Source organism: Argopecten irradians, chromosome 5 (genome assembly GCF_041381155.1).
Source record: "Argopecten irradians isolate NY chromosome 5, Ai_NY, whole genome shotgun sequence".
In the NCBI taxonomy this organism is placed as follows: Eukaryota; Metazoa; Mollusca; class Bivalvia; order Pectinida; family Pectinidae; genus Argopecten; species Argopecten irradians.
In genome coordinates, this window is record NC_091138.1 from 33,167,326 (window position 1) to 33,311,504 (window position 144,179).

Here is a 144,179-nt window from a genome sequence, read left to right on the forward strand (position 1 = left end):
TATCAAAATGTTCAGTAGGCCACCCTCTTTCAAAAAAATGATGGTGTCAATTTTTTTGACCATGTGGAGGGGTCAAGGTCAAGGGTCAAAGGTAAATTGGTTTAGAAAAATGGCCAAAAAACTGGCGAGAGTAAGATTATATTTTCACTTTAAAAGCGACTTACTTGAATTTTCTTCTTCAATATATGCCATATGTTTAATTTATTTACTTTTGTGTGAGTTCATAATGGGAATTTTTTGAAAAAGGTCAGAAGGAGTTAAGGTCAAAGTCATACTAGCTAGTTTCTTTCATACCCAAATGAAATTAAAAAATAGTGACATCAATATTTACATATATTACGGCAAAATATTGAAAATTAAGTGCAAAATGTACAAAAATATGTAACATATGAATGATAACCTTATTACAGACGATTCATTTAAAAAAATATATCAAAATAAACCACACTAGCAACTGGTTTTATACCCTAGCAATCGAAAACCAATCTTCAGTTCGACCACAAAAAACAGACTTTTTCAAAAGTAAATATCTTGGAAACGCAACCATAGTTGGTATTGAACATCATATCAATGTTATGGCATATATCTGAGCTAAATAATCTTAAAACCAAAATCCGTAGTCAGGCATCCATTTTTTGTCAAATAACCAATCAAATGATGCTGTTACATAACTTTTCAAAAAGAATTTTAGCATGTGTTTTCCTATATTTCATATATCTTACGACAAAATATTAAAAATTAGGTGTCAAATTTACAAATATATATTACATATGGATGAGAGCCCCGTAACTGCCGATTTATTTAGAAAATTATCAAAATTAAACCACCCTAGCAACTAATTTTATACCCTTGCAACCGAAAACCAATCTTTATAAATTTCTTGGAAACGCAACCATAGTTGGTATTGAACATCATATCAATGTAATGGCATATATCTGAGCAAAAAATCTTAAAACTAAAATCCGTAGTCAGTTATCCATTTTTTATCAAATAACCAATCAAATGATGCTGTTTTCATAACTTTTCAAAAAGAATTTTAGCATGTGTTTTCCTATATTTCATATATTTTACCTCAAAATAATAAAATTAGGTGCTAAATTTACAAACATATATTACATATGGATGATAGCCCCAATTACAAGCGATTTATTTAGAAAATTATCAAAATTACCCCCCTAGCAACTGGTTTTATACCCTAGCAACCGAAAAGTAAATATCTTGGAAATGCAACCATAGTTGGTATTGAACATCATATCAATGTTATGGCATATATCTGAGCTAAAAAAAACTGTAAAATAAAAATCTGTAGTCAGGCAGCCATTTTTTGTCAAATTACTAATCAGAATATATGCTGTTTTCGTAACTTTTTAAAAAGGATTTTAGCAGGTTTTTTTTCCTATATTTACTAACTTTGCTATTTCCATATAAACGACTTCTTCTCTGAAACTAAGCATGGGATAGCACTCATAATGCAATGGTAGCATCCTTGTAGGGTGGGGATTCAATATTGTACAAATGATGTTGCTGACCATTCTGGGGCCTGAGAGGCAGGGTCAAAAGGGATCAATTTTGTTGTTACCTTATAAACGACTTCTTCTCTGCAACTAAGCATGGGATAACACTCATAATGCAATGGTAACATCCTTATATGGTGGGGATTTAAAATTGTACAAATAATGGGCTGACCCACGGGGCCTTAGGCGCGGGGTCAAAAGGGTCAATTAGGCTACTATTTTCATATAAATTACTTCCTCTCTGAAACTATGTATTGGATAGCACTCATATTCGTATGGCATCTATAGCATCATTATATGGTTGGGATTCCAAATTAAACAAATCGTGGGGGTCAATTTTGCTTTTTTTTTTTCTAATTGTAAGAGTCTTTGTGATAATTACTCAAAAAAAAAAAAAAAAAAAAAAAAAAAACGGTGAGCGATACAGTCCCTCTGGGCCTTTTGTTTTTTCCATCAATCAAAATATGCTGGTTTTTTTTTTTTTTTTTATTATTTTTCAAGAAAAGGATATTAGCATATTTTTACGATATTTCATATATATTATGCCAAGATATTGAAAATTAGGTGCCAAATTTACAAAAAACATATTACATATGGATGATAACACCAATACAGGCGATTTGTTTAGAATTTTTGTCCGTAACTGAGTTGATACCTTATCAAACCCTGAAAGTATCGCACCCATGAACAATGGATGGAAAATGACAGAAAATGGAACTCTAGTGCCCGTGATGACATTGTGTCTGCTGCAATGCATACAATGTATTAAGTTTGCTACCATTATGATAACGTGCAAAGAATACGTAACTGGCATGTCAATTTTCTAAAAAGAGTTTCAAATATTTGACAGATGGGGAAAAATAGGACACAAATCATAGTTCCAGTTTCCCGTAAAATGATCCAAAATTATCCTTGTAAACATGTTTTATGAACTCATTTCTCTGAACATATATTAAAACATTCTCTTACAAACTTATTTGTGTCTATGCAAAAAGAATAAAAGGCATTTTACTTTTAAACTTGAGTTTCTGGTTACCAAAGCCCCATTATTGCATATTTGACCATGAGAACTTTGACCCCTAACCATGATCCTACCGCATGATCGAACAATTGACGCTCCATTTACAGATATTGTTAAATATCATTTACCAGTGAAAACAAATTGAAACCATAGCAACCAAATGTTCATCCATTATTTATACGTCCATTTTTATCTCTATTGAATGATTTGATATGTCATAATACAGACATATATAAGTTACAATAATTGACGAAGTTTAAACATATTTAAGACAACAACTAATGAATTATTGGCCATTTTACAAAACTTGTGTATAGTGACCAGGTTACCATAGCAACTATTCTTTCGACAAATGAAAACCTGCTTGTTCATCTGCACATGCTCTTCAACATTACTGTGAAAATAAATTGATATTGGCCCAGTATTTCAAGAGTTGTCCGGAGTTATGTTGTTTGTATTTTTTATTTCAACAAATGACCTGTGTATATGTTGACCTAGTTACCATGGCAACCAACATAATGGCAAACGAAAACATGCGTGTACATTTACACATGGTCCTCAACATTGCTGCCAAGTTTCAATGAAGTTATTTAGTAGTAAAGAAGGTGTAACTTGAAAACATTTTTCTTGTGAAAGACAAACAGACAGACAGACAGGCAAGTCAATTCAATACATATATAAACACCCCTCTTGCCATCGAACGGGATGGGGTATAGCAATATATTGATTATATTATATTTTCAAAAGGCGTTTTTGATAAATCTGAAGTTTGTTCAATGTGTCTGAACTAACATAAAAACATTTATGAAACCGTTTTTGGGGGAAAAGACCGATTGAATACTATTTATTAACTATTTATGTTTATAGCTAAGATCATGTTTGTTATTTAACTTGCTCTCAGTTTTCCCTAAAATTACCAAAATTGAATTGTTTTTGGTGATATTTTGACAAAATATTTATCTAAAAGTATTATAAAACATTCCACTATACATAATTAGCATACTTGATTCTAAAATGAAATAATAGGAATTAAAAGGTGATCTACCTTAAAACTTGAAGTTCTCGCTGCCAAAGGAGGTATTATTGCATATTTGACCATATGACATTTGACCCCTAACTTTGACCTCACTACATGTTCAAAAAAATGACACCATCATTTTTCCGAAAGAGGGTGACCTACTGAACATTTTGATATATGGTGTCAAACTTCATCAAGAAGTGCCCAAAACACGACATAAGCCACCGAACTACTATACACATACTATATTTACGTTTGCCTTTGTTGTGACTTTTGACATATATCGACAAAATTGGAAACGACATGTGTAAACAACATTGTACTGTTATCAAATTGTAATATACAGTACGTATGTCTAGAATGTCGGTTATTGATCGTGGGCGACATTTGATTTACCTGTCACCCAAATTGTTACACACATATGGACTGTATAATGCATTTTGGTAACAGTTCAAATGACCTTCATAAAGGCAATCACTGTAAACTGTATTACAATCTTTAATTTACGTTTATGATAGCAACGATACCAATAACATGTGACATCTTAAATTGCTATGTTTAGTCAGTAATCATCCATTCGGTTTTTGGTTTCATTAATATTAACGTCCTATTAACAGCCAGGGTCATGTAAGGACGTGTCAGTATTGTTGGTGGAGGAAAAGACAGAGTACCCGGAGAAAAACCACCGATCAGTCGTCAGTACCTGGCAACTGCCCTACATGGGATTCGAACCTGCATCCTAGAGGTGCAGGGCTTGTGGTAATATGTTGGGACATCTTAACCACTCGGCCACGGCGGCCCCCGACATCATCCATTCGTAAATACTTTGATAACTTCTTTCGCTTCAATTCGACAGCTATAAGGCCACTGTAATTTACCATCTACATGTTACCTCTTCTTAGACACCACTATTGACTGATTACTAACTAATTAAGGCTCATCTTGTAAAGCATCACTGTTTACGAAACTAAGCAATGTTTCAAAATAATTTCCTTGGACCTCATTAATGTCACTCAATTGTATTTCATTTATGAACTTAATGACACAAGATAATTACATGGAAACACCTTTAATGATTAACATTAATATTAACATGAAATATGACTTCCCCATGGAACATTTGCTGCAAAAGTATAATGCTTGAATTCTCTGACAATAAAAATATAGCTATAAAACTTTATAATATTTTCTATTTTAAGTTTTACTATTTTATCTATTTACCCCATATATGTATTAATTTGTTTCTTTTGGAATTGTGTAAGGAGCCAACTCATGTTCGTCCATGTCACCGTGAAAACCTGCTTCCTCTGTTTCCTCAGCTTCTACTTCGTCTTGTTCATCGCTTTCTCCTTCTTCTGAACTTTCTGAATCTCCTGCGGAATCTTCCTCGCTACTTTCACCTTCACTGTCTTCTTCTGAAGATGAACTTACATCAGTTACGGATTCTCCTTCTTCTTCAACTACTGGTTCGATGTCCCCAGTTTCAGTTTTGATATCTTCTTCCTGCTCCTCTTGCTCCTGCTCATCCTCCTCCTCTTGCTCTTCCTCTTGTTCTTCTTCCGCTTCCTGTTCTTCCTCCTCATCCTGTTCTTCTTCCGCTTCCTGTTCTTCGTCCTCCTTTTGTTTCTCCTGCTCCTCATCGTCTTCATCCTCCTCCTCTTCTATCTCCTCATTTTCCTCATCTTCGAACTCTTTTTCAGGCACATCCGCTGTATCAACATCACCACCGCTAACTGGGCCCACTGGTATATGCATATCTTCTTCGGCATACGGAAACATTACAGCAAAAGAAGGTTTTGATACCCACTGTCCTGTCCCTGGAGCAGCCTGTCCGTCTTTATTAATCATTTGTGGGGCCTCCCCTGAAGATTTTCCTATTAACATAGGCGCTGGCTGTCCGTCTTTCCCCATCATCATTTCTGGCGCTGGCGCCTCTCCTGAAGATTTCCCCATAAACATTGGCGCTGGCTGTCCGTCTTTTCCCATCATCATTACTGGCGCTGGCGCCTCTCCTGAAGATTTCCCCATAAACATTGGCGCTGGCTGTCCGTCTTTTCCCATCATCATTACTGGCGCTGGCGCCTCTCCTGAAGATTTCCCCAAAAACATTGGCGCTGGCTGTCCGTCTTTTCCCATCATCATTACTGGCGCTGGCGCCTCACCTGAAGATTTTCCTGTAAACATATGTGCTGGCTGTCCGTCTTTACTCATCATCATTTCTGGCGCTGGCGCCTCTCCTGATGATTTTCCTATAAACATAGGCGCTGGCTGTCCGTCTTTACTCATCATCATAACTGGCGCGGGCGCCTCCCCTGAAGATTTTCCCATAAACACAGGCGCTGGTTGTCCGTCTTTGCCCATCATCATTACTGGCGCTTGCGCCTCCCCTGACGATTTTCCTACAAATATTGGCGCTGGCTGTCCGTCTTTACCCATCATCATTTCTGGTGCTGGCGCCTCACCTGAAGATTTTCCGATAAACATAGGTGCTGACTGTCCGTCTTTACCCATCATCATTTCTGGCGCTGGCACCACGCCTGAAGATTTCCCGATAAACATAGGTGCTGACTGTCCGTCTTTTCCCATCATCATAACTGGCGCGGGCGCCTCTCCTGAAGATTTTCCGATAAACATAGGCGCTGCTTGTCCATCCTTACCCATCATCATCCCTGATGTCATAGCAGGCGCTAATACATGTTCTTCACCAGGCATAAAAAGCACATTCTGTCCTTGAATCATCATCATAGGAGCATTTTTGCGACCTGCCATAACGTATCCCATTTCAGACTCCTCCAGATTTTCGGTTGGTAATAAGTTGGAATCCGAGTCGAGGAATACGACAGGAGAACTTGTTTCTCGATTAAATTCTGGAAGGTGTACGATAGCTGCAGGTTCGGAGTGATCAACAAAGTCGCCGAGATCATGGAGCTCTACAACCCCTTCTTCACCTCTTGGACCAGACGGTCCAGGTAGCCCGGGGGCTCCTATCTGTCCCGGGTGGCCAACGGGACCCGCTGGTCCAGGTTCACCTGGTGCACCAGGGAGACCTGGCGCTCCTCTCCTTCCCGTATCTCCGTGGTAACCCTGACCTCCCATGGGACCTGGTACTCCAGCATATCCTTCAGGTCCTTCTGCTCCCTGTGGACCTTGCTCTCCAAGGGGTCCTTAGATTGATGATAAATAAAAAATAATCTTAGTTTGATGACCGATATTCTTCCATATTTTATGTATTATTGAAGGAATAATAGCTGAGTGCCAATTTGGGCCCTCTGGTTGCCATGACCGATAAGCATTATTTTTTGTTTACAGATACCCGGGGGTTAGGACATCATGATATGACGTATGATTAAGGTCAGGTCGGAGTCCCTTGTGAGTTATAGGGGGTTAAACAGAGGGGCATTTTTTTTGTCCTGTTTTGTTGGAACCAAATTATATTTTTGAATGTTTTTTTATGAATTATAATGCATTTATATTTTAAAAATAAAACATTTTGGAAAATATAACTTAGTTTCAAAAAATAGGTCACAATGACCTAATTTTGTAAAATGTTAATTATGTAAGAAAAAATTGTATCTGGTACCATAATTACCAGAAAAAAGTTATGTATCATATTAGATTGCATCGAACAATACATTTTTATATTAAAAACTTGACAAAAAATATGTTGTGGATGGGATGGAATAGGGGAGGGGAGCAAGGGGGTAGGGAGGAGGAGGATATTTTTTATATTTTAAATTTTAAAACACCAATAAATGTATTGCTATGTTCAGAAGTAAGATAAACTGACTCGAATAGTATTATTTTTCTAAAATAAAACGCATTTGAGAGAATGTAATTATATATAATACAATGCATATTTAAAACATTTACAAAATCATTATTGCATTTGAAAATTTTTATATTAAATTATTTGAGCAAGTATATGACCCTCTGAACATAAGCAAAAACATTTATTGGTGTTTTAAAGTTTTAAAAATAAAAATCCCCCTCACCTCTCCCCCCTGCTCCCCCTTCTCAATCCTTTATAATCCACATTATTCCTTGCCCAAGTTTATAATATGCAAATGTATTGCTCAATGCAATATAATATAATGTATATAGCATTTTGTCAGGTATATTATGGCATCTCATGAACTTTATTCTTATATAATTGACATTTTACAAAATCAGGTCACTGTGACCTATTTTTTGACACTAAGTTATATTTTCCAAAATCTTTAGATTTTTAACATATAAATGCATTATAATTCATAAAAAATATTTCAAATATATAATTTGGTTCCAACAAAACGGGACAAAACAGAAAATTGCCCCTCCTGTTTAACCCCCCATAACTCACAAGGGACTCCGACCTGACCTTAATCATGCGTCATATCTTAATGTCCTACCCCCCCCGGATATCTGTAAACAAAAAATAATGTTCATCGGTCATGGCCACCAGAGGGCCCAAATTGACACTCATCCAAATTTCAAGGAAAATATCATAATAGAAAATTGTATGAATAATCCATACGTTTGATTATCATTAGTTTTTTTTATATCCATATGTTTATCATTGAAATTTTAAATCTCATAGGATACCATAAAATAAGTTTGTGTGTGCTATTTACCTGGTGGGCCAAAATCGCCTCGGTCGCCTTTGGTGCCTGCGGGTCCTTGCTCCCCTGGAAAGCCTGGTGCGCCCCATTCACCCACCATTCCTGGGAAGCCAGGTTCGCCTTTGCGACCACGAAACCCTTGAGGACCTGGAGGGCCGTACACTCCTCTGGTACCCTGAGGCCCAATTGGGCCTTGCAATCCGGGAGCACCTGTAGGTCCAACAGGCCCCTGGTCTCCCTTGTCCCCGTCCAGACCAGCAGGGCCTTGGATTCCTTGAGGTCCAGGAGCACCGTCATCGCCTTTCTCACCGGGCTCACCTTTAATTAGAACAGATGTATTTATAAAATCAGAATAGAATATTTGTATTACTATACCGCCTATCTGCACTCAAGGTATGTGTTCCCAAAAAGTTGATTGCATAAGGTATAATTTTACGTTCACACCAAAAGTGTATCGATTGAGTACTGTAAACCACTTTATTTTTTGCGAGAAATAATTTTTCTCGTAAATTCGCGTGAAAGGTGTAATGTGAATTCAAATGTTTGGCGAATAATTGTAAAAACGAATTATATGAATTATACGATTGTCAGTAGGAGACCGTGATGGCGAATCTATGACATTGCGAATATGTTGAAAATAACGATGATGCAAAAAAAAATGCATACGCGAAAATAGAGTGGATTGTCTGCCGTAGTATTTCTACTCTCCGCTAGGCTTCGCTCCTAGCGCAGTTTAGTGGAGAGAATTGGTACTAAGGCAGGTAATCCAGTCTAACGCGAAAATAAATTGTTTTACAGTAACACGAAGCAGCTGTTGTTAAAAGATACATTTCTTTCTTAGAGTTATTTAAAGTCCAAAATAATACAAAATAATGAAGTAGTATTTGTTGACTGTAAGGCACTTTGCATATGTTGTTATCACAAAGCTTATAGCTCAAACAATACATGAAAAATACAAACAAGCAAAAGTGAAATACATTGCATGTGATGATCGTAAATTGAGCGCAAGAAGTTGGGCGACCATTTTATCACAGATATAAGCAATAAGGTGTGTCTTTTTTTTTTAATTTACGCAAACTCGATTACCCAATGTTATACATGACATACAGTGGGTACCAATTTTACCTGGCCTTATTGTTAATAGGACGTAAATAAATATAAAAACAAACAGAATGGAAGGGAGATCACTTAAGTGGATAACTTTTTTTCCGTTTTGATACCAATATTATATTACGTTAAAAATTTTAACAATGTCGTAAATTGACATTAACAAATAGATACGTTACAGTGTGCGTATACTAGTGTACTTCTAGTGTTGCTTTCTGCTAATCGTAATACCTGGACGATACCTGTCTAATTTCCAACATTCACCGTCAATGGGGTTTTTCTGATTTGTTTATTGCTTTTCTTTTTTAAATATCTAATCTTGACCTAATAAACAAATTAAATCAATTTTGTATTATCTTCTTTAACATATTATTATTGACTGATAAAATACATTTAATCAATATATACTTATATTTCTAATATAATACAGACGAGACAACACAGGTAAAGGCAGGTTATGCACACGTTATTATATCTAATTAAGATGGTTAGTTTGAAACAGACTATAACTCTAATATATCTTTGTTTGCATAAGGCAAATCAGGATACAGCTAAATTAATTACAAAAATTATAAGCCATCACTTTCATCGCAAAAATTACATGGATGATTTCACTATACATCCAAGAGATAAATGATTAAGTAACGATAAACATTCCTATATGTAGCGACTTACCAGTCAACCCTGCAAATCCTGGGGCTCCCCTTCTATAGTACACGCCTCGTCTCACCCGACTAACTAGTATCTCCTCTTCTTTTGCTGCAAAAACAAAAACACATCAAGATCACTAAAACGTTCCTTTAGCGAGATATTTACTTTCACGAATTTCGCAATCCAAATGATTAACTTAATATCTATCAAACGTAAATTATAATATATTTCCATTCCGCGAAAATTAATCTCCGTGAACTTGAAACTGAAATTGCGAAATTTAACAGCAGAGAAAGAAAGTTGGTTTACAGTATAAGAGGCTCTAGAACGTTTCAGAATATTAAATACACAATGAAGCTTCAAACATCAAGCTCATGTAAATAAGAAAAGTCTCATTTAAATAAATGAAATATGAAATCGTGTCTCTTCTCCGCCATTAAATAATATTTGATTGAAAAGTAATATCAATTTAATCTCTACTTGAATGATTTATCATCTTCCAAGCTGATATCTAAATTAAAAAATAATATATCTATTTGGGTTACCCGACCGACCGTATTTTTTTTACCCTCGACCCTATTTTTTTCCATTTTTCTACGAAAAAAAATATATAAAAGTCTGAATTTCGATCTCAGACTCCGGTTCCGGCCATTATTTTAGAGTGAAAGACACTTAAAAAATCCTTCCGACATACCGACCCTAATTTTTTGCCAATGTAACCCTAAACAGACATTTCTTTTTGGCCTAAAACACCTTTAAACGTAATGATTACAATACAGTATGGACCAAGACAGATGAAACTGTTGTTAACTGTATTCTGTTTGATGTTATTATATACCAGGTACATACGAACAATGTGTAAGTAAGCCATCATTACATTTGATGACAATATATAACAAAACGTTTATACGATGTGAGTTATCGTATTCCAAAGGGAAGATTGCAGTAGATGAATGTTTAGGTACATCATTATAATATTGCTTATGGTAAGACTTCAAAGGATTAAAACAATAACATAATTAATAGCAAGTCAATGGAGGATGAACCGATTATGTTTATATTGAAAGATGGTTGAACCAGTTCAATCAATCGAATAATTCCGTAGGGTGAATATATCAATATTAAATCAAATAAATTGTATTATCAATGTCAGAAAATAAACATATATACAACAAAACTTAATACATTACAAGTATTTATATTGCGTCAAAAACAAAGTTCATTTCGCATGTAGGAACCAAAATATTTACTGTAATGAATGATTTAGTATTCTAATGAATTGATTTAGTATTCTAAAAAAACGAAAGGGAATTATTCAGCATTGATTTTGGTTTACATTGAGATTTCTGGTTAGTTCCCAAATATTTAAAACATATACTATTTTATTGAAAACTTCTTTTTTTCACCAGAACATGCAACGCATTATTTAAAAAATATATATATTCATTGATCATATTTAAAATTTAATTTAATCCATTCTATAACTAATAAGATGTCCATTTTATGTTAAAAAATCAGCCTTATTTTCAACGAGTTTCGGCTTATAAACATGAATCATGTTGATTTTTTAAATAAAATTGACATATTTACTTAAGTCAATACATGTAGAGTGTGCTAACATTGCATCAAATGATCCCAACATATTATTTTGTAAACAGAATTATATTTCTGCTTATTTGCTCAACAAGGCGGTCATACAAGAAAAATAAATTGGAAATACTCAAGCCTTGTTTACCACAGCTACCATCATCAACAATATGTCAATATCAAATATATTTAGGTTACAAATCTTGAATACTATAGATCTCTTTGAGGTCTAATACACTATTTCCTGTAATTGATCATGGTCAGCTAAGGTTCAGTAACGCACGTCTACCTTGGTATAATGACATAAGCGTATAGCTGTTACTACCAGTAAAGGAAATGGAGATACCGAAGGTCACTGTCTGATAGACCTCACGTACATAAAGGACTAGAGGTCACAACACTTTCCTGCAAATGGAGATTTGGCAATTAAGTGTCTGTTTGGAAAAAAAATGACGAAGAAAAGATAAATAAAGGAGAGAAAAAAATATATATCAGTGTGTAATAGACAAGTTCACTACCTTCTTCACGCAGCACTTCTTCCCGGACGCTGCTCAGCAATTCTTCCACTTCCTTGAGTTGTCGTTCAAAATTGTCTATCAGTGTCATCAATTCATCTGACACTTTGTCCGTCTGAACACGAAATCCGACACATACTCCAAGAAAGAGCATAAAGATGAAACTACTTATTTCCATGGTAACGGTATTGTTAAAATATACAACGGTAGAACGAGATTGTGACTACTAAAGGTAAAATGGATATTTTTGAAATAAAGTGCGATGTCGGATACTTATCTTAGTGGGAATGACTTTTATAAGGCGGAAGAGGAATTTAGCAGAAAAGTCTCGAACATACCACACAATCTGAAGCACACATGGCTTTCCGTAATTCAGTCAATGGGCTACGGTCAACTGCAAAAATTGGTATTTAGACTTGAGACAGAATCTGATATCAATGGTTCACCGAAAAAAGATAGGCTTGGGTAATTATCTCGATAAAGTAAGATGGGAAGAATGTGCATATGTGAAGGATTCTAATCTGTTTAATTCCTTTTCTACCAATGAGTCAGTTCAATTGTGGTTGCATTGTATGAAACATTTTGTTTGTTCAATTATCGAGAACTGATAGCAGTAAAAACTTCAATCAGCACTTAAGGCTAGATATGATTATTGGTTAAAACGCTGTCTCTAACTGAGGTAATATTACACATTGCTTGGAAAGTGTGTAAGGTTACAGTTGCCTCGACCCTTGGAATCTTGCCCGTGGATTAAAAGGTGTCGGTCCAATTAATTTGAGTGTGTTATCATTGAGATACAATGTTTATTCTTACAAACAGGACAACAACAAAAAACACAAAACAACAAAAAAAACAAACAACAAAAAAAAAAAAACAAAACAGAAAAAAAAAAAAAAAAAAAAAAACAAAAACAAAAAAAAAAAAAAAAAAAAAAAAAAAAAAAAAAAAACAAAAAAAAAAAAAAAAAAAAAAAACAAAAAAAAAAAAAAAAACAAAAAAAAAAAAAAAAAAAAAAAAAAAAAAAAAAAAAAAAAACAAAAAAAAAAAAAAAAAAAAAAAAAAAAAAAAAAAAAAAAAAAAAAAAAAAAAAAAAAAAACAAAAAAAAAAAAAAAAAAAAAAAAAAAAAAAAAAAAAAAAAAAAAAAAAAAAAAAAAAAAAAAAAAAAAAAAAAAAAAAAAAAAAAAAAAAAAAAACAAAAAAAAAAAAAAAAAAAAAAAAAAAAAAAAAAAAAAAAAAAAAAAAAAAAAAAAAAAAAAAAAAAAAAAAAAAAAAAAAAAAAAAAAAAAAAAAAAAAAAAAAAAAAAAAAAAAAAAAAAAAAAAAACAAAAAAAAAAAAAAAAAAAAAAAAAAAAAAAAAAAAAAAAAAAAAAAAAAAAAAAAAAAAAAAAAAAAACAAAAAAAAAAAAAAAAAAAAAAAAAAAAAAAAAAAAAAAAAAAAAAAAAAAAAAAAAAAAAAAAAAAAAAAAAAAACAAAAAAAAAAAAAAAAAAAAAAAAAAAAAAAAAAAAAAAAAAAAAAAAAAAAAAAAAAAAAAAAAAAAAAAAAAAAAAAAAAAAAAAAAAAAAAAAAAAAAAAAAAAAAAAAAAAAAAAAAAAAAAAAAAAAAAAAAAAAAAAAAAAAAAAAAAAAAAAAAAAAAAAAAAAAAAAAAAAAAAAAAAAAAAAAAAAAAAAAAACAAAAAAAAAAAAAAAAAAAAAAAAAAAAAAAAAAAAAAAAAAAAAAAAAAAAAAAAAAAAAAAAAAAAAAAAAAAAAAAAAAAAAAAAAAAAAAAAAAAAAAAAAAAAAAAAAAAAAAAAAAAAAAAAAAAAAAAAAAAAAAAAAAAAAAAAAAAAAAAAAAAAAAAAAAAAAAAAAAAAAAAAAAAAAAAAAAAAAAAAAAAAAAAAAAAAAAAAAAAAAAAAAAAAAAAAAAAAAAAAAAAAAAAAAAAAAAAAAAAAAAAAAAAAAAAAAAAAAAAAAAAAAAAAAAAAAAAAAAAAAAAAAAAAAAAAAAAAAAAAAAAAAAAAAAAAAAAAAAAAAAAAAAAAAAAAAAAAAAAAAAAAAAAAAAAAAAAAAAAAAAAAAAAAAAAAAAAAAAAAAAAAAAAAAAAAAAAAAAAAAAAAAAAAAAAAAAAAAAAAAAAAAAAAAAAAAAAAAAAAAAAAAAAAAAAAAAAAAAAAAAAAAAAAAAAAAAAAAAAAAAAAAAAAAAAAAAAAAAAAAAAAAAAAAAAAAAAAAAAAAAAAAAAAAAAAAAAAAAAAAAAAAAAAAAAAAAAAAAAAAAAAAAAAAAAAAAAAAAAAAAAAAAAAAAAAAAAAAAAAAAAAAAAAAAAAAAAAAAAAAAAAAAAAAAAAAAAAAAAAAAAAAAAAAAAAAACAAAAAAAAAAAAAAAAAAAAAAAAAAAAAAAAAAAAAAAAAAAAAAAAAAAAAAAAAAAAAAAAAAAAAAAAAAAAAAAAAAAAAAAAAAAAAAAAAAAAAAAAAAAAAAAAAAAAAAAAAAAAAAAAAAAAAAAAAAAAAAAAAAAAAAAAAAAAAAAAAAAAAAAAAAAAAAAAAAAAAAAAAAAAAAAAAAAAAAAAAAAAAAAAAAAAAAAAAAAAAAAAAAAAAAAAAAAAAAAAAAAAAAAAAAAAAAAAAAAAAAAAAAAAAAAAAAAAAAAAAAAAAAAAAAAAAAAAAAAAAAAAAAAAAAAAAAAAAAAAAAAAAAAAAAAAAAAAAAAAAAAAAAAAAAAAAAAAAAAAAAAAAAAAAAAAAAAAAAAAAAAAAAAAAAAAAAAAAAACAAAAAAAAAAAAAAAAAAAAAAAAAAAAAAAAAAAAAAAAAAAAAAAAAAAAAAAAAAAAAAAAAAAAAAAAAAAAAAAAAAAAAAAAAAAAAAAAAAAAAAAAAAAAAAAAAAAAAAAAAAAAAAAAAAAAAAAAAAAAAAAAAAAAAAAAAAAAAAAAAAAAAAAAAAAAAAAAAAAAAAAAAAAAAAAAAAAAAAAAAAAAAAAAAAAAAAAAAAAAAAAAAAAAAAAAAAAAAAAAAAAAAAAAAAAAAAAAAAAAAAAAAAAAAAAAAAAAAAAAAAAAAAAAAAAAAAAAAAAAAAAAAAAAAAAAAAAAAAAAAAAAAAAAAAAAAAAAAAAAAAAAAAAAAAAAAAAAAAAAAAAAAAAAAAAAAAAAAAAAAAAAAAAAAAAAAAAAAAAAAAAAAAAAAAAAAAAAAAAAAAAAAAAAAAAAAAAAAAAAAAAAAAAAAAAAAAAAAAAAAAAAAAAAAAAAAAAAAAAAAAAAAAAAAAAAAAAAAAAAAAAAAAAAAAAAAAAAAAAAAAAAAAAAAAAAAAAAAAAAAAAAAAAAAAAAAAAAAAAAAAAAAAAAAAAAAAAAAAAAAAAAAAAAAAAAAAAAAAAAAAAAAAAAAAAAAAAAAAAAAAAAAAAAAAAAAAAAAAAAAAAAAAAAAAAAAAAAAAAAAAAAAAAAAAAAAAAAAAAAAAAAAAAAAAAAAAAAAAAAAAAAAAAAAAAAAAAAAAAAAAAAAAAAAAAAAAAAAAAAAAAAAAAAAAAAAAAAAAAAAAAAAAAAAAAAAAAAAAAAAAAAAAAAAAAAAAAAAAAAAAAAAAAAAAAAAAAAAAAAAAAAAAAAAAAAAAAAAAAAAAAAAAAAAAAAAAAAAAAAAAAAAAAAAAAAAAAAAAAAAAAAAAAAAAAAAAAAAAAAAAAAAAAAAAAAAAAAAAAAAAAAAAAAAAAAAAAAAACAAAAAAAAAAAAAAAAAAAAAAAAAAAAAAAAAAAAAAAAAAAAAAAAAAAAAAAAAAAAAAAAAAAAAAAAAAAAAAAAAAAAAAAAAAAAAAAAAAAAAAAAAAAAAAAAAAAAAAAAAAAAAAAAAAAAAAAAAAAAAAAAAAAAAAAAAAAAAAAAAAAAAAAAAAAAAAAAAAAAAAAAAAAAAAAAAAAAAAAAAAAAAAAAAAAAAAAAAAAAAAAAAAAAACAAAAAAAAAAAAAAAAAAAAAAAAAAAAAAAAAAAAAAAAAGTTGGTAGATTTTCTCAGCAGATTCTAATATTATATCATCTCATCCTTAGTGTCATTACGTCGCAGAGACAACGTTTTCAAGCCAGATTTTAAGGGTGATTTTAGGTCAAGGGCAAAGTATAAATATTTTGCAAGGCGAAATAAATATCTTTTCAGAAAGTTATTAAATGTATTTATATCTATCTAGTGTGTCTGTGAATACGTTGTAAGGAACTAAGATGTACTGTATAAAGATTTTCTATTTTATTAAATTTCTTAAAAAAACATTTAGTGGGTGGGTCCGCTCACTATCCTATCAAAAGTTAAAACTTCCATGTCTGTTTTAGCATTCTATTCATTTACCTAATACCAGTAGGGCTATATTTTCCCGTATGTTTTTGCGACCATCACAAAAACCAGATTGTGTTGTACAATACCACATTCAATACAATACAGAGCATGCGCTGGTTAACATCAGACATGGAAATCTCTTTTTAACTTAATTAATGTATAGAATTTCAATGTGTAGATCTAGGTCTGTAGTCTTGCCAACCTGGTAACATTTAAGATTCTGTTTCCAAAACACTAGCTATCTGAGATAAATCATATCTTATACGAACTAACAAACGAAGCGGATCGGACTTCAAACAATCCCAGAATGCCAGACTCCATTAGGTATCACTTTCCCACACTCGGCTTCCTCAGTATACACCTTTGCCTAATCCGATTAAATCCGACCATGTTAAAACAGGCAACCAGGGGTGATGAGTAACTATCTTATCATTCTACAATACATCCCACTGAATCAGTAGGAAAAAAATATATTCCAAACGTTAGTTACGAGGAAACCTTTCAACCGCGAACATTCTCGCTCGCATAATATTCTTGCATGTATGAAACTATAATGTTAGAAGTTCGAAGATGTGTACTGTAAATCAACTTTTTTTTTTTGGCGTCCGGTTTTTCACGCGAATTTCGCAATCCATGTAAATAGGTTTTTCTCCACGAATTAATATCTATGTATTGATAAGAATTTCTGTTCAATTTTTGATTGAAAGAAAGTTAGTCTACAACATATCGGGAAAATAACAACGTCGCGAAATGTTTACACATACATATGCAAATCACGAAATTAAACACTCGCGAATATATCTACGTTTACAGTATCAGAACTAGCGGTAAAAAGGTTCAGATACTTTAAATTATTAAAGACTAAATTCACGAGCGTTTTCCTAATTCAGGAGACTGTTTTAAAGAAAGGAAACAAAAAATGTGTATATGTATTAATTTAAGTAGTACCAATTACTAATATGCACTGTTTACTGAATGTTCAGTTAAAAAACACACAAAAAATCGGCCTGATGATCAAAATACATTTCAGTGCACTTACTGTAAACCAACTCGCGTAGGAGTTATACAAAATCTCCGTGAATTAACATCGTCTTAATTTATTGAATTTCCTGTCAAATTTTAAATTCGCGAATATTAATCGTCGCGAGCTTATTTTGAAATGGAAATCGCGAAATTAAGTCGCCGCGAAAGAAAGTTGATTTTACAGTGCGTAACCCACATCAGTTATATATGTAAGATACGTGTTTACATACATATTAGAACAGAAGCAGTTGATATTCTTGTCAACAAGACTAGGGGTATGATTTGAAGTATTTTTTTCGAAAATGTTAAAATTCCTTTAACAATTATTATACCCAATTTATATCCATAGAAAACTCCGGTTTTCAAGAAACCAGGTTTTTGTCCCTATGAGTAAAAATAAATATCATTTTTATATATATTTATTTTTATTCTTGTTTTTGATTATGTATATTCTTGGTGTGTTTGCTATTTTTTTTATTTATCTTCATGTTATTTTATCTGTATTTCGTATTTTATTTTATTTGGCTTAAAATGTCTAAACATATTTTTCTGTTTATTTTCATTGTTTAGATAGGCTATTTGAGATAAAACAAATTTGTGAAATAGTTAGGTATAACTCAAATAATATACATCCATATATCTTTAAGTTTTGTTTGATATTTTGGTAAACGACTATCAAGTCATCAAACAAAGAAGCAAAATAAAAAAAGGAAGTAAAATTGTAAAGAACGGCAAAAATTACAAAAATACATTTTACAAGGAGCCCACTTAAAATCAATGCCGAGACTTAAAATACAACCCTTACTGAAGGCGTTTGCGGGATGGATATCAAGTATTAAAACAGAAATACATAGTGAACCTGAAGACAGGCAGATCAAAAACGTTAGATCAAAACATAAGTGGAAGACTTCGGGTAATACCTAAAGGATAATTACAGTCAGTGACTTTGATATAATAAAAGTTTTCTGTTACACATGGCACATAGTACTTATTATTTATCATGGTATTATTTTCTGACGGTATGAAATAATATCGAAATGGAAAGGAAAGTATTCTATATATTCTATCTAACATGTATTGATAGTCATGTTTAACATATACATGTACTAGTGTAATAACACTAGTCATATCATTAACACATTTTCAAAAAACAATATAGATGCTTCATTTAACACAGATTTCTCTAATTCCATGCTGTTTATCAAATTATCGAAATATTGATGTCGTTGAAATATCTTAACATATAACAACAGTGGAAAAATATTCATTTTAAGGTTTAAAATTTTATAAATTGAAGAAACATAGCCATTGATATTGATATACTGAAAATAAATTATTTAGATATATTTTTATGTCTATACATGTATATTGATGATATGGATATCGAGCCTGCATCCATTAATTGTCCTTATAAATCCTAATAAACAGTGCCCAACCATATAGCGATCTCTTATTTTTTGTACAAAGAGATTTTTTTCAGAACTTGGCCATACCCCGTGTCATTCAAAATGATTGACCTGGGCAGTGATTCATAAGATACTGCAAATATCAGATGTAGTGTTTAAACTCAAAATTATTCTTTCAATATTTTGATGTTCACGCGTGGAATAAAAAAAAATAGTGTATCTTACTTCTGACGTATTTCAGAATACGATGCAATTGATGAGTAAGGCTGTTTGACGGTATACAGACTTCTTATCGAGTTTGTGTTAATTAACTTTATCAGTGTACCAGACTACCTAATAAAACCTCTCAATATTAAATGTTTTCTCCTCTAGAACAACACACATTGTACCCCACCCTCCCCTACAAGAAAACAACTACATACACTATCACCAGATTTTATTTGTAGAATGTCAATTACGTTCTCGACCTTTATTCCCACACTCTACTCTTCGTGAAGACTTCAACAACACGATGAGAAAAATGGAAAAAAAATCAAATAATATTCAAGATGTTTGAAGTATATAAAAAGAGGCAATGAAATTTCTCAAGTAATATTTTTTTTTATATTTTCACGTCCTTGTTTGAGTAATTATTCACATGCAAAAGCCCTTTCACTACCTTATTCCACTAAACTAATATCTCTTTCATGCACTGTTTATTTATTCGAATTGACATTGAAAGTTGTCCATAAGCTGCGTATATACCTTACAGTATGAAACATGCTATTTTTATACATTAAACTTAATATAACGTACTCGTTACGTGCAACATGACACTTCACACCAACCGAATCAATTAAGCTTTCATTATTTTGACATTTAAATAAAACACTCCAGGAAAAAAATGTAAAAAAAAAAAAATGTTTGGAATATGAATATAGATAGTCCGCTAAACCTGTCTTTATTATTAGTCTTTTTATATTTATATATAGTCAGCTCGCGTTACTACAAAACTTGAAATCATAAGACAGATTATTTGAACTACGCTACATCAGCGGCATATTTCTTGGAAGTATCGAAATAAATAAAATTCCAATGAAAAGGTACATGCCCGGTTTATGTGTACGTTCCCCGGCATAAAACGCAACATTAGAAATATACCGCTGAAGTAGCGTAGGTCAAATCCTGCAAATGGCAAAACAATATAATATAGACAGGCGTTGCGAACTATTCTAATTAAACTATAACTTAATTATTAAAACAAATACTGTAAATGTACACATTTTATCTTATTTCCAACTGACATAATCCCTTAAATAATCGCTCTAATTACATTGCCTGCAATTAAAGCAATTATTAAAATACACAAATTCATCATTGCACTGACTTATTCAAAATCATTTTTACGCTTAGATTTATTTCAGCCAAAATAAAGACGTTTAAATATTCTTCATTTCTTTCTAGCAGGAAATCTGTTACATATCAGCTTAGAAATAAATTTTCCCTAAAGAATGCTAAACAAATACAATACTCATTTCAATACAGGAGAAGTAGGTTTTAAGATAACGATGTCCTAATTGAGCCAGTGCTGGGACCTGGACAGACATGATTGATGTAGTATACAGTTACCGAACATTTTGGCACAGCTTACAGGACTGGTAATGTAACACGTACCAGGGCATATCTGGGCAGTATAAAGTAAAACGTCTATAGCAACTTAATTACAGAATTCAAATAAACATTCGCATGGATGTGTGTCGTTTCATCTTTTGACTTGATTATATTTTTTTGTACAGGTTTATTATGTCATGACTTATTTCAATTCAAATATTGTGCTCATCAGCTGTTTCAATATGTTTAGATTCCAGAAAAAGTTTCAAGTACATGCTACAAATGTAACCTGATTTTCTTTGTAGAATGTGTATAATTACATCTTCTTTTGGACCAATGTAAAAATCAGAACAGAAATATATTTGATTGAGGTTAAAGGTCTCGTTAGTCTTGCGATGCTCGCAATTAGAATAGGATTGTATTTACGTATGATCAGTAGAGTAAGGCCAACGCCGGGGTTACTGTTACTACTCAACGATATCGACTGTCATCTCTATAGCAACTTCATTTTGGAATAAATCTCAAAACGTTCGTAATTTGCTCATTTTGAGCAAGTGATACGTGTACTTGAAGCGTGAGGGGAATGATTTAGAGATGCCTTGCCATCTCTTTCTTCAAGTATTCCTTCATTCGGGTTTAGGGTTCCCAGTTAAAACGTAAAGGGAAAACAAATGGGTTTTTTTCTTCAAATAGTGAAAAATAAAACCATTACATAAATACTTAAACAACCAGGTCCACCAACTTTCTAAAGTATAAAATTCCTTATACAACGTATTAATTCTCACCACTGGAGAATACTGATAAACCGCCAATAGATTTAGGCTTACTACAACCATAACCAGAATCATTCAATAATAATTATATTACCGCAAGGCATTTTAATAGATATTATCAAATTCCAAGAGTTCTGTTTTAAAGTTTAGAACTTCAACATTTTCACAATGGCCCCACGAATGAATGTTCCTTTAACATTTAAATGAAGTAGGTTAGGTATGCTATCATATTTTACAACGTGTCTACGGACGTTCACTTAATTTCATTAAGGTAAACTAACCCAACACAAACACTGGCGAGCGTTTATGGTCAGTTGCATCCTGCCAGCGTCTGCTTTCTAGAGAGTTCATCGACTCCCAACATGTGCCTATGAACGTCACGCCCGGCTCAGTAATTGTGGTTTGATTCGCCATATGCGTCAATACCGATAGCACTGGGCTCTGCAACATTGGTGCCCAATTGTGCATGCAGAGAGGAAGATATACAAACTAAAATTGCTTGCATGTATTGCAGATTTTTTTATTATTATTATTATTTTTTTTATTAATTCAAATTTCAATTTTAATAATAAAAGTTCAGTGATTTTTTTATAAATTCAAACGAAATAGGTAATATGTATATGCCCGATTGTATCATATGCATTTTTCATTTCATTTTAAATTATGAAGATTTTCATTCTAAACAAAAGAATTTCGAGAATATAGTTAAGTGGTTTTGAACATGTTTGATATCTAATGAATAAAAATAAAGCATATATCTTATTTATTATTTAGCCGTGAAAATTTAAACCTGATAGTTGGAGATATAATTTGCAACAGATTTCCAAAAGAAGCAGTTACAAAGAAAGTTAGATTGACAATGAAAAATATCATGGAAATAATCAATGATGCCGTTTCCTGAAACATGTTCGCGAACACAGCATACAGCATAAAGCATGGATATAAACTTTATTCAGCCATAAACATATTTTGAACACAAATACAACATAATAATGAAGATTTGTTTTGTTGAATTACCATACTTATAAGGCAAATAAACGATTTAATCACTATTGAACATAAAAATTAACATCCATTCAGTGAACGACTTCTATAACAGCAGTTGTTGTATTTCCGGAATTGATGATTATTTAAGATTCATTTAGTTGACCTAACATTATTAAAAGGAAATAAATTATTTAGATAATATCAAACTACAAAACCATTTGAAAAATTTACTATTGTATAAACTATGGCCATATCACGCTCGTTATCGGACGACTTGGCAATTTGACGTACACGAACAAGAATGCAAAGACAGCATTTCTTAGTCGGGGCAAGGTGTCTGCCAGGGAGAGTTCAGTATGCTAATTAGGGCCGGGTATATAAGCTCGCGTCCAGCCTCAGTACCCCAGTCCTTGGCTCACTTGCAGTAAATTCTACGTCATTATGAAGGCTTCTATACTTCTATTCGTCTTGGGCATTGCGGCCACGTATGTAGCGCCCAGTGCAGCAGACTTAGGAGAACTTGAAACCAGGATTCAGGATTTACAGAAACGTCTGGATGACCTTGTTGCCGGAATTATCCCAGGAGGTAAGTTTTACATTTTCACTTTAAGAGTCAGGAAGAGCTAGATTTGTTAGTATCTTTGATTGATTTATAATTGTGTTGCATTTTACTATACTAGCACAGTATATTAGATGAATATGGTTTAGAGGTGTTTTTTCTTACCCATTCTGTGTATTTTGTATCTTACAATTATGATACACAATCCTTATTTACATTCACACAATAGCTAATTGAACGTTATCATTGCGCAAATGACTGACGCATATTAGAGAGACTGCAAGCAGTAAATACACTGTATCCTACAGAAAAATATATTTAATTTACTGGTATCAAATCACTATAAAACGTAAGGATTTTTGGTTCAATATTTTCATAAAAACTGAACTAGATTTCAAAACAATATTTTGTGAGACGGCTCAAAACCATTGAATCCATTTTTGTATCGGTGTTTAGATTTTGTTATTAAACTTCTTTTGCTAAGTTAAAACATCTTAAAAATTAATCAAATATTAAAATAAAAATAACCAAGAAATTTAATTTGATATTAAGTATGATTTGAAATCTCATTAAAACCAGATCACCTATTCCACTCCGATACTGTACGTTCCAGTCGACTGTAACGAAGTATAAGTGAGTGGAATGGCATATCTGGCTTTAATCAAGTTGATATATTTTGATGAGGTTTAGCCTTTTTCATGACAAAGAACATTTTATTATCTGTAAAAAAAGTATGAGTACAACCCACATACAGTAGGAAATAATTTAAAATTTGACTGATGTATGCTTCCGTAATCTTGGTGCTCTGTATAACCCGCCTCCTACTCTATTATACGCCATATTAGGGGGTTTATGCGTTGCGATGTGAGGTGGTCGACACCTCGCGGTCTCTCGCTCGGCAGTAGACCAATCCTTCACTTTTCTTTTCATGCTATAGACGACGATGCAGCCATAGATGCAGCCCACCGTATGAAGAGAAGTGGTGCTTACTTCTATGCCGCCGCTAGAGGTCCACCAGGACCAGCTGGAATGCCTGGTAAGTTTCTCTTTTACATTATTAACTGTTGTTATGGATACTTATTGCTCTTGATTATTTGAAGCTGTTAAATCTAACGCGTAGTAATTTGTATCAACGAATTATCAACGACACAGTTATAATACCATAGCGCGAAAAATGTTAATATTATTGAAGTTAATTCAAAAATTTAGCATAGAATATGATAATTTCATTTGATACTTGGTTATCGCAGAAACGTGTCGCATTCGTGCCACGCGGGCGCAAGTTTCTCGCTAATTTCGCAACTTGAATTTATTGAGACCCGCTTTCCGTTTGGGTGTGTCTAATAAAACCCCTTCTTGTAGGTAAAAAGGGCTTAACCGGTAAAGATGGTCCAATGGGACCTCAAGGTGCACCTGGTGCCCCCGGCGGTAAGGGAGACGTTGGTGAGCCAGGACCTGCTGGACCCCCAGGCCGTGACGGACCACATGGTCCACAGGGTTTCACCGGTGATCAGGGAGAGCAGGGACCTCAGGGACCACCAGGGCCCCAAGGAGATGTTGGATTGCAAGGAGCTCAGGGAGAGACTGGATTCCCAGGAATGCCAGGAGCAATAGGACCCGCAGGACCTCAAGGAGAAAAGGGAGAGGATGGACCAGCTGGACCACCAGGACTTCCAGGCGCAATGGGAGAGAAGGGAGATCAAGGAGCTCCAGGACCTCAGGGAGAAACCGGAGCAATGGGCCCTGCAGGACCACAAGGCCCCGATGGCCCTCAGGGTGAAGCAGGACAACATGGCGCACCAGGACCACAAGGAACTCAAGGATACCCAGGACAAAGGGGCAAAAAGGGACCAAGGGGACCCCCAGGACCTCAAGGATATGCTGGTCAGCCAGCCCAATATTATGTCGCTGCATACAGAAGGCCAGCTCCCCAAGCTAAATCTTATCAACCAGCACCAGTAAAATACCAGCCCGCTCCCGCTAAATCTTACCAGCCAGCCGTTGGTTCAAAGGGCTATTAATAAGCGTAAATGTATTTATTAAATAAGACATTTTGAAATTCCAATGCATTTTCATTCATTTGTTCTATTCCATCGAATTATTTGTCGGCTGGTTATAAATGTTACTTTCAAATAATTTTAGTGTTCAGGCATACCGTCCAATTGGCAACAAACTATATAAATGTGATGAAAACCATGTTATCGTTGCTCTATGGCTGAACAAATAAAACACTATAAAGTATCCAGTCTTAATAGTCTTTCTTTACACTCAGTAAAACTCATTCAGTAGATGCTATATACCGACAGTAAGATCTAATGTACTTAAATGTATGAAATCGCAAAGAAATTACGTGTAGTATTAACATTAATTGACATTTAGATTGTTTAAGTGTATGTGGACCTGCAACGCAGAGAAGAACAACTTAACCTCGATTGATTTCTAGTATTCATATATGAAATCCAAATGATTGGAAATAATTTCATAATCAGTGATTTTGGTCATATGGCATCTATAGTACCATTGCACAAAAGCCAGTCGTTACTCCGAATATACAGGAATTCTTTGTATAAAATACCATGTAGCCGGTAATTTTCGAGGGGATCAGATTTCGAGACTTCGCTGGACAATTTTATAATCGCGATAACTAAATGCACAAAAAGCGGGTAAAAGATAACCCATGTATATTACTACGGCTATGTTGCGTTACATTCGTTAAAACCTTCACAGTTTAAGTATATACCTCGAATTATTTGATTCATGAAATAAACGGCTATGATATTTGGATTAGCGATGGACCGGAACGTATACCGTCACGTTTGGCAGACCCGTTCTGCTTCGTTACACACAAGCAGTTGATTTCACTTCAACGTACAGTGTTTCAGAAAACCTGTTTCGACTTTCGTGTGTAAAGGGTATGTCAGCGCTTTATATTTATTGATAACAGATAAACCTGAGATAGCGGACAATTCTTAATTAATTGAGTATTGTTTGGCTATTAACGTCATAATCAATAGTAAAGATAGATGCAATGAAGAAACATTATATTTTGTTGCAGAATATCATTTATTTAACGGTAAATCGTTGATGCAGTGAAGTGAAAATACTACTCGGATAAATGAGAATATCGTGTCACCAGTATGGGTTCTGTTGCACACGGTTGCTACTTAGCAAACTTTTATATATACGTGTTTTGAATTTAGTAAGTCGAAACATATTATCCGAAACAGTCTGTACAAATTATGATAATATCAACTTAAATCAAACCGGTCAGGTTCCATCAATGATTCTTAACGTAAGTACAGATTATATAATTATACTAAAATGATGTATGTGTAATGAATTACAGGCATTTATGAAATTATTTGTGAAATGCATTACAACGTTTATCAATATTTCACAGTGAATATGTTACAGATTGTCCTTATTTTCAGTGAAATATATTAAAATATAGTACTATGATAAAGTAGATGACGAATTTACTTATTTACTTTGAGTTGAGAACTGTTATGAAACCTGACCAGCGTATCTACTTACTTTAACTATATGCATATATGTGTACTTATATTTTTTTGAAGTTGAAAAACTTATTATGAACGCTAGACTTTATATCTCCGAGTACCAGTTCGATGATTTCAGAGGAGCAGTTTTATCCATTTTAGCGTTCTGTGATAGTTTAAGGTAACCATTGTACGCATTGTGTTGTGACTGTCGCCGTATTACCAGGAATACAGTTCATTACAAAAATCTTACGATTTTATTGTGGTAAAATTGTTAGAATTCTCGATAATTCAGAAAAAAAAAGAAAAAAAAATTGGCATTTTATGCTTTTTTATATGTATGTATTTCGTAAACACTCAAATTATCATGTATTTATTCAAAATCCACAAAATAAACAGGTAAACCTACTTATCAGAGTAATTCTCTTTTAAATAAAAGTTTTGTACTTTGGTACTCGGTATCAAGCAAATTGACATTGAAACGAAGGGAATTTTTGAATACTGCTGCACCGGTAAGGACCCCAACAACAAAGCATTTCGACATAACACAGAGGGGTAAGCATTACGGCACTGGAGACGAAGATTTTGCGGTCGTGAGTCGATGTACGGTAAGAATGACCGGGATAGGAAGCATACATTTTGATCACAATGACATGAATAATCACTCTATAAGTTATTTGGTTCACTCAATGCTGTATATAAGTATACAACAGACAAAGTCAGGGAGACATCAAGTCATCCCATGTAGGTACGTGCGAGTTTTAATTAATAAAAGATTAATAATTAAGTTCACTTTGATGACTTAATATGTAAATTTCCAATATAAATATTTGATGTATATGTACTCCCCTACAGAGGATGGTAAAGTAAGGAGAAAGAGACACATGTGGGTCGCCGGACCACCAGGACCCCCAGGCAGCACTGGTAAGTCCAACTAAATGCCATCTTAAAATTCTAAAATACATGTAATTCAAAATAATGTTTTGATTTCTACAACCTTTTTTCTCTCAAATGAATATGATAAATTTAATGAATGAAAAGATCTAGTAAGTTCTGTTAAAATATGTAGGCTTTATACTTTGTTCATTCAGAATTTAATAAAAAGAACTTGAAAAATGTGTCCCTCGTGGTAATCAGTACCAACTTCAAACAATTTTCTGGGTCTAAACAAAGCCTGGCATGCACTAAAAGTACATACACAGGAATTTCTGTTGTGAAATGACATTTTATAAAAAAAAAAACATAAGTGTATTTGATACCTGGTAATTTATTTTTAAGGCGAACCAGGACATCCTGGTCTTCCCGGTGCCGCTGGACCACAAGGAGAGACTGGATACCCAGGCTTTAAGGGTGAGCAAGGAGATCAGGGAGCGGGAGGCGAACAAGGAGCTCCAGGAGCGCATGGACCTCAAGGACCAAAGGGCGACCAAGGAGCACCAGGCGAGATGGGAGCTATGGGAGAGCAAGGCGAGAAGGGAGACACCGGGCCAGACGGAGAGCAAGGACAACCAGGTGAACAGGGTCAACCCGGACCAGCTGGACCACAAGGACCTGTTGGCGAGCCAGGCCACTATGGACCACAGGGTTAGTATAAGTTGACACTGTATACCAAATGCCTGATGTCTGAACAAGTTATGTACATCGTGTTGAGTACCATTGGGAGTACGCTCAAGAGGAATGAGGCATTTATCTTGATCAATATCTTGAATAGTATGTTTGAGCATAAATAAGACAGTTGAAAACAAAGATTGGCAGTTCATTTTGTTGGGGTTCTTCAGCAGCTGTCTTGCGGATGAATGGATTGTCTTATTATATCCTCTACCTTAACATGTTGGTGATAGTTTTACTCTTCCTTGTCCTCCAATTAACAGATCAGTGATATAGTTTATTTAACATTCCCTCAAACGTCAGTCACGCTGTTTATTTTACTGGTCTCTTACCTTATATTTAATACTGGTAACATTTTGTCGTATGTTACTGATCTTGAATCTTTCATCCTTCAGGATACCCAGGAATGCCAGGAGAGCCAGGACATGTCGGAATACAGGGATTCCCAGGAATGCCAGGAGAGGAAGGTCCAGCGGGACCACCCGGAGCTGTGGGTGAGGCTGGAGCCCCTGGAGCACCAGGACCCCACGGCCCACAGGGACCAATGGGGGAGACCGGTCTCCCCGGCCGACAAGGAGTTCAGGGATACCCTGGTGCCCGTGGATCACGCGGAGCCCCGGGACAGGCATACGCTATTAGATATAAGAGCGCGCCGGCTCCACGTACTACTAAGGGTTAAATAATAAATTTTAAATAAATCCATCACTATAGTCTGATAGAATGCTGTGTTATTTATGGCGATAAGTTATATTCATCCCATCAGCCTAAAGTGATGGGCAATATAATATTCCAATTGTTATTCCGCGGGAGCCACGGTAGCCTGCATCATTCTACATCCTGATCTTAATGCAGCAAAATTGTTCATCTCATTTACATGATCTTAATTTTCAAACGATAAAAAGTGAAAGAGCGGTAATTTTTCAGGCTTGAACGGTGTTTGTGTAACACAAATAAAAATGCCTCGATACAATATACACAACTTCTTTGTTTTAATTTTAGTTTAGTTTTGATGATCCCTTTAGTACTGTATTACATGAAATATTCGTGGGTACTTTGTTTCGTGGTTTGGAATTTTCAAATCATTTCATGAGTAGAAAAATTCGTGGTTTGTCGATAGAATAATGGTTTCAATGTTACGTAAAGCTTGCTTTGTTGTTTTTTATATTCGTGTTTCATGGTAATCACGAAACAATAAAATGTTCTACTCAACGAAAATTTCATGTTATACAGTATACAGTGACCCCTTGATAATCCGGAAACTTGAACCGCCAGCAAAAAAAATCCAGGGCCCAGTTGTTCAAAGGTGATTAGGCTAATCACAGTTTAACGACAATTTTCAAATAAAAAAAAATCTGTTAGTGTTAATTTTACAAGATTCTATGAGATTTTAAAGAACTCTGTTCTTGGTCTACTTTCTAAGTTTAATAAAGATATAATCATGGGTTTTGCAGTAGATAAGAAATGAAAAATTCCTATAATTAAGCTTATCACCATTTGAACAACTGAGCCCATGTTATTAAGAATTTCCTGGACTGGCTAATCCGTCTACTTAGACAATGGTCAAAGCCATTCTCCGACATCTTAATTGTATTCTGGACTATTGGCGTCCGGATTATCATTGCTCCACTGTATATAATTTTACAGACTTATAATGCAGCAAATTCAAACTACCAAAGTCCACATTGAGAAACGGATGTCTAGAATTGTGAATCCTTGATACTATATAGTCGGTCATTATCGTAGCAAAAATATTTTTGCAACTTTGCTATTATCACAAATTTATCATCCATGAAATAATAACATATTGGCAAACCAAGTGGGCTCTCATGACCAGGTTAAATGTTTTAGAAATTCTATTATCCCAGTCAAACTCGCAAATTCTTTCCCTAGAAAAATATCGACTGTTTAATACTTAAGGAATGTGTAATAAATAACTTCTTCAATTTATATAAAACTAATGGGCTACTGTTTTAAAGAAGCACATTTGAAACTTAATTCAATGGAATAGCTTGAATGTCAATTTCGCAAATCACAGTAGAAAACGTTAGCACATCATGCGACAGAATACCGACAACCAATTGGTGACAGAGAGACACATGATCTCCAAGTACATGATAAAGACCTGAATTAGCGCAGAATTGAACATAAATCTAGTACAGAGGATTCCGCTTCTTTGCATAGGGTATTTTCCAGAAGAAACAACCGGAGTATTCGAATGAACAATGATGACATTTTGCACCTCCGTTTGACACCTACTGATACATGTGAACTGGCAAATAGACATCGTTTCCTTCACTTGATAAATATGTACTATTATACAACTTCGTCATAAATATGTCCTGCACCAAGATGTCCATTTAATGGACAGACTATGAAGAATGTTTCTCTTCTAAAGGCTACTTAATCTAATCCATGTGTGTGAAACTGAGCTTTGTTTAAAAACCTAAGAAACGTAGCAATTGATACAATTTTGCTATAATATAACACACAATATGGCAAGGACACCCTTTGAAATATTTCTAGGCTGTCAAGTAAGAAATCCAAAAGGTTAATTTTCCTCAATGGAGATGCACTAATGCTATCACAGCCTTGCCGAGAGGAAAATATTTATTTATAATTTTGTCGCGTGATGACTTTGAAGAATTGAGTTTTTTCATCCAATGACTTGGAAATCAGAGGTAATACTATGAGGCTATAGTGACCTCTCAAAAGGTCATAACAAGGTCATAATATAAATAAAGATGTATCAAATATCTATGCAAAGAGGAGTGATCAATTTATGCTTGTTTGGACCTATACTGCACACAGAACTTTGACTTAAACTAGGAATTCCGAAAGATCTACGAGTCCATGAATCGACCACTTTGAAACTCAAATGCAATTCTGGATGTTCTACATTGACATAATCTGTCATCTGTTCAGTTTCAAAATAAATCATGCATAACTTTGGAAACAAACATAGGCAAGAAATGTGTTCATGTAGTTTCAGACCGATTACATCAGGGGATCTAATGAATGCAAACAAAATTTCTAATATTTTGTAATCTGGACCTAGACATTTGACCTGCAACATTGAAAATACCGTTAACATACTTATTTTAGCAGTAGTTTTATTTTAGCAGTAGTTTTATTTTAGCAGTAGTTTTATTTTAGCAGTAGTTTTATTTTAGCGATTTTTCGCGCAGTCTTTGATACTCTAATTCAGGTATAATGCTAAAAAGAGTAATTCCGATATCGAACCACCAAATTGCTCTAATTTTATGTCCTTGCTAAAAAAACACACTTTACAGTTTTTCGCATTTGTACTGCAATTTTAATGTACTACATTCAGTACAATACATGTTCTCTTGAGTTGGATCTATGTTATCACATAAAAATGACGCCGGGATAGACAGAAGTGATAAAAGAACAAATTAAAAAGGGATTTCATTTTACCTATTTCTATGTGACTCTTCCTACAGCTGGGTTGACTTGGTTCATTATTTACAGTTGTCTAAAGTGACTGACCTTTCACCATGGAAGGTTTCTGCAAAATTTCAACAAATTTGGTTCAGTGGTTCTAGAGTAAGAGTCAAAATCAAAGTTATTTATCAATGCCTGACAACAAAAGGTGATTAGACTAGCTCACCATTAAGATCTAAAAAAAAGATCAGAACAAAATCAGGTTTCAACAGGAAGTTAAAAAGAAGTTTTGAAATATGACATGTTTTATATGATTCACAGAAGGTGACAACAATAGATGGTGGCTGTAGAACTTTCTGAGCAGCAAAGTCTTTAATATATCAAGTAACCATGATTCAATTATAATAATTTATTGACATTTATAATTTTCCACATCATGATTAGATAATGACAAATATAAAGTACCATATTCGACCCAATAAGCGCCCATGTCCCTATAAGCGCCCCTCCCCCTTTTTGAGGCCTCAATTTCAATTGCCCAGGCATAAATAAAGACCAAAACTACATAAAACAGTGTAGATTTGCAATAATTCTGAATTATTAGCACCTGAAATTTTTATCATTTTTAAGCACCCTGGGCGTTTATTGGGTCAAATATGGTAATTATATAAATCACTACTTACAATGAAAACTTCAACAAATTTACCCCGATCTTTTTACTTCAATTCTTTAAATGTGAATTTTCATTTCATTTTAAAGCTGGATTTCCTTATGGCATCCTGAACTTTGTTTTTTATTCTGTCTGTTGGTAGTTGTTTTTCTGTCAAACATTCCACTATTTCATTTTTTTTGGTCTTTGCCCTTGGTTTCCTATTAAATCTGTGCTTTACTTTGTATCTCTTCTTTTTTGTCACCTTACTTCAACACTGTTTTTGCATCTATCAAACATTCTGTTATTTCAATTTTTTGCCTTTGCCCTTTGGTTTCCTGTTAAATCCACGTTTTCCTTTGACTTTCTCCATTTTGTCACCTGACTTTGTCACTTTGTCACTCTTTGTCACTTTGTTTGTTTTTGTTTTTCCTGTAGTTTTCTGATCTACTTTCTTTTTCTTTTGTGGAGGTCCCGATGAATCTATTTTCTTTTTCTTCTCTGGAGGTCCAGATGATTCTGAAGCCCTTCGTTTGGAACTTGTTCTAGAGAACAGGTCTGAAATATTATAGAGGTAACATAAGTAAAGCCAATTTTATGTAATGATTTAAAGGAAATGATGGCAGTCAGGCAGATAGCAAAGCTGCACTATAATACAACTTCAATGGTCATTCAGCCAGCTGAGCTAAAAATTGACATTACCGAGAGGGTATCCTTTCAGTAATTTTAGAGGAGTAGAATAATCAAATTTAATTGTCAAATTCAAAGTTTGCCACTTCTACCTACACTGATTTCTTATTGGTCCCGAAATAAAATATTATACTACGGCTATTTAACCTACATATATAATTTGAGAAAGATCCCTGGACTAATTTCGAAGAAATAGTAGTTACAAACTCTCAAATTTCAAGATGGCTTCCTATTTATTTATTTTTGTTGTGATGACTCAGAATATGAGTTGAAACATTAAAACATTTCTCAGAATTCAGAATTAAATGTATCTTAGTATACCATGTTTGACTGGTTTCCTTTCATATTAAAGTAATTGCCAATCTAATTAAAATCATACTTCCCCTCCACTACGATACCCTACCCTACGCTCCAATGCAAATTAGACTTATAATTCTGCTCAACTATGATACTCTATAATACGCCCTAATACAAGATCTAACATTGCTCCGTTCGTGGTCACCTCAGCATGACCCCTATGGTTATCCAATCAGCATGTCTTTTACGAAATCTTCAGTGTGTTTGATTCTCTCGTATATACAGCAACTATCTACATAGTATATCCGGAGATGTTATGATTCTAGGCCCTGAGGTGACGAGGGCATTGTTATGATTCTAGTGTCGTAGTGAAGCAGAATTACAAGTCTAACTTTAATTAGATTGAAATAATGGCCTACATGTATATGGACAGATATAAGATACCTAGCAGTATGGTGGCCAATATGATTACGAAAATTTAAAGTATCCCAAAAAAATGATCGCCAATATATAAATGGGCAGATACTGTAAACATTGTGTTTGTGTTTCTTTTTATTCTACTACACAATAAATTTGTATATAAAAAGTTTTCATCTTTTTGGTTCCATTATCTACACAATGAAAAGTCCATGTTATAGAGTAACACTTGGTAATGCTGACCTGGTTCTGGGTCCTCTCCCACTTCCTGTCTGTAATAATCAGCATCATCCATGTCCTCTTTATCTGCAAAATAAAAATTATCGGTAAGTGAATTTAAGTTCTGTATACCATCTCTCATGTATATTACTCAAAATATCATATTGATACCCCATATGGTGACCATAAGGTTATGAAATTCAAAATTGTAATAAAGAATTCTTAATTTTAGTCAATACACCCTTTCTGTATAGGATAATAAATCCCTTCCATTTTTCCCTTTTTCAAATGGAATGGTGAATAACAATGACTTTTAAAGATGCTCCATCGCCGACAGACCAAAAATGATATTCATCATTTGAACAATAATTGGTGTTTAATCGTGTATATAATAGTCTAATTAACACAAAAAAATAATATAAAATAATTTATTTTGCCTTTGGTACATGCGCATTCAGTAGTTCATTTCATATAGGATATAGTGGTACGGATTTTTTTGGGATGCAATTAATTATTTTTCATATTTTTAACTTGAAGTAAAATTAGAAGCTCAAACTTTCCAATGGTGGTAATGGTGTAAAGTAAGTAACTTTTGTAACTGAAGAAAAATACTAAATCGTCTGCTCGAGTTTTTAATAGTGAAAAAATACCATTTGTCAGCAGTGGAGCATCTTTAAGGTTGTTTTTTTTTTAAATTCATCCTTTTATGCATAGGATAATGTGGCCGATCCACTTTAGTAGAATTTGTCTTTTTCACAAGGAATGCAAAAAAAATAGTCAATGTCACTGAGCTTTGATTTTTTTTTCTTCTATTTAAGTCAATTCACCTTTTCTTTTATAGGATAATATGGTCTGTATATCTTCAATTTTTTTTCTTTTTTTTTTTTCGCTTTTATAAGGAATGGAAAAAATAGTCCATAATAAGATGTAACACGACATACACCCTACCCTCTCTCCGAGTTACCAGGTAATTAAATATCAATTCACTACACACACAAACATATTTCATATAAAAAATAGTCCATAATAAGATGTAACATGACATACACCCTGCCCTCTCGCCGAGTTAATTAAATATCAATTCACTACACACAAATATATTACATACATATATAATGTTATTTTTTGTTTCAATTTTTCAATTAGGTTACACATACTGAATAGCACTGAAACTTCAAAGAGGACTAGATAAATCTGGACATGTTTGATAAAAAGCTGCTGGAATTGTTCTCACCCAACACACTCGGCCTATACAGTACACAGACACTTTAGGTTAGACACGGTTCATTAACACAGGATCTGGTAGGCAGCATACATATAGGGGTCTTCAACTAAAGGGCCATGTGTGCTGAGGTTGTGATAAGTCTATCATACTAAGGCAAAGAGTTTACAAAGAAAAAGGCCCATTGGGCATTTAAAGTTCTAAAACATTAAAGACAAAATGATATTTTTACTAACTTACAAACCCTTGCTGTCTGTCATTTTATCATATAGATATTCATAAAAAAAATCTTGGTTGTCCAAAAGTCTTACTTACAGGCTTTAGTACGGATATGTTTGAAATATGTGACCTTGAAATATTTGAGATGACATCAGTGTTTTTCCTGGGTAATTTGGGAAATTGCCACCTGGTGAAAATTGGGAAATTTTGTGCGATAAAAGTATACGTAGGAAATGAAAAATTGAAACGGTGTTTATGGAAATTTTGGAAAAGGTAAAAATAGACAATTATGCTTCTCTAAGAATCAAGTGTAAGAATGGATACTAAAATACGATGTTCAGACTTGGGATTTCCGGAATTTTTTAGTTTTGTTGCACAAAATACGCGTCAACTCACTGATTTGGGAAATTTAGACATAGATTTGGGAAAAAATAATAAGAAATACTATTGGGAATGGGGCCTTATTTCGGCCCCAAATATATAGGCAGCAAAAACACTGGACATATTACCACAAGCCCAACATCTTTGGAATTTGAGTTTGAATCCCATGTGCAGCAGTTTCCAGTACTGACTGCTGGTCAGTGGGGTTTTTTTTATGGGTACTCCAGTTTTCCTCCACCAAGAAACCTGGCATGTCCCTAAATGACCTTACGTGGTCATGGGACATTAACTAATAAAACCAAACCATTAACCTTTATCCTCGTATGTCCCAATATCATATATGACAATTTGTCTAATTTAGTTTATTCCACTGGTAAAGTTCAGGTTCAAACTTCAAGACATATCTACCATGATTGTGCATAGCCAAGAGCAAACTACTGGTATTAACTGACCACAGTAGACATTGCATACAGGTCACAATGATACAGCTATTCCATCTTTGATTAGAACTAGTCATCTTTGATATAAATCCAAATATCAATGCAGGTGTTGAATGAATTATGGCTTTAAAATACAACATCTTTATACAGGAATGGTATCTAATTTCCTCCATACCTGACAGAGTTTTTCTCCCATACTTGACAGTGTTATACCGCAGTTGTTAGGGAAAAGATAACTCTGTCTTTTACTGGGGTAGGGAAAAGACAGCTCAAGTACTAGACAATGATGTGACGTCATCAATACATGCAGTGCTTATAGTCGGTGACATCATTACTTTTAACAAACTGTGACGTTCCTTTGATTGCTGCGCTTTGGAAAATTTTCTAAAAACTGCATTTTCATAATGTTTCGTGAAAGTATGGGAGAAAAAGAATCATACATGGGTCTATGTAAAGGAGAATGTCCGAAAGCTGTCTATTCTTTGAAATAATGGATTGGACAAGGCCGTAGGCCGAGTCCAATCCATTATTTCAAAGAATAGACAGCTTGAGGACATTCTCCTACTTAAAACATAACCCGCTCTTGCATCAACACATAGCATACTCTCGATAGATTTTGAAAGCTAACAATGCATGAGCAACCAGTCTGGAATGATATTGGACTGGTATAGGTAAGACTAGGATCAAAGTGTGTTCAATCAACCATGACGATTTTTGGACAGGTAAAGGTAACAAATGTTATACAGTAAACCCCTCTAACTCGAACCCGGATTCCTCGAATACCCCCTATTCGTCGAATTGGTCGTACGGTCCCGACCGTCTCTCTATATAATCTATGTAACAAAACCCCGGATAACTTGAACAGCTATTCGTCGAATACCCCTTATTCCTCGAACAGAAATATGTCCCCGTTTCATCAAATACATAGTATTTACCCATGTATTCGTCGAACAAGTGTTCGGCCCTTGAGATTATTTTACCTGTGTCACACCTGACTGCACCGACCGACATGGATAATTGCTCACGATTTTGTGTTTATACACTACTTGGCGTGTCAAGCCTTTAGGTAATGAAGAGATTAACGGTGCCATTATTACCTACCTACACGATCGCAAGTCGTTGTTTGATGCTAACTTTATTTAAATATTTCAGAAAAGGCATTAAGTTATTGATGTTTCTCTCGTAATAATCTTCACTGTAAATACTGTACGAAAATACGGAAGTTGTTGATCCGTGTTTATAAAAAGTACGCATTGTGAAATGACAAAAGAGGCGGAAGATATTGCTGACGTCCGCCTAATTATAAAGGTGTTTTTTTTTAATTTCTTTGTTAGTTTCATTCGACAGGCTAACACAATGTTATTTGCCGAAAGATGTAAACGATATCAAACGACATATGCAAAGTACATTTTATCAGTGCGTTCTGTCTTTTCCCGTAAATTGTATTTTCTAACTAAATTTACTCGTAAATTTACTAAATAGACATCTATAAATATCATTTCTTATGTCCGTACATTGACCTAGATGACGATAGCTTACTCTGATGTGAATGACATTTGATTTAGGGCTTTCTCGTAAGCTTTTTCAAACCCTAAATTTATGTTATTTTTTCAACTTGATATTGCTATCAATAAAAAACTTAAATAAAGAAATCCAAAATGCTGAAAGATAGGGTAATCAAAATGTCATTGCCGTGCATTGTTTGTCATAGTTTGAAACCGGACGTTTTGACTGTCGATTGTGACCAACCTCGGATGAGTCGAATACCCCGTATTCCTCGAACTATTTACCTGGTCCCCTGCTGTTCGAGTTATAGGGGTTTTACTGTATATAGTATTTGCATGAGTATTTCATGCAATGTCGCTCTGTGACTTGCAACTGAGAGTTTTCAATTGCCCATTTCTGAGGTGAAGTTTGAAGGGACAGCATGTCTGATTTCGATTCTAATGCGATTTTCAAAACCCAGTCAACATTTGTGGAGAAATTATCTACAGATCCTGATACCGATGCTGTTCTAAGTGATATATTAGACATGCAGGAAAATACGCAACCAAATTTTAATTTAAGAAACAGCATTTTTTCCGATATTTCTTCAGCCGACGATGAGAGTATTGTTCAATGCTCAATGGAAATGGAGAAAATGGACAGTCGTTTTAGAATTCCCTTAAACACTGTGGATCTACAGAATATGGTTGATAGTGGCAAGTCAGCAAAAACTGAGAACAAGACTCGCTGGGCTATTAACCTGTTTGCAAATTGGCAGAAGGAGCGCAAACGTGTTACGAAGAGCAAACAGTATTCGAGTCCAATTCTGGAAATGAAAGATTCCCTCCTGAATGAAGCCCTTAGTTTCTTTATTGGTGAAGTAAGAAATGAAGCCGGCTCAGATTATAGACCAAACACCATGTATGAACTGTTAATATTGATTCAACACTATTTCCGCACCAATGGGAGATTCGTAAGCTTTTTAGACGACAAAACATTCTCCGGACTGAAAGCTGTTTTAGATTCTAAAATGAAGGAATTATCAAAAAAAGGAATCAATCTCCAGCGACGTCAAGCAGATATAATCACCCAAGAACAGGAGGAAAAACTGTGGACAAAAAATATTTTGGGTTCAGATAGTCAACTACTGGATACCATGATTTTCATGATAGGCTTGAATTTTGCTCTGCGAGCAGGTCAAGAACACAGGAACTTGAGATATGGAGAACATTCTCAAATCTCAAATACTTAGAGTATACTGAAGATGTATCTAAAACAAACCGTGGCGGTATCATGCATAGAAAACTGGATCCAAAAGTTACACGGGCATATGAAAAATCAAAAGCAACCAGAGAAGTGCATCGTGAAACTGTACACAAAATTTATTGCCGCCAGGTAAGTTATAAACCATTCCCACCTCTCACTTGAAACCTGCAGTTTATTTCGTTTTTCAGTTTAATTCTAAAACGATTTAAAGTATATCATAATTATATAGCTGTAAATATTTGTTAAAATGGTATGTTAACTCCTCCATCCTTATCACATACATATGTCACTATCCTAGATAAGTAATTATTAACTATTCTAAAAATTTGTAGTTAAATACATGGTTGAAATACATCTGCCTTTTGTTTTCAGACCTGACAACTGTAACAATGATGCCTTTTACCTCAGACCTAGGAAATACACTCAAGGAAATGTATGGTATCAGGATGCGCCAGTTGGGGTTCACATCCTTCAGCAAACCCTAAAACGTCTATGTGAACAAGCTGGGTATCAAGGATTTTATACAAACCATTCTCTTTGCGCTACGGCTGCAACACGACTATATGGTGCCGGAATCGATGAACAATTGATTTCGGAAAAAACTGGCCACCAATCAAATGCAGTTCGTGCATACAAGCGCACTAGTGACCAGCAGCAGTGTGACATTAGCAATATTCTTAGTGGAAATTCTAACAATGTCAAAGTTCCCAGATTGGAAAGTGCAAATGGAGGGAACACTGAAATAAATATCGAGACCGGTGCTGTCAAGATACATGTTAAATACTATAAAGTGTTTGCTCAATATAAAAGCAAAATTGTCGGATTTAACTACATATGTGTTACTGTTGCAAATGCCATTGGATTATTAAAATATGGGTGTCCAGATTTTCGGTTTGGTTTATTTTTTCAGTTATACAAAAACTGTCCAAAAATCTAAAAATAATGGACAGTTCGTATTAATAATGGACTGCTAACCGTAATAATAGACAGTCAGCAGTCCATTATTACATATAATGGACTGTAACAACAATGGATGATGTAATAGTTATGTTTTAACAAGTGGACAGGGATATCTGACCAGCCAAAATCTTTCACTCGGGTTGAGATATCCCTGTCCACTTGACAGACCCATGTAAGATTCTATTACTTGACAAGGTTAACTCGCGTTTGCCAGGGAAAATTTACTTTGTCTTTAACCTAGGTAGGGCAAAGACATCTCATACAAGCTTGACACAGATGTCATCGATACATGCGGAGATTATTGTCAAGGATGCCATTAATTATCAACAGTATAAAAATATTTCCTAATCTGATTTTTTTTTTTTAAATATATTGGAGAAAAATAATCTTGCATGGTCTGTCAAGTGGACAGGGATATCTCAACTCTCGTGAAAGTATTTGGCTGGCCAACCCTGGGCAAGCCTCGGATTGACCAGCCAAAAACTTTCACAAGGGTTGAGATATCCTTGTCCACTTGACCGACCCATGTAAGATTCTATTAATCTATGAGTACATCACTTGACAGAATACTGACTTCTGATTCACTACTATATATGCCACAATAGTACCCGCATCCTAAGGGGCTATTGAAGTTGTGTGATATTGAATATAAATCTGTTGTGATGTTACTACTGCATAATGTCATTAAATGGACCAAAATGTCAAAATGGTGGACATACTGTGATACATGGAGTGAAAACTCTCAAGTCACTTTTCTGCTAATTATAGCTTGTTCTACTTTTAATATCTATGAAATGGATCTCATTTGAAGAATCACAAAAATTTGACGGCTTGATATACTGTGGCTATCATGCTGTGACAAGTTAAAATGATACTATTGCCCAATAGTATTGCCTTGTTATGGGATAATGACTGAAAAAGATGCGGGGCAATAGTGCCCTCTCATTCCTAAGAACCTTTAAAATGATACCTCATTCATCTTTACATAAACACTGTACAGTCTGACCCGGATAAAATGAAATCCAGGGGACCCTATGAATTTGTTCATAATAAGCGGGTTTCAGTATAACCGGGTTGGCATTTTTGTAGGACATCTCAAGTTACTTCCCTTGTTAGACGTAGATCCGACCATCAACAACGACAACAAGAAAATCAAAACAAAATTCTATTTTAGTAAACAAATTTTGTAATCATTTGTTTTAATTTACATATTTTTTTAAAAATAAAATTGATTTCATTAAACACTTTTACAATATATTGTACCCTTGATACAGCAGTCTGTTCTCCAGTAAGCCTAATTGTCATTTTTGAATGAAATCGCTTATGCAAGATTGTCTCTTATTTGTCAACAAATTTGTTGCTGACAAATAAAACTATTGCAAGTAAGACTGACAAAAATATTATCACTGACGTTTTGTTTTTGCTGAATGTACCTTCAAGTTGTTAGTTTAACTTAGCGATGCAGCAGTATCGTGCCTCAGCATTAGTCATGTTTTTAATTATCGTAGTCATCCTAGTCAATGTCGACGTTAGTACACAGATTTTACAATGTCGTGATCTGATAATGTTGTGGTTGTGATGACATTATTTTCCATAGAAATGTAATTCTCTACCAAAATAACTACATTCCGAACCCATATTTTCCTAAGTTCCACCAATGGAATCACGTAATCTGGGTCATCGGGCTCGACCTCAACCCTGTCACAGCTTCTGTTTCCGTTTCGGGGTAAACTTTCAACTTTCACATGTCTCGATAATTCTACTTATTTGTTCAAAATCTCACTTAATTTACTGGGTTTGATGTCACATTCCATCGCTATTTATGTTTTAGTTTTAGTCCTTGTTCCACAGCTGATAGAATGGTTTATATTTTGGTTGCGAAATTTACTCACAACATCAAAACTCACCTGTGAACACTCATCTTTACAGTCAATTAAGTTTCCATTCATACAGGGCACAGCCCATTCTCGCCTTTGTTTACTATGTACACTATGTCTGGCTTGGCCCACCCATGCATATCAGTCAAATGTTTACATAATATCCGGGTAAAATTAGTTGAAAAAGTGGTGACGGGGACAAAAAAGAATTCATACAACACCAGATTTCATAGAAGCTGATTCAACTTAACCGGGAAAAAATTCATTGATTATGTGGGATTGTGTACTTGTTCATATTAAGCGGGATTTCAATATATCCGAGTTCAATATAAGTGGGTTAGACTGTATATACAGTGGAACTCGGTTAATACGAACTCGAAGGGACCAAGATAAAACTTTGAGTTATCCGAGTGTTCGAATTAAGGGAGTTCTCATGTCTACTAACGATCTCTTTACTTGGTATATATAGACTAGTTCCATGTCGTAAAATGATGTGAACAAGAGAGATGTCAAAATCGCTGATGGTAGTTGCAAAATTATAACAATAATTTGTTTTATAAGTTTTCCAAATTCGAATTATCCGAGTTCTTTAAACAAAGATAAAGAGGGAATTCGGCCGGGACCGGCAAAGTACTTCGTATTAAGCCGGGTTGTCAAATTATCCGAGTTCGTATTAACCAAGTTCCACTGTAATATCAATATATCGGAACCTTTAAATGTAACACTAACCTTCGTTCGCATTCTGGTCTTTTTTCATGCCAGCCAAACTCTTTTGTCGATGCTCTTCTTTCGCAGCCTCCTTTTTCCTCACATTTTCATTCTGTATCTTTTTTCTAAGCTCTTTGAGATTCCTGAAAATCAACAAATGATTCAATTCACTAGAAAGTCTAAAAAAGATTCAATTCTAGTAAGGAAATACTCTACAAATTATGTATTGTACAAATTCCAGTTAAGAAATGGCCTACATTTTATGTAATACATGATTCTGGTAAAGGAATATCGGTCATCTACAAATTATATGATTTAATTATGCTAATTATCTACAAATTATTGTACTGATCAAATTTGATAAGGGAATAATTTAGTTTCATGGGTAATCATCAGTAAAAATACAGGCACAGTATTGCCAGACACAATAACAGATGTGAACAGGCAGATTTTGCAACATGGCCTCCACTTGAAATCTGCCACTGTTTATTTCTTAAACGGTTTTTGGATACATAATTGCAATGAATAAATCACATACATCTGCTATGTAGTTTTGTGTTTGCTCATTGGTCAGTTATCTGCCCTTGTAAGTAGGTATTGGTTGCAATATTTTTAGAATAGCATCATAACTTCCAGAGACATTTTCATACACAGACTTTTATGTAACAATAAAAAATAGAGCAAATTATATGTATTTGTATACAAAAAGGAACTGGATCACGCAATACTTATTTAACTAAGTTAAGCTCTCTTAATACATAAAGTTTAAAATTTGAATAAATATGAAGCAATAAGATATGCTATTAAATTACCTTTTATTGTCTCTCATTTTCTTTTGTTTTTTCAGTTCTTCATCTGTTTTTTTGACAAAATCGTGATACATGACGCTGCCATCACACAAGCCATCTTCTATCTTCACCAACTGTAACGTAAGTCTGGGCCCTAGTTCTGTCATCCTGTGTACAGATAATAACATGAACCATACATTAAGGCCCAATAAGCGTAACTGCGTTAATGGTCATTGTTAGGCAGCATCATATCAAGAAGTACAAGATGGATTTTACATAGCTGGTTTTTGATTCCATGTACCTGAGAACAGCCAAGAGGCCAGTCAAAAATTTGTAAAAGAAGCGACATTTGCACTGCTAAAATTGACATTAAAAATTTGACCTCATCAACACATACATTGTACATTTTTTTATTTTGTACAAATTGTTTATCCATGGAGCTGCTGTTACCGAGTTGTTAAAGTGCTACAACACATCTCCACAAGCCCTCCACCTCAAATCCCACATGGGGAAGTTAACAGGTACTGACTATAGATCCATTGCTTCCTCAGGTTCTGTGGCCCCCCCTTCTTAAATCAGGAAATAGGACAAGCATCTACCAACCAAACTGTCATTTTCTCTCACAATGATATTAAGAGTCTAATATGACATTGGTGATACAATACCAGAAAAATCTTGGCCCACTTAAACTGAGTGATCTTTCATTTTGTCTCATGCATATATAGTTTGTTAGTCTGTCTTTACTCCTCAAAAATGCAGAAAATCTCAATATAACCTTTACCAATAATATACAAGTACCATGTTCAACGCAATAAGCGTCCCCGTCCCTATATAAGTGCCCCACATGCTTTTTGAGGCCTCAAGTTTACATACAATGACTTAAATACAGACTGACACTATGAAAAACCGTGAAGATATTTTTTTTTTAATTGATTACTTGCATACTTGGTGCAATAATTTAATGAAATGTCCGTCCATTCAGTTTTCAATTTTTTAACCACCCTAGGCATTTATTGGGTATATATATATATATATGGTATATGATTTGTGCTAGGAGTCCCAGGTGTCAAAGTGGAAGCAAAGGTGGGTTTTTTTACAATGAATGTGGGATGGCCCTGTGCTCCTACCTGATAGCACTCTTTGTGGACTTGATATTGCCTCGGCTACTTATGCTTTGCGGTAGCACAACCTCATTTTCTGGACCATCCAGTTCTGCTTCACTTTCTGATAAATTACCTCCCCTGAAAATAAGCATTGACATATATACTCCAGTTCCATAATTTATGGTTTATAATATTTCATAAAGTGTATAATATTTTTATCATTTAACAAGATTTGGTTTGTTTAGTTTTTTCCATTTTTGTGTAACCTAATCAAATATTTGTACTAAGAAGTACCGATTAAGAATTAGAAAAAAACAAAAACAATTTCACCAAATAAATGCACATATTGTATCTAATATAACAACTGGAAAGACAGGCTCTGGCATGATGATTGTTACAGGGATTATTCATTACAGATGCAGGGCCTTGTTCAGCTAATTTATGAATGTCCTTACTTAAAGAATTTTTCACACAAATATTGATAGAAATTAGAAATCAGACATTGTCGAAATGAGCAATAGCAATTTGAAAGTTAAATACATGAAGGATGATCAATAGGGGACAGTCGCAGCATGAAGGCTATCAATGCTAACATCAAGCCAGACCACAGTCATTTGGCTCTATAAACATATATATATATATTTATATATAATACTGTGTCAAGGTTTATAACTCAGCCGGCCATATAACACTACCCAATTTCAGAAAAAGTATGATTATTAACAAACCATATAAGATGTGACAATAGGAATACTCTCGATTGACAGCCAGATAATTTATCATTAATTTGATATATGATACAATATACATCATGCCGTATAAATATCACAAGGTATCCAGAAACATCGGAAAACTGACTGATTTCAACTGGTCAGACACTGTGGTGTATTCCGATTAACATGCATGTGGCTAGACAAGCCTTACACTACAAAGTTGATATATTGTAAGGGAGATAACCCTGCCCATTTTAACACTTTTCAATACTCACTGTTTTATATACTCGCTGATGTCGTCAAACTTGCTCATATCTGGAACTGTTGACTTGATCAGCTTCTTAACTCCCCTTGTCATACCAACTGGTACAATTTTGATATTACTGTACAATAAATGGAAAGATCATTTCAGTTAAGAATACACAGGGAACTTGGAACCACTATTCATGAGTCGATATCAGTACAAGGGAAAGACAATCACTCATCTTTTCTCCCCCCCCCCCCCCCCCCCCGACATATTCGGGAATGTGGGATGTATACGTGAATTAGAATGGTTCCTTCAATAATTTCTGGTATTTAATTGATAAAATCTGATATATTGTATATTTTGTTATAGTTAGATTACTTATAGATTCAGATAATATATTGATAGACTACAAGTCAGAATTAACAAGATCAATCATTAGCATGTATCATAGTAACAAGCGCAAATATGTCTTACTGTACAAAATATGCCAAAAGGAAACTTTTGTGGATCAATACTTACTAATGTCTGAATTCTATTAACTTAGTCTCTGCATCATAACTCAGTAGTACACATCTCCTTATAGTGTTCAAGTTTACCTGAAATTAAATGAGACACATAAAATAGTAATCCCAGCTCTTTTAGTATTACACATAATATACTTCAGGTTTCGAGTCCATCATTTAGGATTACCATACTTTGGTATACAGTGTAACTTCCCAAAACCGAACCGTCTCAAAACCGATCACCTCTAGACACTGAACATGGATGTCATGTACGGAATGAATTCCTCTTTATTAATTGTATATAAAACTTCCCAAAACCGATCCCTCCAAATTCCGAATACTGGACCGATTTTGAGATCGGAATAGTCGAACGTAACTAAAATACACTTCTGAAAACCGGCCTTACCTGAGCTACACCGATAGATTGCACTGAGGTCTGATCAACCAACCGTGAAATACACACATACCTGTACCATAGTTGCCGCATGCCATGTCCTGGGGCATGAATACAGGTGTGAATGCTATAGGTACAAGATAGTTATACCCGAGATGGTGGTGTAATTATTTAATCATGTCTATTGTTTAGATATTTAACGAAAGTCCACCACATGAACGCGGTTTGTTTACTGTAGGAAAACAAGCAGAGCTAGTAATAAAGAGAAAGTTTTGTATTCAAATTACACGGGTTTTTTATTTACATAAATGAAGTTGTCGGATAACATAAATTATCTGTATGAAGAAGCCGAAGCCATGTATTCTGTATGAAGAAGCCGAAGCCAGGTATTGTTTTAGAAAATGACTACCGGTATGTCATATAATGACCGGCATTGACTGTTCATCGTGTAATTAGACCATATAATTTGATACTTGACCTAACCGGAAGCGATCGGCCGTATAGAACATCCCCAAGAACATTCACGCAACTAACTAACTAAACTACGTTTATAAGCGGTAACAAAGTCAAGATTGTTTTGATTCATTCCTTTTAAACGTATGATTCTCTCTTTTGTGATAACAGTCACATCAACAATCATTATCGGTCGGTATTAACGAACACTAGGCATACATGCGGTACACTAGTGTAAAAAACGACTTCAGATCGATTAAATCTGGATCGTAATGATCAGTATTCGGTTCACTTCTCCAAACCGAACCCTCTCTAAACCGACCAAAATTATATGCATCGACCACGATCGGTTTCGGAAGGTTCCACTCTATCATCAAACTGCTATACCATACTGTCAGTATTAAAATTCTATATAACTCATTATTTCCTGCGCCTATTGAAAACGAAAAGATTGTGGCATATAAAATCCTTCCACAAGTTTATACATTTCATTTTGCATAGCCACAAGTGTAATATTCTCTGCATCACATCACTAATATTTATGGAAATAGGAGAAACTTAGTTTCTGTTAGTTTCTACACAGCACAGGTGAAATCATCCTCGATACTCCAGGGCTTCCGATCACTTACGATGTAGAGATCATAAGTGATCGGAAGCCCTGGAGTATCGAGGATGAGGTGAAATTGGCTTGAATGTGACATTTTCATCATGAAAGATATTTACCTGTATGTGATGTCACACAGTGATTATGACATCATAGATACATGAAATGTCAAAACAATTTCCATTGTATATGGCTGTATGACCTAGCTTATACCAGGCCAGTTATATGCTAAAACATTACCATTACCCTGTATTTGTGCACAATTTACTAAGATGATCATGGAAGAGCACTTACCCTATTTACATTGATTGAAGGAAACATATTCTGAAACATTGAGGAGAGAAGCTTAGTGTGCATTTCATCACCACCAAAGTTGTTCATCACTAAAAGAGGATGGTACATGAATTGCTTCTGTTCCAAGTTTGGTTTCCGTAGCGACGAAATCACATCCTTACATAGACAGTAGTTGTGAATCTTGAATGTCATGGTGGGCCCCCTCGGAATTCTCACCACACGCAGATTGGTAGCGATTTCTGTTTTACTGAGCATGAGAAAATGTGTGACATTCAAAACGCCGGCAACATTCACGAAATCCTTCAATGCATTCTTCTTTCTTGCCTATAAAGAAAATACATATCAAATGTATAAATGTTGAAAAAGAATTGAAGAGAAATGATATTTCATATACATATAAAGCTGTATAAAAATTTATAAACTCTAGACTAAGTTTGGAATCTGCCACAAACAAGAATAATGCAATGCAATATTATGTATTTAACCAAAATTAAGCTGTCTGATTCAAAGAAGCATAAAATCAAATCCTCTAACATATTGTTGACTCAGGACATGTGACCATTAACTGATGTTACACATCTACCAAAAGAAACACAGTACCTTGAGATTTCTTGCTGTGAATGGTTCCATCACATGACGCAAGTCTTTGATAAGTTGCAGGATATTTTTACCAACATGACCCCTATTGAACACAAAAGAATGGGGAGCCTTGGAATAGCAGTCTTCTTGATACTGCAGTTGCTTCTGTTTCATAGTCTTCTGACGTTTGCTCTGTAAAACAAAATGTGAGAAAATGCATTTCTGAGAACAAGTTACCTTGGACATTGATATGTTATCACATAACATGTACATGGTATGTGTGCATCTCACCAAAACACAAGAAACCTTACTCCCATTACATGAGAGTCGACTGATCAGCCGGTTTTTTATCGGACGTTATTTTGCTGTCAACTCTCATTTCCGAAGGTTTATTTCTTTGATGCAGCTTCCGATGTCAGATGAAGGCGGAAGGAAAAATGCAATAATATCAATATGTTTAGCTCTATCAGTGATAACATTGATGTGTACTTACAGTTTAGTTATTAATTATCTCATTTATCTAGTAAAACCATAACTTGAGGCCTCATAAAATAGTATTTTAGCGGATTAGATATGATGAATCATTTCCGTAACATTTTGACCTTGTTTTAAATATGGCGGCTGGTTACTACAAAAATCGTAAGGTGAAATCAAGCGGGCAGAATACAAGTGAAAGTAAATTAAAGGCAGATCAAGTGTTTTGGGGACTTTGCAATTCGTTTTTTTTTTCTCTTCTTTTTACCGGCCGTATTGCTATCAACATGAAGTTTTGTCTGGGTCATGAAAGTTTACGTTAGGAGATGTAAATATTTGTTTAAGATGGATTTTACAGCTGATTTTTTTTCAAAATACTTAATCTATGAAAAAGAGGTAGGTATTTGACATTGATGACTATTTAAATATGATTTAAACCTTTTTATATTGTCACAATCCAAACATTGAAAATATTACCCTCAGCATCGTGTAAATGGCCTATCAGAAGGTAAAGGTTAGACACATCGCAATATTCCAAAAGTGTCTCGTTTTACTATACCACTAACATTGTTGGAGTAAAGAAACCTTAGCTCATTAGCCCCTGTAAACACATTTGAAATCTTCTGATATAGCTATAAATCATATTTTACTTTTTCTTAACATCTTGGAATGAGTGCAAGAGCACATAATAAATACCTAATTGTACCTTATATAATTATTGGAAGTGATTCTATACTGGCTGTATTTTTTAATACTGTGTATTTGAATAAAAAGTAAAAATGTATACAGAATTATTTATTGAAGTTTGTAATTCTAGAAAATGGGTACTTGATGCTTTGACAGCAAATTTATCAAATGCCAGTTTTTTTTAAGGAAGTTTCCATCATCTTCTAAACTAAGACATACGTTACCACTGCAAAATGCAATAACGTTTACACGACTCCAGGGCCTCTACGAAAAAATAAAATAACACTGGTGCGGTAGACTCTGGAGATCGCAGCCTAACCGCTATCGATCATACTTACTTTCTTTGGTTTACCCATGTCTAAGCCTAATTATTATTGAAAACTTTTAACACGTGCTTCCGTGGACACCTTGCCAATTTTCCTGTGGTCTCGGTTAACCAGGCCCTTGCTCACTGTTGAAATCGTATTCATATCAAACGTCTGTTTGGCCGAGATTTGTTTTTCTCCTTTAAACAGTGCCCCCTGTCGGTGTTGTTTGGTATAAGGGATTTCCCCGATGAATTTTATAAATAGCATCGTGCACACTGATTCCTGGTCCATTTTCCAAAAATATGATATAGACGTTCACATTACAAAGTGTGTACTATAAAAAAAAAAAAAATTGTAAAACGCCTAAGATATCTGAGATCATGGCGTGTAAACTTAATATAATTGACTAGTCATCGTCTTCAAGTCAGTATTGTACACGTACTGTACTGTAAGAGTGATCTCCCTTCCATCGATTGTACGAAATTTGGTATATAGGCGTATTATTCAGTTTCCCAAAATCAGAAACATATATACATAGAGATTGGAAACTCCTTCTTTGTCTATATTGACAGGCAGAGGGACCTCCAGTTTATAGGTATTTTCCCTTGGCTAACTTCTTTTTAGTGTATTCCTTTAAACATGATATTTTTGCATCAACACAAAGTCTAAATATTATATCATGGTTTGATGTGATCAGTTTTCCCAATTGATGTTATTTAATATGATTTTTGAAAGTATTAAAATGAGCAATTTTACCTGATTTTTCAAAAGTCAGGCATTCAAAACCGGAAGTGCAATTTGTTTTATTAATATATAAGTAAATTATTATTTTTTCTTTCCAAAATCTTACTCAAACCATCTGAAAATTACTGAACTTTTATAACATATCAAAGTTATTCTGCTGTATTTAACTATTTAAGAGTTTATCTAAAAGCCCATAGGGACATACAGAGGTACATCTGCCTATCGTAAAAATGGCGAAGTTGCCAATCTCTATGTATATATGTTTCTGCCAAAATATTACAAATTTATTCAGTTAACATAAATCAGTGATTCTACAAGTAAATTAGTCTACATAGATCTACAATGTATATCTTTATACTGACACAGATTTTTCAGATTCAGTAGAGTGAGATGGTCAAGTGAACACTTTAATTATGACTATATCAGAAGAGCCTTTGAACTTTAATGGGGAAAATGAGGGGTCTTTTTCAATTTTGTATCGGATATGATTTCTGATCATCCATAGTTTATCATAGACTTAAATGGGTAACCTTCGAGTAGATACGAGGGTGACAATCGTTCCTAAAGCTTGTTAGATATATACTGTTCTCAATAAAATAAAAATAAAATAAAAAAGGTGTGTAACCATAACCCCTAAATAATTACCCATTGATATCCAGGATGGTGAATAGCACAATATTATATCAATATTGTCATTTCTTCAATATGATTAACTTTTAGCCCGGTTAAACATTTCGCCAATCGCGGTTTTAATTATATTCCTATTATAGAAAAAAAGTTTCTCAAATTTTAGGTATAATTCTTTAGAGAAAAAGAGGCAATTTTGTAAAGTTCTGTTTGTGAAAACCATCGGAGCTAGTTTTCCCTAAAGGGATTGGTTGGTTTGGTTATATGAAATAACGAATTAGGTTCGGGTTACCTCTGTTAGCGACTTTAAAGTAACGGGTGTTTCTCCTCCTTTCTCAACACAGGCACGTTAGGGCCGACTAGTGTGAACGCAACATGTATCAGAATGATTGCGTGTCGGTTTTGATGAACTGGAGTACGGTGTATATCGCCTTGGTGACGACTTGTACTATTTTGTAGGATGTTTAGAAGAGAATTGACCTTTTTAACCAAAAATATCAATATTATTGAGGCTTTCAAGTTTTAAGCTTCAAATCAATTTGATAGAACACCGAATGCTATCTCAATATTTACATAGTCCGCTAAACCTGCCTATATAATTAGGCTTTTTATTTAATATTTTTGCCCAAATATAAACTATATATTAGACAAAACAAAGAAAATGATAACAATAATAAAATAAAGCCTAATAACATAGGCAGGTTTTGCGGAGTAAATATAACCGAACTTTTAAAAATTTGCGTCCAAGAATTCCGAATGTTTTCCGAAAAATAGGCATAGTCTAAGCATAGTTTTCATACCTTAATTCCAGTTATTTAAGGATTAAAGTCTCTTTCTGGTGGTTCTATCGAAGGATAAAGTTGAGTAGGGTATCGATATTTGGAATGGACCGCGAAGCGGTCCATGAAACAAATATCGATACCCTACTCACCTTTATCCTTCGATAGAACCACCAGAAAGAGACTTTAATCCTTATATTTACAGTCTTAACTATTATTTTCATAGCTCAAAATTTACCCTTAATAGTGTTTATGGCATTTATAAGACTAAAATTGAATTATATCGTTTGGTTCCGACAGGCATTTCGAACAGCCACTTGAAGTGGCGGAAATTCCCGCCAATTTATCAATGAACATACCAATAAAATGAGTTCCGTCTGATGAAGCATATATCTGAGGTTTTCCCGGTATGGAACTATAAATCATTTTATTTATCTGTTGTTAAAAACACCATGGTGCAAAGCAGTTTGGTTTTAATATTTTGCTTCGTATGATTTCACACGCTTACACAATTCATAACGTGGCAGGATATTTAACGTAGTTGTGACGCGGCGTCCGATTCAAACCGCCTGAGTCAAGGAGGTGTGACAAACAGAGAGTTTCTTCAATTTTGTGATCACTTGAGTTCTACTTAATCAGTTCACGTTTGAAATTTCTTGATTACACGGATGTTTACATAGTTCCATGTCATTCTTTCCGGATTTTAGAGATTTTCAAATGTATCGGACGTCGTTTCGAGGAACATGTACAAACACAGGTAGGCCCACTACTGTAAACGTTTACTGTACCGCTCTCAAAATGTTACCTATATTTATATTGTTGTTTTAAACACTTCAATAAATATTAGAGGTATCTATTACAAGTATTGTAAAGCTACAATTGAAGGATTCCGTTTCATTGATATTTCGAAACACCCAAACGTACATTGTGTATGTAAGTCCTACTCTCGCCGATTCACAGTAGATTCTAGATAACGTACAGGACTTGTCTGTCCGCCGAGGTGAACAAAAATGCATTGTCGTGCTAGGTCGTTTTGGTTACACTTATCCAACTCAAATACTGACGTGTTCTGACATATCTTATCCATTCGCGTACAACCAAAGATGTTAAAAATACGAATATAATGTAGATCTAGGCTACATGTTGTAGAGAACAACACAGACTCACAGACACACAACATGTAAACATTGCGACGTCATCGGAATGTGCAAAACTGTACATTGTACAACATTGTTTATTTATCATACGCACGGAAGCATTGCTCAAAGAGGTACGGTAGTAACATAAACAATGTAACTTTTCTACATTTGTATTTACACAAGTACATGTATATGTGTTCAAACCTATTTTGATACATGTACATGTTCATCGAACGTACGTCCGGTTACTGAAAACACCAAAAGTTTCTGATTTGGACCATCATAAATTCATCCGCGCGGCTCCAAATTGCGCGTGACATACTCAATTTATCGAGAAATAAAGTTGAGTAGCCTTTGGTTGAAATCAACAGGGTTTATACTATCAATTCACCACTGACTGTAAATATTGTGTAATAAACGTTCTAATTTCAGAAAATAAAAGAATATTTCGTGGCCGGAATCAAAATTATTTGAAGAAAATGACTATTTCTAATTCCTATTTGGCATCATGCAAAGCTGTCCTATATTATATCGCATGTAAGGTACACTATAAGACCTAGCAATATGCGATGCAGTGTCGTTTTTAAATTATTAACTGGATGCACTAGACATCATATGACATTTGGAAAGTAGGGTAATATTCCAAGGAAATGGATTCAACAATATTTTATCTGTCAACCATGTTGCATAATAGCCAAATGAGCTTCCTTTAAGAAAAGTCATGTAGAATCTAATAAACGGCTTAGTTATACACATGCCGTTTAAAAATGGAAAGAATTTAAGTTGCCACATTCACAATATTTCAACAAGCGTAGTTACGAAAATAAGGTTAAATCAGTTACCTTGTACCAGGTATGTGGTGTTGTTATAATTATCTGTCCAACATATTGGTCATTCGAAACCCAGGTGATAATGCGACATGGTTCAGTACTGAGCGTTGTCATTCGAGGTTTTGTCTGGGTTGTCCAGCTTCCCCTATCCCAAAACTTGGCATGTCCTTAAACGGCCCTGGATTTTGTTACGACGTTTAATACCTTATTTTCTGACCTCTCTCGTTTAGGCAGTTTTTTCCCCAGAAGTTTGGTGCAATAAGTTAATGACATTCAACTTTATTTTGGGGAAAAAACAATAAAAAACAAAGTAATATACGTCGATATTAATCATTACTTTCCCATGATACACATATTGTGGATCAACAGCAAAATATTTTCCTTTTTTTTTATGTAGAACTTGAGCGTTTCCTGCTGATAATATACAGTGTTCTGAGTAGTGTAACCTGATCTGTACATTAATATGGTGTTTTTGTCATTGATGGTAAAAAACAAACAAAAGACTGATAATAATGGTAACACTGTAAATATTTATTAAGTATAAAAAAGATCTTGGTGGTAGAGAAAATTATGTGAAGGGCAATATAAGAGTCTCGACTCAAGCACAAGACCTTAATTGGAACAACACCTAAAACTGCCAAAATTGTGAATGCAGAAAAATATTTCATCATTCACTGATTGGTTGTTTATGTCCAAACCAGTAAATAAAGAAATGTTTAAATACTAAATCTAGCTATAAATTGAGTGTACAATGTCAACGTTTTTTTGTAATTAGTAGTATATGAATTGATAAGAAAAAAATCTATTGGTTGCAACTACAGCAACTTTTGGTTTCACAACATTTTACAATAAATCATCTGTGCGCAAGTCAAAATTCCAGATGATATATATAAAGACAGGAAAATCCTGGAATCTCGCCAACATCACACACCCGATAGAATTTCGAAATATGTTGGTATTAATTTTTATTTTTTATTTTTTTTTTATCTTGTACACATTCAAAACAGATGCTACCATAAAACAGCAATAGCTCATCACCATACAAAACTGTCGCAGTCATAAATACTGAACAAGTGAGACATAGGAGTTTCCAATAATTTACAATGATATGGCATCTATTGTGCTATCAAAAGACAACCTCTTAAATTTCCAAAGATTTACAGATTTTTTGTAATCACCAACATGTGCCATAACAGCATATCCCTGACATTTACAAGTTCTTTCACAGGACGACACGACAAAAACCAGACATCAGAAGCAGCTTGTTATCACTAAACAGCTCATTCAAACGTTAACAGACGGTAATCGAAACATGAACTTTTGGAATTCTAACAACTAATGAGCAACCAAACCACTGCCATGTTAATATAATACCCAACTAAACTTCTCCCCTATATAATATATCTTTGTTTACATGTACTATCAATGACGGGACTATTTTTTAGGTTAGAAATATCACTAGAAATGATAAACACGTAATTAATCACAAATTGATACAAATGAATTTAGATATTTCAACAGATCAGTTTTCTTAGCTCATGCTCAGAGTTGCCTACTGTTATGGAATTAATATGGTTGTTTAGACAGTGTCAATTGAATGTAAAAAACGATTACATAAAATACAAACAAAAGAACTGATAATAATGGTAACACTGTAAATATTTATTAAGTATAAAAAAGATCTTGGTGGTAGAGAAAATTATGTGAAGGGCAATATAAGAGTCTCGACTCAAGCACAAGACCTTAATTGGAACAACACCTAAAACTGCCAAAATTGTGAATGCAGAAAAATATTTCATCATTCACTGATTGGTTGTTTATGTCCAAACCAGTAAATAAAGAAATGTTTAAATACTAAATCTAGCTATAAATTGAGTGTACAATGTCAACGTTTTTTTGTAATTAGTAGTATATGAATTGATAAGAAAAAAATCTATTGGTTGCAACTACAGCAACTTTTGGTTTCACAACATTTTACAATAAATCATCTGTGCGCAAGTCAAAATTCCAGATGATATATATAAAGACAGGAAAATCCTGGAATCTCGCCAACATCACACACCCGATAGAATTTCGAAATATGTTGGTATTAATTTTTATTTTTTATTTTTTTTTTATCTTGTACACATTCAAAACAGATGCTACCATAAAACAGCAATAGCTCATCACCATACAAAACTGTCGCAGTCATAAATACTGAACAAGTGAGACATAGGAGTTTCCAATAATTTACAATGATATGGCATCTATTGTGCTATCAAAAGACAACCTCTTAAATTTCCAAAGATTTACAGATTTTTTGTAATCACCAACATGTGCCATAACAGCATATCCCTGACATTTACAAGTTCTTTCACAGGACGACACGACAAAAACCAGACATCAGAAGCAGCTTGTTATCACTAAACAGCTCATTAAAACGTTAACAGACGGTAATCGAAACATGAACTTTTGGAATTCTAACAACTAATGAGCAACCAAACCACTGCCATGTTAATATAATACCCAACTAAACTTCTCCCCTATATAATATATCTTTGTTTACATGTACTATCAATGACGGGACTATTTTTTAGGTTAGAAATATCACTAGAAATGATAAACACGTAATTAATCACAAATTGATACAAATGAATTTAGATATTTCAACAGATCAGTTTTCTTAGCTCATGCTCAGAGTTGCTGTTATGGAATGCCAGCAACTATAGTTAAAGGGTGCACAAGCTTGTCCTATAGACAGTGACAGCAAACAAAGAATGTAGAAAAAACGATTACATGTACAACAAAGGATTTCATATCTTATACTACATGCATGTTCACAGGAAAAAGTTTTTTCATCAACAGTTAAAACTCATCAACACATATACAAAAGAAATGTTTTCATATTAACCATCAACATTCTATTATACATTTACAAAATCTCTATAGGCCTAGTACACTTTGATTATATCAATTTTGTTTTCAAAAGACTGAAGCCTAAATTTACTGTAAAGCACACGCAAACATCTCCTTAGAGTTCAATGGCATTCACTCTCTTCACATGTTGACAATAATTTTAGTTGAAATTTAAAAACAAAAATTAATCTGAAGCAAAAAGGTGCCAAAAACCTTGAAGCTTTGCTGACATTTTGAAAATACAACATTTTGAATACCAAGACTAGTAAAATATCTATCATACAGCTATTAACAAAGGATATTTTGAAAACAAAATTCAATAAATAGTTTCATCAATGGATGATCAGATGGAACCAATAAAAATACTCATTATACTTTCATAATATGAATGATTCATGCATTACATCATTATAGAATGAGTATTAAAAGAGGAACAAATATTAAGTCTTTCTTGAACTTGAATGTTATGGACAAAAATATCAAATTGAAAGTAGAACAATGGTAGGATTTGCTCAAATCTTCAAAAAAAAAAAAAAAACTTCCTTTCACTACATAACCATACTTACATAGGAGTGTTGTGTACTCCTTATATTCTCTAAATCATGAAATCGGTACCGGTGTAAACAGATAAAGATCACGAACCTGAACCATATTCCTCGTTTAAAAGGATACTCAGCATAAATACCAACACGTATTGCACACACAACATTTTTATCATCATACAACTCAGGTATGCTTTAAGCCAATATTAGCATTTTAAATTACAGTTGTACATCGGATGTTAGCAAATACTAATCAGGATCAGATATGTTTCATTGTTTATAAAGCAAAAGCTTATTGTGTACATTTCATTTCAATTTTCAAAATGCTAACTTGCATATATGTAATTGCGTCTGAGTAAGTTGGTATTAATTGGATATGATTTTTGTTAGTGTATCAGACAGTGTTGATATTTCAATCTGAAATAGATTTCAGCACTAAATTATTATTTCTGTATTATGATCTCATCTTCAAATCAAGTTGACCGTTTTCTTTAAATACAAATTTCCATGACAATTAAAACAGATAGAAATTCATTTGCTTCTGTGCATGCAATTTAAATCTAGCACCATACATGTTGGAAACAATTTTTTCTCTCTCTTCTTTTTACAATAATACTTAGTCCCAAATCTGAAGAGGATACAGGGGTTGGTTCTAGTGTCAATTCATGCATGTCCTTCTTCAAAAATATCAAAAACAGTGATGTGTTCTCAAAAACAATGAAGAATTGTTCAATGGTTTGTTCAACAACTTTCAAGAAGATGACAAATAAATCTACTAAGTATCTGGGAATGATTTGAACGAGTTAGATGTTTCAAATAAATGAAGTTATAAAAGAATTTCAAGTACAGCTCTATCAACTGAATTGTACAGCACACTACGTCACAGATGGATAAGCTTTTTAACATGAAGTAAATGGTAAGATTAAATGGCATTGTACCCCAGTATTCAAAAGTTATATAAGCACTACAGTATTACCAAATTTGAGCAAGGTATATCACCAACTGGAAACCAAATTATAGGATTCCTCCAATAATATAAACAATCACTCAATAAATTAGATATTTATATCGATTACTTATTGCTCTAGTTAAATTTAAAAGTTGTTATCAATATTTATACATTATAGAATATGTATAATTCTAATTCATGTCTATTATAATTTGGTATGTCACATATTTTTTCATAAGTATGCATTGTTCATACTAAATGACATTCCTAAAGAAATAAATCCAAAATTGTTCGTGATATGACAATACTGTCATTGAAGAGATTCTAAATACAACCACAAATTTGAAAGACATCTGGTTTGTTTCAGTTTTTAACTTTTTCAAACACCAATATTTTCATGAAATCTTGATTTGAAATTTCTTCAGATGATTTTTTGTTTTAAAGGAACATGAACTGCTGGTTATTTCAAACAAAACTACAAATATCATAACCTGGTAAATTGCTAGGACAAAAAGCCAACCAGATGTCCATATGCTGAATATGCATTATCTAGTTGCAAGTATTCCATATATTAGTTCACACACACATTTTGCGAGATACTATCTTCAAAATTTGCCTAAGCAAAAACACCCAGACACAAATATATTATCTTTAAATTAATAACATAAACAACAAAAGAAAAGTAACTAAAAGTCAACTTTCAATGGAAAATTATGACGACAACATCACATTCTAGAAGATGGATACCTCTTACTATAAAATAATTCAAGCACTCACTGGGAATAGAAAACAATATTTTATACATTTAGGATAAGTACATTAAATTGGGAGGAGAATTTCATATATGGAAACTTAAAATCTGTATATCACTGGCAAGGGGTATATACACCACCAGCTTGATCATGGATCAACATGAGAAAGTCAACAACAGAAGTAACAACAATCCTGATGAAGCAGATTTACCCTCCATATCAAGTGGAGGTGACTTTAAATAAATATCTCAAGAAAGAGCTATTATTTGTTCAATAACAATGCAGATCTTGTATGATCTTGATATATATTGTACATATATCTTTCGGGTCCATTTTCCCCAATCACCAGCATCAAATGCAGTATTTGCCACCATAAAATGATGCATTACAATGAATGACAAATCTCCTCTAGGTGAACTCTATGTTTCTCTAACTTGAGGCAACACCATCTGTGCCTTGTGGTAACCTCCGTTTGTATGGGCCTGACAGCCACACGATCCTTTCCCGGTTCATTACTACACAGATGTGTCCATAAAACCTTTCTGTTTTACTTCCGTTTCAGTGCCAGCATCATATACTGGCCGGTGTCCCGTAGAGAAAAATCGGTTCGACACAGAAGGTAATGCCTTGGTTAGCTCCATGTTGGCAATCCGCTTGGATTATGAACTCTTCAAATGACTTGTGATGTGCCGTCTTTCCTTCCATATTGAGTTCTTTCTGAGCAGACTGCACATGCACAATACACTTCTAGCAAAAAGCTGGCCATCTTTGTTCCTGCAAACAAGTTTTCAAGATCCGACTTAGAAGAGACACTTCTCCACATTTGACTAGATATCTTTGTCAGGAAATGACAGAAAGCGCAGGGTTGATGTATATATTACGTGTACGAGTGTATGCAAATGTGTTAGATGATTTTTTTATGACATGACAAGTCAGGGTTTGTGCCAACCGCTGATTTAGCAGCAGACATCAGTTCACTTCCTACAAATAATCAAAATAACAGAACATGCTCTTTCTTCTGGTTGAACCTTGACAGAATCCATCTGCTGCCAAGGTCAGGAGGGCCAGCTTTGTGCCAGAGATGCATATGCTTCCACATACACAGCATGGTCTGACAATTGTAATAAGTTTGTTTCAGGGTCACGTGTGAACGGAGACCAGCTCAACAGAGTATCACATTGTCAGAGCTTTAGCTTTTATGAGAGTTGTTGACTGCATCTTTACGTGGTGGCATCCTCTCGTTCATTTTGTCTAAGCATTTAGCTTCATCAAATCCACTGATCTTATGAGAAGGTGAAAAACCACTAAGAGCTGAAACAAAAGAGGAACAAATATTAAAATAGAAACAACTTTCTCCATTTTACATTATAACTCTATTCATGTAGGAATTGAAAATTTGGTGATGTTAAGGACTCCATTCTTTGCTTCGATCAGTTATGAACTGCTTGGGTCATGTTTATGTCATCAGATATTAGATATAAACTAATGCCCACTTTCGTTGTTTAATGCCCAATGCTTCTTTTACCAGTAAAGGACTATATCAAAGTAGCATTAAAACAAAGCTTATATTCATCACATGAATTTAAGAAATAACAAGGACATAGTCATTCAGATCCCCCGCCAATGGAGATATCAAAGCTGAAGTAAGTTTGATTGTGGAGACTTATGTGTATGAAAAAACCCCAGGAAAAAGGAAGTTGAGCTAAAGAAAAATGGAGTATAATTCAAGTAGAGCAGGGCTGCAATTGTTGAATCAGGTATACAGCCTTGACATTTATATTAGACTATATACACAAAGATGGGTGGAGTTTTGCAGAGTAACATTTACCATTTACCATGATATTTTCAGCAGTTTCCATGGTAATGGAAAAAGTGCAAAAAATGAAAACCTAAAAATAGCAAAAGGTACTACTAGACCATAAGAACAATGTGTCTATGAAGTTTCATGGAAATATCTCTGCTGGTTTTAGAGTTGTGCTCCGGAAACGATTCTTACACAAAAATCTGCCATTTTCAGTAATGTTTCCATGGTAACAGAAAAAAGTACATAAGGTGAAAACCTTAAAATAGCAAAAGGCACTACTAGACCATAAGACTAATGTGCCTATGGAGTTCCGTGCATATATCTCAACCGGTTTTCCAGTTATGCTGCGGAAACGAACCTGGTACAAAAATATGATATTTTCAGCAATGTTTCCATGGTTACGGAAAAAGTGCAAAAAATGAAAACCTAAAATTAGCAAAAGGCACTACTAGACCATAAGAACAATGTGTCTATGAAGTTTCATGGAAATATCTCTGCTGGTTTTAGAGTTGTGCTCCGGAAACGATTCTTACACAAAAATCTGCCATTTTCAGCAATGTTTCCATGGTAACAGAAAAAAGTACAAAAGGTGAAAACCTTAAAATAGCAAAAGGCACTACTAGACCATAAGACTAATGTGCCTATGGAGTTCCGTGCATATATCTCAACCCGTTTTCCAGTTATGCTGCGGAAACGAACCTGGTACAAAAATATGATATTTTCAGCAATGTTTCCATGGTTACGGAAAAAATGCAAAAAATGAAAACCTAAAAATAGCAAAAGGCACTACTAGACCATAAGACCAATGTGTGTATGAAGTTTAGTGGAAACATCTCTACTGGTTTTAGAGTTATGCTCCGGAAACAATTCGTACGGACGGACAGACGGACGGACGGAACCCATTTGTATATCCCCCGCCAACTTCATTGGGCGGGGGATAATTAATTGAGTAATTTCATATTACATAGTTATCTGCCCTTGCGGGTATATAATGCATGTTACATCATGTTTTCACGAGAGTAATGTAATATTTTTTAGAGTAGTTGACTTAATTTTTGCTTACGTCATATTTTTCAAAGAAAATATGTAATTTTTGCTCACATAGAAATAATGTCACAATCACTACCTATCCGCAACAGAGAAAACTCAGTAATATGCAAAGACAAAATTGACCTTTAAGTTTATACATATAGCCACAAGCAACATTCTTGTTGAATTACTGTTAAAACTGATGATTTGATGCATACCACTTGTCAATGTATCCTTTCCTCCTGACAGTGCTCCCAAAGGAAGAAGTCCATTTGGAGTTAGACCCTTCAGTTGTAATACACTCTCACTTTCCTCTCTGTAAAATCAGACAATATTGTATAACATGGGCACAGTTTGCTGAATTTCAAACACAGATCCTTCTTTATCAAATTCAAATATAAACATTCAGACCTGAAAAAGAAAACAAAATGCTTAAACTCACAATAAATTAATTCCAAAGCTTATAGGTTAAATAGCCTACCTGAGGACAGTGAAGACTCTGGCCATTTTGCCAATGGCTCTGATTTTGTTCTTGATCACCTCCTTCCTAGAAGCAGCTCCATCTGGAATGAAATCATACAAAATCCTGAGGAACAAACAAACCCATTATTTGATATGTAACGAAGTGTAGACCCTAGCCATTCACGCAATGACTGACCTCTGTATCTAATTCATCACCTTGCCATTAATGCAAACACCTGAAATCCAACAAAATAAGAACAGAACACCGACTCACAACATTTCTCTCTTACATTCTACTCACAAACTATGACACTTGGAGACAACTGACTAAATTTATTTGAAACATGTACAAAACTTAACTTACCAAGGTTATAAACAGATACAATTTCACAGGCATATTGCAATTGTTTTACCCATAAAATTAATGAAGACTAAAATACAATACCTGCATGCTACATGTCACTTAATTTCACCTAACACACAATACATGTAAATTCACAGTAATCTAAATGAGCTGCATCTAGATATCAAATAGACGTTTTTGTGCAAAAGCTTTAAACTGATCATGAACTCTTGATAAAATCATTTTGTATTTCAATCAGTAACTTTTACAGTTAAACATGCAATATCTGCTTTAATTTATATGAAATGAAACTACACAATCCTAAATATCTATACAGAAAGTGAAAATGTTTTATATACCAGTATAAAAACATAAGAATGAGCCTTTATCTAAAATCCACTGCACATCAACTAATACTAATATGCAAAACAGCAAATCAAGCCCTTATCATACCAACTACAGCTCAATGACATGCATTCAGCTTCCAGGTACATGCTATGTTTTGTGTCTTATTTTGTAATATGTATATATATATAGCAAAAGTATATCACTTCATTAGAAAACACTCCCAACACTAGCAAATCATTGAGATAATGTGTTAACAGGATTTGTTAGCTGTTGAATGCCAGGATTAATTAAATACCTCATTGTGGAAGTTATGACATTGAGGTCTGTTTAACCAAAAGAAAAACATTTGAAGAACTTGAAAGGATCCCTTCACATCCAGCAGACAGTATGCTTTAATATCTACATTCCGCTTGGATAAGGCAATATAGGGGTTTCGTGATCCCAAAACAACATGGGTAAAGTTCAATTAACTGTCAATTACTCCCAACTTTTGTGCATTGTACAACATATGTTGACATGATTTTCACAACATCACGATCACCAGAAGATGCGACTTATTCACAGTAAATCCTACTAAACCAACATCATTTTGAGATCATGAAATTACTGCATTCAAAAAATTTCAATAAAAAGTAATTATTGTGAAAATAGTATATTGTTTGAATACAATATAATTGTGAACTAAACAACTTTACAAGTATGTATCAGATCTAAAATATTTCATTGTACTAATAGAAGGAATCAGAAGGTACTTTCTTGATCGATTCTAAAAGAAAACATTAAAAGATGAAAATTTTATATGTTGCATGATACAGTAAATTTGACCTCGTGGTCTTTCTAATAACTCTCAGTTTTTTGTATGTCTACAGAAACACTTGATAATGTCAAGACCACTGACACCATGTCTACCTATATAACAACACTAAACGTCACTTGGTACAATATCTCAAGTTTGGATCACAACACTTTTATTGCTATCATTTGTTGACAAAGATCTATTCTATGCCACATCTCATGCAAAAACTCGCATATAAGGTACTGTAGCAAATTCTCTAGTACTTCTGACACCAAAAATCACACACCACTCAAACAAATGGCAAAAACTGTAGGCGAAAATTAAAACAATAGGCTAATACAGTGTTGTCAGTAAATACTAGAAGTATTCCATAATCCTAATTTGTTAGTTTTCTGGAGTTTCATTTGCTTCCTCAGCTAATAAGTATTCAATTTATAGATCTTAATGCTTAGAATGTGTCTGAAAAAGGTAAACATTTTTGAAATTTTTATTTTTCGAAATCCTTCAGAGATTATTGACAACGCTGTTAATTCATAACAAATGGCATGTTAGCGAGGTCTTATCAACATAATTGTTTAGTAGTACGGACAGAGAGTCAAGCAGCATGTGACAATACGTTATTGTTAGTCATCCAACTAGATACATATATACGTGTAATTCACAATATAGCGCTCAACTTATAACGCTGTAACCACTTTCTGGGTATAAATATCAACACTACGTGACTTAATACTAAATAATAACACGTGTATATAGATATATATATATTGCATGTCATAATGAAGCAGCCAACCAATTCATACTTTACTACTTCAGAACTTTGATCACAAGTATCCAGTTTTCATTTGGTTGAAATATATAATGCAAATTATCTGTTTCAACTAAATATGATGAAACCTGAATAATCATAATTAACTGAGCTCTTGTTTTCCACCGTTGAAAGCTGTTCTTTGAGCTTACAGGAGTGCAGCACTAAGCTACGACATGTTAGTACACATTTGTCACAAACATAAACATGTACACATGACAACAACATCCTGACAAAAACACACACATTATGCAATCTAAATGTATAAATGATCTTTACATTATCTTTGTTATTAACCTAATTGTTGGATTTTGTTGATTTTTTTCAAACTATATTAACAGTAATTATCAGTACAAGATTTCTGTTTCATTTACTGAAAACTTAACATTATACTTTGTTTTCAAAAATTAAAATTATTTTTATGAAATTGATCTTACATATAAAACATAAATTCAACACAACACCTTTGTAACAGACATAGTGAAATGTAGGTATAAGCCACACACTGTTCAACTTGGTTCACACAATGAAACTGTACATCTCAGTCACTCCTGTACATGAAATCAGAGAAACAATATGATTTTCATTCTGAAGTAGTAAAATATGTTACAAAACCTGATTATAGTTCAAAGGTTCATCCACCTTGATGACAAATGGCTGATTGACATGCAAAATTGTTGACTTACTTGCCTCTCTGTCTACTACAAGTACTTGACTTCCAGCATGTTTGTGACGGACTGGCAATTTACAAATTATCTTAATTATTACACATGAAAATAATATTCAGCATCACTGTCCAAATCAATATCAGCAACATGCCTTAATTGATATACCATCAGGAATATGTGAAGCTGCAAAGGTCTAGCTTAAATTTTTTGCAGAGTTACTAAGTTTCTGCTATCTGACCAGTCACCTGTGAGGAAAGCTGAAGAGGTTAAATACAGATAATTAGATAACTACGTCACTGAAAGTTGACTTTGATCATGAGTTGATACATAACTACTGTGAATGGAACCACATACACCACTAATTATGAAAGTGTTAAAATAGATTGGAATATGTACAAATAAACTGTAGATACATGCCAGATTGATACGACAATCAGGATCTAAAGAGTTGTCTACGGAGGATCAGATACCTCATATTAAGTATTTAAGTATTCATGTTACAAAGGTTTTTATCTAAGTTAAGGAATGCTCTTGTTTTAATATTGAAAGTGGAACAAGCAACACAGTTTTTTTTTAAACACCAAAAGATAGGTTTTAGAGTATGTTAGCAGGTGAGGAGCACTACAATCACTCATCCAAAATGAAGTTGGTAATTTGGTGCTAAAGGATGAACGCCGACTGATAATAATCCAGAGGCTCCACTTACCATTAGCTATGCGGGGCCCTAGGTTAGCACATGCAACGTAACCAAGTCAAGGAGACCAACCATGAAGAAAATGAACAAAAAAAGCATTAAATATAAAATTTAACGATAAAAATGCAACAAAAATACTAATCACAAAAAGGAAACAAAACTTGCAAAAAAATATATACTTATGTGTTTTTTATGTGCATGACCCTCCCCTCCTCCCATTAACTTTGATTCCAAATTAAAACAGATTTACAATGATGAAATTCCCAAATCTTTGTTTACATTATGTAGCTAAACCCAATTTCAAATTATTAAATTTAAGTTTTATCAGTGTGCACAGACTGTTAGATGCTTAAAATATAGCATCTTGGCACATAATTCGCTATATACAAAAGCATAATCTTATACGGGATAAATACTATTTAAAAAGATATAGAGAATGTAAAATGCAGAACACATAAAACATTTCTGTTTGCAGTTCAATCGGGAAAATCATTAACAGGACTTTTTTTAAAAATAATATACAATGAAGGTATACTTCCAATATTACTCTAAAGTGCAATAGTAAAAGTACATGTGCATTAAGTTTTAAAATCATAGAAGGTATGATAATTTTACATACAGAGGAAAATTTGTAGGTATTCATGCATCATTGTCATACTGATATCCAGAGGTTACTATCACTATCACTATATCCACCCCTGAACTATGTCATAGCAAAACTGAAGGCTCTGTATGAAACAACTTGTGAAGAAGACAAAACAGGGTAGTTTGCTCCATTGATCTCCCTCAAGAAATCAGCTGATCTAGCACACTGTACTGGCTCGGAAGTTGGGCGTCGCTCCTCTATGTTCAGACGATGATTGATCTTCAGTTTTACTATGACATAGCCCTGGGGTGTATATAATGACAGTGGTGGTATTAACCCCTGGAATATTGAGGATGACAACATGAAGCCATGTAAATACTTAATTGATCAACTAACAAATGATTTCTTTAGGAAAATGTCATAAAAGAGATGGGACATCTACAAACGGTCAAAAGAGCACTATACCATTATAAGAAAGAAGGAATAGTAGTGCATGACTAGCTAACATATTCATTGTTGAAGCCAGTTTTAAACTTGCATATGCATCTAGAAAATGATATAAGAGACCTCAAAATGAAGGAATTATATCAAACCACTTTTATTCTATTTTAAGAACATGAATTTTTTAAATTTGGTTTCAAAATTTCTGTTTTAAACAACTGAAGAAGGAAAGAGGATAAAACTTGAATTGGGTAAAAATAGATGCCTTGATCTCAATGTAACAAAACAAATGTTAATGTAACTATGAATAATATGGTTAAACTTTTTATCCATTGTATGATCTGCAAACTACAAAAAATGTTGTATCTGTCAATTGCATTCTACATGTTACTACATCTTTACATAAAGTCTGCTAATAACCATACCATTAATAAGTGTAGTTAATTCAACAAAACTAGTGGCTTTAATTACAATACACAATTTTGAATAACACAAGCCAAGATAAAAGATGAAGTCTGAATGAAGTAACATGCATATAGAAAATACAAGATCATATACCTGGAAGAATGAAAGTCAGAATTTCTTCCTTTTACACAACGAACAAAACCTTTTTAATATTTTTCTTTTACACAGAGTAGTAACACTTTTTTCTTTCTTTTCTTTTACACAGAGTAGTTATGTATTGACACATTTGACATTCAATATATCAATATGGTATGGCTATTATAAAAGCAAGCCAAGGAGATGCACTTGTCCTCTATCAGGCATAACATAAGCAAACTAAAGGGTACTATTCTGTCATAATATAGTATAGACATAACATAAGCAAACTAAAGGGTCCTAAACACCACATGATTAGCTCAATCATGATTTTGAATCATGGCCTAAAAGATTGGGGAGTGGTTCAAATTCATATATTAATTTCAGACATTTTCTACCTATCTGTATCCTACATTTTTTTCATACCTGGATTATATTAATAAATGCCATTTTTACATGTTAACAGACTTAAGTGGATATCTGATAAAATATAAAATATAATATGTAAAGGAATGTCTTTTGAACTAAAGGTGTAAGTGAGGTAAGAATTTAATGGCCTTGTTCCAAATTTTCTAAAATATCTAAATAGATTAGAAACCCAATTTCTTTTGAATTTGTTTTGTTCATTTGTAAACTCTGTCCCAACATAAGAACAAGAATGAACAACTGTGTAGATATATAAATGCTACAGGTATAAAGTGTTGTTACACAATGCATACCTTCACTGCCTTCCTCCTCCTCTTCATCATCTTCTGTTGTCAGCTCGTTGTCAGAGCAAATACTCAATACATTCACAAGCATTTCTGTCACTGAAATCACATAAACCAACATACCATTGTACACAAGCATGGGGTAGAACTTGTGGATTTCATTTACTGTTTCTAGGCAATAAAGTTCATTTATAACTTAATAATTTATAACTAAAATTCTTCACAATTTTTAGTTATTGTTCACAGATATTTGAGTTTGCAACTGAAGTAATCATTTCAATTAACAACAACACAATTGAGAATAATCATGTCATAATGCTCTTTCATAGTTTGCCAAAAAAAGAATATCTTTTCAATGTGTTGGATATTTGAACAATGTATTACTTTGGGTAGAACTAAACTGAGGGTAAATAATGTATAAGTTGCCCTGGGAACTACCATATTCATTGTATGATATACCTTTTTCACCAACAAATGGTAGTGACCATGTGAACACGTCCATGAAGTTGGGCAACCAATATGGGTGAGGAGAACAGTTGAACTGCCTGATGTTCATCACATTGTTTTCATACTTTAATATGGCAGCTACAAAGTAACATATCATCATTATAATACACAAAATGTAAGAAATTCAGAGCGATTATAACTACATTAACATTTGATCCCCTGATGTATATTACTATACTTCTCGCCATCGCATTAGTATTACAGAGGATACCACTTAATCGAATAACGGTTATTCGAATATTTCGGTTATTTGTACAAAATTCTGCGATCCCAATTTTTTCCTTCTTTATCTTTGTTTTTTAACTCTGTGTATTTGAATAAACTTTACACATGGCCTCCCGTTATTTGAATAAAATAACTGTTTAATTCTAAAAATAAAGACGAATATTTTTCAATTCTGCAATGTATTTTCAGCAAAACTCGCCGATATATGTTTTAAGATACTCCGTTTTTACTGGAAATCAGTATGGCGACAGATTAACGTTATCATAAGGCTTGTTATTTTATGCACGAATCTGCAAAGGTATTTGATGCTGGATACAATTTACATCAGCAGCGGTAGATTATTTCTTTAGTATCATCAATGACTCAAACATCTCATTTTTTTTGCACTTTCAAATATGTTTATTTAATAACGTAACGTACCTTAGTTCTCGATCGTTTCGATAAATTATGCTTCCTTACAACAACCCACATTCATGGGTAGTCTCGTTCAACCAGACTCTTTTGACTATGCCACACATGTGCGCATCAAGCGTCTCGTTGAACGAGATATAGAAGCATGCAAAATCGGTGTGCAATGACTACCACAAGTTTCGAATGTAATTTGGATACAAGAAATACTCGTTACATTGTTTCATTGCTGCTTGAATATGCATCATTTTATGAAATATTATCAAGCTAGTTCGCTGCATCGATCGACAATTCCCGAAGAATTCTCAAACACATTTAGGCCCAGTTAACACATGGCTTCACCACCAGCTGCCATTTTCAAATTCATACACATGTGTCAAAACAACACTGGAAGTTGATGGGCCCTTTGAAGTTTAATCATGATCATATGGTCATTTTGCCGGGACAAATGTACGTAAATTTGTTCTTTGTTTAGGTTCAGAAATGATACGTAAATATTTTCAGACAAATCATATTTAGTTTTTGCATTTGGTATCGATCGTCAGGCTTTTTCTCAAACAGATTCATGTGTCGATCTAACGTAAACAAGAATAAAAAAAATTGGAACATTGTTTTGCCATTAAACAATCAAAACTGATTAATAACTTCAAAAATAATTACTTGTTGTTCGTTTTAAGTGTGAATAATTTTTGTATTGATCAAATGAAGGTATGTATGTAGGGGGTCAAACGGAGGTGCAAAACGCTATCTCCGCCTATTCGAATACTCCGGTTATTCGAATAATTTCTTCTGGAAAATGACTTATTTAAATAAGTGGAATCCTCTGTATAACACACTTATTCAGTGAATGAAGGTCTGCTTCTGATAGACGACACTACAATGCAGATTTCAACACACACACAAAACGTTTAAAAGTTTATGTGTAATCATACAAATACATTGATGTGATGGCTAGCATTGGTACTGCCAAAAAAATTAGTCGCAAGCCAGTGGTTAGCATTTTCTTACTCTATAAGAAAATTCTGGTGGTTCATTTAGTTTCTTTACAGATGAAGAGGAAGCAAATGTCAAGTATTACAGGTGTTTTCATTAGTGGATTTATATAATCTACCTCTCCAAATCTATTAAATCCAAATATACGTAAGTCTATGAAATAGAAATGTATTAAATGAAATGGATATTGTTAAATCACTTAATCACATGCAAAAATTTGGAAGAATACTTTTACATAGCATGTGTGTCAACCAGACTTAACTAGAGCAGACGTTCTGCTGCAGAAATTGAAAAAGTATTTTTTTTTTAGTCATAGAAAGTTATTGATTTACTTACCTTTATTATTATAAACATCTAGGTAATTTGGGGCTGAAAATATTGTTATTAGTGATGGAAATCCTGTTGTCTGACTTTTCCTGTACATGCGGTATCTGAAGGGAACAAAACAAAATAATGTACTCCACACATATATGTATCATCAGCATATGTATGACCCATTTTTTATTTTATATTAATACATTTATAATCCTATTTAGTGAGTTTTAACTTATAAAATATATCCCAAAGAATATAAAGTTTATTATATTTACTATGAGTTTTTGCATGAAAGACACTTAAATGAGAGATATAACCTCCAGCAAGACATTAAAGCATTGGATCTCTCTAACCTCACTAAAAAAAAAAATTCCCTTAAATAGAAATACCTACCCAGCATCTTGTGCCTCATGTGCTCTAATAATTGATAATAAATTATTCTGTGACAAAAAATCACAACATGCTGCATAGCTGAAAAAAAAAAACAAGTTTGATTATCAAAGTGAGAACAATGAATTAAAAGTATAAAGATTTGATACATTTCACAACAACAACTCTTGTAATACAGCAGTCCCTATCTAATATTAACTGCATGAAATCAATTAATCAAGCACTTGGCTCTACAGATTTAGGTTAAAATAACCATGAAGTAAATACATTTAGTGCATGTAGACACTTGAGTAATAGACAATAATAAATTTGATAACACAAGTGTCTGTCAACCAATAAAATTGCCACTGTTGTCAGTAATTCCATAGCTTATTCTTATTGTATTGAGAAGGATTTTCAACTGGGAAGGGAATATCCAAAAGTAAATCAGTTTTGGGAAAATCTTAATAAAATTTGAAATATCAGACAAGACTCTCTATTTGGATTGCTTTTGTGTGTTGTATCATCTATTGTTTACCTGTAGAAATATGAGCAACCTCTAACACTATTATGAGTAAAGTGTTCTGATGTTTTCTCCGTTCCGAAGTCTTCCAATGGATCAGACCACAAGAGGTCACACATGGGTCCAAATGCAGGAGGTTCCTTGAACCTGTCCAACTAAAAAAAAAATTTGAATTTGTTAGTGTTTTGAGTTTGCTTTCATCACATTTGTTGTTTCCAAATTTTGTCAATTTGTCTTTCAAAATTATTTGATTATGACCTTATGTATTTGGTATTGAAAACAAGACCAATTGAAAAGACAAATTGGATGCGGGAACTAAAAACTTTTCAAGTTCAATCATGAAATAAACTGAGATTTATGATCAAAAGTACTTCATCAGACATTTGTTTGTTTTATTTTTAGCGCAATCTGCTTAGTTTATTCAAAACAAGAGGTTTTTTTACCATGAATGAATTGGGGAATTTTTTTACTGAAATTTTAAATAATACTCATGTAGAATGAGCCCCATTATTGACCCCAAAATGCCCCCAGAAACATTGGTTGAGATATTGATAAGACAGACAGTATTTAAACAAAAGAGTGAATACTTTTCTTATATCTTCTAATGTGTGGATTTCTGGTGAAAGACCTCCATGAACACAGAGGAACTGCTGGTTCATTAGTGCTGCTAGTGGCAGACAGTCAAATGCATCCATACAAGCATCATATACTCTCTCAGTGTACTTTATTTTACCTGAAACAGAAAGAAAATAGAAGTCAATATCGTAATTCAATCAAATTAATATAAGATGTAATATGGCCACTCCTTAACTATACTTCTACAGTACATACATGTATTAAATATGTAATAATATCATCCATTTTCCTATTTATAAATTGTCAAAATATATTAACTCTGAGTTCATGAGATCATATATCTCTAGATAATTGCAAAATTAGCAACAATAAAATAATTTTTTGTTACAAAACTTTTTTTTTTTGCATCTGTAAATTAATTCACTTATTATTGTTGCAGCAATGACTAATCAACAGTCCAAACCTATATTGAAACTGGATAGCTTAATGATGTATTGTCAAAATCTTGGCATGTTCTCAATTGACCTGGTTGTTGAATGGTTACCTTTGTCAGCGAGTAGGATCGACATAAAATACATATCATGGTTAGCATTATTTTTCTACATGTAGCTAGACCCACTATATTTTCAATCAGTGTCCATGGCTATACATTGCAGCAATTATACTTACACTCTTGTTTAAATGTGAAATATTCTGTAAGGTGCCTGCACTCATGATTGCCTCTTAACATGAAAAATGTGTTTGGATGTAGAAGCTTTAAGGACCAAAGGTATAGAACACACTGAAAGACAACAAAACATCTGTTAATATAGGATGTACCAATGAAAATATGAATTTATGACCACTTGAATTTACATGTGTTTTATTAATTATCATTAAAATCACTGTTCCCTTCTATATAAGCCAATAGATCCAGACTTTTCCCTCCTTGATAGGCTAATAGAGGCAGACTTTTCTAAAAAAAATTCTGCATTTGATTTGGAGCAAGATGCAAGTCAGATTTAAGATAAAGTTTGTGTAAAGCTTTTTAGTATTATATTTAATTAGATGTACACACACTTTAAATGAACACAAGCTAAGTTCCAATTTCCAATTGGTGGTGTTGTAAAGAAAAGTGTACCAAGACAATCTTTTCTTGGATGTAGGCCAAAGTTCAAAATCTGGTTCAAATCAATAAACTTTAAAGTGAACAGTCGGGCAAGGATGGCTAAAGTCGGTTAAAATGTTGTGAATGTAATTTAAAGTATAGGAATCCTAAAATGTCCTCCCGGCTGACTATGTCCGTGCTTACATTTCCACGCAGCCTCGCTTTCAATGCTTTCAACTTTCCTTTACTTTAATGGTCAGAACTGGGAAACGTAAGCAGAACTTGGCCGCCGTATTAATATGCGAGAACTTTTGGAAGGCCAATGTATGCATTTAGACTGGTTTTCTTTGCCCGATTATTCACTTTAATTCTTTGCATGGAATTCCAGTAAAAAACTAAGCAGGCAATGGATCCTTAATTTCAATTTTAAATACATCAATCAGAGCTTCTTTCTTAAAGCAAATCACATATATCAAACTTACATAGACTCTTTCAACATATACAAGAGTCACCAGAACAAATGAAATAACAAATACCTATAGAAGTGGGTACAGTATCAAATCTACACAAAATAGATGCGTTAACAATTATATAGTTTTTAAGATAGGTTCAGAACACTGATTTTCACACAAATATTGATGAAACCCAATAATAAGAAACCATTAGAGGGTTCTCAAAATTTTAGTGAGTCTCACAGGTAAACCAGGCCCTGATATCTCTAAATCAAAAAACACTGATCACTTCAGTCAATAATTTATCAATATTTTTGACTTATGTCCCATTTTTATTTTTTTCAAGAAATCAGGGTATTAAATTTGCCTGGATGAGTATTACGTGTTATTTACAATATATATATATTAATTATAGTGCTCCAGTTAAGACGAGAACATAGGTAAAATACCCATTAAAATTTGTCAACTACAATTTGTCAATTAACCCTAAAAAATGTATGAATGGGTACAGTACTCCTAATATATTTGCATTAAACAACTTAATTGTTATGAGCACCTACATCCAGAAATAAAATCAGAAGAAATTTGTAAAATCATAAGAGTTCAAGTTATCCTCAATAGTCTGCATTAACGTGTTCTTATTTCAGATATTTGCACAATTGCAGCCTTGCCATCAGTTACTTTATACTGTAACAGCATACATTTCTAGACATATATCTATGTTAACTTTTGGGTTCAACCTGATGTCAAAAGTTGTACCTCTTCATTTTCAAAAGTACAGTACAATTATCCACTTCTCCAAAAATTAACTGGAGTACTTGTATATCCAGGTCAAAATATCTGTCCATTGTTACTTATTCATCCACAAGCAAATTAAAGTTTGCTTAACAATTATAATTTCTGTCTAGATATCTAGGCCTATGTAATACATATATCTAATCCAATGCCCTTAGACAGGAATTTCAGCAGATGTCAAGTTCATTTCTACAATTGTGTCAGAGTGGTGTTTTAATGATTAAAATGATGTATGAAACCAAATTCGGGGGTTCCTATGCACAACTTACTTCAATGCTGAAATATCCTCTGTCTACATAATCTCCTAAAAAGAGGTAGCGAGTTGTTGCTGGTGTGCCACCAACTTCAAAAAGTTTCATTAGGTCATAAAATTGTCCATGAATGTCGCCACATACTGAAAAAGGAGAACACATTGATTGGTTACATTACTATTATTGAAGTCACCATTTCAAATGTTAAGATATCAAAAATGACATTCAACTTAATCTATCAAATATAAAATTACATGATTAATACAGATAACTAATTTTAGAATAATTCCAAAATGAAATATATGTCATACATTCAGCAGATTTTCGAAGAAAAATAGATTGGATCTGAAATGACCTGTTACTAATTTTAAAATTGAAAGATGCTAAGAAATAGTTCAACTATAACTTTCTGAATCTATATTTGATCATGCATGAATGTGATGATTTTTTCAATTGAAATTTGACTTGCAATTCCACTCCACTACGTTACTCTAAGATACGTTGAAATCTGCTGTGTGGTTGAATCTCTCGGAAGCATAGACTGGTTGAATCTCTCTGAAGCATAGACTGCTACATATACCAGTACATCCTGAGATGTTCCAATTCTAATCAAAGGGTAATATATTGCCTAGCGTATCGTAGAGCATTGTAGTGGAGCAGAATGATCTACTTTTAGATTGGTTTGAAACAGTAATGTCAAGTCACCATAATTAACATCATTGTAATGAGAAGACTTTCATTCTCAGCTACAGTCAAGATATGAAACTTAATGAACAAAGAAAAAATAAAAAGTACCTCTCTGATTATAATCAGTGACATACAAACAGATATATATGTACCTGTAACAGGAGCCTCTATCTCAATCATGGTTTTCTCTTGGCGTAGCATGGCAGCGCCATCATTTATTATTCGTAATGCTACATCTTCTGTCACACGACCTTCCAAAATAAAGTGCTGTTTTAAAACTTCTGGCTTTGGTTTTCCATTAGCACCAAAGACTTCACTCATAATAAGCTTGTGGCTTGGTGGAAAAGGTGCATCTGTAAAATCAAAAACATAACAATAAACATACAACTTTATATATAGAAGGGCATGAAATACATGGAATATCTTTATAGTAATGCATGCTGCAGCTGAGTTTTATAGTCATACAATAGTAATACAGGGTTTTGAGATCCCAACATGTTGTAATAAAGAACAATTTACTGTCAACTTGTCCCACCTTCTGGTGATTGTGACATCATAATCATAGTAAGGTGCACGTGGGACCAATATCATCGATGGTATATTGTACCTTAGTCACATTCATTTGAGATATCAAAACATAGGCTCTGTATTGCAACTTGCAAGTAGACCTATACCTACTCAAGTACTCCTTTTCACATGATTTCTGTTGTTTAAGACTGCAAATTAAATCCACAACTCATATAGAATTTCTCAAAATTGTTAAATTGACTGTTGTGGGACCCGATGTTCGTGTAAAACTGTAAATAAATGAGATGTCATTTGCAAATAATATTTCCCAGAGCAGCTTTGTTACCGAGAGGTTAAGACATTGTGACATATTAGCACATTCCCTCCACCTCTGGGTCACGAGTTTCAATTCTATGTGACCATGGGGCAGTTACCAGGTACTGACAGCTGGTTGGTGGTTTTTCCCTGGATAATCCTGCTTTCCAATTCCTCCACCTAGAAATCTGGCATATCCTTAAATGACCCTGGCTGTTAGCAGGACTTTGAAACCAATCATGCACATTCATAAAACCTTTGGTTAGTTCGAACAAAATTAAATAAATATTGATGGACCAGTTCGATTTATCTGAAATTAAGCTTCAGGAAAAAATCGTGAGTCCAAACTATCCAAGTCGAAATCGGTAAAAATCAGTTTTGAGTACCAACGTATCTGGCATAAGCAATTTAAAGGCAGATAGGAAAAGTATTTAGTTTGATGATTTCCTGAAAGATAATATTCAATCAATTTCTCGTAAACATTTAATTTGTAAATTTATAATTAGCATAATTGCATAACAGAAGCAGCATGCACTTGTGCACATGGATAAGGCCCCAAACAGCACTTTACTAGTTATAACCTCATGAAAAGCTACGTATCTATTGTATAATTACCCAACAAGTGGATTCTTTTGGCTGGAGCTGAATATTTTTTGGGGACCCAATTGCGCTGATTTACAGACAAAAATTTTACTTTTACGTTCATGATTTGACATGTTCGAACTATCAGAAATAGGATTGATTATAAAAAGTCAGTGTTTGAACTATCACTAGCTAAAAAAATTACTGTTTTTCCGGAAAAAAATTTGCGTGTTCGAACTATCCAGCGGTTCGAATTAACCTGTTATCCCCAAAATCAGCTAGGTCAACATGGCAGAATCAAGTGACATGCATTGTATGATACAATAAAAAAAAAATGGTTATGTATACGTAGATTACATATAATATTTTCCAAAGTCATATAATTTAGTCTAAAACTGTCAATATTTTAACTCCTCTACACTCTGGAAACTAGAATGTTTCATCATGCAGAATCACCAGACATTACTAGTATTATTTTTCATGGGATCAATAAAATTAATTAATTTTTTATCATTACACAGAGTATGATGTCTGGAAACATTACTGGGACCCAACCAGTAGTTGTGATCGGGTGCATATTCTACTGTGCGTCCAGATTTCCGTATTTCTGTAGCTGTTGACAAATACTTCATGATGGTGTTTTTGTTTTAGTGGGAATACAGTAATGTTTTGAGAGATGTAAACAATTATTTTTTTCCTAAATCATGACTACTGGTAGGGTCCCATTAGACAGTGTGCTGGCTTTATAGTCTGACAGCTACACAACCATGCACTTTACAATGAACATATAACTAACATACAATGTAATATTGACCTAGCTCAGCCAGCAGTGTATAATATTAACCACCAGTTCATATTACAGGTCAACAATACTGCACATTAATAATCTCAAACTTAAAGTAATGCAAGAAAACTTAAGAAACCCAAAGGCACCAAGACTGACAACATTGCTAGTATGCCATCGCCATTATTATCAGCTGATTATTATTTAGCATAACAACAATGTATGCACGACTCCATTAGCAAACCTACATTACCACGAAAAAAAACAGAAAACAAGTGGCAGCATAATCGTGGCTTGAATTAACCATGTTTATGATTAACTACTTAGGCCTAGCAATATGTTTCAACATATTCCAAGAATAATTTGACCACGACTTTCAGTCTCGGCAGCCGTCAGGAATCGAACATACCAAAATGGGCACCGACATTAAAAACTAATATTGAATACAGTTGTTTATAATACGCTAGTTGAAATTACAGCTTTGATTTCTTAACATTTATGTTCTAAATAGAGCCGATAACATCTCAGGATTATATCACCTATTTGGGCGGAACAGTATGGACTTGAAAAAATTGCTTAGGAATGTAAACAACAGAACTGTCAATCACCTGAACAGCAGTAGTAGGATGAAGATGGGGTAAAACGTACTGCTGGTTGCAGTATCAACACATATTGCATCTATATAGCATGATACATACATTATTTTCATACAGCAGCTATCAGTGGACAACTTTTATGACTATGCAAAAGCGCATCAATAATTTTTCAACCTGACATAAAAGGGTATCAGATACCCCAGTCATGGCTGACAGCCAATATGGCGGATCTTGCTATTTTTGTCGCAAAGTACCTGGATACTTACTCTTGACGACTCTTTCCGTCGTCGATAATTTGGAATCTGTAGACATCCTGTGGCTTTAAATGGGAAATAATCATAAAGATGTGCCTTCGATGGCACACAATTTTTGTGATTTGCTCCGATTTTCCCGATGGTAAACAATTCCTTCAAGATGGCGTTAACAACATCTTATTTGCATACGAAACTATCAGTGTGCGCAGAAATTTGCGCAACCTTGCCAACGCCCGGTGCGACGCTACCAGGCCGAACTAACCGATAATGCTACTAGCTTGTTATATAGCAAAGGTAAAGTTCAGTATGTATGTAAATTATACATTCAATTAGAGTTTTGAAATTTAAACACACACACAATTATCAATTACTTAACACAACGTGTTAATAAGTTTTTATTCATTTATATATGTGTAATAGTTCACTAATGATGTAGTAGTACAATAAACATATATAAGTGTTGCACATAACAGTTATGAAGCTAGAAGCTCTATAGTTGAAAACATAATCGATTATAACTAAATACAATGTCTTAAAAGCATTATGACAACATTAATTCTAGCGCTATTATTCTAATTACAATGTCACACAAAAAAATAAAAAAAAAAAAAAAATAATACTACATTTGCATACGAAACTATCAGTGTGCGCAGAAATTTGCGCAACCTTGCCAACGCCCGGTGCGACGCTACCAGGCCGAACTAACCGATAATGCTACTAGCTTGTTATATAGCAAAGGTAAAGTTCAGTATGTATGTAAATTATACATTCAATTAGAGTTTTAAAATTTAAACACACACACAATTATCAATTACTTAACACAACGTGTTAATAAGTTTTTATTCATTTATATGTGTAATAGTTCACTAATGATGTAGTAGTACAATAAACATATATAAGTATTGCACATAACAGTTATGAAGCTAGAAGCTCTATAGTTGGAAAACATAATCGATTATAACTAAATACAATGTCTTAAAAGCATTATGACAACATTAATTCTAGCGCTATTATTCTATATTACCAATGTCACAAAAAATAAATAAAAAAAAAAGAAAAAATAAATTGTCGCCTACATGAATTAACATAGTTAACGCCATAACACCCTCTCCCCTATCCGACACCATAGCTATCCTTCTCTCCGTCCTCATAACTTCCCACCCTCCCGACCACAACTTCAGATGTATCCATTTCTCAAACTCCGGAACTACCCGTCCATCCTGCCATTATCCATAGTACGACCTTACGTATAATCACCCATCCCTCCAATCCCATAAATATCCATTACTCCAAAGTCATAACTATCCATTCTTCCGACCCCATAACTATCCATCCCTCCGACTCCATAACTATCCATCCTTCCGACCCATAACCGCCAATTCCGCCATCCAATAACTACCTATAAACATCCTCCCGACCTCAATAATCATCACTTCCCTTCAATTCTATAAATATCCACCCTCCCCTATTTACACAATCATCAATTCCCTTCAATCCCATAAACATCCACCCTCCCCAACCTCCATAATCATCGCCCCTTCATTTCTATATTATCATCCACCCTCAACTATATAATTATCATTTCTCTTTAATCCCATTAAACATCCACCCACCCAACATCCATAATCATCACTTACCTATAACTCTATAAATATCAACCCTCCCCTACCTCAAAAATCATCGCTTCCCTTCATTTTTATAAACATTCACCCACTCAACCTCCATAACCATCACTTTTCTTCAATCCCATAATCATCACTCTTCTTAAACTCCATTAACATCACCCTCTCCTACCTCCATAATCATCAATTTCCTTCCTCCCCATAAAGATCCACCCTTCCCTACCTCAATAATCACCACTTCCTTTTATTTTTATAAACATTCAACCTCACCTCCATAATCATCACTTCCGTTCAACTCCATAAACATCCAACCACCCAACCTCCATAATCACCACTTCCCTTCAACTCCATAAACTTCCACCCACCCAACCTCCATAATCATCACTTCAACTCCATAAACATTCACTCACCCAACCTCCATAATCACCAGTTCCCTTCAACTCCATAAACATCCACCCACCCAACCTCCATAATCATCACTTCAACTCCATAAACATCCACCCACCCACCCTCCATAATCACCACTTCCCTTCAACTCCATAAACATCCACTCACCCAACCTCCATAATCATCAGTTCCCTTAAACTCCATAAACATTCACCCTCCCACACCTCCATAATCATCACTTCCTTTCAACTCTATAAACATATAAACATCCAACCTCTATAATTCATCACTGCCCTTCAACTCCATAAACATCCACCCTCACCTCCACAATCATCACTCCCCTTCAATCTCATAAACATCCATCATCCCCTACCTCAATAATCACCACTTCCCTTTATTTTTATAAACATTCAACCTCACCTCCATAAACATTACTCCCCTTCAATCTCATAAACATCCATCATCCCCTACCTCAATAATCACCACTTCCTTTTATTTTTATAAACATTCAACCTCACCTCCATAATCCTCACTTCCCTTCAACTCCATAAACATCCAGCCAACCAACCTCCATAATCACCACTTCCCTTCAACTCCATAAACATTCACCCTTCTCAACCTCAATAATCATCCATTTCCTTCCTTCCCATAAACATCCATCATCCGCTACCTCAATAATCACCACTTCCTTTTATTTTTATAAGCATCCAACCAACCTCCATAATAACGACTTCCCTTCAATCCCATAAACATCCATCATCCGCTACCTCAATAATCACCACTTCCTTTATTTTTACAAGCATCCAACCAACCTCCATAATAACGACTTCCCTTCAATCCCATAAACATCCATCATACCCTACTTCAATAAACATCCAACCTCACCTCTATAATCATCACTTCCCTTCAACTCCATAAACATCCACCCAACCAACCTTTGTAATTACCACTTCCCTTCAACTCCATTAACTTCCACCCACCCAACCTCCATAATCATCAGTTCCCTTCTACTCCATAAACATCCACCCACCCAACCTCCATAATCATCACTTCCCTTCAACTTCATAAACATCCACCCACCCGACCTCCATAATCACCACTTCCCTTCAACTCCATAAACATCCACTCACCCAACCTCCATAATCACCACTTCAACTCCATAAACATCCACTCACCCAACCTCCATAATCACCACTTCCCTTCAACTCCATAAACATCCACCCACCCAACCTCCATAATCACTTCCCTTCAACTCCATAAACATCCACCCACCCAACCTCCATAATCACCACTTCCCTTCAACTCCATAAACATCCACCCACCCAACCTCCATAATCACCACTTCCCTTCAACTCCATAAACATCCACCCACCCAACCTCCATAATCACCACTTCCCTTCAACTCCATAAACATCCACTCACCCAACCTCCATAATCATCACTCTCCTTCACTGAGCTCCATAAACATCCACCCACCCACCCTCCATAATCACCACTTCCCTTCAACTCCATAAACATCCACCCACCCAACCTCCATAATCACCACTTCCCTTCAACTCCATAAACATTCACCCTTCTCAACCTCAATAATCATCCATTTCCTTCCTTCCCATAAACATCCATCATACGCTACATCAATAATCACAACTTCCTTTTATTTTTATAAGCATCCAACCAACCTCCATAATCACGACTTCCCTTCAATCCCATAAACATCCATCATACCCTACCTCAATAATCACCACTTCCTTTTATTTTTATAAACATCCAACCAACCTCCATAATCACCACTTCCCTTCAACTCCATAAACATCCACTCACCCAACCTCCATAATCACCACTTCCCTTCATCTCCATAAACATCCACCCACCCGACCTCCATAATCACCACTGCCCTTCAACTCCATAAACATCCACTCACCCAACCTCCATAATCACTACTTCAACTCCATAAACATCCACTCACCCAACCTCCATAATCACCACTTCCCTTCATCTCCATAAACATCCACCCACCCGACCTCCATAATCACCACTTCCCTTCAACTCCATAAACATCCACTCACCCAACCTCCATAATCACCACTTCCCTTCATCTCCATAAACATCCACCCACCCGACCTCCATAATCACCACTTCCCTTCAACTCCATAAACATCAACTCACCCAACCTCCATAATCACCACTTCCCTTCATCTCCATAAACATCCACCCACCCAACCTCCATAATCACTACTTCCCTTCAACTCCATAAACATCCACTCACCCAACCTCCGTAATTATCACTCTCCTTCAACTCCATAAACATCCACCCACCCACCCTCCATAATCACCACTTCCCTTCAACTCCATAAACATCCACTCACCCAACCTCCATAATCATCAGTGCCCTTCAACTCCATAAACATTCACCCTCCCCAACTTCCATAATCATCACTACCCTACAATCCCATAAACATTCACCCTCCCCACCTCAATAATCACCACTTCCCTTTATTTTTATAAACATCCTCCCTCACCTCCACAATCATCACTCCCCTTCAATCTCATAAACATCCATCATCCCCTACCTCAATAATCACCACTTCCCTTTATTTTTATAAACATTCAACCTCACCTCCACAATCATCACTCCCCTTCAATCTCATAAACATCCACCCTCCACTACCTCAATAATCACCTCTTCCCTTTATTTTTATAAACATCCTCCCTCACCTCCACAATCATCACTCCCTTTCAATCCCATAAACATCCATCATCCCCTACTTTAATAATCACCACTTCCCTTTATTTTTATAAACATTCAACCTCACCTCCATAATCATCACTTCCCTTCAACTCTACAAATATCTATCTACCCTGCTCCCCACCTCCATAATCATTTATCACAAACCTCCCATTATATAAACATCCACCCTCTTCCTCTGCCATAATCATCATTTAACTTTATAAACATCCACCCACCGCCATAATCATGATTATTATTTTGTAGCATAATGTCTAGACTAAAAAAGTAGAAGCAGAATTGTTCGTATTGGCACGTTTAGAATTCATCTATGTCTGAGACGTAAGTAGCCTTTGCTTGGTTGTCATTACATCATACTGTTTGACAAACTGTGAAATGAATATGTCTGCGATATTTGACTTCAATTCTTGTTGTACACAAGTCTGTTTTTTCGGTCACTATGACTGTTTCACCCAAAGAGCATTTTAAGCACGGTCTTAGCCTTTGATACACCGGCTGTGATATTTAGCAGCTTAACTTTCCTAACGACTGTATCAATCGGATTGATGCACGATTCTTAGCTTGTCCTATCAGGGGTCCCTAACTAACACCTGTACTCGGCCAAAATTATTATCTGTTTAAGATAATGGCGTGAATTGATGGCTATTCAGGATGTTTCTCATATAACTTATCAATATTACCATCATTCTTTGTTTTAAATCCGAATTTTTTGTTTATTATGCATCGTTAACGCCTACTTCGGTTTATATCATTTGGAGGTTATTAAAACAAAGTATCAATTCCATTCACGATATACTTAATTACGAAAAAAATAATTATGGCCTGATAAAATCAATTACACATTTATTGGCTATCAGTGTAAGAAATTCATGTCGACTCATTTAAAAAAATACTTACAAAAATTCAAAAAACGGAAATTGTACGTACATGAATGCTTGTACATGCATCACATTCATACATTGTGTGACTATATATATCTAACGAGTAGTAGCGCATTAATACAGTATTAACGAAAAATACTTTACATAAAAGCGCCTCAAAACATTGACTTATGTTTTGCGAATTTATTACCAAGCTCAATATTGCCGCGAGAGGAAGTTTGAGCAAACAAGACTTGCGCCCACGCCGGACATTAGGAAATGAAGCTTCTGATCCAGGGCAAGATCACCTGAGTAAGTTTAATATCTTAGCGTTTTTTCGATACCGTCTCTTGTTACCTCCTTATAAATCCACTATATACCGGTACATGTACAAGGCCAAACTTCATTAACCCGAACTCCTTTAACCCCAAATACACTGTTTAATTCGATATGATTTGTTAATACAATCTACATCCATAGAAAATGTAGGTCACGGCGACCTGAAATAAGTGAAATCACCTATTGCACCGATCATTGGATTGGGGATACATTTTATGTATACAATTTCCAATATATTCTTTATTGAGCGGCCACGAACAGTAAGTAATGCCTTGCAGTTTCTTTTACATTTCGCGACATTTTACCAAGTAATGGTGAGTCGAGATCATTATATACATTGGTATCTTGTTCCTAGCTCCATTATTTCCAGTATGCTGTTGACCTTCTTTCGTCGAGATTTCCTTTACACCAGCGGTTACTATATCACATTGCGTTTGTTACGGGGAGTCACTGAACCTTGTACAGATATAATATTTACACGAGTTGCTGCTGCCATGTCCTATAATATTAAAGCGATGTAATTAGAATGCCAATGAAAGTGTCGGATTTACGCCTGTTTGGTTTGGTTTATTAAGTTTAACGTCCTATCAACCAGGATCATTTAAGGACGAACTCTCTGTGAGTATCATGTTGCGGTGTGTGAATGCCTTTATGTTTTGGGAGGCTGCGCTATATTCGGGATATTCCTTGTAGTTCCATATCACCAGGCATGCCGCCGAAGACACCGAGCAGGCACGCCTCACCCGGCCACATTTATACTGATAACTGGAAAAGCGATCGCCCTATAGATGCCCTTTATGATGAGCACTAAGAAGGAAAAAAAACTTAGGATATACAGAGACAGTTGGCATGTACAAGAGCATAAAATTCCTTCCGCTTATTTTGACGTCATTATCATTGTGATGTCACAATTGTCGTGCCAGCGATCACGGGGAATGACTGCTGTTTCGCTCTTGACGATAATGAGATGTTCGTTAATTTCATATGCCAAATTTCTTGGGATTGCATTGCATAATAGAATTGTTATCAAATATAATTATAAGCATTGCACTGGATTCAGTTAGCATTATAGGAGTATGAATGCCAACTGCACAGCATCAGTTGGCAAAACGAGTATGAATGTCAATTGGACAACGGAAAATTCAACACTAAATTGCCGCTGTCCAGATGGCATTGATACACTCATAATTGTCAACTGATTTCAGATCAATGCTTAAAAATAGCCTGCCAAACATGGCGTCATCATAACTATGACGTCATAATTGTCAGTGCACTGATTATGAAAAAAAGACCATTAAAAGGGCTGTTGGACTTAGCATTCATCTATTTGCCATTCAACAATTCCTATAGAGATGCTAACTAGATGCAGTTAAATGTTTGAGTAAAGGAGAATAAATATATTAGACTGATATCTACAGAAAGTTGTCGTGGCACAGAACAAGTCACTAATAAGTAGTATGCAGTTATGCGCCAAACAGGAAGTGTAGAAACGGAAGTACAAGTACTCAAATCCTTAATTCCAATGTCGCGCGAGGTGAGGATGCATCTTTTTATGACCTTGATCTGTGGTTTACTGAGCCATGTATGTAACTTTTTACGTCCCAATCCTTTAATATCAGTATCACAAATATCATTTGAAAGGAAATGGAAGTTAACATAAATTTAACATATATAATTTGAAAGGACATGATAATAGACATGTTTGTTTCAGTACGGACAGGAAGTGTTAACAAGACCAATACGATGTTCCCGGAAATCGTAGAGGAATTCCAACTATAGAGACAACCTTTGTAAACATATAGCATTTAGAATGCCGACAGCGAATCTTCCCCTTTGTACCAATTCGTTTCGCCACACAAAGCACGTGTGCGTTTAGGTAAAGGTTAACAATATCTTACACTCCATCTACAGTAGTAACTGTCGGGATCTTACAACATGTACATCATTTAGTCTGGTCATTACAAGCGGCATGGAGCGGAAGCATGGTGGATATACTAGGGGGCTTCATATACAAACAAGTTTACAAGTCCTCCCCACGTGTCAAACAGCCAGCGGAGAATTTCGGAAGGATGTGAACCCCGCTAACACCTCGTTACAGCACAAATCTTACATTCTACTTATGTTATTACTGAAAAAGTAACTAAGCTGTTATATTTAATTTAATGTAAAGTATAACACATAATTTCTATGCAATTAAAACTAAAAACAATATAAGACAATTATTTTCTCAAATACATTGTATATTGTAATGTGTTCGAAATTACTATTAAGCCAGTATTTGGCCATATCTAACATTATTAGAAATTACAAGTGAAAAGTCTTTACATTATGAAACTGTGGTCAACATCATTGCTCAAATTACACAGTACTATACGAAAGTACGAAACTACGGACAAAGTCACTGTCCTAGCAAACATGCACCCTTAACTCTATAGTTATGCCAGAGAAAAGGTAGCAGTTAATCATAAGTCCATGTAACGTTGGTTGTTAGAGTCTGGAGCCAAGTTTTAGGATAGTATCATGTCCCTGTAACCTAATTCTACACCGGAATCAGTGATAGACAGTAATCTAGTCAGGCGTGCGGTATTTATTCTAATGCACACACTGTATAGGTACTGTAATACAAGGTCAATGTACCGTGCGAGAAAAAGATATACATATATAAATGCAAGTTCATGCTCTATTTGCAGCCGTGTGACTCATCTTAAAAATAATCTAAACTATCTTCTTAAATATAAGTATTTGAACATACAAGGCTCAGTGAAAGTTTTCACACTAGTGCATAGCCCTTAAAACATGCAGATTTTGTATTTAATTAGGTTGTGAATTTGATATTCTGATTCGTGTCAATCCCCTGAAAGTTCTTTGTGATAATTCAAGAAATCTCTCAGCTCTACCGTGAGTCGCGGTCGGGATGTTGAAGTGTTCCGACACATTACCAGTAACCTCCACCGAAAACTCCACTTATTTCGGTAGGGAGTTCGCAAACTGCAGTTGCCCGGTACAAATCTTATATCAGTGATTTTCTCTTGAGTACTCCGGTATCTTACATGACATAATTGTTGATAGGACGTAAAAGAAAAGAAAAATATGGGGCCACGGTGACCGAGTGGTTTAAGATGTCCCGACAAATAACCACACGATATCCACCTCGAATCCAATGTAATGTGGTAAAGTTGCCAGGCGATAACCGCCGGGTGCTCCGCCCCCCCTCCCCCCCCCCACCGCCGGGTGCTCCGCCCCCCCTCCCCCCCCCCACCCGGCCATTAAACCTGGTAGTCCTTATATGACCCTGGGTATTAATAAAACATAAACATACATTAAGAAGACCTGCATGGGATTCCATTACGGTACCTATGGAAATCTAGTAATTCTATGTAAAAACTTTTACACACACACCTTCAATATATCCTTATCAAATTAACTCTCTCGGGTGTTTGGGTTCTAAACTAGGTTGTAGACAATAAAAAGCAGCGATAAAACGCTTGTTTCCAATGTAGTATCTTACTTGATCATACACAGGGTATGATTTGTGTGCTTCAGACAAACGTAGGCGTCTGTGGATGATATTTATTTGACACAAATTGTCAAAACTTGTTTTGATATAAACTAAAAAAAGCATGTATCATCTAAAATATGAGCTAGAGTAGTCTATAAACACACGCTTCCTGTTTAGTTGGTATGCTGAAAATGATCGAGGATGTCTCTACTTAGACCTTTCACTTCCGGTTAACGAATATCATGACTTATTCGAACTTCCGGTTATATTTACATGAACCCTACACAAAGGAAAATGAAATTAGTAATGAAATATTACCATGGATATTCTTATCGGTAGTTGAAAACTGACACTTTTATCCTCTTGTCGTCTTTCTCCTCATTTTTGGCTCAAGTGCAAAATTGATTGGAGGCAGATTTAAGCCTGAAAATTTTGTAACTTGCAATGAAAATATTATTCATCATTTACAACATTTTACTGGAGATAAATGACTTTATTTACCTGGTAAACTTTCAGTTTGAATATTACTTTATGAAACATAATCATCCATTCATCTATCGACTTTAATGATTTCATTTTAATTATTGCAATACAAGCTTCCGACCAAACTTGATGGATACAATATTGTCCCGAGCGCTCTTTGTACAGTCGGTATAATTGTACTTTGTAGACAATACAGAAAGAAATTGTCTAGTCTTCATCGGGAATTACGTTCCTAATACAACACACATTGTAGATATATACCACGGGATTCTTTTCATATTCAATGTCCTAGACACTGTGAACAATGAACTATCGGTGTTCCAGCTTATGAACCTATTATTTCAGTAGGTCATAATGACATATTCTATATCAACTATTAGAAGGGATTTTCTTATGTATTAAAATCGTGCTTAATGTTTGATTATTAACGGGATATTCTTGAACTTTAAAACACGTTCATATGGCTATATATATATTTCCAACTACAAGATAGATGAGAGTGCACTAGTTCATACCCGAGCTGTCAGCATATAAACTGTAGTAATTTTTTCTTGATCTGGATATATAGGCATAAAATGCTTGCGTCCAGTATGTGCTACACCCGGCATTGGAATTTGCATACAGTGGTTCTGTATATGAGAAATGTGTTTAATCTGGATTCTATCTAAGAGGCGGGCGTAATTTGGGGAGGGTACAAGCAAAAGTATCGGAATATTCGAGAGTTATTCTTCAGCACTCGTGCTGGTGGGAAATAAAACCACAGATTCTACGAAGACTCCTATTCTCGGCTACATAATATGCAATCTTGGGTCTATATAGTCACGTCTTGGCTTTCTTCGACGTTCCTAACTTATGCGACCTTGACATTGTACCAGGAACCTCGATCTGATAAACATAGTGTCTGTCACTGTCAAGATTCGGGTACATTTTGGCAACGCTTTAACAATGTCTTAAAATACAAAATACAGAGTTGTATGTATTTTATGATAAAGTGGTCATTGATGACAGAATTATACACCCAATAATGAATGCATTTCTTTCTTCATAACATGCGTCTTTAAGGCATTTTCTTATCTCGAATGCAGGCTTCATGAAATGTCACAATCTGCATGGATGGAAAACCTGGATGGAGGCATTCAAGACTTTTGCTTGGATGGGAATCTTGGTTAGATGCGTATAAGGTGTTTGCATGCTTGAGAACCTTGGTTAGATTCGGTCAATTCTATTGCATGGAAGGGAACCCGGGATGAATGCCTTTTGCATGAACGGGTGCCTCACTTAAGAACGTCGAAATCTTTTGTATAATCGAGTACAGTAGTTAGAGTCATTCAAATCTTTTGCGTGGACAGTTTACCGTAATTAAATACATGTCTTTATTTATGTCTTTTGGATGACCTAGCATCTTGGTTAGATTTTATCAGGTTGATGATAACTCAGGATAGAAACGTTTAAGTCTTTTGTATGGATGGGAACTTTGGACATGGCATTCAAATCTTTTGCATGAATATTGGCCTAGATTTAAATGGGTTTGATTTCTTGGCATCGCTTGGGATCCGGATTTGTAGAATGCCATGTCTTATAGAAAAGGAAATATTCGAATAGTCTATACCGCAATTATTCAACAAGATAAAAAAAAACACCTTAAATATGGAAAAGCTTCATTGCAAGTGTTAGATGCTCAATAGGATATCATATGGATTCTAGCTAGATGGGAGATTATCTTCAGTTTGGTTATTATACAATCAAAATAGCGCGGTGCTATTTACAAAAGTAAACAAACACACACACGTATTGCTCATATCAATCAATTAATCATGGTAAATTGTAAATATTGGACATTAATTACTATACAGGGAATGTAACTATATTGCATTACTCGAACCTGCATAGACACACACCGTACTCGATCGTATTGTTAGAGAGAGAACGACTCAATTCCGACAGAAATCAATATTCTAACTCGCCTGTAGATATTGTTATAATGTCAGGGTGTCCCGGTAGGTATATCCTTAGCATTTAAATTATAACCGCCCTGCCAGTCCGCTTTAATTGATGTTTCGTAACATCAATATATATGCCTGTACTGAAACATTAAAGCGCTCATTAGCTAGCCACCGCCGCGTGCGGGCATATTGGTCATTTTACGATGATGGTCGGAATGTATATGAATTAGCAGAACATAATACCGATGACAGTATGGCGGATAATTAATATGTACATGCCTCATCACGTGCATATATTCCACACGTGCAGCGCCACGGTAATCGGGATAACAATCAATTACAACAGGAACGAGCACTGTAGTGGAACTGTTTGTATATAAACATTATCTCGTACATATCTGTCTGTATGTGTGCTGTCAAATTACTTGTAGATCTGTCTGGTATAGTCTGTTATACACAGATACCAGGTATTCAGTGGAGCAGTATAGCTTTACTGGAGTTTATGTGAAATATTGTATAAACCAACACCTAAGCTCTTAAAATGTATTAAATTGCTCAACCCTATCATCGATATACATACATGTTTTGTGTGGGACTACTGTATACATTGTACAAGCTTTGGTGTGGGACAACTGCATATGACAATGACATTATACAAGCTTTGCTGTGGGATAACTACATATGATAATGTATACGGTGGTCCCACACCAAAACTTGTACTATGTATACAGTGGTCCCAAACCAAACCTTGTATACAACGGTCCACACCAAGTCTTATTCAATGTTTACAGTTGTCCCAAACCAAACCTTGTACAATGTATACAGTGGTCCTACACTAAATCTTGTACAATACATACAATGGCCCCACATCAAACCTTGTACAATGTATACAGTGGTCACACACCAACCCTGTACAATGGTTTGTTTAGTTTTACGTCCTATTAACAGCCAGGGTCATGTAAGGACGTGCCAGGTTTGTTGGTGGAGGAAAGCCGGAGTACCCGGAGAAAAACCACCGGTCAGCGGTCAGTACCTGGCAACTGCCCCACATGGGATTCGAACCCGCATCCCAGAGGTGGAGGGCTTGTGGTAATATGTCGGGACATCTTAACCACTCGGCCACCGCGGCCCCCTGTACAATGGCCCCACATCAAACCTTGTACGATGTATACAGTGGTCCCACATCAAACCTTTTACAATGTATACAGAAGTCACACAACAACCCTGTACAATGGTCAACATCGAATCTTGTACAATGTACACAATGGTCCAACACTAAATCTTGTACAATGTATACAGTGGTCCCACACCAATCCGATACAATGCATACAGTGGGCCGCAGAATGTATACAGTGGTCCTACACCAAACCTTGTACAATATATACAATGGTCAACGCCAAATCTTGTACAATGTATACAGTGGTCACACACCAACCCTGTACAATGGCTCCACATCAAACCTTGTACAATGTATACAGTGGTTCCACACTAAATCTTGTACAATGTATACAATGTTGCCACACCAAATCTTGTACAATGTATACAATGTTGCCACACCAAACCTTGTACAATGTATACAGTGGTTCCACACCAAACCTTGTACAATGTATATGTATACAGTGTGGCCACACCAAACATTGTACAATGTATACAGTGGTCCCACACCAAACCTTATACAATGTATACAGTGGTCCCACACCAAATCTTGTACAATATATACAGTGGTTCCACACCAAATCTTGTACAATGTATACAGTGGTCCCACACCAAATCTTGTACAATGTATACAGTGGTCCCACACCAAATATTGTACAATGTATACAGTGGTCCCACACCAATTCTTGTACAATGTATACAGTGGTCCCACACCAAATCTTGTACAATGTATACAGTGGTCCCACACCAAATCTTGTACAATGTATACAGTGGTCCCACACCAAATCTTGTACAATGTATACAGTGGTCCCACACCAAATCTTCTACAATGTATACAGTGGTCCCACACCAAACCTTGTACAATGTATATAGTAGTCCCACACCAAATCTTGTACAATGTATACAGTGGTCCCACACCAAATCTTGTACAATGTATACAGTGGTCCTACACCAACCCTGTACAATGGTCCCACACCAAATATTGCAGCATGGTCCAACACCAATCCGATACAATGCATACAGTGGGCCGCACAATGTATACCGTGGTCCTACACCAAATATTGTACAATATATACAATGGTCAACGCCAAAATTTGTACAATGTATACAGTGGTCACACACCAACCCTGTACAATGGCCCCACACAAAACCTTGTACAATGTATACAGTGGTCCCACACCAAATCTTGTACAATGTATACAGTGGTCCTACACCAACCCTGTACAATGGTCCCACACCAAATATTGTACAATGTATACAGTGGTCCCACACCAATCCGATACAATGCATACAGTGGGCCGCACAATGTATACAGTGGTCCTACACCAAATATTGTACAATATATACAATGGTCAACGCCAAATCTTGTACAATGTATACAGTGGTCACACACCAACCCTGTACAATGGCCCCACACCAAACCTTGTACAATGTATACAGTAGTCCCACACCAAATCTTGTACAATGTATACAGAAGTCCCACACCAAATCTTGAACAAGGCATACAGTGGTCCCATACTAAATCTTGCACAATCTATACAGTGGTCACACACCAAACCTTGTACAATGTATACAGTGGTTCCACACCAAATATTGTACAATGTATACAGTGGTCCCACACCAATCCTATACAATGTATACAGTGGACCCACACCAAATCTTGCACAATGTATACAGTGGTCCCACACCAATCCTATGCAATGTATACAGTGGTTCCACACCAAATCTTGTACAATGTATACAGTGGTCCCACACCAATCCTATACAATGTATACAGTAGTCCCACACCAAATCTTGTACAATGTATACAGTGGTCCCACACCAATCCTATACAATGTATACAGTGGTTTCACACCAAATCTTGTACAATGTATACAGTGGTCCCACACCAAACCTTGTACAATGTATACAGTGGTTCCACACCAAATATTGTACAATGTATACAGTGGTCCCACACCAAATCTTGTACAATGTATACAGTGTTCCCACACCAAAGCTTGTATAATGCATACAGTAGTCCCACACCAAAGCTTGTACAATGTATACAGTAGTCCCACACCAAACCTTGTACAATGTATACAGTGGTCCCACACCAAAGCTTGTACAATGTATACAGTAGTCCTACACCAAATCTTGTACAATATATACAGTGGTCCCACACCGATCCTGTACAATGTATACAGTGGTCCCACACCAAATCTTGTACAATGTATACAGTGGTCCCACACCAAATCTTGTACAATGTATACAGTGGTCCCACACCAAATCTTGTACAATGTATACAGTGGTCCCACACCAAATCTTGTACAATGTATACAGTGGTCCCACACCAAATCTTGTACAATGTATACAGTGGTCCCACACCAAATCTTGTACAATGTATACAGTGGTCCCACACCAAATCTTGTACAATGTATACAGTGGTCCCAAACCAAATCTTGTACAATGTATACAGTGGTCCCACACCAAATCTTGTACAATGTATACAGTGGTCCCACACCAAATATTGTACAATGTATATAGTAGTCCCACACCAAATCTTGTACAATGTATACAGTGGTCCCACACCAAATCTTGTACAATGTATACAGTGGTCCTACACCAACCCTGTACAATGGTCCCACACCAAATATTGCAGCATGGTCCAACACCAATCCGATACAATGCATACAGTGGGCCGCACAATGTATACCGTGGTCCTACACCAAATATTGTACAATATATACAATGGTCAACGCCAAAATTTGTACAATGTATACAGTGGTCACACACCAACCCTGTACAATGGCCCCACACAAAACCTTGTACAATGTATACAGTGGTCCCACACCAAATCTTGTACAATGTATACAGTGGTCCTACACCAACCCTGTACAATGGTTCCACACCAAATATTGTACAATGTATACCATGGTCCCACACCAATCCGATACAATGCATACAGTGGGCCGCACAATGTATACAGTGGTCCTACACCAAATATTGTACAATATATACAATGGTCAACGCCAAATCTTGTACAATGTATACAGTGGTAACACACCAACCCTGTACAATGGCCCCACACCAAACCTTGTACAATGTATACAGTAGTCCCACACCAAATCTTGTACAATGTATACAGAAGTCCCACACCAAATCTTGAACAAGGCATACAGTGGTCCCATACTAAATCTTGCACAATCTATACAGTGGTCACACACCAAATATTGTACAATGTATACAGTGGTTCCACACCAAATATTGTACAATGTATACAGTGGTCCCACACCAAATCTTGTACAATGTATACAGTGGACCCACACCAAATCTTGCACAATGTATACAGTGGTCCCACACCAATCCTATGCAATGTATACAGTGGTTCCACACCAAATCTTGTACAATGTATAGAGTGGTCCCACACCAATCCTATACAATGTATACAGTAGTCCCACACCAAATCTTGTACAATGTATACAGTGGTCCCACACCAATCCTATACAATGTATACAGTGGTTTCACACCAAATGTTGTACAATGTATACAGTGGTCCCACACCGAACCTTGTACAATGTATACAGTGGTTCCACACCAAATATTGTACAATGTATACAGTGGTCCCACACCAAATCTTGTACAATGTATACAGTGTTCCCACACCAAAGCTTGTATAATGCATACAGTAGTCCCACACCAAAGCTTGTACAATGTATACAGTAGTCCCACACCAAACCTTGTACAATGTATACAGTGGTCCCACACCAAAGCTTGTACAATGTATACAGTAGTCCTACACCAAATCTTGTACAATATATACAGTGGTCCCACACCGATCCTGTACAATGTATACAGTGGTCCCACACCAAATTTTGTACAATGTATACAGTGGTCCCACACCAAATCTTGTACAATGTATACAGTGGTCCCACACCAATCCTGTACAATGTATACAGTGGTCCCACACCAAATCTTGAACAATGTATACAGTGGTCCCACACCAAATATTGTACAATGCATGCAGTGGTCCCACACCAAATCTTGCACAATGTATACAGTGGTCCCACACCAAATCTTGTACAATGTATACAGTGGTCCCACACCAAATCTTGTACAATGTATACAGTGGTCCCACACCAAATATTGTACAATGTATACAGTGGTCCCACACCAAATCTTGTACAATGTATACAGAAGTCCCACACCAAATCTTGAACAAGGCATACAGTGGTCCCATACTAACTCTTGCACAATGTATACAGTGGTCACACACCAAACCTTGTACAATGTATACAGTGGTCCCACACCAATCATATACAATGTATACAGTGGTCCCACATCAATCCTATACAATGTATACAGTGGTCCCACACCAAATCTTGCACAATGTATACAGTGGTCCCACACCAATCCTATGCAATGTATACAGTGGTTCCACACCAAATCTTGTACAATGTATAGAGTGGTCCCACACCAATCCTATACAATGTATACAGTAGTCCCACACCAAATCTTGTACAATGTATACAGTGGTCCCACACCAATCCTATACAATGTATACAGTGGTTTCACACCAAATCTTGTACAATGTATACAGTGGTCCCACACCGAACCTTGTACAATGTATACAGTGGTTCCACACCAAATATTGTACAATGTATACAGTGGTCCCACACCAAATCTTGTACAATGTATACAGTGTTCCCACACCAAAGCTTGTATAATGCATACAGTAGTCCCACACCAAAGCTTGTACAATGTATACAGTAGTCCCACACCAAACCTTGTACAATGTATACAGTGGTCCCACACCAAAGCTTGTACAATGTATACAGTAGTCCTACACCAAATCTTGTACAATATATACAGTGGTCCCACTCCGATCCTGTACAATGTATACAGTGGTCCCACACCAAATTTTGTACAATGTATACAGTGGTCCCACACCAAATCTTGTACAATGTATACAGTGGTCCCACACCAATCCTGTACAATGTATACAGTGGTCCCACACCAAATCTTGTACAATGTATACAGTGGTCCCACACCAAATCTTGTACAATGTATACAGTGGTCCCACACCAAATCTTGTACAATGTATACAGTGGTCCCACACCAAATCTTGTACAATGTATACAGTGGTCCCACACCAAATCTTGTACAATGTATACAGTGGTTCCACACCAAATATTGTACAATGTATACAGTGGTCCCACACCAAATCTTGTACAATGTATACAGAAGTCCCACACCAAATCTTGAACAAGGCATACAGTGGTCCCATACTAACTCTTGCACAATGTATACAGTGGTCACACACCAAACCTTGTACAATGTATACAGTGGTCCCACACCAATCATATACAATGTATACAGTGGTCCCACACCAAATCTTGCACAATGTATACAGTGGTCCCACACCAATCCTATGCAATGTATACAGTGGTTCCACACCAAATCTTGTACAATGTATACAGTGGTCCCACACCAATCCTATACAATGTATACAGTAGTCCCACACCAATCCTATACAATGTATACAGTGGTTCCACACCAAACTTTGTACAATGTATACAGTGGTTCCACACCAAATATTGTACAATGTATACAGTGGTTCCACACCAAATATTGTACAATGTATACAGTGGTCCCACACTAAATCTTGTACAATGTATACAGTGGTTCCACACCAAATCTTGTACTATGTATACAGTGGTCCCACACCAATCCTATACAATGTATACAGTGGTTCCACACCAAACTTTGTACAATGTATACAGTGGTTCCACACCAAATATTGTACAATGTATACAGTGGTTCCACACCAAATATTGTACAATGTATACAGTGGTCCCACACTAAATCTTGTACAATGTATACAGTAGTCCCACACCAAACCTTGTACAATGTATACAGTGGTCCCACACCAAAGCTTGTACAATGTATACAGTAGTCCTACACCAAATCTTGTACAATATATACAGTGGTCCCACACCGATCCTGTACAATGTATACAGTGGTCCCACACCAAATTTTGTACAATGTATACAGTGGTCCCACACCAAATCTTGTACAATGTATACAGTGGTCCCACACCAATCCTGTACAATGTATACAGTGGTCCCACACCAAATCTTGAACAATGTATACAGTGGTCCCACACCAAATATTGTACAATGCATGCAGTGGTCCCACACCAAATCTTGCACAATGTATACAGTGGTCCCACACCAAATCTTGTACAATGTATACAGTGGTCCCACACCAAATCTTGTACAATGTATACAGTGGTCCCACACCAAATATTGTACAATGTATACAGTGGTCCCACACCAAATCTTGTACAATGTATACAGAAGTCCCACACCAAATCTTGAACAAGGCCTTGGTCTTGTTCAATGTATACAGTGGTCCCACACCAATCCTGTACAATGTATACAGTGGTCCCACACCAAATCTTGAACAATGTATACAGTGGTCCCACACCAAATATTGTACAATGCATGCAGTGGTCCCACACCAAATCTTGCACAATGTATACAGTGGTCCCACACCAAATCTTGTACAATGTATACAGTGGTCCCACACCAAATCTTGTACAATGTATACAGTGGTCCCACACCAAATATTGTACAATGTATACAGTGGTCCCACACCAAATCTTGTACAATGTATACAGAAGTCCCACACCAAATCTTGAACAAGGCATACAGTGGTCCCATACTAACTCTTGCACAATGTATACAGTGGTCACACACCAAACCTTGTACAATGTATACAGTGGTCCCACACCAATCATATACAATGTATACAGTGGTCCCACATCAATCCTATACAATGTATACAGTGGTCCCACACCAAATCTTGCACAATGTATACAGTGGTCCCACACCAATCCTATGCAATGTATACAGTGGTTCCACACCAAATCTTGTACAATGTATACAGTGGTCCCACACCAATCCTATACAATGTATACAGTAGTCCCACACCAATCCTATACAATGTATACAGTGGTTCCACACCAAACTTTGTACAATGTATACAGTGGTCCCACACCAAATATTGTACAATGTATACAGTGGTTCCACATCAAATATTGTACAATGTATACAGTGGTCCCACACTAAATCTTGTACAATGTATACAGTGGTTCCACACCAAATCTTGTACTATGTATACAGTGGTCCCACACCAATCCTATACAATGTATACAGTGGTTCCACACCAAACTTTGTACAATGTATACAGTGGTTCCACACCAAATATTGTACAATGTATACAGTGGTTCCACACCAAATATTGTACAATGTATACAGTGGTCCCACACTAAATCTTGTACAATGTATACAGTAGTCCCACACCAAACCTTGTACAATGTATACAGTGGTCCCACACCAAAGCTTGTACAATGTATACAGTAGTCCTACACCAAATCTTGTACAATATATACAGTGGTCCCACACCGATCCTGTACAATGTATACAGTGGTCCCACACCAAATTTTGTACAATGGTTTTACACAATGTATACAGTGGTCCCACACCAAATCTTGTACAATGTATACAGTGGTCCCACACCAATCCTGTACAATGTATACAGTGGTCCCACACCAAATCTTGAACAATGTATACAGTGGTCCCACACCAAATATTGTACAATGCATGCAGTGGTCCCACACCAAATCTTGCACAATGTATACAGTGGTCCCACACCAAATCTTGTACAATGTATACAGTGGTCCCACACCAAATCTTGTACAATGTATACAGTGGTCCCACACCAAATCTTGTACAATGTATACAGTGGTTCCACACCAAATATTGTACAATGTATACAGTGGTTCCACACCAAATATTGTACAATGTATACAGTGGTCCCATTCTAAATCTTGTACAATGTATACAGTGGTTCAACACCAAATATTGTACAATGTATACAGTGGTCCCACACCAAATCTTGTACAATGTATATAGTGTTCCCACACCAAAGCTTGTACAATGTATACAGTAGTCCCACACCAAATCTTGTACAATATATACAGTGGTCCCACACCGATCCTGTACAATGCATGCAGTAGTCCCACACCAAATCTTGCACAATGTATACAGTGGTCCCACACCAAATCTTGTACAATGTATACAGTGGTCCCACACCAATCCTGTACAATGTATACAGTGGTCCCACACCAAATCTTGAACAATGTATACAGTGGTCCCACACCAAATATTGTACAATGCATGCAGTGGTCCCACACCAAATCTTGCACAATGTATACAGTGGTCCCACACCAAATATTGTACAATGTATACAGTGGTCCCACACCAAATCTTGTACAATGTATACAGTGGTCCCACACCAAATCTTGTACAATGTATACAGTGGTCCCACACCAAATCTTGTACAATGTATACAGTGGTCCCACACCAAATCTTGGACAATGTATACAGTGGTCCCACACCAATCCTATACAATGTATATAGTGGTCCCACACCAAACCTTGTACAATGTATACAGTGGTCCCACACCAAATCTTGGACAATGTATACAGTGGTCCCACACCAAATCTTGTACAAGGTATACAGTGGTCCCACACCAAACCTTGTACAATGTATATAGTGGTCCCACACCAAACCTTGTACAATGTATACAGTGGTCCCACACCAAATCTTGTACAATGTATACAGTAGTCCCACACCAAACCTTATACAATATATGTAATGGTCAACAACAAACCGTATACATTGTACACAGTTGTCCCATAACAAATTTTGTACAGTGTATATTTTTATATGTCAACACTGTGTAGCGCAACATGTCATGCCGAATTCAATCATGGTTAGAAAATGGTTTCTTAAAACAGAATATCCAGAATATGCAGTTACCTCGACCAAATTCTGTCACCCATGAAAACATAAAATGAAATATGATAGACCTTAATGACATTTTCTTTCATATCGTTGAAATTTCATGTTTCATGTTTGTCATATCTTATATACCATAATACGGTTGTAGTGGTATTTGTGAGATTTTAATATCGTCGTCACAGGGGATGTAATATATGTTCATAATGTCAAAGTCCAAATGTTATTTTATGAGATACTCCAAGCGTTTTATTACAATGATATTGCCCTGAAATAACACTAACTGTCGAAAGAATGTTAAATAAGATTAATAGCAGTCAGCCTTAGGTGCTTACTACTAATTGTGAAATGAAAATATATATTCAAATGACTAGTTTTCTTGAGCAAGACTTGATCAGATTCCTTTCTTCTGATATTTTACAGAAACTGATTGCAATCATTCACAACCCGGGATTACGTTTCATGCTTCCCTTTACCTATTATATTTTCATCCTACGCGACTGAAGAAGCATCCTTCCGCGAATAATTGGAACTACTAATGTGCATAACAATTGACTACTCCTGAAAGATGTGCTTATCTGCCATTTTTTCAGTTTTTTACCTGTATTTAAATCAACTATGGGCGAGGATGATTATGACATTCCTGATCATGTCTTTGTAAATAAAAGTTTATATAAATATCGGGTGGATAGAAATACAGCGACATTTTTGTAATGAAATAAAATATGCTAACGAATTAATTTTCTGACAAAATGTGAAATATATCACATTGACAGATTAGGCTAGATGCAGCGAATGACGACTCGCAAATAAGAGGTCAAGATCGTACCATGTTCACCTCTGGATAACGGGAACTCGTATATTGGAGCCTAACAAAGAGGTCATTTATCCATACATACGATTAAATATTGAGATCGTTGATTTAGCGCGACAATTTATGCCCCAGAGTTCAGCATCCGTCTATACATGTATCTATTGGTGCGAACACCTCGACGGCTCACCGCCATACACACCGCAGTGGCCTAGACACAATACAGTTCTATTGATTGTTTATCCGATATCAATTGCATCATCATTGTTAGCTTTAATTCCATTGTTTAGACACTTGGAACTATATAAAATCAACCTTGTCAGCTTTATTACTTTGTTTTGACTTAAATGCGATGATTTTATTTAAGTAGAACCTTTATGTTTTATATCCTGACCAAGGTTACCATGGGAATTCAGAATCGCATTGCGGTAGATTTCAAGCCCTCGTGGCAGATTTTATGGAATACACATTGTGGTCAAAATATCATAATTGTATTTCATACCCAAGTTTTTTTGTTCATCTTCCTATATCTACAAGATCACAATACGGAAGCATTTCATCGAAGTCTAGCAGATCACTCGATTCATATGACATCAAGCTCAATGTGAAACCGATGGTACCTCGGGATGAATGGCGCAATATAGAGTGGAGAGGAGAGGTAAAAGTGTTGAGTTTAGAAGACCAACTTTGACATTTTTTTGTGTGGTTAGATGAAGATGTCAAACATAAACTAGGTGTGAAACATTGAACAATTGTACATGTACCCACATAACATCCCAATACTACAAATAAATGCGATCACGTATAAATAAAGATGCTTAGCTATTTGAAAAGTCGCATGACATGAAATTTGTCTGCAATTAGCATTTCAACTTTTCAAAGTTTTATTTCAAACGTAGCTCGTCAGGTCCCGGTAATTACAGTTTACCATGGCTGTAAATATGTCGTATTAGACAAGTTTTCATTGTAGAAGGAGTCTTTTACCAAATAGTATGATACTGAAGGTTCCGCTACCGACTGACTATAATACACCTGTACAGCCCTGCGTACCTTATCGCAGGGATCTGAGGTACAATTAACCACGATATCGCAGTGAGAGGGGGAGAGATTTTATAAACTGTCGGTCGGTATGGAAGAGACACTACTACATGATGCACCAGTGTATGCATACTCATTGTAATTGATCGCGCGAGAGAGAGAGAGCTTTATTTTACAGTCAGAATTCAATTCTACTACAGACTAGGGTATATGATATGTATATAAATTTGTTGAATTCTGGACTTACATACAATATTAATACATATTCTGAATGCTTCAGTTCACAGTCTGAAGGACTAAGTCATCCTAATTTTCCTAACCCATGATATATCATCTATGTTTACGGTACGATGCGCGTTATCTCCATAGGACCCATAAAGTACACAGAGGGTGTTCTGTAAAACGAAACCGGTTGAAGTGAATGTTTATTCATACCATCATAAAAGTAATAAAGGTATATGCAAATAACTGTTTCTGTAAATTTCCAGCGGTATACGTACCTTTCACACAAATTCCGGGATCCCCGGCTTCCCCGCTCATTCCTGTTGTTGTTGTTACAGTGGACGCTGACGTTTCACACTTGAGAACGCACGAGCGATGCTTTTAATAACCCAAACACTGGGTGTACATGCCAGCACAACACTCGTTTAAAAACATAAACAATTTCACTATTTATCCCAAATATTTCCCGGTGAATAATAATCTATTACATTAGACTTTGTAAACTCCGTATCCGATATATTCATGTGTTTTAAAATACTTGCTCCATTTTCCTGGGTCGGGACATGTAGAGTTCTACTCCAATGCTAGGCACCAAGGTGAATGTCAAATAGTGAAGTGCAGTATCTATATACTTTAGTAGTGCGAAGTTTCCCAAGGTCATTTGAGTATTCGCTAAATGCTTTCTAAGTTCTCAATCTATTTAGTGAACCCACATAGTCAAACCGTTATTAAACTATCATTATCTTTTATCCTCCACTTAAAGATTTACGAGCATACATGTGCAAAACGTATAGTAATTCACTGTATAGCTGTTTTGTTTGTTTATTGTTTTGCAGTGCTTTAACACTGGAAACTCATCATCTGTTACTTCGTTCGCTGTTCGCCAGCATGTTTTAAAGTGCACAGTACATAAGATCAACATATGTACGTTTTCAAGCGGCGTTAAAAGCCATTGATTCCGGAAATCCATACCTTGAGTCGTTATTTTTTGACAGGCCGATGAAACATTTCGTGACTGGTAAGACACAAACTGCATGTGTGGCTATTGTGTGAATGATAAGGTTCCTCGGTGGCCCTGTAAAGGAAAAATCATTATCTTGTCATTCTGAGAAGGCAGGTATTTTATTTTGTTACAAGTCGACAGGTAAAGAATGGTATTTTGTTAAATGTATATGTCTGTTTAGTGTTTTACCTGACTTGACTTGATGGTGTCTATTTTGACATGGATGCCACCAAAGGCAGTATACTTAAAAGAAGCGATGTTAAATGACACCTTATAGTAGCAAGACACGGAAGATATTACAATGATCGTAACGCAAAATATTATTATGTTTTTAAATAGTCGTTAGCACAGGAATTTAATATATTAATAGTAAGTATATCTATATAACGCATTCAAAGCATATTTACTTAAACCATCCCAAGAGTTCACAACCTCGGGAAGCAATATACATAAGCCTAAAATATCCGACAAAATCACAAGGTAAAAATATTTTGGCATAATATAATCCAACGAATTCACAAGGTAAAGTTATGCATTAATAGTATATCCAACGAATTCACAAGTTAATCGTATGTAATAATAGTGTATTCAAGAAATTCACAAGAAACAAAGTACATTTACTTTAACAAATCCCACGATTTCACCAGAAAGCAAGTAAAGTCGCATAATATATCTAACAATTTAACATGAAATAAAATATTAACCTCACCCATCGATTTCAGAAGGAAAAAGCAGACTTTACCTTACTAGTCTACTTACTCCATACATCCGACGATTTCATAAGAAAAACTGTCATTTTGTTTAGCACATCTTTCAATTTTACAAGGAAGCAAATGTTTAACACAACAAATGTGAGATTTTAAAATGAGACAATGCTACTCACAAACCACGTCTCATAATTTTTTTTATACTTTTATCATACTCGCGGGTATTGCAATCATACTATGGTGAAACGTCGTTTCTTTAGAAACCAAGGCAGTCCATTGACTTTATGGTATTTTCCCCAACGTCACCAACATAATGAACAGCTGCGACCAGGTTTTTCAGAGTGTGTGATTAGGGTAATTACATTTTCAGAACAATTTTCAAATCCTGATGAAACAATTTTAGTCAACCTAAATTTAAAAATACAATAATAAAAAAAAAAATTCCAGAAGCACCCTTCCCACTTTTTATCTGTTGATAAGCAGATAGTACTGCAGATTTTGCAGCAAATATCAATTTATTTTTTTATATCAACTAATTATCTTTTGAACAATTGATTAACCAAATGAGAACATCATTTAATACTTCTACATGAAGCGTTATTTAAACCTATTCATAAGACAACATCTTATCACATTAAAATATGTTTTTGATATGGGAAGAAAACTAACGGCTCCTCAATCATATAACTTACTGTTAAGCTTTTATGTAAACATATAAAGACCTTAGTTTAATCTTGTTGATAGAGACATAGTTCCAATCTCGGTATATATATATAAGCAGCTTATCCCCTTTACACTGATGCCAATGACCAAGTGGATTATACGTGGATGACTGTAAAAAATCAACTGTTCTTCAGATTTCAGAACAAAAATGAAGTGTAGAGAAAATATCTTCTATGGGAAAATTTAACCTTTCTGTTATAACTCAGTTGGTTGGTTGGTTATACAAAACCTCATGTAAAAAACGAAGGTCATTTAAGGATGACCTCCATTGTAGGATTAATTTGGTTTGGGTGATTACATTTACGTCCTATTAACAGCTAGGGTTATTTAAGGACAGTCTCCCCTGAGTGCGGTGTATTGTATGTGACTGACGCGTATGTGTTTTGTGTCCTTTTGTGATAGTGAAACACTTGCCTATTTCATATTGCTGTCTCACTTAAACATGCCGCCAAATTGCAAAGAAACCGAACAGCATGTCCACCCGGTCCATCAACAAAGGGCAATTGTTTGTTTGATTAATCAACGTCCTATTAACAGCTACGATCATGTGTAGGGCGACTTCCCATTTATGCGGTATGCAGTGTTTATGTAGTGTAGTGGTGTATCCGTGTTGTGTCTTCTTGTCTAGTAGAACTGTTGCTCTTTTTATAGTGTTATACCACTGAAGTATGCTGCCGAAAACACAAAGTAACACTACCCATCCGGTCACATTATACTGACAACGGGCGAACCAGCTGTTCTACTCCCTGTAGGCTGAGCGCTAAGCAGGGGCAGAAACTACCACTTTTATAAGCGCTAAGCAGGGGCAGAAACTACCACTTTTATAGAATTTGGTTTGTCTCGGGGACGGCAAGGGGGCATAACACAGAGCTACGTCACGGGGCGAACGCTTAACAAAGGGCCAAAATTGCGACGGTGTCAATGGAGACATTAGGAAGAATGAACTTAGTTAGGAAACAGAAAAGATAATATCCTAAATTAGTTGCCTTTTACGATTATATTGTCCTACTTGCAGGGTACTACGGGGCGCCGATTAGGACTTCATCTTTTTGTAATCAAAATCAATTTTGTGAATCATTTTCGTCTTACAAAATTATCTTTCAGCACACGAAATTCATTTTTGTCTCCACAAAATTCATTTCTGTCATGACAAAATTCATTTTTGTGGACGAATTGAGTTTTGTTAGACAAAAGTGAAAATTGAACATAAAATTCAATCTTGTCTACACAAAATTCATTTCTGTTATGACTAAATTCATTTTTGTGGACGAAATTGAGTTTTGTGGACAAAAGTGAAAATTGAACGCAAAGTTTAATTTTGTGTCACAAAAGACAATTTTGTCACCGAATGCAGATATGGATATATGCAAACGAACTGTCTCATTATGATTTTGTGACGTGGCCTCTCATTGGATATAGTGACCATTGGTATGGCACGCACACAGAGTGTTAAACCAATGTGTCATTCCATAATGGATAGGCCGAAAGAGCTTTTGAAGAAAGCACATGTGTTTATATCATCCGTGTCATTCATGTGAATGTTTAATAAACTTTCTTTAAACAGCAGATTATGTCACGACTTCTTGTGAAAGGCGCATGCTCTGGAATATCATTTATAAGGCCTTGTAAAAGGAGAGGGGGTTACGATATCATGTACAGGCCGATTACGTACATAAAAAAATGGATACTCTATGGAAAATAGTCTTTCAAGGAAATGCACATGAATTGTCATATGCGTAAAGATTACGTACCTGTTCAACAAAAATTCGTTTACTATCACAACTTTCAAGTCCGGTTATCCTTCGCCAAAGATTGAAAGACCTGTAAGCGTTTCAACCTATCGGTTAGCAGCTTACAAGTAAAGGTCAAACATGGACTCATTTGCATACTTAACTGACGAAAATGAATTCTGTCGAGACGAAATTGAATTTCGTCATGACTTTTGTCCACTGAAAGATTGTTTGTATAACAATACTTATTTTTGTAATATGTTATAATTAAATTTTGTTAATCTGGACAAATTTTTGTTGAACAAAATTCATTTTTGTCTACACAAAATTGGATTTCGTGTACAAAATCACAAGTGTCCCATTTGGCGCCCCGTAGGTTCAAACCAGTCGTCAAACTTCATTTGTGTTGAACGATAAACATAAAGAAGATTAAGATAACTTTTAGAAGGTGGCGAAAAGGGAAAACCCAATAAACAGGACATATATGGGTGGAGAAAGAAACTAGGTCAAGAATTAACATTGCAGGTAGGCAGTTTGCAAAAAACCTTGCCGGTTAATCAGGCGATTTCTATTCCCGCTAATGCATAGTAGTAGAGGTTATCATGCGACTTGATGGGTTGGTCTACTTTGTGTCTTTGACAGTACGCTTCAGTCAGGTAGCACTATAAAGAGGCAACAGATTCCATTATGATAAAGAGATAGAACACAGAGAGAAACAACAGTATCTTAAAAAAATCACACTCAACACATCACATACAGGGACTGGTGGTTTGATTATACTCACACACTATTGACAGCCAAGGACGGCCTCCGTGAGATATATTTTTGTGAAATGCTTGTGTGTTTTGGGAGACTGCAGTAAGTTCATGTTGTGACTCATTTAGTAACAGTGAACTCTGTTTATAGTGTTATCTCACTGAAAACGGAAAAAAACAGTCGCCCCACTCACTTACTGCGGAGCGCTAACCAGAAGCAGGAATTACCTCTTTTAAAGACTTTAGAGTGTCTCGACCAGGGGTCAGAACTCATCACTTTCCTCACAGGTACGAGAGCTCAACTTATAACTGAAAGTGAGGCGGTGTCAAGATAGAGGTCAAGAAGAGATCATGTAAGAAGAATAGAAACGATAAGATCCCAGATTTAGTCGCCTTTTACAACCAATTTACATTGTGGACATCAGGTACAATACATATGCTCTACCTGCAGGGTGAAGGCCATCCTTAAATCACATTAGCTGTAAATTAATAGGATCTAATAAAACCAACCAATCAATCCTAGAACGCGTTTTCTGTTTATTTTTAAGCTTGTCGCAGATGCGCGAAATGGTTAGTTTATTGAGTTAAACGTCCTGTTAATAGCTAGTTTATTTCAAAATGGCATCCCCTATATGCAATGTGATGTATAGAATATTTTATCGATTGGTGAGTATTTACGACAGATATATTTGGATCCTTTTAGATATGGCTCACGTTAGATGTTTGTTTTCATGTTACATGTACATTTTTTATTTAACAGGCAAATCATTTTCTGTCTCTGTAGGTTCTATATGCTAAAGCTCGACTGACTCATTATTTGTTTCTCGAGTAGGTTTCATTTGTCGGCACATGTTCTAGCAGTATTGCACAAACAATGATTCAAATTGTCTAGATTTCGATAACAGCGTTCGAAATTCTATGAAAAAACAACAACATTTTTATCAATTAAGCAATAATATAAACGAATCGAAACACAATGTATATTGGCTTTCTAGCAGAAATAATATTACAAGTATTTCAATATCAAAACGACCTTCGTCGTGTGGGATTTTTCATCAATTTTTATGTAAACCAATCGATGTGTTGACTTAGATTTCAACTAGAACAAAAACCGTCTTATTGAATGGGGTTCTGACCAATGTTTGTCCGCCAGGAAACCCGATACACAAGCCATTGCTTACGTTCTGGGACGCACTCGTCCCCATTGTAATATCACATATCTCAATTCGATTGGCTGGATGAGCAAATAACAACGTATACTCATATGGTGACAGTTTACAAATGTACTGCTGTGCAGGTAGGGTTAAAGACTCACGTGTCATACATTTAGACTCATGAAGAATACATGCATTCATAAAAACGCAATTGAACAATACTGCATTGTTTATTTAAATAGAATAAACAGTTCGTCTCCAAGTATGTGATCAGAGGAAGAAATCGAGTCAAAGAAGAAATGAAAAAAGTGCATGTAATAAAAGCTCCTCTTCATAAAATCGACTGCTCACCTGTGAAGATTGGTTGTAGCGATTGATTTGTTCCGTGATTATTGGTTATATTGTGGTTGGTCCATTTGGGTTAAATAACACTAACAAAGTGCTGTGAAAAGTAATATCTCCCATAATGCATTGCGGTCAAAACTGTAATAGTACACATGTGATTTTTGTCTCATTTTAATGTACTCTTTTTAATTAAGGGTTAAGTTGAACGGGAGGAAGAAAAACTAGAAAACGCGTTCGAAAAGCAATCGCAAACATTATAAAATAGCAAGTTGTGTTAAAGTTAAAATAGCAAGATTTTGACAAATATGTGGAAAATAACAAATCTTGAGTTTGTAATCAATGGTCAATGGAAAATAATAAAATTCTTCTTTGTGTTTTGAAACAAAATCTACTTCCTTCAAAAAATTCCGCAGAACCGTATTGATTGCAAGTGAAATGGTAAGGATGTAAAAGTAAGTCCAGGTGCAGAAAGGGAGATTGTTATCACAGTATTTTGACACATGTTCAATTTCTTGGAAATAGGTGACTTGTCGGTATGGAACGCCAAACCATCTTTGCATGCTCTAGGCATAAATTTTGTATGATCTCTCCATTGGAAGTGTATCAATGTTGTTATTCTAATAACAAAGATTTCCATAAGTATTTTTACTCAGGCACACGAGCTGAAAGATTTAGTGATTTCAATTTTATTAAGGGGAATATAAGAGTATTATAAGTATAATGCAGATTTATATAGTGGTGGGCAAGTAGACTTTAAAGCTTTCGTATTGTTTGTATCTTATACATTTGAAATGAATTGAATTTATTAAAAACCGTTCGTTGCTCCTACATAATTATATGGTCGTTGGCAGCGCTTATTTAATCTTATATATGCTTCTTCACATCCGTAACAAAACAATACAATAAAACAAACCTTGAAAACCTATACACAACAATATACCTTCAATATAACATTTTTGTCTCACTATCATGACATGAAGGTAAAGCAAAGCTTTATTGATTCAATATAATAGATTGTTAACATTTGAAAGAAGAATTTCTCTAAGCCCTCTGGTCTTGGGGAATACCACCTTTCTCAGGTTAACAATTCTTCGCATTAGTATACAAAGATGTTAATAATTGTATATCGTTGTACTATTGCAAATACTACATTTATATATCCAACATATATTTATTATAAAACATGTTGTAGATATCGTGTGACGTTGCTCTTTGTATGACAGCGCCCTTTAGCGTGACAAATGGATCTGGTTCTACAATGTCATGACACTGTACAAAAAGTCTGTAATAACTTCATTAGAGATTCCACAAGGTCACTTCCCTCACGACCCGTACAATTCATACCGGATCAATAAAAACAACATTCAACGGTAGATTGAATCAATTGTATATTGAAGCTTTCTCACACGTAATGAATCTGCTTCAGGGCTTGTTTATATTGTCCTTTTCCTTTCTTTGTAACGAGATCAATATCCCATAACCTAATTAAACTGAAAACTATAAAATAAAAACATTCCAAGATGAATTTGGAAGTGAATATATCATTTTCATAAGTCAGGGTTCTATCCACTGTAGTTGAAGGAAAGCACTTCCTAAATATTTGGAAATATTTAACACAAATAACTATTTTAACTATCTATGTGACAGGGCATGCTGTCGGTCACGTGACAGTCGTGGGTATTTTGAACCAAATGTAGAAAAATCGGTGAACATGAATTTTATCCGTAAATAACGCCGGTGTGTATAGTGGGCGGTTTTGTGGCAGCAAGTTTCCCTTTTCGTTGCAACTGCGTGTATATTTGATAAAACCGACCCACCTCTGGGCTATATTTAGATTTAGACTGTTTTACCTATATATACACATTCCCATGATTATCGAACTTCAAATCGCAATTGATTTGTGCGTAAATTTGATTTGCGAGACTGTTTTGTCTCCCTATCTTCGTCTCATTCATATCGAGACTAGCTCGCGTTCAATCTGGGACAATCATACATCGTCTTTTTGATTTGGTTGGTTAAGCGCAAGGCTAGCAGCTCAACCTGACTGTGTTACATTGAGGGGAGTTCAATAAGTATCTACGTCAAGTTGTAGGCGGAGGATAAATGCCCGTGTTTATTGATCGCGAGTGTAGCTGGCGCTACTCGCACAAAGTATGGTTATCTTTCAAGTATGTTTCCTGAAATCTTTGATAACTCTATCTAATGTCAATTTACGTCGTTTTTATCGCCCTGTCAAGTAATTGTCTCTAATAACAAAATATATAACCAATAATGAGATAATTTCCATATGATATAAAACTCCACTATTAATAAAGCAACACTACTGGCTTCAGCGAACGTCAGTCACCATAGCCACTGCGTTGCCTTCACTCCACTATAGTGATTAGGCATAAAATTGCCGTTTCACCGTTATTTACACAGTCCCGTCACACAGATCCTGTGGCGTTAAGGGATTAAACTTCCTTTACACCGGTATAAACGCGGCGATACCAATACTAGTGGATACATCTAATCTACTATAATCGGGGCTCTGGGACAATGCTGATTTGATATTGTCACTTGATACTCATTTCTTCTTAATTGCATCGTCCCCCTGTTGCTTCGGAGGGTAGCCTGGATATGGACATACAGTCAGGCATCACAAGTATCCAGTAGACTCAGCTGTTTCCCGACAAAACGAGAGTCCGTCTTACTTTTGGATACATAAAATCTCAATCTTCCCTATGAAGTTCGATTGCTCGAAACAAAGTCATATATATTATTTACATCATTAAGACTATTGCTGATTTTTCAGGAATGAAGCAAAGCATGATAAAGGGCTTTGTTTGTTTGTTTGATTAATTATTTTAACGTCCTATTAACAGCCAGGGTTATGTTAGGACGGCCTCCCATGTATGCAGTGTGTAGCGTGTGTGAAGTGCGAGGTGCGTGTTTTGGGAGACTGCGGTATGTTCGTGTTGTGTCTTCTTGTATAGTGGAACTGTTGCCCTTTCTATAGTGCTATATAATAAGACAGCATTATAACATTGGCTAGAGTGTCACCATTAGAATGATACACAACAGAAATGTACCGCAGTCTCCAAAAACACACAGCAATATAGGCTGTCCCCTCTAATGACCATGACTGAAACTGAATATCAGTCTACGTTTCACATCATCCTTGTCGATACGAGCCAATATGCCCCAAAGCTTATCGTATAAATAATTGTCGATTAGCATTACGTTACATTTCCTACAGTCCAACCGACGACAGTGGTAACTAAGATAATATACCGCTACCGCAGCCCGTATTATGTAATTACTTCTGATACTTCACGTAACGCATATCGCCATGGATTTAATTAAATACTTCAATTATCGTTTTGTTCTGTGCGGCAGCTCCAACGAGCTACTGTTGCGTTACGCGCCTGCTAAGCGTACATGTTTTGCATTTGTGTCGTTGTGTATTCACAGCGAAAGGTGATGGTGTTTTATTTTAAATAATAGATAAGAACACGTGCGTGCTCATCCTCAGAAACCATATTCTATCGAACGAAGTCCATCTGATGAGGCGTCAGAGAGGAAAGGGTCTTGCGCTTCAGACAATGCGTGACAACAAGTACAAAATAACGCTATGAACGGAAAATAATAATATTATTTAGGCCTCATACAAAGGAAGAATATGAATAAGTATAAGTTTATCAACTTGTTTGGTTTGAATAGGTTGTGTTCAATAAACATCCCATCAGCTTAGGTCATGCAAGAACGACTGACTACAATATCTTTTTAATGTGTTTAATCATTTTGAGATAGTGTAATCTTTCACCTACATTTTGGTAGTACCTAAATGATAGCTATCAAATATATAGAACATTCACCTGATCCACATACATGCAAAATAAGTCGTCCAACTCCATAAATGGTGAGCGATGAAAAGAACCAGAACATGTTACATAATCGAACGTTTTCCAAGCAGGTGCAAATGCTCTTCTCGAAAATCAGAAGTGTGATGATGTCAAAAGAGATCTAGGGGAGAGAAAATCTGTTAAAAAAGAAAAAGGAAAGGTCGCTTCATGCGAGACAGTGAAATTACATAACGTAAATATCTAAACGTTTTTATTGATTGCCCGATACGACATAGAAGACCTAGTAAAAGTTTGTAGGCGTTTTGATGCTAAAAGGTATACAGATTGATGCACAAAGTATTCTTGGCGAAATTCTTTTGGTAAAATCAATTTTCACAAGCATGGATCATACAAACCACGTGTATACCATTGTGTTATTAAGAAACTGAAAAAGGTCATGAACTGATGGACACTTTTACGTGAAACCAGATTTATCCCCAATACAACCATGTAACACGTGGGATGGTTCAGAGTAAATGCTGCCCTGGTTTAATGGCATATTGAAAGCCAAATCCCCTTGGCGTAGTGTATATTTTATGGGGGAAAACACTTATCCATATACATAAAAGTATTGACCTGAAACAAAACAAAATCTTTTCATTCAATAGATATCGTCGTGATCCACATTAAGGACATGGTAACATTCAGTGATGCGAAGTAGTGCCATCTGGCGGCAAATAAATGGGACAATTAAATATGTATATAAAGAAGCATGTACATGATTATTGGAGCAGCAGCTGCGGAATAGAAATTTGTTTTACAAAAGTATACGTTTTTTGTTTAAACAAAAAGGTCAACAATGTTTGTAAATATCAATTATAACAAAACGGTAGCGATAATAGTGATATTTTTGTGATGTTGTTTTTTTGTGTTTATGCACAATGCTTAACCAAACTGAACTAATTTATATACAGAAATATACCTCATATGCATAATTTAAAATAGTAAATGTACAAAAATGTTTGATAATGGATGTGATATGCATTGTTTATATATCATTTAGATATCGACACGCGACTTGCAATTTTCCAAACACCCAATGTTAAAAATTCATGTACAGTACTTAGCAAATGTCACTTAATCAAACGTACGTCAACATTTTTATGCAATAACAACTATTTTCTGTTGTTATCTGACTATTCATATAAATGTAAATGAAGTAATTTCTCCTATTGTCCGGTCAATAGTTTGACTGTTGACCGGGGAGGAACGTTTGCATGCGCTTTATTGTTGGCGTCATATTTAATTTTGACGTCATTAACACTGGCGCGCTGGATCGACCCAAATACCGGTATTCTTTCGGCGAAAGTCTTTCTAACCATAAGCTCAGTGATAAGTTTAAGATTGCGGTTCAGGTAACACAAATCTAGGAAAAAATCCTCCGGCCTTGGGTCATGGAAAAAACCCCAAAGATTTACTTCAGGCCATTCAAACTAGACCGATGATAAACAATTCCCGTTGAATTTCCTACACATGAAAAGTACGTATAATAGAAATACAGTCAGTGTAGCTATTTGTGTCGTTTAAAATTGCTACAAAGGTTGTATTAAAGCTCAATTTCAAAACCGACACTTTCTCAGTGTGTGCTTACGGTAATAGGGGATATATATGTAAGTTTCTAAGGAATCATCTCTTTCCAAGGAAGTTAGGGATCAATAATCAAATTTAGGAGCGAGCAAAACAAACTCAGTTTATTTCAACTATTTAATGGTTAGTTTGAAATAATTAAAATATGGCTTCTAACACATGCAGCGTATTTACTGTATGTTAAAGATTGAAGGCATTTTGTACAACTTGTTCCCGTTTTATTCTGTCTTAATGCGCATTTTGGCCTAATCAGTGATTCTATATGTCTGTATGAGGGTACTCTCTCGGTAACCTAACAGCTCTTTATACTCCACAACACTATTCCGGTGTAACGTTGAAAATGTACCCCGTTGAAAATGAACTCGAAAATGAACTCTGAATGCAGTTGAAATATGAATTTGAGCGCAGTCATCAAACAGACATGTTGAATATGTATGACCCATGTTCAACGGTATGCATGGTCCATATTCAACGTTGAAAACTGATCTTGGGTCAATTTTCAACGGATTTCCAATTTCAACGTTACACCGGCACAAGCAGAGTTGGGAGCGCATGATCAAGATTTCTCAGCATACTCCAACAAGATGAAGCTTGGCTGTTGTAAAAGTACAATCTATTTTTGGTGACACAATTGATTGTTTTCGGAAGAAATTCTGTCTTTAAAGCAAAACAAGGCCAATTGGAACAAAAACTTTCATTTGGCTGAAATAGCTAAAAATAATATATATCGGAATGTTTTAAGGACTTATTTATGATACATTATGAAGCATATTAATGTACAAACGTGCCACTGATATCAAAGAAATGCATTTACTAAAAGCTTAATACATCGATTGTTCCATTTGTTAGAAATCTTTTACGCTTCAATGGTTAAAAAGGTTATATTATATAATCAAATATCTTATAAGCAATGCTCAACTTTCCTGATACATGTAATGTTTACTTTACGACGGACATAAATTCCGTCTTAAAGGGACAATTCAGTCTAAGAGTACATTAAAATTTGTACATATATCGGAAAAAATCCAGTTCCAATGGAAATTAGATCAGTCGGTTCTACTGTGATATGCCAGAACAGCCCATGGTGGTGAAATGCGTGTGAAATGTTCAAACTCGCTCGCTGTCCGCCATTACACATTGTGGTCGAACATCTTGTATGCTGAACCCTGTCCCTTGCTCGTAGAGTAATGCAACTTTTGTCTAGAACTGCTCAAATCGCTCTGACAGTAGTGTGTTTACCTTATTAGACGAATTATCTTGCCTCAAAATCATTTTATCACCTCCTCAGTGGTTATGTAGTTCATTTGTTTAACGTGCGTGACTTTGGCTCGGGTATGAGTACATCGTACATTTGTACCTGCTAAATCGTATTGATCAACGATTTGTATTTACGACGGTATCAATTAAAATACTAAACATTGACGTGGAATTTGTCAATATTTTATGTTATATGTTTCATAAGAAATGTAGAACAATACATTTATGCCATAGTTTGCTTCTTGATTATGTAAAATAATTAACTTGAGCGAATTGTCTCTTTAATGTGTATATATGCAATGATGTGTGCTGCAATTTAGAATATCGTGGACATATTTCCCATTTATAAATGTATTGTTAACGTTATGGAACACAGAATACTGGGCTGTATTACAAACAAAGTGACAGAGACAAACTTCATTGACAGGGACACGTTATATGGCAGGACTGTAGAAAAAAATAATGTTAAACAGAATAACGAATTTCCGGAAAATTCACAACTATTCAAGCAAAACATCTTCTTTTTGCACTTTCTCATTCATCATATTTTCATGGTAACATATAGATTTTCTGCATTCTGTCGCAGTTCATCAGCTAATTTTGACAACAATGCATTTGGCGAGCTCTAATTTTGACAATTAACAGGTCCTTAAGATCGTGCCACGAGTTTACAGACGTGAAAAGCCGGAATACCCGTTGATAATCAAGCTTATGTCTGGTCTGGCAACTTTTCAACAATGCACTCGAACTTGGGAGTCAGAGATAGAATGATTTTTAAGCACAAGTTACACATTTACTCTCCGTTACATTTCAAAATATGTTTCTATAGAACCCTAAGGATTGGATAACGATATGACTGAACAAGGAAAGCATTTGTAAAACGGAAACATTATTTAGAAGAAATTTCCTAATGAATGTCTTCGTAACTCAGTCACCTGTTCCCTGGTCTTCAATAATACCGCGACATTCAAAGTATAGGTTGAATACACTAATATGTTTATTGATCTCGCGCAGCCCAAAAATCTGTCTATTGCCCATGGCGATATTGGTCCCCGCGTCTGCCGGTCTGAACAAGCTTAATTGCATCAGCGAGAGTTGAGAACGGTGCGAGGTGACGGTGTAGACTAGGTGATATTCGTCAGACTTATAACAACAACAGACATATTAAAGAAGATCAACCGATATTGGATGGTTGATCCAGTGTAGGGTTTCTAATAAAGATGGTCACTATCTCAACGAAAAAACGCTCGATTTTTTATGCAGTATATGAAAAAACGCCAGAAACCTTCAGAACATAATGGCATTCGCCATATTTGAAATGAAGCCCGAAGCGCCATCTATTGATATTTTTTGTGTTTTTATCAATTCGCCCCTCCTCTAGAATGGTAGTGATGCGTATCTGGTTTAGAGAGTATACATTATCGAACAGTTTGTCGCAAAGCGCAGAAATCCTTCGGGAGCTGCCAACACACCATCCCAACTACTCCAGCTAGGAGCCACGCGACATTATCCATTGTGTTGGGATACAGCAGCCCAATGGATATTGAATGGCGTCGAACTCGTTCAAAGCCTACCATGACAATATTTGCATTGACGCTCTCTCGCTCAATTGTTTAACCTACATGACAATGGTCATTTCGCATTCGGAATCAATTTGAAAGTGGCATCAATAACGGCGTCTGATCCATAAGTATCTCGGGCATGAAAGGATGACTAGACGAGTTATGATAAGTAAGTAGCCAGCGTCCATATGGGATGATCCATGGGTGAACTGAAGGCTCTCGACTGATGCCAGTTGTTTTGGGAAGGATTACATATAACATGCCAACAGATCCAGAATTTAGACAAAGAATGTTGAGAATTTGATTAGTTGATTGGGCATAACGTCCTATTAACAACCAAGGTTATTTATAAGGACGGTCTCTCATGTTTGCAATGTGATGAGTGTGTAAATGTCTTGGGAAGCTGCGGTATATTTGTTCTGTGCGATGCCTCTTTGCAATAGTGGAACTGTTGCACTTTTTATAGTGCTATCTCATTGAAAGATGCCTCTAGAGACACCAGGCAACACATTCCCCTGATCAACTCAAAGCTACAAGTGAGGCGGTATCGAGGGGGACAAAGAAAGTAGAAAAAAAGCAGTTCGGAAGAGAAAAGAATAAGATTCCAAATTACGTCGCTTTTACAATAGTAGAAAGGTGATAGTAGATACAATTGTCCTATCCTTAAACGCGATCTCTTCTTCATATCTATGCGAGTCAAGTATTCAGTGCATAAGACGATTCGTCAATAGCACATCAATCAGCGAAACATCGAACGACGTAAATGCAGAAATAAAAGAGCAAAGAGAAAATAAAGGAATTGATAGACCGTTTATGCTTTTTTGTCAAACAGTTTAACATGCGTTCCCAAGTTAAGTCTGTATATTAAATCAAAATGCCCGTTCCTCTACGTGTTGAATAACACCTGCTGACGAATATATCACCAAAGCAATGTCTACGTTCATATTTACACAACGTTATTGAGAAAAATCTTGAAGTTGATATTTCAGAGTTTTTTTGTTGACAAATTCATAAGGTATTGTCATGCCAAAGTAAAACTGTTTCATAACTCTATTGTGTCATCTGTTAAACGTCATATTAACTTAACAATCATGGTTTAAGTTGTATTTCTGGTAAATTTCACTGTGACGATATATTGCTTAAACATTTGATATTTGAACATGCACATGTAACTTATTGATTAAGCTCCCCAAAAGAATATGTCGGCCTATAAGAGCGCCGAAATCTAGGGATCATATATTCCTGGTTTTGAATACAGCGCCTTCAATCACCGCCATGTTCAGTACCTTCGGCTTTTGTCGGCATTCCAAATCGTACCGCGTGACGTGTACACGTTAAAAAGATTTTTTACTTCTATAATTAAAAATACTTCCAGTGCTGCAACTTTATAAAAAGTGGTAAAAGTAGAAAGTTTAAACCTCGGACAGACGGGGAAAAATGTGTATAACACTTAAACAGTTTTTACTATGACAAAAAGAGCGAAAGTGATAAACGTCATATTAACTTAACAATCATGGTTTAAGACGTGCCAGGTTTAGGAGGCGGATTGAAGCCAGAGACCACCGCCCCCTACCGTCAGTATCTGGCAAATGGGATTCGAACTCGCGATCCAGGGGTGAATGGTTAGTGGTAATATGATTGAACATCTTGTCCACTCGGCCACCGCGACTCCCTAACCCTTAAGTGCTAAATTGAGCCTATCGATGTGTTAATTGCTAAAAGAGAGAAATTGTTATAATCAGTTATTACACTAGTAAGCTTTGAAACGACAATTATGTACGTCTTATTCGTCAGAAATATAATTTTGACTATTTATACCCCACTGTTGATAACCACAAAACCAGAGCTTCCTATCTAAAGATAGAAGGCACTGTAGTTTATGTTGATTTTTTTAATGGATCTTGTACGGAACTTATTCACTTGCTGTCGATAGGGTCTCAAGCTGAAACTACGTCACGATTTCTGTCTCGTTGTCATGTAACGCTGGAGAGGCCTTGGGGACCATTGGCAAAGCAGCTATTGCTGAAAAAGAGACAATAAGATTACATCCAATCTCTTTCCTATTCAGGACCCTGTCCATCCCAAAATGTATCATATACAGAAAACATTCTCGTTATTTCATATCTCTTGCACAACATACACGCAACATATCTCTTGCACAACATACACGCAACACACCGCATACATGGGAGGCCGTCCTTACATGACCATAGCTGTTAATATGACGTTAATTAAACAAACAAACATTTCTCTTGAGAAATGTATTATTACAATGAATATTTTATATTCATATGAACAAGCGCGTGGCCTCTCTCCGTTGGTATTTATTGCAGGTTTCATTCCTCGTTAGTTTGTGTGATAAGACTTCACGTCCCATTACCACCAAGGGTCATTTACGGACGGCCACAGCCTTATCCACTGTATTGAGAGTGTGAAGACTGTGATGTGTCGTTGTTATATCTTCTTGCGATAGTAGACCACTTGCCTTTTTTATAATGATATCCCATTGAGGCATGCCGCCAATGAAAACAAGCACATCCCACCAGGTCGCATGCAAAAAGTGGTAGTTTCTGCTGCTGCTTAGCGCTCAGCATACAGGGAGTGGGACGATTGGTTTGCCCGTTGTCAGTATATCGTTTCCTCGGTGGCATACTTCAGTAATATAGCACTATAAAAAGGGCAACAGTTCCACTATACAAGAAGACACAACACGAACATACCGCAGTCTCCCAAAACACGCACCTCGAACTTCACACACGCTACACACTGACACTGCATACATGGGAAACCGTCCTTACAGGCTGTAAATAGGACGTTTAAATAATCAAACAAACAAACAAACGCACGCATGGTATACTGAAAACGGGCAATCCAGTCATCCTATTTTCGTTATACTGAGTACTAAGCAGGTAGTTCGTGTTGTATCTTCTTGTATAGTAGAACTCATGTCCTTCTTATAGTGCTATATCGCTGAAGCATGCTGCCAAAGACTCCCCAAGCAACACACCTCTCCCGGTCACATTATACTGACACTCCTTTTATGCTAAGCGCTAGGCAGGACCAGGGGGAATACATTCAGCTAGGAAGAGGAGAAAAAATATCTAAATTTTAGTCGGCTTTTACTATTATACAATAGGGCAGCAGGTACAATTCTAACCCCGTACCTGCAGGGCAGGCACTTTCGTTTTCAGAACTCAAAATAAACCATGTTTATCGACTACTTGAACGTAATAATGAGTTTAACTGGGCAAACGAATGTCAAATGATTAGAGAAAGCAACGGAATAATGATTATTTTATCGAAGTCCCCATCAATGATTTTAAATCTTTCTAGTATTAATCATGCTAATCGTTTTGAAAATTATAATAAGAGTAAAACGACAAAATAAATATCATAAACATAGACAATTCAGGAGGTGTGATGAAAGTAGTTTTGGCGATATGAGTGGAATTCCTGTGTTTCAGTCATCAAGAGCAAACACCATAAATGGAAAACATATACGGGCATGCTATATTTCCCAAAAGAGCATTTGAAACCCATTCTATACATTTGGTCATTGACAAGATACATTGCGTTTCTACAATAGTGCTATGTGTTCGGAATCCTAATGCTTTCCACGAGAAGTGAAGCCAATCAGGGGATTAGCGCGGAGGTAAACACTATCTAACACACAATCCATTAGGTTTACTGACAACTATTGACTGGCATTTACCATCTGTCTGACCGACAACACGGAGGACCTATAACCTTTCGATTTGTTTTTATAATTTTCACAGGGGACAATCCAATAAGTATACTCTCACACTAATGAGACGCGTACAATTAAGTTTTGGGTACACTTGCTTTGAATCGATAAACAGTCGTACAATATCCACTCTTAAACCCAGTGATCGAAAACGCAAAAGTGGCCAGTGATGCTTATCAACGAGACAAAATTCTTCAATCTCGTGCTTTCCTCGTTTTAAACGCAAACCCATTGAGCTGGATTAATCTTGACCCGCACTAGAAATAAGATCAGGGCAATCTAGGAACGTTCTTTGCCGATCACTGTCCGTCTGGCCCTAGACCAATAGCGACATCATTGCACGTAGTCTAGTGTATCAGACACGTCTCGGTCCGGCCGCCCAAAGGCCCAGTACTAATAAATCACGCGAAATTGTTCGATAAGACCACGCGGGGGAGTATCCTTAACATAACTATATAATGTATAGGAAATGAATATTCGAGAGAAAACTGCTGAATTGCCACTAGCCCTACTCATAACTCAACCAGATGTAATAGATTTTTTCTAATAATTAGATTTTATTCGAATACTGACTTTTTATGGATGACTGTTACATGTTATTGAAGTCGTGTTTCATACCACTAAATTCGGTAGCATTGGAATGAATTGTCACTGCAAAGCAACAAATGGTCGCTACACCAAGTGAACATGTTCCCGTTCTGCCTCCAGTCTCTGAGTAGGGTAATGTATTATTTGACTTATATTAAACCAACGTGTAAATGATCTGTATTTGAAGGCTTGAATAAGCATTGATAAGAAACTCAATATCATTACACCATACCGTTTTCTGTTCAATGCTTTTAATGCAAAAGTTCAATATTAAAACCGGAAGTGCCCGAAAGCCTATAAAAGCCAACTCGGTCTTGCCTGCCGGAATAGATATGTGTGAATCATTGACCTTAGGGACACTATTAGCATATCTTTCTTGGCACGATGTGCATTATTCTGCAGACATTATGAGTTTTATGACAAAGGTCGTCGTTGGCTATCCTGCAGCTTGAATTTGATAGACCGTTTCTGACATGCTATCTGCATTATGGAACAACATTCCTTTTACAAATCACATTTCCCACTTTGACGTTTATGAGGCATTTGAAACTGTTTGCAGTCTCAGAGAGACAAACAAAAAACTCGTGATGAAAAAGATACAAGTGTAAGAGTCACCATAGAAAATGGGTCACCATGCAAATAATTTGACAGCATGCAATTTCAAAATTTGATTTATAGGTGTAAATTGCAAATACATTGTAGTGACGTGAAATTAAGTTGAACTCACTTGAACATGAAGATGCTGTAAAACTAATATTTGTGAAGATTAAGTATAAGATATATATATATTGATCATATCATTAGCTGGTGCCACATTACATACTCGAAAAAGGCGACTAAATTTGGAATTTTATCTTTTTTTCCTCATAACTGACTCTCTTCTTAACGTCTCTCGTGATGACTCATGCGTGACCGGTTTTGAGTCTGTACCATGGCCGAAACATACCATAGTAAGTCAAAATGGTAGTTCCTACTCCTGATTTACACAAAGCTAGTTGAACAACCGGTTGTCTGTTTTCACTATAAAGGAGGTGTTGCATGGCCGCCCACGATCGATTTTTAATTTTTTGGTGCAAATACATCAATCGGCACATAATACGTATCGGACCAGTACGTATTCCATGAATAGATTAATCATGCGACTACAGCGCCACCTTTTGTAAGTTTTACGTCCGATTCCTACTTGTGCGCCTTTAATGCATCATATTAAGACATACAAAATCAAGAGATAAATTATTTTGGTGTAATAACATAGCATTTCGTATTATCTTTTTAACGATATACAATATGTCATTAGATCTGTTGGGGTTTTCTTGCAATTTCCAGTTTTGCGCTTAATTTTTCATGAAAATAGAGGAATCTCATTTTATTAGTTTTTATTAAATTCCTTAGATAACAATGGCAAACCCAGAGTACCCTAAAATTTCAGCAATCAAAAATATCTTCATATATCATTTATTGACTCAAAAAAATATTGTGTCGATGAATCACTGGGTATGCCGACTTTTTTGCACTTTTGTACGGCTACCCCCTTTATTTCTTACCCAATATCAAAGTACTGAGAGTACTGAGAGTTAAAAATGTTAAACGAAATCTGTCCTTCTCTCAGCTCTATCATGTATCAAAAGCCGCTTTAGCGACGTCATACTTGAGTAAAACGTATCCTATGTAAGTTGGTGTACCAAAGTTCGGTCAAACTGACTTATATATTGACATTTGACCTACATCTAAATAAAAACTTCTTTTGCCTATATCACAAAATGTTAATTTTAGGGTCATATATTGAACTAGACAATATGTTAAATAGGGTCCTATAATATTTCCTACACCAATCGTCAGAAGTATTTCTGTCTTCATGGGTTTATTCACTTAATAATAAGCAAATGTTCCGTTTAGCGAAACGTATTATGGTATATCGGTGTAACTTATATGTTAATCTTAGATATTTCTCAAAAGAATATACTGTTGTTTTGATGTCATAAACATGTCATGGATAATTTGGATTTCATTCTTCAGCCCATCTCGGACTATTATTAACACAATAAAACATGGTCAAACTATACAGTAATGAAAAAAGAATACAGTGGACTGAAATTGCTTAACTTTTTGGGGCACCAAATAAGATGTTTCACTCTAGGAACTCTTCAATTGACGTTCCTGGTGTCTGATACATTTAAAAACTGTTACTATGAAAGTAGGTAAAGTAAACAAATCATGCGGAATATTACAGACCCATTATCTGAGTTCTTTAGGTCTTTCACATATTGAAAATCTGTTTGAAGATTTCATATATTTGACTTGTCTGAAGCCCTTTATTCCAGCATACTGCAAGGCGTCTAAGTTATTGTCAAAAAGTCGTTTATGTTTGCCAATTTGAACCCTGTGACCTTCAATTAACGTCAATGCCATTCATTTGACCAACAACTTAGTAGCCCTTTATTTAAGAATATGTTAGGTCTAACATCATGATTTGATGCCTTCCAATTATTGAGAAGTCGTTTGAATGAAAAGTTTATGAACGACGGCGCACGAAGTACGATCACTAAAGGTCACCCTGACCTATCGGGCAAGATGATTTAGGAACATTTGCCCTTCATCCCAACATGCTACATGTACAATACCAGGTGTCTAGTCCTCTTAGTTATCCACAAGAAGTCGTTTAAAGATTTTAGTCTATTTGACTCATGTGACCATGAAGGTAGGTCAAGGTCATTCATTTAAACAAACTTGGTAGTCGTTTAAGCTATCATTCTACAGTCCCTATATCAGATTCCAATGCCTCTTAGTTATTCACAATAAGTCGTTTAAAGTTTTTAGCCTATTTGACCCTTGTAACCTTAAATGAACTTGGTAGTCTTTCATGCCAGCATACTTAATGCCTTATATCAGGTATCTAGGCATCTTAGTTATTCACAAGAAATCGTTAAAAGATTTAGCCTTTTTGAATTCTTTGACCTTGAATGAAGGTCCACAAACTTGGTGGTCCATCATTTCAGCATTCTACATGCCTAATATCAGTTTCTTGGGCCTTTCGGATATTGAGAAGAAGTTGTTTAAATGAAAAGTTTATACGAACGACAAAATGCGAACAGCGCACGACCATGGACAAAGCATGGTGACAGTAGGTCATCCTGACCCTTCGGGTTAGATGACCTTACGACATTAAAATGAAATAACGATGAAAATGCGGTCCTGCAGGTAGGGCGTTAGAATTGTACCTACTGCCCTTATCGCATGATAAGAAAAGGTGACTAAATTTAGGATCGTATCATAGCATCTCTTCTTCCTAACTTAATTTATACTTCTTAACGTCTTCCTTGACACTGTCTCACATTTGGCCTTCGGTTGAGAGCTCGCCCCTGTGAGGTAGGCTCTGGGTTCTGTCACCTGGCTTAGACACACCCTGTTTAGCGCTCAGCATTAAGGGAGTAGGACGACTTGTTCGCCTGTTGTCAGTATGATGTGACTTGGGGATGTGTTGCTTGGTGTCTTCGGCGGCATGTTTCAGTGACACAGCACTATGAAAAGGGCAAGAGTTCCACTATAGAAGAAGACACAACATGAATATACTGAAGTCTCCCATATCGCACACTACGCACTTCATACACTCAGGACACTGCATACATAAGATGCCTTCCTTACATGATCCTGGCTATCAATAGGGCTTTGATTTAATCAAACAAACAATGAAAACAATTTTATAGAGTCAAGAATGCAGGAATTGGTCTACTGCAAAAGTAAACTGGTTAATTCGCTGATTTTTATTGACGTACTACTACAGCTATAGTCATTTAAGGACGGCATCCCGTGTATGTCCTTTCATATATTCTATGGTGTTGCCCCATCAAAGGACAGAACCAAGATATTTCATCAAAGTTTTTCCCCATAATTAATTTAGTAACGATAGTATATTTTTTTTTAAATAGTGAATCTGATATAAACATTGACCGACCAATTCTAATATAAACTCATTGATATAGGTATTTCGGTCTCCTTTTGTTCTAAGAAGTTAGACGAAAATATCTAGCAAAAAGAAGCTGCTAGAAATCATGCACTTTCATGAAGGTTGTTGGATGAGAAACAAACTTATAACTTGTAATCAGTACCTGGTAAACATTTTAGTGGTATTATTTCGCGATACCTATAGGTTACTAAAGGTAAAATGAGACATAGCGCCTCGTCTGATGTCTGATTGACGCAAGCAAAATAGGTACCAAATTTAGTCGCCTTTTACGACCATGCAATGGGTATAGCAGGTGCAATTCTAACGCCCTACATGAGACGATGGCAACATTGATGGTTCCCTTTAAATACCAATGGGCAAAGGACACATACTGTCGTATTTATTACCTGAATGCTTATACAGTTTCTGGAATGCAACATGGCATTGTGTATATGTTAAATCATAACTGTCAGTTTTATGTGTCCCACTGTTTCAAAACGGATAAGTAGAATTTCTGAAAAATATTATTTAAACATGAGTTTATCATGATTATTTCAAGGTTTGGTCGAAATACGCACCTCATCATCACATTCTACTCCAACAGTAAAGTCGGTAATATTAGACAGTGTACTCTCAGTACTTTGATATTATGAAAAAAAGGGGGTAGACGAAATTAACCTAAAAAAACGTGGCATATCCAATGATTCATCAACTTGAGCTGTTTATGGTAAATCGATGATAACCTGAATATAATTTTAAACATCAAAATTTTAGGGTACTCGAGTAGTGCCTTACTTATTCTGGTGCTCGAACGAAAAATTGAAAACTTCAAAAAGTCGTATTTTCTGTCAAATTTGATATGTGATCGAATGATATTGGATACAGCCAAGTGTGATATGTCGTTAAAAAGGCAATTTTATGTCGTATTTTAAATCACAAGAAAAACGTGATTTAAGTATTTTTACTATGACTTATGCTAAGTAAAAGGCCCAATGGACATTAAATTTACCAGTGTTAATGTAGGGGGCGCTGTAGTCCTAATAATGGTCCAATCGGGTTTTAAGTATCATAGACATATGTGTATTAATGCAATTAACTAATCTAAATTGAAAAATCAAAAAAATATCGTGGGCGGATTTCCACCCTGTATGCAACACCTCCTTTACAGGTGGGGTACATAATATGTGGATGCCCTTGGCATCAGGTAGCATGATAACATAAAAATAAGGATTCCACGATAAAATGAGGAAAAAATTCTGTAACATAAACTTGTAAATTGTTAGTTACTGATAGGTATATCTTATTGATAAGATATTAATTTATTTGCACGTCAATATTAGTTTTTTTTAAATATGAGTGAGGTGCTTTATTTTGTGAAAGCTAACGTTCTAAAATTTGACTAGAAGATAAACGTAACTATTTCTGTAGCTATTCAGTTTTACATAATGGAGTTGTCACTAATAAGTTCTACATGTAATAATTGTCTGAAAGAGAAATATGTCTTTCATACTTATAAATTCCACATGCAATGAATGTCACTGGTGTTGACTTACTGCTTATGCTTTTTGTTTTTTAGCCTCTGACGTAGAAATAGGTAGCAAGTGTCGGTAACGAGGGATATATATTGATTGAAACTAATAGAAATTTCAACAGTATTTTACTTGATTTATGACTTGAACTATAAAGCTGTAAATGTTCCAAATTATTTTAAATGTTAATTTGGCTAAACCATTCCCGAAGGGTGTATTCAGTTAAATGCCGTAACGAGTTTTAAATCATTTTCTGTGTTAATAGATTCAAATCCTGAGAATCATTCGTATTCGTCTAGGCTTTATGGCAAAAAGACAATTTTCTGTTTGGAGACTTTGCTTCAAAACAAAATGAACGCAAACCAAGTACCGAAACGTAATGTTCATAGGATTGACCAAAATTGAAAGAATTATGAAAGTATTTTTAAACATTTACACTATTTCACTATTATTAACTTTATGGAATGCGACTCTTAGTTTTGAAATAAATATCATAAATTCTTCAAAAGATCATCTATATTCAATGATGTTACATGACTAACCTTGGGTACTTTAATTATCAAAAAAAAATAGCAAATCAGAACAGGCGCAATAATGACAATAATTTTAAGTTACATTGATGAAACGATTACAAATAATTGAAATAAACTATATTCTGTATATTCGTTGTGAGATCTAATAGCACAGCATGGGCCTATTATAAGGTTATACCGCTCGAGAGACTATTATCATATAATTCTCTAACCAATCAAATAGCCATAGACAAAAATGATCAAACATGAACGCAATGACCGTTGAAAAGGAAATTAGAGTTTGTGTGAAGGACTGTGATGGTACTCAGTGCCATTCATTCATCTTTAATCACCTAGGATTTTTGTTTTATTGTACATTTGTGGTAGTATTTTCCCCACTTGTTGTTTGTAGAGATATGCTTTTATACATTTGTCAAATATTGGATCGCTGTGATGAGTCAGTTAATGTCGCAGCAAGGTATACCTATAGCCATCACCCATGTCATGTATTTTATCAATAAAATCCGATATGAAATATTCGCTTTTTAACAAAGAAATAGAGAGGCATTATTTACCGTATGTAAACCCTTTGTTTACGATGTTATTTCTCTTACTATGGCTGATCCAGTGACGGCGGTAACTCGGTGTATCCCCGAGACAACATCCGGTGTATGTCATTGTCTATACCGAAGTCTATAACATAGTAACACCACATCACGAATTACAAGAGGATTATAGATTGACGAATAAAAGGAATGGTTTGGATGCTAACGTGGTCATATATGTGGTTTTTTTTCATGTATACTAAAGTAAATGCGTATCGAGGTAGATTGTGCAATGTTTGCTTCATTTTTTCAGCACAGTAGAGTTGCATATGTTAATGAATAGCGTTGAATGCATTTGCAATGTTTACTTGTTTAAGTCCTATCCAGTGTTCCTCTTCTTTTACTTGGTAGCTCCTAAAATTGGTGTTAGCAGACATGCTACTAAACATTTTGATCATTTATTGGTGAATTGGTGATCTCCTGTAGTGATTAGTCAGCGGAGATTTTGGTTTGTTATAAACGTCTACGGCCCCAGCTGTTGCTTGCAACTTTTCAGTATTAACCTATACATCTTCTTGTCATTGCCAGCCGCCGAAGTTTTTCTTATTGTACACGAGGCTACAACAGTACCTTATACTCTTTTGGTGTATAAGAAATACAAATAACTTGTTGGGACTCTAAAATTCTGCAACGCAATTATCAAATACACGCGTCGCCGGTTAAATGCAAATTAATGAGCCAGATAATGCGAAGGCATCGTCTAGAGCACTGGCTACATATCAGTCATAGAAAATGTCGTGCTATTAAATATCTGCGGTCAATGCACTATACAAGGAAGGTTTTAAATTGACATGTCAACATTTTCCTAGTTTTATTTCCAGAGGAACTTGTCTGTTGTCATTGTGCCCAAATTCAAAATGGACTAGGGATGTGGTGCGTTGCGAGCATTAATATCAGAATTGAGAACTCATTCGTTAGTGAAACAAGATTTGTGTTCTACGGTAATAAATCAAGTTGACTCAACAGCATTTCATCAGGTATACTTTTGCCCCTTATCGTGTCTTCACTGATACTAAGTGCAAAAAGCGTCGAAGGTTCAAAATTTACACAAAAACTATTTCATACCATTCTTGCCTCTAATAACGAATTTGACAAGGACGAAACTATTTTCTTTTTCTTCTTCTCAGTTTTATTACACTTTACTCAATCCAACTAGCGGTGGTTATTGAATTGTGTTAAAAGGTCTTCGCGTGTCTGTCAGTTTTATGTACGAGATACAATGTTAATCAGATCACTATATACCACAGGGTCAACCAACTGGTATTCAGTAATGATAAGGTGATTATGGCCATTGTTGAAAACAGCTACATCCGTCGGAGGTGGCAAATCGTTTGGTGACGTCAAAGAGCCATATTTGGAATAAACATTGAATGGGCATGGTATATTTATAGCTCATTCGATTCATGTGACAATTGACCATTTTCTCTCTGGACATTTGGAACATTTAGCCTGTGGGTATATCTGTGTCGTGTATGTCTGTTACCATTACGATATGGTAATTCGATTTATCACATAATCCGCCTGATATCCAGTGATTTCGCCCGTGTTATATTTTTGCATATGCCACTAGTGTAATATGACCCGGAAACAATAAAATGACGTCAGGAAAAATGACGTGAAGTCAGGATTACAAGGACTGCAGGACAAAATGGCGGCCTTTGCTGGATTTTCAGAATACAATTTGATGTGAAATTCTTTGTTATATAGGTATTTGTAGTAATGTGATAAAAAGTATCTTATAGTTGTGTTCATTTCATATGATATTTTATAAAACTAGTCTCGAAGTTTTAATGTTTGCTTGCCAAGGCTCGCAAAAATAAAAACTTCTCAGGCTCGTTTCTTAAAATCTCATATGAAATGAACACTTATGTAAGATCCTATATTTAATTCTTGCACGTAACCGAGAACTATGGCATCTCGTTTGTTAGATCTCTTACAGTAAACCTGTATGTTATATAGGGTTATCAGTTCTTGAGAGCGGACATTGGATCAAATACCATGCATTTTGAAAGAATCACCATAAACCAACTTCATGCCTTCCGAGCTATTTTCAACATGTAACGTTACATGATTAAAAGTATATGTACAAATGTATTCTGAATTATCTAATAACTTCGCGAATACGAACTTAATTAATGTTAGGAAATATGGAAAGTTGAAAACTTAGGGACGCGGGGAAAATGTAAAACAGTTTAAATGTATCATACCTCATATATATATATATCATACATATATCATATGCCATACAACAGTAGCAACAACATAGCATAACGTACAGCTTGGAGGGACACACTATGGTCTTAAATAGTAGTAGTTTTTGTTTCTTTAATGTTCAGTATAAATGTGTTGGACGACTGATATTGCCGTTTTCAGTTTATTGAAGCGACTTAAAGGTAGCAGAAAACAGTAGATTTGGACAATCTATGATAATAAGGCGCATGCCTTAGAAATATATATATAGTCATTTAACTGTAAAAAATAGTATATCTATAATTAATCAGCACAACTTTTGCAATTACAATTTGATGTTTTGCTACCTATTTGGCCATATTCTTCGCTTATTCATGCATGTGAAAACCATGGTAACAACAAAAAATACCTGATTTTTTGCCTAAACTTGCAGAAAATTGTACTCAATTTTTTTTCTTAAGACCTGCCTTAAATTGAGCACTTCTATCACAATGGCAAAATAAGCTAATTTATTTCATAGGTCGATTGTGTGGATTTTTCAATATTTTTGCCTAAACCCGCGCCATGGATTTTCCTTCAAGTAAAGCTAGCATTTCCGGTCAAGACGCACTTCCGGAGGAGCCCAGAATTGTAATCTCTTACCCATTTTTGTTATGTTTATTTTTGAAAAAAATGAAACTTAAACCAAACCCTCCATATTGAATGTACCAATTTCAGAATATATTTGTTTTTTAATTTTTTATGCATGGCTCAAAACAGGGGCTCCCCACTTAATAAAAATATAGACCGGGGCCAGGCTGTTCTTCTCTGGTCTGCTACCTACAGACCGCACATTCTTTTAACGGATTTATGCCAGCTGTATGGGTAGTGAAACATGCCATACTATCTGAACCGGTGTAAGTCGTTCGTTTCCTGAACCGTTCCAATTGGATTCATGATGACAGTTAGTCATTGAATTCCTCCTAATAAATAAAGTGTCTTTTAAAGTAGGTTGAGTCATTGAACCCATTTAGCTAATGTTATCAATCAAAATATGAAAATGATAATTCTTTAAGATGTTGGTAGTAATTTTATTTTAATTAGTTTTGTTTATTTTATTACGCAATGTCAATACAGACCCTAAATCTCTTTTTAAGGTTGACGATATCAAAATTGAATCCATCAAAATTCAAAATAAAAGTCACCATTGAATGATTAGCAGAGACAACAGCTTGTTATCGGTTATAATTGCTAACAACGTAGAAAAAAGATATATTGAGATTCCAATGTATAGTTCTCTTATGTATTAAGATACCCGGCATCAGTGCTGATTGGTTGGATTGATGACTGGTTAGTTGATTTGGCTCAGCATCATATTAACACCTTAGGTCATTTCAGAACGGCCTCTCCTGTATGCAATCTGTTGTGTGTGTGACTGTCTGTATGGTTTGAGAGACTGTGGTATTGTCGAGTGGTTAAAATGTCTCGGCATATTACCACAAGTCCTCCACCTCTGAGTCGCGAGTTCGAATCCCATGTGGGGCAGTTGCCAGGTACTTACCGCTGGTCGGTGGTTTTTCTCCGGTTACTCCGGCTTTCCTCCACCAACAAACCTCGAACGTCCTTATATGACCCTGGCTGTTAATAGGACGTTAAACTAATAAAACCAAATCTTGTTGTGTTCCTTTACATTAGTGGAAACGTTTGCTCATTTTTATCTCGTCGAAGCATACCACTCCCAATTCCTTTATTCTGACCGCTAAGCAGCAGTGGACACTATCGCTTTTAGTCTCGACCATGGGACAGAATCTAGAGTCTTCCTTACATGGGTGAACGTTCAACTCAATACCAAAAGCGAGGCAGTGTCAAAAGAGACGTAAGGAAAAAGAAAGCCCGATATGAAGACGAGGAAAAAAGGATCCTTACTGTCTACAGGTAGTGCGTTATTATTGTACCTGCCGCCCCAATTATATGATCGTGGAAAGGGAAAAGAAGATGTCAGTATCTTTGGATAATATGTATCGGGCTGATTAATTTTTAGATTATCTGGTGTATATTTTGAATGATATCAATTATGTATATCGAATACCTTCTTTTACGAACATTGCGATGCTTATTAATTCGTTAATAAAGATTAGAATTTAAGTCGGGCAAGGATGGCTAAAGTCGGTAAAAATGGTGTGAATGTATCCAGTATAATTTCTTATGAAATGGAAAAATAAAATCTCTCGTCAAAATCTGTCTGCGTACGAAGAAATTAATTTAAAGTATGGAAATTCTAAAACGTCCTCCCGGCTCACTATGTCCGTGGTTACATTTCAACGCAGCCTCGCTTTCAATGCTTTCAACTTTTCTTTACTTTAATGGTCAGAACTGGGAAACTAAGGAGAACTTGACCGTCGTATTAATATGTGAGAACTTTTGGAAGGCCAATGAACGCATTTAGACTGGTTTTCTTTGCCCGACTATTCACTTATTAATTCGTTAATAAAGATTAGAATTTAATGGCGACGAAAAGTAATGCTTTATAGTATGTTCTGCTTTTAATGATTCAGATCAATGTCCGTCTTCTGCCACAACAGTCATTCGAATTGGAGTCAGACGTAATTTCTCTATGTGAGTATATCTTTGGCATATGGAATTGGAATGGTTAATGGGCCGATAAAGAATAGTGTGGGTTTCAGAATATTTCATTAATAAAATCAATATTGTTCTCAACCGAAAAAGGGCTTACATGATATAGAGAGTTATGTTGAAATCTGATCTCATTTCTACTATATTTGAAATATCACATGTAAGCGAAATGTAATTACGGTAGTGTTTAAAGCATTGGAATATTGATATTCCTTTTCACAGAAGCCGCCATCAGCCGTGTTTGTTTACCGGGAAAAGGTTGTGTCATATCAAACATAATTTCAAAGGATTTTCAGCACAGAGGCTTACCATTAATTGTCAAGTTTCTAACATCAACTATAGTATTTTTGTGTCAACAAACATTTCAATCATTCGAAGCCAATTAGCTCACAGCAGTTTTCAGGTCGGAATATTGAAAATACATTAATCAAGGCTATCGTTGTGTATCTCCAGCATGGCACTGAGGAGTTATCACTACGGCTGTAATTTACGTAATAATCCGACACATGAGGCAGGTGATAGGTGAATAACAATCCGGCCGTCGACACCACGGGATGATCGAATTTCAAGGCCTACACCACTGTCAGCAAACATTATGCAACTGCAGCATAGCATGCATTATTCTGTGACGTTTCTATGTTGTTTTTTCACAGTAAAGGTTCTGTCAAATGTTCGACTTCATTTTTTTCTGTATCTGGATATTCTATTATATAAGTACTGATAAACAATAATGTAGTCTTAATTATATATTTATATGTTAGGGTCAATGTCCTTCATAGTCCCAATAATCTAATTACATGTGTTTTCATCAAGCTTATCTCCATGTCACTTTCTATACCTGTTTATATAGTATTTTAATTTATACATTGATTGTTTAACATTCTATAAATCACATGTTTCTATACAACATCATTATTGCAGACATTTACGCTAGATATTGGAATATCCTAACCCATCAGCATTGTTGACCTGTAGCATTACCGATCAGGTCTTGGATCAACGATAGCCCGGGGTATATTGGTTCGAGACTGTATAAATTGCAGGCACCACGATCTAGCTTTCTGTGCTGTTACATCGCGAAATTGTATAGTGATAGGCGGTATATGGAGATAAAGAGACACGATAACAACCCTGACGACCAATTTCAGTAATACCGTGCCGTTTATTCAGGATCAGATTTGCATATCGGGTCATAAACAAACCGGGCAGGAACTCGATATCTTTGTAATGGCACCAATTAATGTATAATGTACAGTCATTATGCTGCATATTTACGCGTCTGATCTGCCCATGCATGTGGGTGATACTGACATCCATGTGATTAAGGGAAAGTACATTTCGTCAAAGATAACGTCCTATCAAATTCGTTGACGTTGCGCGGAAGTGCATCCGGAACGAGTCGTACGTTATGTTGGTTTCATAAATTTTATGACAGGCGTTGCTTCCTCTTAAATTTTCCAATGTAATTTTGTTTCAAAAGAAAACAGGTAAACATATCATGAAAGTAGCGGTGGTAGTGTTAAACCTTGTCATGTCTTTAAATGTCACGTAGCCAATGACCGAAACCAAGGCCCAAAACATCTAAATATTATTGTTCTTCTGCTACACTGTCGCCAGCATGATGCTTTTACAACGTAATGTCTGAACTATACGGCGCCGAGGTCTGTGTAAAAATGACATATAAATCTCCATACCTTGGACTTGAAACTCAATTTTTAGAAGTCATGACAATCAACTGGAGTCTATATACGTGTAGTATCCGAGTGTGTTGCTAATGCTTATGACGATGTTTCCTTTTTGTTTTCATGACACAATTGATGATGCATTTCACTTCATGTTGAGTGTAAATAAAAGATATAAACTGTACAAATAATTTGCTGAATAGGGACATTTTTTCTTCTTCTGTGCTGGCAACGAGGAAACATTACAGCTATACATAATGTACAATTTTTTATTCTATTTCAGTCCATTTGTTTTTCTCTTGCTTTGTTTTCTTCCGTAAGCATTGGTGTCTGCCGGTCAATAAATCCAAAGCTTGATGATGATGTTTATATAAAGAATATTCAAAGTATAGAAGGGGTTAAGGACTTATCAATTGTTGATATGGCGGAAAACGGTAATTACACGTGTATGCAGCGATTCATGTCTTCATTAAACTGATTTTACCCGTTATATCAGAAAACCTCAGAGAGTAGTTCATGTTGATTCCGTAGCAAATCATGGTCAACTATATCAATTGCTGTTTGGTCCTTTTAAGAATAAAACCCAGTGCCTACTTGTCGATGTCCGTGTAGGAGAGTGGTCAGTTACCTATCTTGAGTAAGCATTTCTCATGTGGTTGCGACAGGAAATACAACCGAAAAAAAGAATCAAGAAGAAAAAAAATTCAAGACAGAAATCAGGAAAATGTGAGCCAAATTACTCATTTGATCATTAGTATTTAGCGGAAATATTCGTTTTATTGACACTGACTTCTCAAAAGCTGTCCGGCAGGCACGGGGTTAGAACTGTACCTGCTGCCCCCATTGCATGATCGTAAAAGACGATTAAAGTTGGTGTCTATGTTCTTCCTAACCCAACCAATCAACCAACCAACCGAATCAATGTCTGTCTATGTATGTTTGATTTAGGCTGTAATTAGCAATGATATGAAAACATCAATGACACTAGGATCTTGTTCAGACAGTTAATCAATGTCTTGTCTAAACCGGAAGCAGTAAGTTACATGGTCGTGTTTCCGGTTTCCTGTTAGGCCTACATAGACTCCATATTGGCGCATAGAGATGGAAAAAAAAGCCTTTGGTGAATTTGATCACTGGATTTTTTAGTGATCACCGGGATGGGAAATACAATCACATTACATCCTGGTATTTGTTGGCGTTGACATCCTGTCATAGGAAACTGTGGTGAATTCTTATCACTATTTGCTCAGCAGCAAGACCAGTTAGTGGTGTATGTAGCGAATATCTATTAACGAATCGCCATTCGGAAACCATATTGGCACATTCAAGGCCTAGTAGCTTATGGAACCATCTACAATCGCAAATATGATCACTCGGAGACAAACGTCCCATTGAAACAGTCAATCGCGCCAAGAAGGCTATTCATTTAATTTTGGCAGCCTATCTACAAAATGGCAACTGCTTAACATAAGTATATCGTCCACAAACACCAACTGGTTTGCATGAATAACAAGATATATAGACCTTTTCATTATCATTAAACATCCCCTGAAGGACAGCAGTAGCTGCGAAAGCGCTAGGGAAGGTAGATTTGTGTTGATGTTTGTTTTTTCATAAACCTTTTTATATAGATATATTTCATTTGATTTTGAAGAGATTTCCCATTATGTATATTTGCAAGTGAAAATATACTGACTGTTCATGAGTTAATGATGTTTGCAACTCATGTTTCGCCATTTGATTAATTGAATGAACTCATGGCCAAAAGCGTTCGCCTCTGTGATGAAGACTGGGTTTCATAACATCATAGTATATACAAGTGGCAGTAAGTCTGTTCCTGTTTAGTGCTATGCTTAAACTTGAAGTTGGACGACTGGTTTGCCCGTTGTCAGTATAATGTAACCTAAATGACCAGGACTGTTAATAGGACGTTATCTAATCTAACAGCCAATACAATGAAATGTGAACAATTTCAATACAGTTTACAATTAGTATTTAACAAGCTCATATATATAATTTGATTTTACATTGTATGTTTTCATTAACTTAATCTGTTCAACTGCATAAAAGAAGCACTTCTTCCACAGTCATGAATCCATACGTGCCCTATCATGAAATCTGAAATCGCTATCCATCTTACACAATTCATTTTTCTCCAGACATATAGTGTAGACAATGAAATGTTTACTAGCACAAATGACACCATACAACAGCAGTAATGCATTATGAATAGATACCAGGAGAAAACCAATACATAATTAAATATTGTGATTTAAAAACAAATACTGCTGGCGCATTTATGGTTGTCAGTAATGGTTATTCTATGTAGCTTGCTAAACATTTTGAACTTAACATCAAGGCGTGATGCAACCAATTTCGTGCAAGACTGTTTTGTGTAAATTTGATTGAAGTAGTAACTGCAAACTTTTATTTCTAGATTATGTGTTTAATGTTTTTGAAAGAAATTCTTTCTCCGTAATGATAGGGGTTAAAACAATAGAGACCCAACTTCATGATTTTAAAGTGCAAATATTAACTCAGTGCATACAGTTGATCATTCCATTTCAACGATCGAAAATTAAAGATTCTAGACATGAAAATAAATTTTATGGATTGGTGTAGGTTTCTTTAATCAGTGAAAGTTTGCTCAGTCTCAGCGAATGACACTTTGCGAACATTTTTATATAAATAGAACCAAGGCGATTAGATCCTGTTGCTGAAAGCCGACGCCATTGCAGATTTGATCGTGTCGCCTCCCAAGAGAAATTACGTTCTGGCCTTCAATGGACTTGGTTCTATCTACTAATTAAGTGTTTCTTTTGTTGCACAGTGACATACAATGGGAAAATCATTAAAGGCAGATAGAGGTTCCATCATGGTCAACTAAGTCAATACACGGACAAACAGTAAAGGTGTTGTAGTAAAGGTTAAAGAGTTCAGATGACATATGTTGTACGAAAGGTTAAAAAGTTCAGATGACGGAGAAAAGTCGGTAATTAAATAAATACTTGATAATTGATATCTGTTTATTAGATATAACTGTAATGAAGGGTTATTTACGCGCAATGTAATGCTCGATCTACATTAGATGTAAAACTTCGTAGTTGGGTCTGACCCTATAACTCCACCACCTAACTCACCTCGTAGGCTGGGAAGGGCAGGATCAAGTAGAGGTCAGAACGCTAAAATCGCTACTTGTCATAAAGCATTTAAGCGATTTCCACCAATTGTGTTGAAACATTTCACAAAGGAAACATATTTTATAATAAATGCCGGTCTTTTTCACATGATCGGATAGATTGGGTCTGTGTTTATTTCGTTTTGTTTCCTATCAACAGCTTGGATTGTCAAGAATACTATCAGAAAGTATTATGGATGTGGAAGACGGTAGGGTCACACGTAGCAAAACAATCTACAGTTATTATCTCTTAGCGTTTAGTTTCCATAGTCATGCATATAATATGAAATGATTTCTGAAACTAATTATGATGGCGGATATGAAAATAAGATATATCAGTAGACATTGAAATCTGGCATCAAGCTATTGTATTGATTGAAACATAACAAGCAACTGTAATCAAAATGTCATTTTGTACCTAAACTCATTCCATCAATGGAAATGCGAACATATCTGGGTCATTTTGAAGATAATTATTTTCTGGTGGGGAAATCCTTTTCTGATAAGGCCGTATTTTTCTCGCTGAAATAGAAATGGAAACTCTAACGGGACAATATAGTTTCTGCAGTTATCGATACCTCTCGTGTGGTATTACATAGGTATGAATATTTCAAGAGGTAAACATTAGTATGTTCCTAACAGCACTGACAGGACTAAGTGTGTTGTCTGTGAAAAAAAGTTCTGGGAGACTAGCAGTGTCTATAAAACCTGTAGCTATACAGTTGCCAACGCCAATCGTCATCCAGTCAGACGAGGATTCACAGAGCAGATGAAAAACGTGTCATTCCCAGAGGAAATGTGTTTTAAATAATTCATATCATATGATATGATTATATATTCACTATTGGCTATGGTTGCAGTGTGTTTTCTGTGCGAGATCGATAGGGAGCGGTGATAGTTTTAGGGCTTGTGTCACAGAACCTGGTTCAGAACGCGGGGCAGCAGACTTCAAAGTGCCGCGAAGGTAGTCATGTGGTACAGGTTTAATGGAATAGAATGCCAAAGGGAATTACCAATTTTATCATGGTGTTCTTTCGTTATTTGTATATATCACCATAATTTGATTAAAATCCCCTCGTTTTATGTTTCTCGGTATCAACAAATAATATAAATGACAAAATAATGCGTATTTACTGCCCAAGCATAGTTAAATCGTTAGGGCAGCGAGCGGCTTTGTTAGAAACGGGACTAGGTGAAATCATTGACATCTAATATTAATGTTGGTGGGTGGCGTATGCATCATACTGGTGTCCCACAAGTCTCGTCATAAGCGGAACTAATATGCACTGTCAAAACTAAACAACGCCGTTACCGTCATGCTTACCTGAAGCATGACAGTGACAATAGAGTTTTGCATAATACAATAGTTAAGACTGTTCAACTTGATACTAGAAGGACTCAAGCTACATCTCTTACTTTAATAACATAGTGTATTATTTGTAAAGGTTTAAACGAATTGTCAATCGTCACAAATCAATCACTCTTTGGTTTGTACCGGTTAAAATTGATATTTTTGGATGCGATGAAGTTTCAAGCTCTCGAAGATTTCATTATTTTCGGTTGAAACATTCTGAATGTCCATCTATCTTCGATTTCATTTTAAGGATGTTACAAAGTTGTTACAATAAACTTTGCCAGAGTCAGCTTGAGGTTTTTGTTTTATAAAAAAAAACTTTAGTCCTTTGGCTTATCATTCGGCTTGGTCTGTGTCTCTGACAGCATGTTTCCTTGAGATAGCCTATAAAAAGGTCAACTATTACAAAGAGATCCAACACATAGGTACCGCAGCCTCCTAAAACACACACGCAACACTCCTCATACATGTTCTTTAATGACCCTAGCTGTTAGTAAGACGTAAATCTAATCAATCAACGAACCAACCAATCCTTCGACTAAGTCCGTTTATCTCGGAATAATGAATCGTCTTGTATTAGTATATAACATGAATACGTTTATCTCCATACACAAATCACTTATAATTTCCATAATAATCTCAGATAAAAGTGCACGGGGATATCTATTATTAAGTTTTGATAGTGTACGTTAGATGAGCTTAATTTACAAGAGATCGGCACCCTTGGACGGCGGTACTATGTTATTGTTTTAATGCACGGTATTAGATTTACGAGCATTGCGTGTTCGACCCGACACCATGGCCCAGTGTTCCAGACTAATATTGAACGGTTTACCACCAGGACGACCTTGACAAGGAATTGCGTATATCGGTTAATGGTTAATAGTTCTATAAAACAAGTAGGCCTACATATTATCACGGTCTGGTATTTTATCTGACTCTATATCAAATATTATAGTTTTTGAATTGTTTATTTTATTACAAATGCATACCAATACACATTCCTATGTATACAAAGAAATATATGTTAATTGTTCATATCCGAACCACGAAGGACATCCTTATTTTGACATTTTCGTTCAGTCATCATGTCATTAAAATGAGGAATGTGATGAAACATCATTAAAGTAAAACTTCGCTAGTTAAAAATATTAAATCATTTTTTTTTAAATAAGTATACTCGTTTTTTCAAGAATCGTTTATGAGACATTCCCCGGTTGAGGACAGCCATTTTTGTTTTACATTCCGACGACTCGCCGACCCCTATATAAAGCGCGTGAATCGACACACGTGCGCTCATTCATGTACCTATAAACCTAGCAGTCCACAGGTTATATCACCTACAAATAGGTAAACAAAACCCTCACCTGTAAAACTATATGGGACTTTTTTTAGCATGAAAACATGTCAACTCCTCTAAGTTGTCATTCAGATACTTCTCAAAATAAAATTCCAACGCAAGTGAATAGAAATCCGAACAATAATCCGTTCACATATCTCCACGTATATCATCGTACCCGATGCACTCAACTGACCATATACACGTGACTACGTACCTCACCCGAACGAGCGATAACTATCAAGGACACACACGTGTCGTTGTACATGTACGTGTAAAACTTAGTGTATATTGAAGTGTTTTATTAGTTCGTATTGGACATATGTTGGGATTTAGCTAACAACACATTCATCTATTACTTCAATGAAATATTGTCAGGTGAGTGCAGTGTTTATTTTCAATTTGACATTGTTATTTGCAGTATCGGGCCATGTGTATCTGAGACAAGACATGTTTGGAATGATACACGTGTGTCAAGTGTCCCGTGCTTTATATAGGGGGTTGGCCAGTGAAGGTTACTAAGCAGAGCAAAAGAAAAATGGCTGCCACTTCCTTAGATACCACACTGTCATAACTAGGGGATGTCTCAGAAACAATTTTTGAAAAAAAATATTTCGTTAATATATATATTTTTTTAATTTCAACTGAATGTTTTTAACTTGCATTGTCAGCTTTAAAGTAAAACTTCGCTAGCCCTTTGACCCAAAATTCGATAATACGGATCTATTGCTCAAGATTTCCGCATTATCAAAAGAGTTACTCAGCGACCGTTTGCCTGCACATGATTGCGTGAACTGTACTTCTCCCACAAGCATGAGTGCTACATGCTATGCGAGTGTGGCTTAATTGTGGGTTGTAGGCGGACGGCATTTCCTGGGATTGTTGTATAATACGCATCAAGTGAGATCCTATTGAGAATGCATGTTTTATTCAACAAACGGTAAACAGAACTGCCTCAGCAAGGTCTTCACAAGCAACAGCATGCTAGCACAATTCAATTAGGCCGATTGTAGCGATTTTACTCATGGATACCGAAGTGCCTGTAAATTACGTCACCAATCCGAGAGGTCGACTCAACCGGGATAGACTACATCGACAAATTGCATTAGGAATATCTTGTCGAACACAAAAGTAGATATAAACAACGGTTAGGTGACATACGAGGTGCCTCCGTTGAACACGTGGTTTAAACACATGGTTTTTCTGTAATCGATAGCAGTTTTCCGCTGTAGATCCAGTTTGGTGTTTGTTGAAGCACCGTAGAGTTTATAAAGCTATAAGAATCATTTGCGTTTTGTAGTTTGGTGTTTGTTGAAGCACCGTAGAGTTTATAAAGCTATAAGAATCATTTGCGTTTTGTAGCAGATGCTGAAATGGTATCAAATAATATCGGCTATCAAATAAAATTTCATGTTTAGATATAGAAAAAAAAAGTATTTATTTATTTCGCTTTCTTTAAATCGCTTCTATGTAAATATTTTCTTGCTGGAACCTGTAAACAAGTGCAAATCTTGATTGGTAATAGTTTCATTATGTATTCATTTGCTAAAATTGTCACATCGGCAAGACTTAGAAAGCTGACATTTTTATAGATTAAACCTAATGCACGATCGTCCGTTCCAAGTCGCCTTTGATTTGAAAATTGACCTAATCGCCGGGATAGGGCGATAATTTAACTACATTTGTACCTAACAATATTATATCGTGCTATTTTTATGTTATTTATATACATATTGTAAATATCACAGAACCTTACTTAGCATGTGTCACTTATATAACGTACAATATTCACAGCTTGTTGACAAAGCCAAGCACGTTTCACCTTCTCGTACCTAATACAGACGAGAAGACACTCATCCTATATTATCCGAAATAGCCATCGTTAATCTAATTGTCAAGATTAAATATCCTGTACATAGTTGGCTTTTGGATTATTTACTGCGTTCCTTACCCTGCACACGATAGATTTCTGCATTATGTAGTCCATTAAAATTAATAATAATTCCTTGTAATATAATTCAATAATGGCCACATGGATAGAAATAATTATTTCATTATTAAATTTACCGTAATATTGGTTGAAATCCTATACAGATAGAACAATATGACCATTTGATTATATATATCTTACTTTGATATTATTTCATTATGAATCATGGCGCTTATTCTAATTTTAAGCTAATTAACAAAGTAACTAATCCATTGACTGTTTTGTTATGTTTACAATGTTTGTTTTAAACAATAAAAATGCTAAAATTGTTTACGAGACACCCATCCAACAAAAGGGCATTGTACAATCGCTAAGTCCCCGTTATTATTTCGATATCAACATTAATGATGACTTTGTCAGGTAACGGAGTATGTATGACGTCAATTTGCGTCAATTGACGTCATTGCTTAAGTAAATAGATCCATACTGTTATTAAAGTGTTGAAGTCATGTCACAGGGATTAACCGGATCCGTGACAATACGAGCAGTATTTCTAGCGAGAAACACCGGAAATCATCCAGGTATATTCTATTAGACGAGTTGCTCACGTAAGCCGATCAGTTGATGATGATAGCACGCAATAAATATAAACATATCCTAATATAAGCTACGACTGATAGCGATAAAGCGATAATACCTTTATACACCAGACAGTACGCCATATTGCTTTTGTGATAATGAAACAAACACTTAGATTTATTTTTAGAATTCGTGCACTGCGTAGCATCTTTGAGTTATGAGAAAATGATGAAAGGAAAGTAAAACATAACTGCAAATAATTATTTCGATGTGTCGTATTTTTTTTGCACAAGTGATTTTCAATCATCTAAGCGGTAATGAAGTAGATAAAACCCATATTCAATTAAAAGTTTTAAAATTAACTTCACACAAACGCTTACAGTGTTTAGTTATAGGACATGTAAGCTCTCAGCTTCTGCTTCTTCAGTACGCTTAATACTGTTAGTCTGTCACAGCACAACAGCTCACGCCAGATAGCAATCTCATTCTCACTGCTATTTTTACATGGCGTAATGTAATTCCGTTTCTATTTAAGTGCTGTACTCCCGCATTTAGAATCGTCAACCGTGTTTCAACTGAAAGCGGATATAAAATACATGGCGTCAAACCTTTGATAAGGAGGTAACAAGCTCCTAAGGTACATACATAATCAGGATTTATGTCTACACGCGCTTGCGTGTCTTTTGCATGTGCACTGTTGTCTATTTATAGCACGCGAAATAAGTTTAAGTATAACTGCATTAAAATGCATTCTTATTGGATTTAAAGACCGACTGTTAAAGTCCTTGCCCATGCTGGGTGTAGAAAACTGTAGATAATCGATGGAATGAATGCAAACCAGATTGAAATGGTTTTTTGTGCATCATGTATGCCTCTGTTTATATTGTATCGATCTAAACAGGAGTTTTTACGGAGTATGGAAATTAAAAAGACAATCATCCTAATATCGACAAATTTCTCCATAAATTATTGTGGTTGCTACAAGCTTAAGTCTATGGTTTCTAGATTCACTCCATAAATTATTGTGGTTGCTACAAGCTTAAGTCTATGGTTTCTAGATTCACTGTTTTTCTCCTTAAGGTTGGTCATAGTTCTTATGATACGGCCTGCCTATATAACCCTTCCTTCGCAAACTCCTATGCAGGTGAATCAAACGAAAGCAAATTCTGTGAGCTGATTTGACAAGACAGACAAATCACTGTTTCCATGGAAGAAGAGAAAATGCATAATAATCAAAGAATGAAATCAATTAACATTATATACAGCAAAATTTCGTTAGCTCGAGATTGACAACCAAGTCATAATTCGAGTCATCAGAGTAATCAAGTTTATTTGAATATATTAAGAAACTTCAAATTTTAGTATTACACAGCATGATATTTTGAATTAAATAGGAATCGAGATTAAAAGAGTTCGAAGCGAAGGGACTCTGATGTATCAGTTTATTCTACAAGCAACTAATTTGCGATTTTTTAAAAGAACATGTAACTAGTTGTTCTCATACTATGTTAATGTTTAAAAGTTGTCCAGTAATTGTAAGTTATAAACCTATAATAGGAACTTACGGGGAATGGTATTGGTATGCTAATCATATAAACAACAGGCCCATAGGCCTTAAAGGTCATCTGACTATTGGCACAAAACAACATAGTGTCTAACAGTTAAGGCGATACAAGAAACGCATTAGTTGAAGCTGTATTTTTAAAAAAATGAAATATTTTTACAATGTATTTATTCATAATGATGAGATAGATTTCAAAAAAAAGTTGACTGTTTATGATACCCACGAAAGAAACTTGAAGATTAGTAGAAACGACACGGTGTCTAATTCCATACATACACCATTGGCGTATAATCGCAATTCTTTTGAAAGCACTTCAAAGCCTACATCTGTGGGCCAAT

The 144,179-nt window shown here is 34.9% G+C and overlaps 4 protein-coding genes and 1 pseudogene across 9 annotated transcripts; 2 read left to right on the forward strand and 3 right to left on the reverse strand.

Moving 5' to 3' along the window:
* Positions 1 to 4,096: 4,096 nt before the first annotated feature.
* On the reverse strand, positions 4,097 to 12,395 carry LOC138323589 (collagen alpha-1(III) chain-like). The gene is made up of 4 exons (XM_069268297.1): positions 12,015 to 12,395; positions 9,934 to 10,017; positions 8,164 to 8,469; positions 4,097 to 6,717 (listed from the first exon to the last, which is right to left on the reverse strand). The coding sequence occupies exons 1-4, from the start codon at positions 12,187 to 12,189 to the stop codon at positions 4,787 to 4,789; spliced, it is 2,496 nt and encodes an 831-aa protein (XP_069124398.1). The 5' UTR covers positions 12,190 to 12,395; the 3' UTR covers positions 4,097 to 4,786.
* Positions 12,396 to 22,468: 10,073 nt separating this feature from the next.
* On the forward strand, positions 22,469 to 28,716 carry LOC138323590 (collagen alpha-1(XI) chain-like). Of its 2 annotated transcripts, XM_069268299.1 has the most exons (4): positions 22,469 to 22,666; positions 26,992 to 27,060; positions 27,415 to 27,720; positions 28,140 to 28,716. In XM_069268299.1, the coding sequence occupies exons 1-4, from the start codon at positions 22,522 to 22,524 to the stop codon at positions 28,421 to 28,423; spliced, it is 804 nt and encodes a 267-aa protein (XP_069124400.1). In that variant the 5' UTR covers positions 22,469 to 22,521; the 3' UTR covers positions 28,424 to 28,716. The 2 variants fall into 2 exon arrangements, with proteins under 2 accessions (XP_069124400.1, XP_069124399.1); XM_069268298.1 differs by lacking the exons at positions 26,992 to 27,060; positions 27,415 to 27,720; positions 28,140 to 28,716 and adding exons at positions 23,577 to 23,675; positions 24,002 to 24,880 and having other exon boundaries at positions 22,470 to 22,666.
* Positions 28,717 to 31,540: 2,824 nt separating this feature from the next.
* LOC138323591 (suppressor of SWI4 1 homolog) lies at positions 31,541 to 49,321 on the reverse strand. Its single transcript, XM_069268301.1, has 10 exons — positions 49,154 to 49,321; positions 47,676 to 47,846; positions 47,076 to 47,399; positions 45,347 to 45,423; positions 44,856 to 44,963; positions 43,892 to 44,005; positions 42,789 to 42,932; positions 41,998 to 42,119; positions 33,443 to 33,505; positions 31,541 to 32,353 (listed from the first exon to the last, which is right to left on the reverse strand). The coding sequence occupies exons 1-10, from the start codon at positions 49,169 to 49,171 to the stop codon at positions 32,100 to 32,102; spliced, it is 1,395 nt and encodes a 464-aa protein (XP_069124402.1). The 5' UTR covers positions 49,172 to 49,321; the 3' UTR covers positions 31,541 to 32,099.
* LOC138324171 (zinc finger MYM-type protein 2-like) lies at positions 37,956 to 39,368 on the forward strand (annotated as a pseudogene).
* Positions 49,322 to 54,883: 5,562 nt separating the features above from the next.
* On the reverse strand, positions 54,884 to 102,445 carry LOC138323592 (serine/threonine-protein phosphatase 2B catalytic subunit 2-like). Of its 5 annotated transcripts, none has more exons than XM_069268303.1 (15): positions 102,062 to 102,445; positions 74,950 to 75,150; positions 74,129 to 74,253; positions 72,195 to 72,306; positions 71,537 to 71,682; positions 70,965 to 71,104; positions 70,451 to 70,528; positions 70,079 to 70,173; positions 68,069 to 68,194; positions 67,619 to 67,708; positions 65,345 to 65,362; positions 64,657 to 64,707; positions 61,695 to 61,776; positions 61,432 to 61,529; positions 54,884 to 59,691 (listed from the first exon to the last, which is right to left on the reverse strand). In XM_069268303.1, the coding sequence occupies exons 1-15, from the start codon at positions 102,099 to 102,101 to the stop codon at positions 59,570 to 59,572; spliced, it is 1,524 nt and encodes a 507-aa protein (XP_069124404.1). In that variant the 5' UTR covers positions 102,102 to 102,445; the 3' UTR covers positions 54,884 to 59,569. The 5 variants fall into 5 exon arrangements, with proteins under 5 accessions (XP_069124404.1, XP_069124403.1, XP_069124405.1 ...); XM_069268302.1 differs by lacking the exon at positions 102,062 to 102,445 and adding an exon at positions 77,848 to 78,047; XM_069268304.1 differs by lacking the exons at positions 65,345 to 65,362; positions 102,062 to 102,445 and adding an exon at positions 77,848 to 78,047.
* Between the last annotated feature and the right edge of the window lie 41,734 nt (positions 102,446 to 144,179).

Bases quoted from the DNA above. Each gene is read 5' to 3' on its own strand.
- LOC138323589 (XM_069268297.1), bottom strand. From the start codon at position 12,189: ATGGAAATAAGTAGTTTCATCTTTATGCTCTTTCTTGGAGTATGTGTC. The intron at 10,018-12,014 runs GTAGTGAACTTG...TTGTTTTTGCAG, and splicing joins AGAAGTGCTGCGTGAAGAAG to CAAAAGAAGAGGAGATACTA. The intron at 8,470-9,933 runs GTAAGTCGCTAC...TTCTAATTAAAG, and splicing joins AGGATTTGCAGGGTTGACTG to GTGAGCCCGGTGAGAAAGGC.
- LOC138323590 (XM_069268298.1), top strand. From the start codon at position 22,522: ATGAAGGCTTCTATACTTCTATTCGTCTTGGGCATTGCGGCCACGTAT. The intron at 22,667-23,576 runs GTAAGTTTTACA...TTCATGCTATAG, and splicing joins TGCCGGAATTATCCCAGGAG to ACGACGATGCAGCCATAGAT. The intron at 23,676-24,001 runs GTAAGTTTCTCT...CCCTTCTTGTAG, and splicing joins AGGACCAGCTGGAATGCCTG to GTAAAAAGGGCTTAACCGGT.
- LOC138323591 (XM_069268301.1), bottom strand. The intron at 45,424-47,075 runs GTAAGTGCTCTT...ATTTAATTTCAG, and splicing joins CTTCAATCAATGTAAATAGG to GTAAACTTGAACACTATAAG. The intron at 33,506-41,997 runs GTTAGTGTTACA...TTTATTTTGCAG, and splicing joins AGACCAGAATGCGAACGAAG to ATAAAGAGGACATGGATGAT.
- LOC138323592 (XM_069268302.1), bottom strand. From the start codon at position 77,893: ATGTCTACAGATTCCAAATTATCGACGACGGAAAGAGTCGTCAAGA. The intron at 75,151-77,847 runs GTAAGTATCCAG...TTGATTTTACAG, and splicing joins GACGGAAAGAGTCGTCAAGA to ATGCACCTTTTCCACCAAGC. The intron at 67,709-68,068 runs GTATATCATACA...ATGTGATTTCAG, and splicing joins ACCATTTGTTGGTGAAAAAG to TGACAGAAATGCTTGTGAAT.